Source organism: Gasterosteus aculeatus, chromosome 15, assembly GCF_964276395.1.
Source record: "Gasterosteus aculeatus chromosome 15, fGasAcu3.hap1.1, whole genome shotgun sequence".
NCBI classification, from domain to species: domain Eukaryota; kingdom Metazoa; phylum Chordata; class Actinopteri; order Perciformes; family Gasterosteidae; genus Gasterosteus; species Gasterosteus aculeatus.
Window position 1 is genome coordinate 17441009 of NC_135703.1, and position 144179 is coordinate 17585187.

At 42.6% G+C, this 144179-nt stretch overlaps 5 long non-coding RNA genes and 1 pseudogene across 10 annotated transcripts; 5 read left to right on the plus strand and 1 right to left on the minus strand.

The window, feature by feature from the left end:
* The first annotated feature begins 696 nt into the window (after nt 1-696).
* LOC144388344 (uncharacterized) lies at nt 697-57927 on the plus strand. 2 transcript variants are annotated; one of them, XR_013452674.1, is made up of 3 exons: nt 697-1194; nt 55519-55587; nt 55798-57927. It is a non-coding gene; the product is annotated as an uncharacterized LOC144388344 (long non-coding RNA). The 2 variants fall into 2 exon arrangements; XR_013452673.1 differs by lacking the exon at nt 697-1194 and adding an exon at nt 52319-52469.
* On the plus strand, nt 7663-19741 carry LOC144388339 (uncharacterized; annotated as a pseudogene).
* Nucleotides 57928-66252: 8325 nt separating the features above from the next.
* On the plus strand, nt 66253-78288 carry LOC120833417 (uncharacterized). Of its 3 annotated transcripts, none has more exons than XR_013452689.1 (4): nt 66253-67149; nt 67396-67515; nt 75198-75370; nt 77690-78288. It is a non-coding gene; the product is annotated as an uncharacterized LOC120833417 (long non-coding RNA). The 3 variants fall into 3 exon arrangements; XR_013452690.1 differs by having other exon boundaries at nt 67401-67515; XR_005714315.2 differs by having other exon boundaries at nt 66253-67515.
* A 1835-nt stretch (nt 78289-80123) lies between these two features.
* LOC120833416 (uncharacterized) lies at nt 80124-82010 on the minus strand. The gene is made up of 2 exons (XR_005714314.2): nt 81944-82010; nt 80124-81484 (listed from the first exon to the last, which is right to left on the minus strand). It is a non-coding gene; the product is annotated as an uncharacterized LOC120833416 (long non-coding RNA).
* Nucleotides 82011-84282: 2272 nt separating this feature from the next.
* Nucleotides 84283-86485, plus strand: LOC144388355 (uncharacterized). Its single transcript, XR_013452691.1, has 2 exons — nt 84283-86145; nt 86275-86485. It is a non-coding gene; the product is annotated as an uncharacterized LOC144388355 (long non-coding RNA).
* Nucleotides 86486-136714: 50229 nt separating this feature from the next.
* Nucleotides 136715-141134, plus strand: LOC120833397 (uncharacterized). Of its 3 annotated transcripts, none has more exons than XR_013452671.1 (4): nt 136715-136916; nt 138674-138904; nt 139696-139758; nt 139880-141134. It is a non-coding gene; the product is annotated as an uncharacterized LOC120833397 (long non-coding RNA). The 3 variants fall into 3 exon arrangements; XR_013452672.1 differs by lacking the exon at nt 136715-136916 and adding an exon at nt 138338-138383; XR_013452670.1 differs by lacking the exon at nt 136715-136916 and having other exon boundaries at nt 138344-138904.
* The last annotated feature ends 3045 nt before the right edge of the window (nt 141135-144179 follow it).

Here is a 144179-nt window from a genome sequence, read left to right on the forward strand (position 1 = left end):
TCTTTGAGCAAGCAGACTGCCAATGGCTCCATATGGTGGTAGTTGAACGGCGTGATTTGTCTAGACGAGGGTGTAAATTTTGGAATTAAAGCAATTTCGAAACTCGCGATCCAAGCTCAGAAAACTAAATGATTTTCCAAGCACAGAGGTGGTTTTTGAGCCGTGCCGGTACTGAATTGCAGCATTAAAAAAAGATGTGTATCTTATGTCCATATTTGCAAAATTTGGAGGCTCACAAAGATGTGACAGATGTCTGATTGTATAAAAGTCTTCAGTTAAACTTTATACACATGACTTTATGGTCTTAATGGCTAGTTTGAATTATTCTTCAATGCAGTGATATTAATTTTGGTTTTAGGTGATTGTCAAGAAGACGTTCGAGGACTTTGCTTACATGGTGTTTGTGTGTCTAGATCTGGTGAGTAAATTAAGATGTCGTCAAGGTAAACAAAAAGATCAAGCAAATCATGGCCTGGAATACGGCAGGAGCGTTTGTGAGTCCAAAAGGCATGACTAAGTCTTCATAAGGACCACTGGGTGTATTGAAACCAGTCTTCCACTCGTCCCCCTCTCTGATTCGGAACAGAAGGTGAAACACTTGCTGAAGAACCTGAGGGTCGGTTTTCTAACAGAGCGGTCTTGACCGTGCATGTGGCTACCAAGTGACCGAGCTCCCCACAGTAGAAGCACTGTCCCTCCCTTAAATGGCGCTGCTTATCCTCCTGGGTGAGCAGAGTAGCTGCATAGGTTCATCTCCGCTGGCAGGAGGAGAAAAACGGCACTGATCTGGTGACGATCGGCCGGGAGCTGTGGGTGATCTGGCGACTGCTCCCTGGAGAGCCCTAAATTCCCGAAGACGGTTATCCGTTCGGATAGTGAGAGCGATGAGGGAGTCCAGGTCCGGAGGCACTTCCAGGGGCAGCAGTCGCTCTTGGATGGACGCAGCCAACCCTTTCAGGAAGAAGTCGTAAAGCGCCATGGAATTCCAACCACTCTGCACCGCCAAGGTCCGGAAGCGAATGGCGTAATCACAAACAGATTCTCGTTCTCGTTTCAGCACACTCAGCTCTCTTGCCCTTTCTCGCTCTGTTGAGACTGGGTTGAAAGTCTTTCGGAGACCCTCCATAAAATCCTGGATGGAATTGCAGAGTGAGGATCCGCTTTTCCACTCCGCCACGGCCCACACCCTTCCAGGTGAGAGATTATGTAAGCCACCTTGGCTCGCTCTGTGAAGAAGTGTTGAGACGAAAGCTGAAAATGCATGCCACAGTTTATGAGGAATGACTTACATTGTCCCAAGATCTCCTGAATATCGCTCGGGGGATGCCAACTAGCTCCGACGTAGGAGAAGGTGGGAGGGGGGTACTGGGTCCTTCCTCCCAGAACCACTGAAGCTGCTGAACCCAATCCGCGAGACCCCCTATCTGGGCAATAACGGCAGACTAATTCATCCGGACGACGGCCAGGCCTTTGACTCCCTGGCTAAGTGTAGTCATCTGCTCCTCCTGCAGGGAGAGGCGCTCTCCCTGAGAGGCTAGAGCCTTGGCGTGAAGCTCCGACCCTGCTGCATCCATACTGGCCAATGTGTACTGTCATGACCCGGCAGACCACAGGACACAGTTGCAGGGTTTTAAGGGATTTGTAGTTTTTGCAAAATCAGAATCACTCTATTGGAGGAAAAAAACAACAGAGCAGAACACAATAACTAGGTTTTCGAGGCTTGGACACTATGACGAGGCTGGAGCGAACGCATGACCACGGACGGAAATGAACACAATAGCACAGTACAAGGGGAGACACAGACTATTAGTACACATGGAGGGCAACGGGGAACAGTTAGACACAATTGGGAATCAGGGAAGACAATCAGACTGGAGACACATGAGGAAGGGTAAGTGACCTGAAACGAGAGGAGAGTTACTATTTCACAATAAAACAGGAAATGACAAGAAAAAAAGACCAGACAAAATAAAACAATGTCAACCAGTTCCCCGCGGTGTGACAAATTTTAATCCTCAACATCAATAACCTCACTTACCCATCACAATACATTAATGTGTATGGACTCTCTGGAAACAAGCCTATTTCTCAGAAACATTTTGTTATCATAGAGTCCACAAGGTGAAGTTGTTGCTTGTTCCACTAAAAGCAGATGTGGCCAACTATCTTATGCTTTGTAACGTCTCGCCGCGCCATTAAAGTCTATTTATAGCTGTCATAGACACAAACACACATTATTTCACCTCCTGGATGGCTGATTCTTTTCATACATTTTTGTATCTCCTTATTTCAGGCTTTGCCACCTCTTGGGTGCCATTAGTCCCCCGGAGGCGAGCGAGCACATCTCCCTTGCACGCCACTCCTTTTATGAGGTTTTCCCTCACTCACAGCCTGGCAGCCTAACATTTGTTGGGATGCCTCCTGTTCGACATTTGTGTTTTATTCTCCGACAGACATACCACCATTTTTAAAGAGACTCTGTTGAACTGTGTATATGGTGATAACAAAATCCACCCTGGTCCTCATACACACGTATATTGTACAGGAAGGCGTCTCCAGTTTTATGGAGTCTGTGTCTCGAGTCATTTTTTGATTGATAGATTGTGAGTCAAATGTTAGACAGGAGAAATGTGAGAATGGCAGATAAAGGCTTCCCAGTATGTGTGTTCTTATATCCATATGTGTTTAAAAAAAAATCTCATACAGCTTTTGTAGCTATACCTACAAAAAGCGGGGCAACTGTTGCTCAGTGGAGAGCAGGGTTGTCCTTCAACTGGAAGATAGGCGGTTGGATCCCCAGCTTGCCAGTGTTCATGTCGATGTGTCCATGGAGAGGACACGTTATCCCAAATATCTCACGTAGCTTCTGTCATCAGTGCGTGAATGATGACATGAAGTCTTAAAGATAAAGGTGCTTTACTTCAGTGGTCCCCAACCTTTTTTACCTCACGGACCGTTTTCATGTCAGACAATATTTCGCGGACCGGTCGAGAAGGTCAGACGGGGGGTGGGGGTAGTAGTCGTTGCGGGCGGAACGACCGACGGGGGGGTGACACGTGGGAAATATGTCAGAGGGACGACCGCACATAATTAGGAGAAAATCCGGTCAATTGTCAAAATCAAACATTTTTCAGAAAAAAAATATGTATACAAGCTTTCTGTGGTGCGGCCCGGTACCAAACAGCCCACGCGGCCCGGTGGTTGGGGACCACTGCTTTACTTGATTCAACATTCTGTGTTACACGGTAGTTGAAAAACACAATATTAGGAGAAATCTTTCAGAAGATATAATACAAACCGCTGTATGTGAATAAGTTTGTGTTTTTTAATGTTGAGGCTAATGTTTCAGCAGAGTAAGTTCCGGTAGGAAAACTATATTGACAAAGATGTTTATAGCCCCCGCTTCATGCAGTACATTACAGTTAGGGGTGATGAGAACTGGATCCAAAAGCAAATCCGAGGCAGACAGTTTTGAAGTCAAAAAGGAAGGATATATTCAGGGGGGTCTCGTGTCCAGGTGATCCCATGCAGGGGCTCATGAGGTGAGGCTCGGGGCTGGGCTGCTGGTAGGTTCGGTGGAAGGCTGGGCAGGGTACAGCGCGCAGGCTGAGCAAACGTGCTGGCATGTGTGTCGTGTTGCGTCGACAGGAGACGGCAGGCTTTAACTGGTGCCAGATTGGTGATTAGCCCCAGGTGAGAGTGGTGAGAGAGCGCTCCTCTCAGCCGTTCCGCCCAGCCTGAAAACACAGGAGCACCATCCAGCACCCAGGATCAAAATATATAAATTAGTGAAGGCCAAGAAATCAGGATCAGCACAATTACAGGTCATTTAGCTGCCCTGTAATTGTACATTACATTTACAATTACAGGTCAGCTAAATGACCTGTACAATACATTTACCCAAAGCGACTTACATTACATTTTCAACCCATGGCTTTTTTTTACATTTTACCCGGGGAGCCACGTCGACCCCAATACAAATTGGGATTGGAACGGGAGATGGTTGGATTCATGTTGCGACACACCTCTGATAAATTAGGAGACTAAATACTTACTTTTTGCCCATAATATTAATATTATGAAATCAAAGCATTTAGACTATCATGCTGAATTCAATACAAAGGTCACAGGCTGGGAACCCACCAAAAAAGCATTAGCACATGTACCTGCCCTAAGTACAATGACGTGTGTCAGTGTTAACAATTGGCATAAAAGTAGTGTTTTTCTCTTTGGCCTGCCTGCTGCTCTCTGTGACCTTTACTTAAATAAGCCGGGATCTAATAGAGGCATTTTAATGATTTTTACACCACAGAGAGAAGGTCATTGAGTATTAGCATAGCATAGAAGGAGTAGACTCCATTGGGAAATGGGACAAATCATAAATTGAACAATTGTACATCTTTTATTTTGTTAATTCTGTGCACATGACATCCATTGCATTCTGTCTATCCGGGGAGAGGGATCCCTCCTCTGTCATTCTCCCTAAGGCTTCCTCCGTTTTATTCCCCATCGTATGAGTTGAATATTTTCCTAGGACTAAGGGCAATAACAAATCATAGTGGTCTCTCACAATAATGAGACGAGTGACAATTACACCCTAAACTAGTATTTTAGAATGGAAAATGTATTGTACATGTCATTTTTGAAGCAGAACAAGTTGTCTCTGTAATATATGAAGAAAAAGCAATTTGAACTTGTGACTCTGTAGTGGTTCAAAATATCTTGACATTCTTATGATACTCTAGTTACCGCCATGCTTGATAAGAACCACTGGAAGACAAAGGGGGTAACTATGTGTGAGTGATGAGTGAGTGAGTGACAGATCAATATAACAGTGAAGGAAAATGTCACAGAGGGGATGGCCGTCAGTGAGTGAGTGTGACGCAATACCATTTCAAAATAAGCTTGTAACTGGTCTTCTAATGTTTCCCATGTGCACATGTTGTGCACAGGCTGGAGAAAGTGCAGCATGTCCCTGTCTGGCAGAGCTGGCAGTGAGGGTCTATGGTGTATGGAGGTGTGGATGGCTGGGACGGCTTGGTGTCTGCGAGGCCCTTGGGGTGTGGTTCCGTACTCGTTGCTTCAGATTTATTATCCTCACTAAGCATCTCCACACAAGCTGCCAAGACCAGTCAGTGGCTAATTAAAACCTTTCTCTGGAATCCCTGTGAAGTTGTAGACACTCCGCCAGCAGCCAGCCGCATACCTCTGCACACCGCAGACAACACACACACACTGAGACTCAATGTTCGCATGTACAGTATAGATACCCCCTATACTGTACATGCGAACATTGAGTCGCACACTCATTTTAATTTTCTAACTGACTCTTGTGCAATGAGGAATTAGTGAGGTGTGTTTCCTCTTTACACACACACGCATTATGAAGATCAACATCTTAGTCCCATATTCCCATATTGGTCCCATATATTTTGTCCCTCTTTCAGATGATATTTTCCACATGACTGTGCTTGCCGACTTATATGATTGTACTGTGAACTTCATATAATCATTATACTACCCCCGAAGTACTAAAGGCAATTTCTAAAAGTGTATTGCTTCGCATTAGACTGAGCTGAAGTTGGTGTTCACCGCTAATAAGCTAATTACATCACGCAATTAGAGGAACTAAGAACTAAACTATGTTTTAGCATTGGCTTTGTTAGCATGCTAGCACAGTGATGGCTGTACTCCGCAACAATGCAAAGTTGCTTATTACATTACATGTCATTTAGCTGACGCGACTTACATTGCACTTTTAACCCTTGATTTTACATTTTGGCTTGGGACAAATTAGGGGTTTGGTGTCTTGGTCAGGGACACTTTGACATGGGACATGGAGCAGCCAGGATTCAAACTACCAACCTTACGATTCACAGACCACCCTCTCTACTCTATGCGCCACCGTCGCCTTTATGTAGCAGTGTGTAACTCTTTGTTTCGTTTTTATAACTTCCATCCTACTGAAGGATAGTGGCATCACGTGATATTGTTCAGCATACTGTACAGCTTGTCAGCATTGAAACAACATCCTCCATTAAACTTGCGTGTCTATGTGTGTGTCTATGTGTGTGTCTACGTGCGTGCGGCGCTTCAGGGGAAATGGATTACAGCCTCCAACCAAAAAGCCTGTTGAAAGTGCATGTAGGGGACACTTTATGCACTAACTCATGATAGCACCACGTCGAGTGTCAACTCGACCCTCGATGGCTGAACTAAAGCTTGTTCCCTTCCCAGGATAACATGGTCCTGACCACGTTTCATTCCCCTCACCTGTCCAGTCCACCCATCTGCCTTCCATCAACTCATCTACTTAACAGTTCATCCATCCTGGCTTTATATTCGTTCTACTCCAGATAGTTGTTGCAACCTCCTCGGCAGTGTTCTCGGCTACTCAATAATATAGATTTTGAGTTAAATCAACTGGTTTCCCTTTATTTGGCTCCCTTGGTATCTGGCACTACATTTTCCCACTGCCTTCCTGGAATTAAACCTTTTCGCTCAGTTACTCCTTGATATATGTTTCACACGTAAGGGTTATCATTGGATAATATGACAATAACACATTGGACAACAAGACAAACGAACAGTACAGGAAAAATGTAATATATGATTTACAATCACATATACAATCAAATCAAATATACAAAAAAATATAGAAGGTAAAATATAAGAATATAACATTAAATAAAGAATAAAAATAAAGAGCACGGGCAAACAGAACCAAACTCAAAATACACTGTATTGTGAGTGTATGTGTATTTTAAATATGGAGAATTAGGGGACGTGCAGGGAAGTTATTGATAGGAAAATAGGATTCAGACAGATTCAGGACGGGAAAAAACTGTTTGGCGTGAGGTCTTCGTCCTGATGGTCCTCAGCCTCCTGCTTGATGGACAAACCGCTTCAGTCCGGGGTGAAAAGGGTAGGCTAAAATCTTTTGAGCTCACTTTAAGGTCCTTGAAGCGAACAAGTCCTGGAGGGACGGCAGATTGCAACCTATCACCCTCCCTGCGGAGCGAATGACACTCTGCAGCGTGCCCTTGTCCTTGGCTGTGGCTGCAGCCTAGTGAGACGGTGATGGAGGAGCATAGGATTTTAACTGCACCAGGTCACCAGATGGTCAGAATCCCACCTGTAGGCGGACTCATTTCCACCAGAGATCAGTCCAATGAGGGTGGTGTCATCCGCAAACTTCAAGAGCTCAACGGACTCATGACCAGAGGTGCAGCCGTTGGTTTACAGAGGGAAGATCAGAGAGGAAATAACGCAGTCTTGGGGGTAACCGGTGCTGAAGGTCTGGGAAAGAGAGACATGTTTCCCCAGCTTCACGTGCTGCTTCTTGTCAGACAGGAAGTCTGTGATCCACTTCCAGGTGGAGTTAGGCACCTGCAGCTGAGAGAGTTTGTCCTGCAGTAGAGACAGGATGATGGTTTTGAAAGCAAAGTCCACAAACAGGATCCTGGCGTAGGTTTCTGGGGAGTCCAGATGCTGGAGGATGAAGTGGAGGGCCAAGTTGACAGCATCGTCTATAGACCTGTTGGCTCTGTAGGCGAACTGCAGGGGGTCCAGAAATTGGTTGTGTTTTACCTGGGACAGACTTCAGGACTACAAAGATCAGGGCAACGGGTGTGTAGTCCTGTGATCCTGGGCTTTTTGGTAATGGGGATGATGGTGGAGGCCTTGAAGGAGGTTAGTACATGGAATATGTCCAGGGAGGTGTTAAAAATGGCTGTAAACACTGGAGAAAGCTGGTCAGCACATTGCTTCAGGGTGGAGGGGGAGACAAAGTCCGGGCTGGCTGCTTTGCGGGGTTTCTGGTTTTTAAAAAGCCTGTTTACGTTTCACTCCAGAATGGGCTGGGGGAATGGGGGGTCTGTGGCTGGTTGATAGAGCTGGGGAGTGAGTTAGGACTGTCCCATTTTGCCGGGAGCAGGTGATTCATGGAGTGGACTTTAAGTCTTGTAGTCTGTGATCTGTCTGTGTCCTCTCCAGAAAAAAGCAGAGTTACTGAGAGTGTGTTTTCTTTTCTCAGAGTATCTTTGTTTTTGTCTCTCAACGCCTCGCTAAATCTGTATTTCGCTTACGTCTAGAACTTTACCAGCCCTGAGATAAGCTACTACAAGTCTAGACTCTGGGGGGATTTCTTAAGACACACCAAGCTCCTCTCCTTTAAGACTTCCCATCTGATTAATGCACATCACTAATTCGGCTTCAAAGTATTTGTGCTTTCTCGCCTCACAGGTTTCAATGGATCATGATTATTTCTGGACCCTAGTCCTGCGTCCTGTTGCCCTGTTGACACCTACCACTTCTAACACTATTATTAGTCTCATCACTATTAATGTCAACATTAATGCACATCAATAACTTTCTCTTCCCCTTAGTTTTTGTGCTTTCTTGCCTTGCAGGTTTTTATAGATTGTGGTTTTGTCTGGCTCCGCTGTCAACTGCTGCTGCTATGATTATTATTAGTCATTGTGCTATCCCTCCACTGCTGGATGTTCTCTCTAAGGTTTCTTCCTTTTTTCTCCCCATCGGAGGGTTTTTCTTTCTTTTTTTTCTGTTCCGATATGAGGGTTACGGGACAGGGGATATTGCATGTATACAGACTGTAAAGCAGGGGTCTCAAACTCCGGCCCCCTGGGGCGTCCTGTGCGGCCCGCCGGGGGTACCAACTTTGGCGTACCGACTTTGGCGTACCCCCCCCCGCCGACTGCACCTTTCGCCGGGTCGAACCACCAGGTCCGCCAGCCCCCCGCTGACCGTAATGGTCTTGCCCGCGTTCAGTGGGCTGCATCTGGCCCGCCCCTGATTTGAGTTTGAGACCCCTGCTGTAAAGCCTTTTGAGGCAAGATTTGTCATTTGAGCTATACAAAATAAAACAAATTGAATTGAAATCAGGAATTAATGCATTAACACAGGGCTGGGCATTGTACGGCCTGTGGGCAACATCCGGCCCTTTGGCTGTCCATGACTGGCTCGTGTGAGGTTGATTGGAAATTACAAAGTAAACAGATTTTTCTCATTTTACCTCATGCATGGACTAAAGCTACCGTGCTTTTATTTTGATTAAATTAAAGTGTACGAGTAGTCACATCTCGCAAGACGACTTTAGCGCTCAAATGTTTGCTCATGCTAAAAGAAGAAAGGTAGACATTGAATGCAGGGTTTTTAACAAAAAATGGACTGCTAAGTATTTATTTACTGAAGTCGAAAGGTAAAGCCGTGTAGGATTTCAATATGAGTCCGCTTACAAGACGAATTACGCACAAAATTCAAAAGCTTGACTGATGCTGAAAAGGCGGGGACATCGGAATCTTTGCTAGATAAGCTACAAAAGCAGCAAAGCTTTTTTACCAAGCTTCACACATCCAGGGATGCAGCAACCAAGACCAGCTTTGTGATATCCCAGGCAGGTGGCAGAGACGGGAATCCAAGTCTGACCGGGAAAAATATCTGTCTTTTGAAACGTATGCGAGATAAAGTGACTGAAATCGACCCAGATCAGGAATTGGTGTTTCTGCATTGTATAATACATCAACATGTTTTGTGCAAGTCCTTGCTAAAAATGAACCATGTTATTGACGTTGTCACTAAAATAGTTAACTTCATCAGGGCATGACCATTGAATTGTTTCACTTTTGGAGGAGCATGAGACTGAATATGGTGACATAGACTGCCACACAGCTTTCAGATGGCTCAGCTAGGAGCTGAAAGCAGAGATTTGAGACTTCTGTGAAAAGAAAGGCCATCCCAGAACTCTCAGATGAGGACTGGATGGCATATGCATTTTCTGTTGATGTACAGCACTGATGAATGAACTGAACTACAAGGCAAGGGCCTATTTGTTCATGAAATGAACAGCCTGGTCAAGGCTTTCATGAGAAAGTTTATTTTAAGCCACCTGGAGAGCAACCATCTCACTCACATGCAAATCCTGGAAGAAGTCAAATCATTAGCTGATCACCTTTGCAGGTACTCATCCATGCTAGGAGCACTGCATGGTGAGTTTTCAAGGCAATTTGAAAATCTCAGAATGATCGAGGATGAAATCCACATGAATTCCTCTCCTGTAGTGTGGATAATGCACCCAGCGATGTTCAGCTGCAACTCATTGACCTGCAGTCTGATGCGTTACTGGCAGAGCATTTTAAGTCAGGATCACTGCTGGATTTTTACTCTTCTCTCAAGGAGACATGCTCAGAAGATGTTGATTCTCTTTGGCTCTCCCTATATGTGAAAAAACATTCTCAGTGATCCAAAATCCAGGTATAGATCCTCTCTCACCGATGATCATTATTACATTACAGGTCATTTAGCTGACGCTTTTATCCAAAGCGGCTTACATTGCATTTTTAACCCATGGTTGTTACATTTTAGCCTGGGGAGCAATTAGAGGTTAGGTGTCTTGCTCAGGGATACTTCAACATTGGACATGTAGCAACTGGGGTTTTGAACCCCCAACCTTGTGGTTCCCAGCTCACCCTCTCTAATTGATGCGCCCCAGTACGTGGCAGCTGTGCTTCACATCTCCACCTAAGACATTCAACCTGACTTTGATGCACTTGTAAAAGGCCAACAGAGACAGAGATTTCTCTGACTGAACTGAAACAAATCAAATGAGGTGGTTAAACTAGAAATGCTGGCACGTAAAGGCCCCAACTAGGAATGAACAGGGACGCTTTCTTTGGAGGCCTTTTTTTCAAAATCACACGTCAGTGACAATCGTTATAATATGATGTATATTGCTTAATGGAGTACAAAGACAATATTGCGTCTGTAGAAGGCTAAGAACCTCTTTCCAACAGTATGTGGATATATATGCTGTGCATGTGTTTTGGGGTAAACATGCCTGAAAATGACAATATGTAATATAATGAGTTACAAATTGTAAAAACGTTCACATTATGTTTGTTTTTGGTGTTTTTGGATGATTTTTTGGCAGAAATGGATATCCTTCAGGGCTGAATTCAAGCCCAAGTTACACCTCTGGTGGTGGATGGGAAAAAGGGTTTTCTTCTGAATTGCAAATTTGGGACCCTTTCACACGAACAGAACCCCACATCAAAGAGAAATTGATTTTTGCTTCATTAGCAGTGGGATCAAAATGGTTCTATTACTGTTTTTGTTTATGTGGCCCCATGGAAAAAATAATTGCCCACCTCTGCATTTACACGTTATTATTGAGTTAACACACCCAGCCCAAGATTAAACACATATTATTTTAGGAGGAATACAGTTAATGCAATTTGTATGAATAATTTATATACATACAAAGATGCAAGTACACCTTTTGTGTCGCTGGGTTAACTTCCTTCCCTGTTTTTTTTATTATTTTTTATTTTCCACTCTGACTGTGGGCATTGTCTTTGTTGGTGAGTTATGTTGGTTAAGCCTTGTTGGAGAGTTATTGATTTGCCTTTGTTAAGACTTGGATGTCAAATCATTTATATTCCACATTTGGTCATCCATCCACATGAGTTGTAGGAAAATACTGGGTGGTTGTATGTTACTAGAGGGTTGATGACACACATTTGGCCATATTAAGCTTTTTTTCCAGCTCTACCAATACAACATTGTGGATAGAAATCCAATGTTAGACTGGATAATAATGGATTTTTACAAAGACGGATGACACAAACTAAACCTGTGAGTGGCCTGCCTTCTGGATGAACAACCTGGCCTTATCTAGATATTTCTCCAGATGACAGGACATGGTTTTGACAGCTTCCTTTGGTTTCCACAGATCTCTGTGATTCCAGTGATGAATCTCAGATCAGATGTGCTTTCTTGATTCCTCAAGACAGTATTAAAGATAAAGGAAGATATCCTTTACCCGTTTTCTCCTTTATCCTCTTATGACAAGCAGCAAGCAACAAATGACACAATAAAGAGAAGTTGACGAGTTATGAAAAAGAGCTATGTCTCCACTTCAGATACAGGCAACATCAATAGAAATGTGAGTGGAGATGGGGAAGAGATGTCAGGGTTCATGAGAGGAGGATAGGTGTCCACATCCAACCTTGTGTAGATGTGTGTGAGTGAATGCTGCATACGGGGACTGGTACAAAGACATTCTGTCATCAGGTCTTTCATAGGCAGAGAGAAGTAACAAAAATACAAAGGATGCTCTTTGATCATGCAGTTTCATATAGGGATCATTTAGGTGTTACTTAAGGTAAGTTGCAGAAACTAGTCAAAGAAGACCACCATCCCAAAAGAGCGTACATTATAGTGACTGAAAAGGACAGTGTTCTTTATTTTGTAGAGGATCAGATCATTGTCGATCCGATCTGTTAAGCTCAAACACTTTTTTGCTACTATAATTATAGTAAGTAAAATAACCATATCAAGTGAGCAAATAAGCGTTGTCCGAATCATGCTCATTTACTTTTGGGCTTTGTTCATTTCTGTGTAAAGCTTTGTTTTTTTATATACAGAAATATTGCGTGTTTCCTCTGCCTTTTAACAAAAAAATATACATGAGCATTTTGAGGTATGTTAAAATCTTAAATATTTCTTGGGGTGTAAGTCCCCAGGTGGCGTTGTTGTTGGTTTTCCCCTAAAGCCCCGTCACAATCTGGCATTGCTGGCAGGAAAGGCAGAGACGTATAGTTTATTTTATTTCATTTTCTTCTCTTCTCTTTGTATCCTTGTTGGTTGATTTAACTTGTACTGGAGAGGATAGAGTGAGCAGTACAGCAGCAGGCTAATCAACGGATGCGTCAGGAGCAGGAAATCCATCTGCCTGGGACCAGCACTGCACCAAGTTATTCTGCACCTGGGCATCCTTCAGGTCATGCTACTGTAACGTCTTGGAGGGGGTAGAAGCAACTCTGTCTGTGAATACCATATCTAGGCTACCTTGAGTACCAGCTTTGTGATAAGGTCATTCCAAAACTGGGAGTGCTGGTGGTCAGGGAAAGTACTCCTACAGTCACTGGTGTACTAGGAGCGAACATTATCAAGGAGTGTTACTGGGAGCTGTTTGTACAGCATGGTCTGGCTCTTTTTAACTTGCCTTCTGTGTTGCAGGCTCCAACCCCAATTCAGCATGCTTTCCAGCAGTGTCATCAGGTCCTGACCAACACTCCCGATCACTCAGGTTCTGTAAAATTAAAGGGAGAACGGGTTTGCAGAGTCTCAGGGAGTACTATGAAATTGGTGACAGCTACATGCTCCCAATATCTCCTGGCAGATAATGCTTTGTTTGAACCATCTAACAATGGCTTACCTGCAGGGTTATTAGCATCCCCAGCGCTAGTGTGCATAATGAGAGGTACAGTTTACATCCCTCTTATCAAGGAAGGGACCCAGGATTTTGTACTCTACAGCAGTGGTCCCCAACCTTTTTTACCTCACAGACCGTTTTCATGTCAGACAATATTTTGCAGACCGGTCGAGAAGGTCCTTACCACAAGAGTACAGTGGTGTATTTTCTGCTCATGAGGGAGATATAGGTTGCACTAATCTCATTTCCCATGAAATTCCTTTAGTGGATGAGACACCTGTATAACAGAGATATAGACGCATTCCCCCTTCAGACTATGAGGCAGTAACGACTCACATACACTAGCTCCTGGAGGCACAGGTTATCTGGGAAAGTAGTAGCCCCTTTGCCTCTCCCATTGTACTGGTCAAGAAAAAGCATGGCAGTCTTCGTCTGTGTGTAGATTATCGGCTCTTGAATAGCAAGACCTGAAAGGATGGATTTCCATTGCCACATATTGAAGAGTCCCCCGACACACTGTCAGGTGCCCGCTGGTTCTCGACTCTGGACCTGGCCGCTGGGTAGAACCAAGTACCAGTCACTGAACAGGACAAAAAGAAGACTGCATTCTGCACTCCCTTTGAGCTGTTCGAGTGGAACCGGATGCCATTTGTGTTGTGCAATAGACCAAGTCCATAGAGATTGATGGAGAGGATCTTTGCAGACCAGCATTGTTAGTCATTATTGCTATATTTGGATGATGTTGTCGTCTTTTCTTCCACTGTAGCACAGCATGTGGAGCCCCTGAAGGCCGTGCTGGGCCGACTGAAGCAAGAGTGCCTCAAAGCCAAGTTGGAAAAGTGCACCTTCTTCAAACCAGAGGTGAACTACTTGGGCTACATCATATGTAGGGATGATGTGTCCACCGACCCTGGCAAGATAAAAAATAAAAGTCTCCACCCGCGGGTCCGAGTTGCAGTCCTTTCTAGGATTTGCTAGTTACTACTGCCGTTTTGTAGAGGGATTTGCCAAACTTGCTGATCCACTGCATCGCCTCGTTGCCGAATTGACTGGCACAAAATCATGGAAATCATCGGAAAAAAGTATCGTTGCTGCGTGGACAGAGGAATGTGAGCAGAGCTTTTGGAGCCTTAAAAGTAGGTTGATTGCTTTGCAGTAGGTATAGCATTGAGAAAAGCCACACCACTCCCTACCATACAGCTGGTAATGGCCAATGCAAGTGGTTTAACTGTACCCTACACAACCTCCTGGGCACTCTGCTCGTCACCAAGAAGAGAGATTGGTCATGTTACCTGCCACAAGTGACTTTTTCTATAATATCACAGCACTGGTTACTCTCCATTTTTCTTTATGTTTGGTCGAGATCCTCAGTTATCTGTAGATTTCCTTCTGGGCGTTCAGGAACCTGTAACCAGCACTGCTCATGACTGGATTGTGGAACACTAAACCCGGCTACGACATGCTTTTGAGGGCACTACCAGGCTTTAGGCTACAGCTGCTTATCGGAAGAAGTGCTATGATAAACGTGTGCGAGATGTTCCTCTGCAAGAAGGTCAGTTGGTCTACCTTAAGGATGTTGCCATCAGCGGCCGTCACAAGACCTAAGACATCTGGAGCTCGGTAGAGTACAAAGTGCTGAGGGCCCCGGCAGTTGAAGGATCAGTGTACACTATTGACCCGGTCAACGAACCACACAAAAACATGCAAAACATGTCCATCGTTCATTGATAAAGAGTAAATTTGCTCATGTAACTGTCCCAGTGAAGCATTTCTTTCCGGCAATTGTCATCATTTCAAGGTTTTGTTGTGTTTTATATTGATTTATTTCTTCACCAATAAGATATAAAATTATTTTCACACATTAGAACACTCACAAAGGTCCCGCTTTATCCTGACAAAAATAATAGTCCAGAGTTATTAGAATTTTCATCATGGGTATTCCAGTGTTGGAGCAGAGGCCAATAAACAGGCTAGGTGTTAAAGGAACAGATCATTGATAACTAAATGAATGCATTCTAGTAATGAAGTGCAGTATGATAATGCTGTAATAGTGTGAGTTTTAATGTATAATGTGTTTTTTTAAAGTGTGGGAGAAACATGGGAGAGAGATGTACAGGTCACACAGTGCCTTGGCATGTCAATATGTGTGTATAGATGTTCTCCCAGTGACATGTTGTTTATCACAAGGCAGACACTTATTATACATTTAAAGGACCTTTGAAATGATTATAAGCTTTTGGCCCAGGAGCCCCCGAGTGGAGAAAAACAAAAAGAAGGAAGCGAGTGGGCATAAGGCAGAACGGGGAGAGAGAGAATAAGCAGAGGAGGGTTGGGTGGGTGGGGGGAAATGCCTCTAGAGCAAAACAAAAGGAGAACAAACAAATCTCCTTTAGAGAAACAAGATAGGTAGGAGAACGACGGGTGGGTGTGGAGGGCGGGGGGTATTTTTGTTGTCGCTAGCTTTTGTTGAAGTCAATTTTAGCTCCGTCTTTTTATTTTTTTAAAAGCTAAAAAGCACCATTTGAAGTCAGAGGGAAAACACACCACACACAGGGCGGAGCTCTGTGGAAGGTGGCGATAGCGGCATTTGAAGTGCTCTGCTTCATAAGATGCGTTTAGGGCATATAGGTTTTGCAAACCTGAATTATACATACGTAGTGAGAGGTGGGGAGGACGAGGCATGATGATCAGAGCGGAATTGAGGAGGTTGAAACCCGGGGATGCAAGAGTGTGGATGATCTGGCCTGTTATTACATGGAGTGATGTTTCAGCTGATCAGGTGGCAGCAGAGAAGGTACACCAACTATCATCTCTATATCCACAACCAACATGCTAGACTCCTGAAAATGTTCCTTTTATACCTTAATATTTTGGAGGATTCCTGTGGAGTTTGTGTTTCATATCAATAGATTTTTATTCAATGTCTTTTTTAAATGTGTAACCGTTTTCAAAATGTGGTTTGAAACAATGTGTACATTTTAAATACCAGCAGCTTAAAAAAAACAGCTGGGTTCTATTGTGTATGTCATATGAATATTTTCGGTCACATGGATTCTGAATCCCAATTCAGGTTGGTTATGAACTGAAGACCATAAAGTTGCAGGTTACTCATCATTATGATACACAATTCAGTCCATTACAAGGACTGCAAGGACAGCGATTGCATTCGTCCCAGGACGTCCCAGACCTCATCATTATGAGTAACCCTCAACTTCACTTTAAGTTCACTTCCACTAATTCACTTTAGCTCAGTGTAAGTTTTTTCAGTAGCACTTTTCATGCTAGATTGTCCCTGGGAACTTTAATGAGGGAAACGGTTCTCTTCCATCTCCTTCTTTATTTAGTTTTCCTGTTTTTTTCGGTGGCTGAACACAATAGCTCTCCGCCCGGTCTTGCCAATCCCACAATGCCTGGCGGTGGGTCTGGCAATAATTCAGGGCAGGACTAAACAGCTGGCTGCCTGACAGGAGAGCTGCCAAGAGCTGGCAACGAGCGGCAGGCTGCTAACCCTTTCACATTTTTAATTAGACCCACACAGCCATGTCTTTGAGCCATCGTAAATATACCGATGACATGCCGAGCATCATTTGTTCAGAAATATTCACTTACAAAATGCTGGGCTCAAATTCCTCTTTTCTTCTTGCATCTAGCTTGCAAGAATATATTGGAATAACTTGTATTGTGTCAGGCAAACTGCAGCTAGAGGATAGTTTTTTGAAGGTGTTGAACAATCGTTGCTCAATAAAGGACTGGACTTGTGTTACAATCAATGGCAGCTAGACTCTGCTTTTAATCACTGGTTCAGATGCCCTAGAAATGAATGAATACAAGACAGTCGATACGTTTTTAAAACCTCCCATTTTCCTACTAGTGCAACCTTTCACCATCTCACAGAAGCAACAATATATTGCCCATCACATCATGTTAACACAAGGCTTTAGCCGACCGGTAGAGAGGACATCAGACTTACTTGTACAGTAGGAAGCCTGTCAAGCTCCACAGGCCATGGGCAAAGTGATACCACGGGGGCCCGAAAGTACCAAGGAAGTCCAGGAAACAATGGGAGCGAGGTGTTTATCGGAGCGAGGGAACCATGTGCAGGAGGGATTACTACAGCATTACTACTGCAAGCAGCCTCGCCATCTGGACACACAGCGCAGAAAGGCTCAGTAAAATGAGTTTACACAAAAAGAAGGCTGATGAAATGGACAAAATGTTGGATGGATGCTTTTGTTTGTCTCAGATGGAACAGGTGAGATATGGTCTTAAGTACATTATGGACGAGTGCAATCGCTGTCCTTGCTGTCCTTGTTCATTAGAAGATGAAAATGGTAGGGTTTTGAATGCTTTATTATTTACCTTACCTACTAGTCAGTTTAAGACTTCAGTAGAGATCAAGATTTTCTAAGCAACCGCAGTCTCAACATCATGACTACATTGTCATGAATTATTTTACAGGTATTCTGTCCCCAGAGGGGGATTTCTATTCATCTGAATCAAAACCAATTATTGTCAAGTAAGCGGGGATTTTTTTTTTTGGGATGGTACAAACAATACACGTAAACAGGCATTAACATACAATCATGTACAAAGTGCAAAAGACAGCATATTGTTCAAATCGAAAATAAAAAGTTTCCAGGGTAGTATTAAATATTAAATAAAGAGCAGAGAGGTTGTGCAACAATTATCCTGGGAGTGCAGGATGGGGAGGTCCTGGTCCTGGTGGCCCACAACCTCCTGTCAGAGGGAAGACAACAGTTTGTCCGCGGGAGAGGAGTTGGGAACCATGAAATAAATCTGTCTTAACACTCAATTGTGAGAGAAAGTCTGAGGGATAATGAACCAGCATTCATTGAAATTCAAATTGGTGTTTCTCAAATACAGAAGTTGACGAGAACACTTCAGAACTTTTTCATGACAGGAGCAGAGTACTTTATTGTCATACCTTGCCAAAGTGGTTCCAATTTCTGGCATTTTCCTTAACTGCTATTTGAGTAAAGCCTGATTATCAGATTTGACAATTTGGATCACAATTTCTCGACTTCCTTTCACGATCATCAGTTCCAATATTTTGTTCATCACAGAAGTTATTCTGAAAAATTTTGAAACAAGGTTTATGCAAGTGGAGCTGGCAAGGACCGGAATATTGGTCATCACTTGCACCACTTGACCAAATGCCCAAATTTTAAACTTTCAACGTGTCAAAGAAAAAGATAAAACCACTTTCACACAAAAGTAACCCACCCAATGTGTGTGTCTGTGTGTGTTAGTGTGTGTTTTGTGACAGGGCCAAGGGTCTTGGCATGCCAGTGCAGTGTGTGTCACACAGAGGCAGTCTGGGACGGTGAATGGTCATGTCCAGCTGGTATCACATCTGGACTGCAGGGAAAATGACAAATGAAAAGATGAACTTAAAGGACTTCTAGTCGGCACTAAAGACACCTCACTGGTGTGTTCGATTCTGAACTTACAGTATATTAAAGCAATAATCTAATTAAAATAATAAGATAAAGGACTGTAAGCCTTTCAATTGCCCCCCGATGTCTCTCAACATGGGAACAGTAGGCCAGCGGCTCACAGCTAATGCTGCTAACAGAGCTACCAGTGGGTAACCACATTCCAATATATCCCAGATGGACAGGTGTATATTATTGCTCAGAAGATAAAACTACACCACATGTGTAGTACCTTATCTTGTTTGTTTGTCTTGTTTTTGTCTCTTTGGCTCAATGAATCACCATATACTGTATATTTGGAAGCCTGGTACATGTGCCAATCACATGTGACATCCATACGTTTAATACGTACCTGTATCACACCATTTTATTCAAATATTTAGAGAGATTCAGGAGCTTTTCTTTGGAACCCTGCACATTGTTGTATTTGTATAATTTTTACTTATGAAGAGTATTGTCATCACCAGCGCATGAAATACTGATGCTTGGTCAGCGGTCCTTTACGCGTTTAACTTTGAGGCTCCACGTACCCTTCATGCTTCGTGCAATTTAGATATTCAATTCTGCAGCATCCTTTACGTGTGTGGCACAGTATCAATGAGCACAGACACATGTCTGAGTGCGTTAGGCTTGACGGGCCAGAGCGTAGATCCCTAAACCGAGTTGGAGCTGCAAAGTCAAACTGTATCATCTTGCCTCAGAGGGATGTGCAGCTCTGTTTGATCCAGACCCAGTGTAACTAACAAGCGTTTGATTTAAAAAAACGCAGTGCATTGCCGCGGCGGTCTATAATGTCAATGACAACTGTCCCTCTGAGGCCCTTTTGTGTGCATTTAGGGTTTTGTGCAGCCTCCCTCTGCTATTTTCAGCCACACCTCGCTGCAGATCTGTGCAGAGAAGGAGGGACGTTTGCAGGGCAGTGGTGGCCCAACACAAACAGGCCTGTGAGGCCTTTGGCATCAGGCCCAGACGGAGAAAGGAACCACTGGAGGCCCGCAGGAGGATTTCTGGGGATGGTGGGGTGACGGAGACTGAGATCGGAAAGACTTAAGGCAGTTGTTAAAAAAAAATCTCTCCCTAGTTCTGTTGTTTGCAATCGCCTCAGAAAAACAATCAGTTTGCAGTTGGCTTCTATGTGAATCATGCGCACTGGTGGAAAAAAGTAGCCCGGGAATTACTGTCCGACTGGCCCACTCAATAAATTCCGCGTATCGAACAGGCAGCGGTTTTGAGGGTGCATAAAAATAACTTGTGTCACCAGTCCGTGGTTTCCCAAATAAGTCAAAGAATATTTTGATGCACCTTCCTCCAGACGTTGCCGGTGCCGTGCTGCCAGCTCGAGCGCCAAAACGGCTTTGTCTGCAAGCGAGTGACGCGAGTGTTGAGTTGGAAGCAGTGATGTCAAACTCAATCACAGTGAGGGACAAAATGAAAAACTGCCATAAATATCAAGACTTATACTTACTATAACCAAATTCAATCCAATACCCCTGCATGTCTCCTCTGCAATCTTTCGATGTGAGCGCACATCTATACCACAGGCCGGACACCTTAAATTAAGTTAGACTGATGAAGAGATTAAATTAGTAAAGACGATGAAAACTAGGAGTGTTGATACAGCTTGTCAGGAGTACTATAAATCTCAGTCAGTAAATTTAACGTGATCTGTGAAGCACAGAATATAGTCGGTCCGGCGATGTCATAGGGAGGGCCGGGAGGTGATAGAGGCGAGCCGGTGTTGGACCAGCCCAACCCCGGTGCCCCACCGGGGATTTACCCCGTATCCCAGTCCGGTGCTGCACTCTTGCTTTGTTTCTATCAATCACTGGCATGTTCTCCTGGCCAAGTGGTGGTGTCATGTCAAACGGAAAGCAGCTTTCTGACACACTCACACAGTGCACTCACAAACCCCCTTAAGGTAGAGATACTGTACAAACAGTAGCCAAAAGGTGCAGCGTCCAGGCTTGCAGAGAAATGTAATCTCCCTAAACTGCTGGCTTCGGCCCAACTCTTTCTGTTTTCTCACGCTGGACTTTGTTTCCAGTGATGTTGCCACGATGCCAGATCTCATTATGGATCATACCTAAACAATGAAAATAAGATGTAATAAACTGAGACAGTACTTTATAATAAGGGTTTTTGCTATTTCTATGAAATCATTTGTGTACACCAAATAATACATTTAATCAAAAGAGGTGCATAGGATTGATGTCTTCAAATACCTCTCTGAGAGACATTCAGCGTGGTTACATGGATTCGAATAACTGGCTTAGTCGGACTGAAATCAAATTATCCGTTTCATGTAAACACCTTTTTCCGACTATGTGCGGTCCGACTACGATCCGACTAACACCCCTGGATAACTTGATCCGATCCAGTTGATATTGCGACTATTGCTGCATGTAACGGTGAATTGGATAAGGAACTGGACTTTGCGTCTTTGCGAATGCTTGAGATCCCGACGGCGTCTTCTCTCCGTTATCAAATCAGCCAATAGCGCCATTCGCTGTACTCCTATTAACATCATGCAAAAATAGTAGAGGGATGTAGCTTCACCTTGCTCTCCGTTCGCCATCTTACTCGTAACGTTGATGTTGTTGTTGTTGTTGGTTGTTGCTGGTAGTGGTGAAGAGGTCAAGCGGAAATTGCTGTATCACAACTAGTTGTAATGAAAACAGCGCCACCTATCGTGTCGGATATGACGTGCTTTCGGCCAATGATTCGATTTATTCACTGCCATGTATATTGGGATAATAGCACTTGCCCCGAAAGATAGCATAGTCCGACTAAGCAAAGATTCCAATTATACCATCATGTAAACACACTGATTGGTTCAGTAATAATCTTTTGGTCAGAGCAAAGTGAGCGAACTGGAGGAGTTGCCTGTTCAAACTGAACAATGGGCACTAAAAAATTAACCTCCCCTACTGTCCCAGATCTCCCAGTTCATAAAAGTGTGAGGCGTTGAAGGCAAAAAGTCACCTTGAGATGACCTTAGGAATCATTTCTGCCGTTTCCTTTCAGCTGTCAGTCATGTTGTAAAACATCTGAAGGAGGAGGTGAAGGAGGCAGAGTCAGGCTCTGTTTGCCCCCCCATCAACTCCTTTTAATCAACCCTTCTCTTCTCTTGCTGTGCAACTTTTTCCTCCACCTTTATGAAAATAAATAGTTTGACTTTTATAGACATATACATTCTGTATGTGGCTTTGTAGCATATATGTGACGCTCCCCCTGTCTGATTATAATCCAACCAACAGACCCCTTTCTCTGTGTTAGGCCCGAGCCCTAGAGACATTCACCTGGCTCTTCACACACACACACACACCCTGTATAGGCATCCACACCTGGTCACTCTATCTCCCTCTCCTCTTCTTCGTCTCTCTCTTCTTTTACAGCCTAATTTCTTCGCCGTGTTAAGATTCTTATTTTCCATCGCTTGATCTGCAAGTCATCCGCAAATCTATTAACACGGCTCTGGCCCCGCGGACTAATCGTATTCCATAAATATTTCAAAAGGGCGGAAAGCCGCTGGAGGTTGCCTTATCTGAAGCCCCAACGATAATCATCTTAACCACGACCATTATGATTTTAATTACCTGTCTTTGATTTCCTAACTCAGAAGCGTGGTTATTCCTGGCCCTGCGGTACATTCTAGGTTAAAAGGGTCTGTGGGATTAGCTCCCCCCGATAATTGAGTCCATGTCAAAACGAAAGCTTATCTGGGTAAAGGTGTTTAGAGTTAAAATATCACGATCCCTTGTCTTCAGCCAACCAGAGTAATATTTTTGAGCTGATTCTGGAAGATGCCAGTGGCACAGATGAGTTTAAAGACTCACAATGACGGCAGTTTATGTTATTCAGAGTCACACAGCATCGTGGCATCTTTGGCAAGTTTTGACCTTGAATATTCTCTGTTTACATAAAAGCCAGATTGCTAACCCTTACACACTGACCTTTGACCTGTGAACTGTTTTCAGCAGTGTAGGAAGTCATCCACAATCTTATAAGAATAACTTGAATAATAATTATAATTTTTTTAGAGATATTCTATCTCATTTAAAAATATACAGTGATGATAATACTGCGTTGCCTCAAGCGTTTGAGGCCCTTTTACAGTAAATGTGGTTCTTTACGTAAACATTGATACATTTATAGTACATGCTGTAAAAAACGGTTTGAGGGTTTCCAGTTGAGGAATAATAAGAGCATATTGAAATGTGTCTCTCTTTTCTGACTGACGTTGTGACACAAGCACATATGAACTTCAAATGAAGTTGTTCTAAAGTTGAATTTTCTTTCAACATAACGAAAGTTACGTATGTAACTACGGTTCTATGAATCCTGGATGACCGCCAGAGGCAGTGCTTCACACTGTAAGTCACAAGGATTACAAGTAACCACCTCGTATTGCTCAGGCAGAGGAATTGGGCCAAAGAACCCTCCCCAGTCGGTGAGGGGGTGGCAAAGTTCACTCTGTAGTGTTCTGTCAGTGTGCTGCCTTTCAGGCCGCAGCACATAAATGTATATCTGTCATAGGCATACCTCTCAGGACTGCCCCTGATGTGGCGACACTCCTGGTAGAGTGTGGCTCGATTCTCAATGGCTGAGCTTGGTTGCTCGCCTTGTCGGTCTAGGCAATGGCCTCTGAAACCCAGTAGGGTGGGCGCTGCTTTGAGAGAGCACAGCCCTCAGTTCCAGCATAGCTGACCGTTCTAAATTGCTGTATCCAAGAGGGAACTTCTACACAAGTTCTGATGATTTGCTCACCAGCAGGGCATGCAGCTCGCGTATAGGTTTAGCGTCTCTGATGGTAAGGAGAGAAATACCCCTTTTGGCCACTAGCCATCTCGGCTCCACCTGTGTCAGGGGTTCAAAAGGCACGTCTAGGGTCTCCAGCGCCAAGGGTACGTCTCTTGCAGTGGCTTTTTGGCCGCTCGCACGTGATTGCGGAGCCCCCCCAGTCTGTCGCCCCCTACTGTGTGATGTCGACCTCAGTAGGCTGCCCCGAAATGGGGCTGTCTATCATCCATAAGGCATAGCCATAAGGCAACAAACAACTATAAACGTGCTAGTGTTGATCTAGTCAACCAAGTACCACACCAGTTAGTCTGGGCGAGAGCGCCCTGCTACCTGTGGTAGTTGCAAATATTTACAGAACAACTGATGTTGCCGCTGTTAACCGAGTCAACCGGTACCGCATCAGTTAGCCTGGGCGAGACGACCTTGCTAACTGTGAAGCTGTAACGTCAATAGAAACAATTTTACACAGTGCTACTGTCGACCTAGTGAGTCCACTAGCACCACATCGGCAGTGTTAGTCTGGGAGGGACCACCCTGTTAACCATGGCGGCCGTAATGTTTATAAACAACCGCGTACCGCTGACCTAATTAGTCAGAATGCAACACTTCAGCAAAGTTAGTCTGGGCAAGAACGCCATGCTAACTGTGATGACCGCAATGTTTATAAAAACAAATATACAACGTGCTACGGTTGACAGAGTCAACGTTAGTACCACATCAGTTAGTCGGGCTAACTGGGACAGCTGTCATGTTTAAACAATGTACACGATCGGTCTCGATCTAACATTAATTTAGTATCCCACAAGTTAGCATACGGCGCTAACTGGGACGGGAGGTGCGGCAGCGTAGCTTCCTCTACGCGCTAGTAGAGAGGCGGGCTGCCAACCGTAAAACAAACGGCGTTAGAAACAATTTGAATCAATCTCACCGATTTCCGTCTTCGCGTTTCAGGTGGTCCTCGATAGACCCTCGACGAAGCACGCTGTTTCCTCTTAGGGGGGCAGCTTGGAGCAGCCTTTGGAGGGCGGGAGGTCCGCAGCTCCGACCGTTGGTTGCAAGGCAACACGCAATAAGCTGAAATATGTCTCAATATTAGAGAATTAGCTTGTTTAAGCTTAGCTACCAGAGTAGCTACCTGCGTAGCGAGAAGATGAAATAGGACTGATCTCAGGATGAGAGCTGCTACACCGGTACTTATATGTGACGGGAGGTCATCCGGGGTCACAGACTGTGACTGTTTTAAGGGTCAAGTGAAGACTAATTTGTTCAGGCTAGCGTTTGGGTAGCCTACGTGTTTTACTCTTTGATCATTTGTATTTTATATTGACTGTTTTACAGCATATCAGTGGGCATTAGCATAAATTATGTCTCATGTAGTAAGATATGGGAGTCCATTGAAAAGTTGCAATGAATGATCCACACTATATTCTGAAAATACATACGGTAAAATGACATTTTTAAAATGAATGTTTACAATATTTCATTGAAGTGTTAAAATGAAAGCCAAGTTCCCCGATCTCGGTCTCCCCGTCTGTTTTCACTTGCTGTCTCCATCTCAGTGATTCCTCACCTCTCTCTCCCACCATTGAGCCTTTTAAGCTCAACCGTATGAACCAAAGTACATGTGTATATCGGTGGAAGCCATATGTTTGAGCTCACTAACCCAAACAAGCTGAGCGGTTCATATGATTATCAGTCTGCTAAATCCACAAAAGGTTTCTGAAACACATCAAAAACTCAAAAACCATCATGAATGTGAAGATCTTACTATAATAATGTCTGGATTCTGTTCAGTAAATGTATTGCTTCAAAAGTAGTATTAATATAAAATTAAAATGCTTGCAAGGGACTGCATATTGTCTGAGGACTGTAAGGCATGACTGTACTGCAGCACACAAGTCAAGATGCTGAAATTATATTATATAAATATGTATATAACGCTATAGATACTGATTATTATATTTGATAAATGTTATTTAGAGTGTTTAAGAGGTCTTTATTAGATAGATATCATTAGATTGACCTGTTGTCTCCATGTTGCTTGCAGGGACAAAAATAGTTTACCACAGTAAAACCGTTGTTTTTGAAAGGTGGAACTGACTGTATTATAGAAAATAATTTTGTTAGATACAATTATGTTCTGATCATTATTTTCTTAAATGTTGATTTTCAAACTTTACAACATGTGTTTTTTTGGAAAGAAAACATAATAAACAAAATATTGTTGTACACTCCATTAGAATATATCTGCAAAATGGTAATTGAACAAAATACAGGCATGGGTTATCTACTTGTGCTCTAGTTGGGGCAATTTACGGAATATACGCTAAATTTCTTATAGATTGTTAGCATCATTGTTTTTGCATTCAGTCAGTTTACACTAACGCTAATTCTCTTTTTAGCTTGGACGGAACTTTAGGAATGACATAGCCGATGACACCTCATCAATACTACAAGGCCCTGTTTCATAAAGGGTTTGAGCACCTATCCCTAACAATACATGTGTTTAATGAATCATACTGCGCGTTATCATAATTTATATTCAGTTGACTGACAGATTTCCATTTTCCTTTGCTTTTCATTTTTACTCATTTTTGTGTGAATGTGTGCAGTGATGGCTGGGGAACATTTTCCTTGCAGTAGGTTGTCTGCGCTGCTGCTGCCAGAGCGGCCGGACAGCCCAGCCTCATTGTGAATAAAGAGGAACATGTTCTCTGGAAAGCACTGATGTGCCTCTCTACCCAGACCCTTCCCCACACCTCCCCCTCCCATCTGCACACTCACACACACACTCCACCCCTGTATTGGATTCGAGATGGCGAGAAAATGGCTCAGTGACTTAACAGGAGACCATAATTGATCTCATTGGAGTAAGCAAATGCCTACAGTACACAGAGGGGTTACAGTGCACTCTTACACATACTGTGATCTACATCGTACAGTGTGTACGGTGTATACGGATTCAGTGGGGATCACTCACGGGGGTCACACATGGGCACACTCATGGACCCAAAGGCCCAACTGGCACAGGGTTTTAATAATCATGTCTGGAAAAATTAACTTTGAAATCAGAGCTTTTTTATGCTTGCACACATGCTCAACAGGCCCCTTGCATTTTTACTGCCAGCTTGTTAAGTGTCTTCTGGCAGCATGAGGTAAAGAGGAGAAGCTCATTCCAGCCATTAGTCCCCCACAAAAAAAACCTCTTCACTAGCTGAACAGCCAATTACACATTAACCAATTCATCACTTAACAAAACCATTATTAACATTAACAGTCTTCTTTTTGCTGGAATTCAATTGAATAAATGTAGTTGGATGAATGGTAAATGGACCAACCACTAAAAGGGTATGGTAAACGGACTGAGACCTCTAAGCTCTCTTACACTGCATATAATTTACCCATTCACACCAATTCATACTTGATGGCAGGTGCTAGCATGCAAGGTGCCACCTGCTGCTCCGGACCAAACACTCACACCCATTCACTCACTGCAGGTAGAGCATTTTCAAGGCACTTTGGGGTTGGATGTCGAACCGAAGGAGGCAAGTTTCCAGCCAACATGACAATATATGATTTGCTGTTGTTAGGGTACAATATTGTTAAACTAAACATCGTTAAAACCCACAAGAGCATGTTTATTCGTTTACTGGATTAATGGATGTAAAGTCACCCTCGCAACAATTTGAAAAGGGATAGACTCTTTTTATCTGCTAAAGCCTTGAGTTACTCTCACATTTACTAACCTTATTGTTTATGTCAATTTGACCTGAGAAAATTGAACATTTTGAAATGTGTTATATTTGTGTGTACCCAAGTTTATGTTCCAGGTACTATATACTATGTTTGTTGACTACTAAGCGCTTTAAATAAAACATTTTGCTGTGTGTTTGTCACTCTCTTGTTGGCCCTGCCGTGTTTCTCTGTCATCAGAGTGTATGTCAGGGGATAAAACATGGAATGTGTTTAGTGGTGGCTGGAAAGCTGGCCCTTCCAGCGTCCGCAGCCTAAGGCTTGCTGTTACTTCACACCAAGGCCTCACACAGAAGCACATTGTGTTCCGCGTCTGCTGATAGTCAGGATGTTTGTGTGTCAATGTCCGGATAGTCTAGTGGACATTCATGGGGGGGAATGTCTGTCCTAAGGTGAAGAGCATGATGACCTACATTTAAGATTAATGCGTAGCACTTGGTTTTTGCCCAGAGCCCAGTGTTAGTGTATTTATATTTCAGCGCTGGAGAAGAAGAGCTTTGAGTATCCTTGATTTATGACTTGTATGTGGGTCAATTCTGTCTCTTACTTCCAAGTATTATTTAATATATGTAATAAATTATTTTACACCAGTGTTGAGAAAGTTTTTATAACAACATGGCTAACATTGTACCTGGTGGGACCTGCAACCGTTTTGAGGACAATAGCAGAACAAAGTCTACCCTGTTCAAGTGGGGAGATGGGGCATTATAGCTGTCAATTTTTGGAAGGTAGTGTGTTTGCTCGTGGTTGAGAGACAATAGGAGGGTCAACTCCGAAGGTCTCATTGTCATCAATGGGAGGATGCTTCATAATCAAGGTCCTCTATTACATTATCAAATGTGGGAGCAACTCATGAAAGATTTTCAGTTGAGAGGGCAGAGAGTGAGAGCAAACAGAGCACTAAGAGAAAAGGTTTAAAAGACTGCAGTGCAAGATTTTGTATGTTTGCTCAACCCTTACATTGTCTCAACTATCAATATCATCACGGAACCATGTTTTCCCACCCGCTCAGCATGGGAAATACCAAAGTTCTCGCGAGAATAATGTACTGCCTTCCCCCATGTCACGTGAAGCATCAGTTGTTCTCACACTATTACAGTTGTGATTATGATAGGTTAGGGCCCTAATGCTTTTTGAGGATTATAAATCATGTGTTGTAGTGATCCCAATATCATCCAAAACAAATGTTGAAAAATGTTGATACCTTTAGCTTGTTTTAACAAATTTACCCAGTTAAACTAGTTTTTCGAGATGACAAACATTGAACGTGTTATTATTTGTTTTGGTGTAAACAGCTCATATTGAAGGCAAGGCAAGGAAAAGCGGTTTTATTTGTATACTACATTTCAACAAGTGCTTTCAGTTCTTCATATAAAAACCATAAAAAACAAACAAATATAAAGCAAAGAGATTTAAAAATAATTAGAACATTAACTGAAGCCTAAAAGAAAAAACGGTCATTCAAAATGAAAACCTTCTCTTTTTCCTCTGTTCGTAACATCAGTTTTATTCTACTGAACAAAATATTTGCAGGAAATCCCAAAGGTTTTGACCACTCTGGCAAACACTCTAAAGATTGATTCCCATATCTATGTCTTAGCACATCTACTATACGTCCCTCTGGAGGACCCATTTCCTTTTCACTTTTACGCTGTGTACCCATCTTTCAGGGGTGGTAAAGAATACTTTTGTTCCTTCAAATTTAGTCATCAGTATAAGTCTTAATTTTCTTTAAAACCTAACTGTAAATGTTTATTGAATTGAATAAATATAGGCTCAGGCTCACAATTATGCTTTCTCAGAATATTATCTGAATACATATTGCTCCTGTCTTCCCCTTTGGTCAAGGCCACAATTTTGCAATTTCAGAGTTTGCAAATTGTCTTCCTCAATAAAAAATTGAAGTATGATGAATCATAAATCCTTTTTTTCCTCTAAGTCGGTTTGTAACATCACATAACACTGTAACATTTGAGGTGAAATAAAATGTTACATGAAGCTCAACACCTACAAAAATAGGCAAACTGCAGATACATGAATAGGGCGTGACGGGATGCTTTGTAATTAACAGACAATGTATACTTTCAAATCATATATGTAAATAACTCTTTATGAATCCGTCACCAAATTAGTCTCTCCTCCTCCTTTAAAAACAAAGTTTAACCCCCAGCAAAACACTAAAAATGTCTTCACTGCTTATTAATGGGCAGGGGGTAGAGCGGGTGCGCTGGGAACCGCAAGGTTGGTGGTTCAAGTCCCGGCTGCCCCAAGTCGAAGTGTCCCTGGGCAAGACACCTAACCCCTAATTGCTCCCTGGGAAAAATGTGAAAAAGCCATGGGTTTAAAGTGTGATGTAAGTCGCTTTGGATAAAAGCGTCTGCTAAATGACCTGTAATGTAATGTAAGTGTACTGTGCCTTCGATGCTTATATTTGCTTGTAGCCCACGCCGTGCCCCCGTGGACCAAGCGAGTCGCCCGCGGGGCATTTTCAAAAAATATCCCACCCTGAAGCTCCCTCAAAATGTTTTTGTTGTGGGTCTTTTTAACTCAAAACACTTCAGTACGTGTTACTATTGCTACGATGCTAGCTACCATGCTAACTACCCGCCTGGCAGCGCACTTCGGACCTGAAAGCAGCTTTGGGCCAACAACAGTCTTTCTTGACGAGGCCGCTGATAATATCACAAGAAGCTTCGTTTAGAGCGGCAAATGTTTAAATGAAGAACAAGAACGCGTGCATACTTGACCTCGCATTTTTCACGGACATCACAAGGCAAAGGTTGCTGATAAGTGCTGTCAATGCATTTAAAGCTAAGATGATCATGTTCTCATGTCCATTTACAGAGAAAAGGTTCAGCACTTTCCCTCCATACAGTCAGTGTTGAATGACAATGCTCCTGCAGCTGGGCCTTTTGACAAAGCTGTAGATGTACTCTCAAGTCATAAACAGACTAGGGCAGGAGTTTGAGAACAGCAAAGTTGCTACAGATTTGAATATTAGTACTAATGTATGTATAAATACCTCTGACTTTCAACTGTTGAAAAAGATTAACAGAAATAAATGTTCCATTTTTAAATATACCTGTTTCCTACTATCATTGTTGTGGAAATTATTGTTAATATCTATTGTGAGGAACAATTAAGTTTGATATATATATTCACATATCTTATTATTATTATTATTAAAGGGTGATCTGTGCAACTTAGTTATTCGGGAAGATTTGTACCAAACAAGTAGCCCTTTGTAGTACTCGGTATTGTGAAAGTAGCTCAGAGTTTCAGAAAGGGCCCCCGCTCTACCAAATTTTTGTTTATATGCTTATATGCACGTGTTTATATGCACGCGTGTTTATATGCACGCCTTCGCTTCTGTATTATATCCACTTTCTGATAGCGACTAGATCTGGGTAGACAGCTTGTTTGGGTTGCATTCCTGATCTTTGGTGGTTATTGTCCTTACATAGCTCGACAAGCTATTGCACTTTACCTACCTCATCAATGACTACAGCAATGGGACAGGGTTTGTCTATACGACGCTTCTACATTAAATTCACTGTGGATGCATACATATACAGCCGTTAGAAATATAGAATTTCCTATCACTTGACATTCTGAAGCACGTATAGCATGAATCCCCAAAGACCTGTCACATTGCACCCTAATGGCTCCTACGTGCACACACAGAAAGTACTTGCCAAACCAAATACACACAGCTGTCACGCTAAGACCCCATCCAAACTCGCACCACTTCTTCCTTGTGATTATGGAGAGCGTGTTGGCACGAGATGCCGGCCTAATAGCCATTTAGCTGATTCCAGTGAGGAGATATTGGGGGAAAGTTGGTGGCGAAGTGCTTTCATGCTGACTGCCAGCGACGGAGAGCCCCGGCTGCCTTCCATCTCTTGAATGAGAAGCAAATTATTCCAAATCATTTGGGAGTGAGAGGCAGAAGCAACCCCTTTTATTTTTTGGATGCATTAACAATATTTTCAGTCACTTTGTTGGCGGCATCAAAAAGGAGGGCCCTGCCAAAAATTAGCTGGATAAATTGCCTAATTGATCCATTCACTTTTTAACTGATGCTTTATTAAGAGGCTGTGGAGTGCGGAGGAGAGGTGGGGAATGGCTGGAGAATGATGCTTTTACTGCACACACACACACACACACACACACACACACACACACACACACACATAGATTGAAGTCCAAAGCATGAATAAGTATTCTTTTTTATTGAAGAATGAACACCAAAACACTTCTCTGTCCGTACATACATTACGTTTCTAGGGTTTCACACTGTAGGTTATTCATGGAGATATTAACACACTTCATCATAATCAGCCTTCTCAACTGTTAGCATATTAAAATGCTTTAAACCATGCATAAATATTGGAGAGCTTACACTATTAATGTGATGGATGGAGGATGTTCAGTGGGAACACCCAGTGACTATGGAGCAAAGTGAAGTGATTACACTAAGCTTGCTGTAGATTTTATACAAATATTACAAACACATATCATTGGTAATTGAAAATTGAAACATGTACAATCTGTCTTCTATGAAAACAGTGAATTGAATAACATAATTCAGAAAAACAAACCTTCCAATGGTTTATGGACGTCTGTGCATAAGGCCTGTATACATGCAATGTCTCCTTGAATTTATAATTCTAACAATAACAGTTTGAGAGTATGAATCTTTCTGCCATGAACTGGGACATAAAATTGCAGGAAATAAAGAGTATCTCTCTATCTCCTTATACGTGTCTCCCACTTGCACTAATGGATGAAACATTTTTCTTTAACCTACATAAAATATGCTCAAAGTCCCAGCAGGTTGTGCTGAAAAGTGTAGGCATTCTGACTCAATGCTTAGGAAGCTCTTTGCACACCATCCGAGATGGCGGGGATGTGAGCATGACTTTCTGCTGGTTCCTTTCCTGTAGCGCCACTCACTTATGTTCAGACACAACCTGAGACAAAGACTGGTGCCATGTTTTCTGCATGCCCTGCTTCTTGTACTTGTCCTCATCTTGACTGTTACCCCTAACAAGCGCAACACAATTATACTTTTCCGAATGGCATGAATGAAGTGAAAGAAAATCAGCTTCCTACAATTTAGTCAATTTATCAGGAATCAGGATCAGGAAACATCAACAGCACCGTGTAGGAAACCATACCTACTCTTTCAAAGTTGTAAGGAAAGTAATTAGCTAAGTGTATCCTCAAAAATGTATCTGATTGCGTCAAAGTAAGTCTTCCTCTTATTTCTTCTACAATGAGCAGGTGCAGTTACTGTCAGTATAATCAATGAAAGAGGTGTGTGTTCACATCAGAGAGGTGAGGGCAAGGTGATTTAAAATCCCTTAAATAACTTTCCAGGTGTCATAAATATGTTTTTTAGACCTTTGGATGGTCATTTTATGTCCTTTACCTCAGAAATCTGCTCAAATCTTTCCTTTCTTCTAGCTCTGCCTCTTTATGTGACCAATCAAGTTATGGGTGGGACTGACACATTACATTACAGGTCGTTTAGCTGATTCTTTTGTCAAAAGCGACTTTCATTGCATTTTTAAACCATGTTTTTTACATTTTGCCCGGGTAGCAGTTAGGAGTTAGATGTCTTGCCCAAGGACACTTCGACATGGGACATGGAGCGACCCAGGTTCAAACTGCCAACTTTGTAGTTCCCGGCGCACCCTCGCTACTCCATGCGCCACCGTTGCCTTACTGATCAAAGGCTGGGGGACATTTGAGGAGCCCTGCAATTGGGATATCTGCTAGAATGGGACCACCCTGCACTGCAGATCCAGGAGTGGTTTTGGACAGAGCTACAGTGTCTGAAGCGTTCTGCTGACTTGACACTGCTGAGATGCTGTATTTGGCAGAAGATGAAGCCGGCCTCATCGGTCTACCCCCTCCTGAATATTTTGTCCCAATCTGGATCCCATTAGAAGCCTGGCCCATTACGCTTAGATCAAGCAGGGCCAGTGGTCGTACTCGGGACGGCCTGCAGCAGCTAGTATCGACTTTCTATGTCACATATCTTCTCCAACACATAAAAAAAAGAATGATTACATACGGCTTTCTTTCTCTTTGCCTCATGCTGATAATACTGGTCACAACGGTTCGAAGATTGCCTCCATCATTGTCACCAGTATTGAACTCTGTTGTGTTTCTTTTTTTCTTTATTGGAAATGCGGATAGCTGATAACAATACATGACTGCTGAAGCAACCATGTCACTACACAGCAAGAATTAAAATAGGCTGGATATTATGTTACAGCTCCTTTTTACACTTCAACAAAAAAAGGCTATACGGTACTTCTTCATTTCATCTTCATCCTCAACCTGCAAAAAAATCACAAAAAAATCACTCTCTGAACTCTCTTACTGCTTGACAGTAATTTATGATGGTGGGACTGCTCTCCCTATTCCAGAACGTATAGTTATTGCTGTCTATTCTGATCTACCTAAAGGTCAAAACGTCATGTAAAAAATACTTGCTTGCTTTAAAAAATACACAGTACTGGCTATATGACTTATTACTATTCTTTATCAGCCCTAACAGTTATACCTCTATTTTTCTTTAATAGCAGAAAAATAGAGGTTCTTACTTTGATAAAGTCCAACGTATTAATGTTCACGCTTAATCATGTCTCCAGCCATGTCTCAACATTTGTTGCCTTGTATATTTGTTATTTCAAGGACAAAGACCACAGCTTGCTTTCACGTCAGGCCTCAGTATGAAGCACTCAGGGCACACACCCGTAGTGACTCACCAATCACTGTGTGGTTTTTGGGGAATAGGGAGGGGGAGATTAAACGGAGAGGGGAAGGTCAAAGTCCATCCTCTCATCTGCCGTTCTGTCCCTCCGAGCTCTTATCTGTTACTGTCATTGTCCACTGACTGACGTCTTCACTCAGCGGTCAGATCCTGGCAGCCACGCCGCAACAATGCCACCTGATTCACAACCAACACCACAATAACAACAACAAATTAAACAGGGACACTATTATTCCCAAACCTATAGCCTCCCTATCAGCCATCCATGCTTACAGCCACCCGTCTATCTATCTACCCACATCTCCCTAAGCCTACCAGTTGACTTTGGTCACTCTACACCACCAGCAAAACTGACAGCTTCCCTTCTTTGTTTGGGAGGATCAGTCAGGCTAACCTCCAGGCTAAAGTCATCAGATGAGTCCAATTGATTGTGGCCTGGTTTTGTGACAAGCTGACTTCACAAGAGATCAGTGAAGTTCCAGTACAATGATTATTTTGGCGATAGGATAGGTCACCTTACCTCCGTGTTGTCCATCATGTTGATGTCATGAATTTAAAATGGATTATCAACAGTATGTTTATAAAATTGGTTATTACATTCATATTTTTACATTCATTCTGCAAGGTCAGTTTGAAGATAACTCACCTGCTGCTCCATTGGGTTACTTTGTTTTACTTATTTTACCAGTTAAAAAGATGACCCAGCCTTTTCAGTCAACGTGGATGGGGGCCTTCAACGACCGCATTTGCTGAACCAAGCGGTCTCCAAAATTAGGCGGACCGGCCGACCGGCATCATCCTCTGCCGCTCCCGTTGCGTGGCAACCTGCTGCGCTCCGCAGTGAATGCCTTATAATTTAAAAAACGTATAAGATGCAGCCAGAGATCATATTATTCTTCTTGTTCATTTAATTTAGGAAGATATTCTTTACCTCCGGAGCATGGTATATTTTGACTAAATTAAAATCGGCCAATTTCTACAAATTAAGCCATGTACTTATGGCTAAAAGTATTATTGCAATCTTAAGGCAGAGGAAATCAATTTATACAGATATCAAAATAAAAGCAGTGAAATAAATGTTAGCAAACATGTTTATTAACTTGTAGGCACAGATTTTCTTTTTCATAGGAAAGGAGTTAACGTTACTGGACTTAGAAAGTGATATTTCAGGTTCATAACTTCTACTTGAGCTCACTTTCTGATCCATTTCTGTTCATAATATGAAGAACAAACCTCACAACCTCAGCAAGATATTACTGAGGTTATACTGAAGCTCCCTAAAATGTTCTTCAGGACTATCATTATTGGCTTTATGGAGTAAATATCAATTATGAGACTTAATTTATAGTTTGGTTATTAGTCCCTGTTAGCTAAGGGTGCTAATTTGTTATTTATTTATTTTGTAAATTATCTTGGTTAATTGTTAATAGTTCTACTGATGTCCATAATTTAGTTTTACAGTTTAGTTAACCCAATACGACCCCTACCATTCCCAATAGCAGACTGGAACATAGCCCAACATAAAGTATAACATGCGAGACTTTATGAGTCCGTCAATACCAAATAGACTATAGTAACCAGACTAAAAACTTTTCATGTGACTGTATACAGACAAATGGAAATGGCCCTGGCAGTAAGAATTCATCATCAGCAGATCTGTCGCCCAGCAGTTTGCTGTGTAACCACTTTTTTCATCCAGTATTAGCAAATATAATCACCAAGACTTTGGGAGATCTCTTTGCTCCAATAGTCTGAAGTCAGTTGTCGTGGAAATTATTGGATAATGTCCTTGTGAGAAATCAAAAGTATCTTAAGCTTGAGTAGTTATTACAGACAAACATATACAAAAATGATCAAACACAAGCCATAAGTACATACAGGAGATCTATGACTAAATTCTGATGAAAAGGGACAGTGTTCCTTCTCCCTTAGATGAGCAGGAAGGTCTGACAAAGGTTCTTGGTGTAAGCTTTAATACACATTAGAGAGATTTGTGTTGTCCAATCAGATGGATACGCCTGCACAAAAGAACTTGAGTAGGAAAACAGATTTTGAAGGAATACACACTTCAACCCCCCCTCAATGTGACCGTGGACAATCATGTTTTGACAAACGGAGGAAAGACAGTAAATGGATCAATAAAAGACCACATAGGTTCCATTTGTAAAAACATGATGCCACCATGTTGTGACCTACACTAGTTTAGGTCACAGAGTTCCCAAGAGAGGTCACAGAGTTCCTGAGAGACTCACAGTGTGAATGAGATCAAGTCTCCCGCAACATCAGTTATCCTAGATGAATCAGTTCTAGGATTCACAAGGCAACAGTGTTCCCAGTCAGGTCTGGGATTGAATCACAGCAAATGAGGGTCTTCAGTCTTCTGAGGGTCTGTTTGATATGGGATTATTTGCAAAGTTTAAGTCTGGGGCTTCAACAGATTCCCTTAAACATCACTTTATTAACCCCACAGCTGCCCAGTTCAGGCTGTTTTGTCCCAAGGAAGTTTTACTGCCTTGAGCCAAATTATTCATTCAAACAGAATACTCCTTCTTGATCTGATCAAAGCACTGCCACATCCCACTGGCCAAAATATTCTGTTACGTGCTGACCTATTCTCTGATTAGCCAACACTTTACCTCTTCGGTAGTCCCTTTTAGCAGATATCAAGGTGTTGACATATGAAAGGGAATACACAATGGAAGTGAACCTCACTTTGCTTTTGGCCTGCAAAATCAAATTGCTGTGGTCGGGGGGCCACAAGTCAAGCATGTGGCCTTATTCCCTGTTGCCAGCGCACTTTCACAGCTCAAGCTAAACAAAGTTAATTATGTGATATTCTTCCGTACAAGTGGCTAACCACATCCTCTCAAACATTTAATCTTTTAGCAATTTCTCGCTTCATCCAACAGCTGTGTAAACGTTGTTTGGTTCTGCTAACATTCGTCACTGTACTTTAGCTTAGCAGATAGTGATAGAATCCCTCCCTACCCCTACTACTTCACGTTTAAAACCACTTCTCGGCCCTCAGTGACACACCTACTGACAAACCAACTAGGGACCATAGTTACATGTTTACCTGGGGCCAGAGCGGGCTCCATTGACTCTTATCTTAAATTGCTGGCTAAGGATAAACTTATACAGTAAGATTGTAATTCACGTCGGCAGTAACGAATCCCAATTACGTCACTTGGAGGTCACTAAAATTAACATGGAATTGGTGTGTACATAACAATGTCCGACTCGGTTTTCTCTGCCCCCCTGGCAAACTTGATCAGTGGCTGTCAAAATTGCTCAAAAATGACAGAGGTATATTTGCTTTAAAAAAAGACATGTATTTGAATATATTCAAACACCGTTGCGTGCATAACGGTTTAAATGAACGACAACAGTAAACAAATGCCGAGTGCTGTTCAAGAGTTTTCTGCAAGCAATTTAAGGTCGTGATTCTTGTCCCAATTATGGCAGGCTTCATTCAGTTACTGAGACAAATATTATTATCGTTAATTGAAGTTTTACAGTACCGAAATGAAACGCTCCAAACGAGCTGTGCTGTAAACACGGAACTTTTCATTGGAATAAAACGGCAAATAATCAAACTAGTGCGTGAAGCTCTTGTAGCCCATCTAGTCTATTTTATTCATGTGATATACAGTCAGTAGTCAGGCGCGCGCAGACCCGCTAAGCAGACAGTCGCACCGCCGTTTTCAAATGTTTTTTACGTTCGAATATCCATTTTCACATTCAAATGGTTGTTTTTAAAAAAACATTTGATTGTTTTTAACAACTATTCGAATATATATTTTAATATACTGTTGAATATTCGTTGACAGCCCCAATAGCTGCATGTTGTCATTCCGCCACTGTTTGTCGAGGTGGTGCCCAGTAAATAATGTGTGATTGGTTGGTCATTGGGGACGTTTTTGGTCCGATTAGGAGGGATGGCATCCATTCCACTTTGGATGAATTTCATGTACTTATTGTCATATCCTAGAATGCCATTTGCCATTTTTGACACAATTTCCATAACCTGTTGTCTGTTTCCAGGGCAACTAAAAGGTGTAACAAGATGTGCAATATACTTGCAGGTTACATCCTTGATCTGCTGTAGGGGAAGTATGTTGTTTGGAGCGAATAGAACTGACATGAGGTGTCCCATTTCACCCAGGGAACTATGCGTAAGAAGCACCAACCCCTGTCCATACCACCGCAGATCTACATCTTATTAGCATAGTTAGAGCCTATAGAATTGAGCTATTTAAATGAAAACGAGATTGACAGCACTGTTAACCAGGATCAGCAGAGCAGCGTCACAGGGAAGTTGTCGCCTCATATTAAAGTGTTGTTTTTCACACTTTTCATGGCTAACTGCTAAGGTAAGGGACATTTTACCACTATATTTTGCCAAAAATGATTTTTGTTGTTGACATTCTTTGCTGAGGTACGCTGAGGGTTTTATCGGAGGTTTGCTGATGATCTGCTGAATCTGTATCCTTATTGTAGAGACCCTTTTGTAGAGATGTTGTTTGTGTGTTTAGCCCAAAGTTGGCAAGCTCTGAGCTACAATTGTTTCGACAAGGTCGTCCAATTATTGTCAAATTAATTTTGACATTTGGTCATTAATTAGGGCCTGAGCCGACTGAAAGTCATGCGACTGAAACAGTGTCTCAGTACAGCAAGGTTTGTAGATGAGTGTATATTTGGGGTTTGGGAGTAGATGGGCCGGGTCCGACTGCGTGTCCGTAGGCCAGTTCATCGCTGCTCACAGCTTTGATTTATTTTGTCCAGCCCAGGTTCTGCTGTTGGGATGGAATGTGCAACATCAAAGTCTCCTCCCAGACTGACAATTAAGGGGCCGTAGGGCTTAATTACTTAAAAAGTCTTTCCCTGGTTTCATATTGTGGTTTGTGACTTACCATGATTATTTTCAGTTATGTTGTATCATTACTAACATCCTGTTCTTCTCTTGATTTATCACATAAATAGGCTTCCAGACATAATCAGTACATTGCTGTGTGTTTAGGCAGGTAAAACAGCTCAGCTTTTACATTTAGAAAAAATCTTTAGTCACTCTAGTGCGGCTTGAAACCCCAGCCTAATAAAAAAATATGTGAAATAAAAACTTGCTCTCTTTATAAAATATCTTGAGGGCAAAAGGCGATAAAATACCTGGGTGGCTTGTACCTTCAGCCCTATTAATTTGCTGGGCCGCTGGGGCCCCCAGGCCGAGGCTGTTACCTGTGTGAAGAGAGGCGATTAATGCCTCCCCTTTGACCGAGCCAGGCTCTCAGCCCGGCTCAACTGAAACGCTCTAATTAATCCACTCTTACTGTTGTAACAGGCTCTTCCTCGGGGAGCGCTCGCCTCGGCTATAAGCTCCCCAAATATGATTTCTCTCTTACTTGGTAAACAACAGGCCGTCTCACGGGAAGACAAGAGATGAAGGAGGATAGATTTGAAGGATGCAAGAAGAAGGGAGAAACAGTGGAGGGAGTGATGGCCGGATTATGTTCTACCTTAACAAATGGTGTCTCTCAGTCATTGACAGTCAATGTAAATTACACTTACATTTTTACACTCTGCTAAGATGTGGATTGAAAGGACTTTGCACAACCATTTATGTTTTAACCCAAGGATATGATGGGAAATACAGGAAGCTAAAACGCTGAAAATGACAGCAGCCTTTAACTATCAGGATATTTTTACAGTAATGCAGTACAACCATCATCAAATATGGAAAATGTTTGCTTTTACAGTGGTCATTGATTTCGCCCCAAGGATATTCAGCCTATGTATTTTCATCTATTACCGATTCAGCTTTTGCTCTACTCTCACTGTAATTATGGTTTTAACGTAAAAATGTGTTGCTATGCGAATGCTGTTTCTGCAGTAAAACAAATCAGATCTGGTCTGGTCCTGGTTAAACATTTGTTTACAAACTGGGCCCTTTACTAGTTGCAAGTCTGGAGAAAAACTAATGGGTTTTATATAAGATTCAGTATGATACTCCAGGTCAATTTCAGTGGACTGTCCCAAACACTGAGGAACAAAACTGTAGAAAGAGATGTGTGGCATTCCTGGTGAAGTTGATCAGCCGGATCAGTAGACCTTCAATTGTCTTCCATTTAAGATAGATGATACTCCCCCTACCACTGAATGTGTGGGCATGGAGAAAGACCCAAGGACAAGTGCAGTCTGGATGTCCTAACCAAAACACTATGCAAGACCCTTTCCACCTCCCCACCAAAAGCTTGCAGACACGGTCTAATTTATCTCATGTTCTCTCTCTGCAACCATTTTCCTAGACTTTGTACCTGAGCTCTTACAGTCCTGGATATGCCTGGATATTTTTCGTTTAAAGTCTTATTTCAGTGACCTAATGGATCAAATTCTGATAATTCAAGGATGTAAAATTGTTCTTGGTATATAAAACATGAATTCATTGCTTGACAGCTATTTCCTATGTCATGATCATGTGGGTGCACTTCTAATTAATTGGACGCTATAATGTTTGCCATGTGACGCGCAGCCAGTACTGTTTCACCATAAGGCTAAATTATACAGTTTGATGTATGATAAAATACATTTGAACATTTTAACCCAAAGATATAAAAGTAATGAAGACATGATTACATTACATGTGATTTATCTGACGCTTTTATCCAAAGCGACTTACAATAAGTGCAATCAACCATTAGGATACAAACTCAGACGAACAAGAAACAAGAAAGTGCAATTTCCTCAAATAAGCCAATTTACAGTTGCTATAGATGAGTGGCGTTACAAGTACAATTTAAGAGCTACAATTTGTTAGGGTTTTAGTGGAGGTAGAGTCTGAAGAGGTGTGTCTTTAGTCTGAAGATGTGAAGGCTCTCTGTGGTCCTGGTGTCATCAGAGAGCTCGTTCCACCATTTCGGAGCAGGACAGCAAAGAGTTTTTTGCTCACATGATCTGGGTTCTCCTGTATTGTACATGTATTACCTGTGCTGTAGATTCTAAGAATCCAAGGCATTGAGAAACTGGATTCCAATAAGCAGGTGGTCATCTTGATGTATTGCTCTTGAAATGTCGACCACTTTTGTGCCGTATGAGGGAGTAAGAGTCATGGCCGGAACACACTTGGAAACTGGGATGTTTTGTCTGGCCATATTCACCTGTAGAACCATGTTGTTCTTCTTTCTACGGTCGTGGTGTGTGGGTTCAACCTCATCGGGCAGCTCTGTGAGTGTTAGCCTCGTATGACACTGGACCATGATCAAACCTTTAACCAAGGCCTACACACCTGTGCTTGTGAGTCGAAGAATGCAGTTACCCGTTTACCACCCAGAGTTCTCCTTCTTCGCCTCCTCCCGTTTTAGTTCGCTCAAATTCTCCCTGGTATGCTTGCTGAATAAAGTCTGAGTTCGGTGCAGGAGCGGTGACTTCCTGGGCAAGGCATATTTTCTTTCATTTTTTTAAGAGACAATACACAGACATAACAACAAGAGGACGACAAAACATTGCGATACAAGCAGACATTATATAGTCAGGGTATGGGAGAACGGTACCTGTGTACCTAAGCCACTTGATAAGTACACACGTGACGTAATTAAAAAAAATGTCTTTAAAAAAACTGCTTTTAATGTGAACAAAGCCAGTGGCAGCAAACCTCAACCACGGCAATGTGAGGTTGTTCCAGGACAGGGCCGTAGGATCAGTCCAGCTGCGTCAACAGACATAAACCATAGCGTTGTAACTTTTTCTCCGATAAGAATAACCATCATGTCATTCATAAATAACTATTTAAACTCAAGGAAAACAATGGAACTGCCATTTTAGCAAACCCAAATGTCTGAGTTATAGTTATCGGCTTATAGCAAAGTAATAGCTTTGGATCCCCAAGGGGCCAAAATCTAACCCTGACCATGATAGCAATAGCTACAACCCTGAACACTGGCACGAAAACTCAGGATTCACTGACTTAACTGTCAGCATTTGTTGGGTGACAGTTGGTCCTTACAAAGACACCGATACAGTACACATGCCAAGACCCTGACCCTCTCCTTTCCATCAGTAGAACTTTGGCAGTGTGACACGGCAACTCAGAGACCAGAGGTCTGCACTTTGTCAGCACTGAGGTGGCAACACACACACACACTCACACATATTAGCGGCTGCAGGCAGGCAGGAGGTGCTAAATGGCCTCAAATGGTCTCAGTCAGCAGCTAATGATGCTAGCACGTGTTTCACACCACACAAGGTCAGAGAGGAGCAGGAACAGCGGCCACCATCAAAAAATGACTTGTAATGGAGCAAAAGTGGTCTCATTTCAGTTCTGATGTATCATGAGATCATGAGGGAATAATTTACACCTGTCCAACGTGCAGATCAGCCTTAAAAGGGAAACTGCGGTCTTATAGCAGCAATAGAATAGACACACATACATCTCTTGGCCAACCTCTCATTGCTACATCCTTGTCGTAGAAAAGGTGGAGATCTCGATCAATATATTGTGTGGGCTCATATGGGAATTTGCTCATCTGCCATTTCTATGACAACATTTTGAATGCTGCGGTTTGGTAAAATACATTTTGTTAGTGTGAAATCTACGGACCATCGTGGTGCCAATGGAGATAAAGCACAGCCAGCACTGTATTGTTTACAGTCTTGCTTTGTAAAGAAAACAGTTTCTCACTGTCACCGTGATATGAACAAAACCAGTATTAACTGAGCAACTCCTTCAATGGCGGCACGGTGGACACTTAGTCAATATCAGTTGTGGTACTATCAAGTATGACATGAATGCATTCCGATTGATTCAGTACATTGAATACAATCATAGCTGTACATTGGTATCATTCTATTGATTACAGGTTCAAAATTACAGTACTTTTAAATATTCTCATTACCTTATTGATTACATTTCGTTCCGTGTATTTCCATCATCATTTTTGTGAAAATGAGTATTATGCAAAAGTAAATTATAACGTCATCATGTGTTTATGTATGATCTCGTAATACATATTTTGCATTAATACAGTAAATACAGTAGATGTTTTCACAGCAACATAAATAGATATTAGAGATTAATTCTGAGCTGTTAACGCTAATTTGAGCAGATTACAATACATCGTTGTTACTTCTAATGACTAGATTTGTTTTAGTCAATGGCAATACTAATAATGGCACTCATCTATAGCAAATTGTAAATTGGCTTATTTGATGAAATTGCACTTTCTTGTTTCTTGCTGGTTTGTATCACTATGGTTGAATGCACTTATTGTAACTCGCTTTAGATAAAAGCGTCAGCTAAATGACATATGATGTAATGTAAATAAAATAGTAATTTATTTCCTCATTATTATGAATAGAAAAACACTATGGATGACTATGAAAACAATACTATTCAAAACGTTTGATGGTTTTAACTGGCTACAGTGCTGTTGTAATAATTTTCAGAGTGTTTTTTGCAATGTAAACCAAATCTTGTAATTAAACCAAATATTTGTATCTACTATGGATCATCTCTGCTCGCCCATTACTATAGTTGGCAAGAAACTTGGCAAGAAAAAGTTACATTTGCTCCATTTCATAAGTTTTGGACTCTTCCTTTTTACAATCCAATCTGTCAGTTTCATGATCCATAATGGCACTAACCTGTGTTGTGAAGATGCGTATTTTATGTTACTGAAAATGAACTGAAGTGCAATGCTATTGAAACCACATTTAATCCAATCCAATGTGTTTTATGATAAAGATTTCCTGAATTTACAGTGCTTTGTCTCAATGGATGCTGGGTTTTCACAATTTGACAGAATGAGATTAACTGTTGAACGCACTACAAATGATAAGACTAAAACTGGAATTGTTTAATATTTATTTCATGCATATTGAAAACTCACCTGTTGGTGTTGTAAGCACTAAGCTCCTTTTGTCTATAGGCCTTGCATACTGATGGTGCGTGTGCCGTTCCTGCTTTGTACAGAAACAGCTTGAATCCGGAGGCTCGTATACAGCTCGCTAATGAGAAAACAATAGGGGAGCTCAGGCACTGTCCTTTTGCCTTTTGTTCACATACTTCAATATACTTTCTCCAGACTTCCCTTTTCTTCATCTTTTCTCCTGTAAATATTCTTGCCACTCACCTCACACTTGTTCCTCCTATACACACGGTGGGGGGGGGGGGGGGGGGGGGGGGGTCTGTATCGTCGTGGGTGGTCGGTTTGGTGAGAATTCCCCTGAGGCTAGTTGGGAGATGGTGAAGCAGACACTCTCACCTATCAAAGCCTCAGGCAGGTGTCCCACACACCAATGTAACTGATATTATTTCGATTGGATAATTAAGCCACAAGGCCAACTGTGGTCAATGCACCATTCTCTGCCTCTGGTAGTGGGATTTACTGCAGTGGAAATAAGAAACAAAGTTCGGTATTCTTCATTCAGTCTATGGTGAAAACATTTTCGGCTATGGAAAATGATAAGAAAACACAACAGTTACTAACCTGGGGAACCGTATTTCTAATAATATGATATTGATATGGGGTAGATGCTGGCGCATGGAGTAGAGAGGGTGCGGAGAACCATACGGTTGCCATAAGAAACCCTAAGGTAAGGTTCGCAGATCCTTGGCGGAATGGATGGTGGAAAAGTTCAGAGAGGTATGAGGGGTAAGGTTGTGAAGAGCTTTGCATGTGATGGAGAATCTTGAACTGTACTTTTTGCTGTTTGGAGTGGGTGTGGAGTTTTTCGAGGAATGAGGTGATGGGATCTCTGGTGTGGGAGTGGGAGAGCAGATGCGCAGCATGGTTTGTCCAGCATTAGAATAGAAGTATTGTAGTGGGGCACTCATTGTCATCGTCACATACTCAAGTTAAATGGCTTGGTGGGGCTGTTGGTACAACTTGCTCATTAAACAAGATCTCTGTCCCTCTATCTCTCTCACATGAGTCACAGATTGCTCATAGACCATCCGCTAACTAGGTAGCTGGCCCTACCACGCTTCCGGTATCAAAACAGGAGTTAGGTAGTAAACGCCTGGGCCAAGTGTCTCTTGGGTAGGTGGTGTGATTCATCAAATACTGCTGAAAAAGGTGAGCATATTATAAGGCACATGCGCCTTTTAAAGCTGGTAGAAGAACATGCAACATGGCGCATGAGAGAAAGGCACTGCATGTATTTTGCATGTTTTAGTAGTACCAGTGTCTGAATCCCATGTAGCTTCTTCAGTTCCTGGTTCCTTCCTGACATTCTAAATGGTCGAAACTGTCACACTGTCATCGATTTTCATTGGGCACTGGAATATAAATTTATGAGGGATCATTTAATTGTATTTGTAACAGCTGTATTTTCCTTTTCATTATGCCCAACTGGCCGCTTGGGAAAATCTGCGAATACTCAACAATATTGGCTGATCATTCCCTTTTGTGTTGCCCAGTACATTTTTCCATCATCATTTGGGGTTTGAACTATAAACCATTTCTGCTCCTATTTCGTCTCCATCCATGAATCGTTTCTTCAGAGGATGAGGACCGCCGTCGTCTAATCACCTGGGTCTGGGGCCGGAGGACAACTGCTGATGATGAATTGTTCATTTGTTCTGGCTGCGGCTGGGGAGAGAAACACAGACACAGAGCCCTAGGCCACTACCCTGACAAAGCATATGCACCACAATTTTAACCCCGCCTGCTCCATCGAGCTAGCCCCCCTCACTCCACGTTCTCACACATCACAGAGGCTGGAGAGACATGGATCGGAGATCCACACCTCCGCCCACCACTCCATCCTGTTTTGATGTGCACAGCGAGGGCCACCCGGGGTCAGGTCTGGGGGGAGTCTGGATAGAAACACTGAGTGGGGGAGTAGAAACAAGGGACTTAAAACAAGTAGCCTAAGGGTGAATTTTCTACAAACACATAGATGAATGCAGACACTATAGTGGGCTGGAAGTGTTTTGCCACGCACAGCGTTGCATGGACACAGCTGCCAACGCTCATGTAGGTAAAGTATTTAAATTGTGCACATACAGTATACAGACTGGAATGAGAACATTGGTGCATTCACACGTAACCACATGGTACACTTGCAAAAAGATGCTTCTCCCCCTTTCAACGTCTGGTTGGCTACTTCTAAACGAGCCCCCTTCCAATCAGCTGACAGCATAACCACAGGGAGAGAGGCGCCAACCTGTGAAATCCAGAGGCTTGTATTTATAGTGCAAAGTCTTTGGGGCTTGGACTCCATCCTGCCCTAAGATAAACCAGGGGCTGGGAAAGCGCAAGGTCATAATTGACCATAGACAAAAAAAACAGGGGCCGAGGAAACATAATAGCGAGTATCTAGCTGGACCACAGTAAGGCTTGGTGGGATCCCTAAGTGAAAGAGAGGGTCTCGATAGACTGCAGGACTGTAGAGGTTTTGTTCGAGTTAGACCACAGACATGGATAGGTTGTGGTCGTATAAGCCCACAGACAAGAGCAGTCATGGTCAGGTGAGACCGCAGAACAGACACAGTTGCGGAGGGGGACCCTCTCAGAACATCTCGTACGCTCATATCGGGTCAGATCAGTCTCAATAATTGGAAATGCACACAGAACGACTCACAAATGCAAACTGGAACAATTCACAAATGTATTTGATTACAAATACGTTAAATGGATTTGAGGTGTTGCATGCATAACATTTTCTCTTCCATTAGCGGAGGTGCTCCGTGACCTCATGAAGTTCTGGGTTTGGTGGGAGCTGCTGGAAAGAAACCTTGGGGTTGAGGTCGTAACCTCAACTTACACAATTCATCTGCTTCTTCAAATTGAAGCTCCCCACCCACTTCCAGAACAGAAGATGTTGCACCAGGACATGATGATGGCCAACAGTTCCAACAGTTCTTGTTTTGGACTTGTGTAGATGAAAAAATCTGGTGCACTTGAATTCCTACTGACATAGCCCTAACCCTAGTATAGTTTCTGAAGTTCTTTATTTATTATTTCATTATTTTATGTTATTCCTCTTGCACTATGTTGTCTTATCTGTCTTGTTGTCCATTGTCCAACTGTCTGCTGTAATGTACCAACTGCCAAGTCAAATTCCTTGTATGTCAGATATATTTTTGGTAATAAATGTTTCCTGATTCTAACTCACTATTGCAGGTCTTTGACCAAATGATGGCACTGTGTGCATATTATATCATGTTCACCAGTTCAAGTAGAAAGTGCTGAAAGGGGAGGTAATCAAAAGGTAACAACAGTCAAAGGCATTAGTGTATCCCGCTAAAGGTAGATGGAAAATGTGTCTTTTTCACAAAACTGACAACTGGGAATTGTTAAATAATCAGACTGTCAAGGTGAACAGTCTGCAGCAGTGTGTGATTGATCCAATTGATCCAACAGTCTCAAATCAATTGCCTCCATACCACAAACTATTAATTGATATTTCTCAAATTAGTCTGCGGCCTAATGTCATATGAAAACAATAAAAACCTCCAAATTAGCATAGTAGTAAAAAAGACGACAGGCAAGGACATTTGGGAGACAGCATGATCTGTGGCAGGATGAAGGTGGGTGGATATTAGCAATATTAGTATATATCGAGAAAGAGGCCCCTGGCTATATTGAACAGAATTTATTAGCAACAGATTGATCCAAGTGTCTTTGAACATGACTTTCTTCCCCACCGGCCCCTCCAAATGGATGCTAATCCTTCTGCTGTGCAGAAAAGATTTAACGATCAGTTTGTTCTCACTGGGGGTCATGTAACTGTAAGCCTCCTTTAGAATAATACTTTGAGGGGGCATTACATGTAACAGTGCAAAGTTAAAGAGCAGACATCTTTGCCTTGATTGAATTCCTAATAACTGGCTGCTGAATGTAAAGTTCATTAGCATTATATTTTGATCCATTAGTTGTATTTCATCTTCTTCTGCTTTCTGTAGTTTAGGATTTAAGGTTGGTTAGGAGTTAGCTTTAGCCTGAGGATGTCTTTTGTAGATTCCAGTGCATGATACTGAAATCTTTGACAATGATGGCTTGAGAGCATTTTCTCAGAGCATCAGAAGCCACTTTAGTTACCTCGTTACTTTAAACTAACAAGCAGCAAGCTTTTTGATGGTAAATAGAGAGCGGTCCATCTCAGGACAAAAAGGCTGATCCTTTGGGTATATTGCATTAATAGCATGAAGTAGACAGAGCTGGCAAACAAAGAAGTTAATTAGTGTCTTTTAGCAGAATTCACGGGTCATGTTTTCCTTTGAAATACTCATCCTTTAATGACCATTGACATGTTGGCATGATGGGGTATAGCGGAGTTCGCTCAACCATCTGCAGCTAGTCTTAATTAGAAATCCAGGACAAAGAGAGGTCAGTTGAAGCAAGCTTGCTGACGGATAACCAGGAAGTGTCTCTAATGGCTGCTTATTTGACCTCCGACCTCTGACATCAACTCTTAAGGGTCATGTTCAAGTTTCCTGAGGTATGCATTGGTTGTTATGGAGATGAGGCGCTAACAAGGAAAGCTCGGGGTCACAATCCCCAGTCCACTAATGATGACCTCATATGGCTGCAGTATTTATCAGCTCGAACAATAGACATGTCGTTGTGGTTTCATATGAATATTTTAACACTAGCCCTGGGTAAAGAATGACTGATCACCCTGTCTGAGCCCTACAATGACTGTAGATAAGGAGCACGCCATGGGAAAACATATTCACATACAGTCACAATATTATTTATTTTCCCAGGTCAGTGCCATGAATTCCACATCCAACAGATACAACTGTTAGTTGTGTATACTTAACAACTCCACCTGCTTTGATCTAGTGTCTGTTTTATTTATTTGACACATCCTATCATTATTTGCTGCTCATGTAGCCACCATAGGGATCAATAACGGTTAGTAGTTACAGTTCAAATTTTCTAAATATTCTTCCCCGCCATATTTAATAATTGATTAAACCAGAGTTTCATCATTTGATGAGAGGCTCAGTGGTCCTCAATCATTACAAGGAGGTACAATTCTGTCCATATTTGTATAATTTGGCCATCGCAGTCCATTGACCCTATGTTCTGGCTATATACAATTAAAGTATCATTACTATTATTATGTCTCCTAATGCTCCAGCCTATACTCCAGCATCTGTCTGAGACCGCCCAAAACACAGCACATCCCATGGAGAAAAGTGTGTGTGTCCATGTGACTGCAAGGGTTACATCACAGGTGTCAAACTCAAACTCGAATCCAGCCCGCCGGGGGGTTCCCCAGCAGCCCACTGGATCGCTTTGCTTTTGTGAAAATTACAGAAAGACATTTTGCAAATTGCATTTCTCTAAAAGTAGCTGCTGTTCCTAAAAAGTCCACTTGGGGTCGCACTCTGTGAGTGAGCACATGCATTAGACCAGAGGGAACCTCGGCGATACTCCAGGCAGCAGCGCTAGCTTAAAAATTCAATTCATTTTATTTTGTATAGCCCAAAATCGCAAATTACAAATTTTCCTCAGAGGGCTTTACAGTCTGTACACATGCAACATCCTCTGTCCCGAAACCCACACATCGGCACAGGAAGAAATTCCCAAAAACTAAAAAACCCTTGGGGAAGAAAAGGGAAGAAACGTCAGAGTAGAGATCCCACTCCCGGGATGGACAGACTACAATGCATGTCATGTGTACAGAATGGACAATGTAAAAGATGTATAATACATTCAATTCCTATAACAGAAATTATTCAAATAATTGTGAGTAGCAAGCCAGGCGCACGCCAGGACCACTGCAGGGACAAACACCATCAGATAGATCCAATGTTAATTTTGGCAGCTATTTTTGATTTAGTCTTAGTCTTTAGACGAAAAATGCATATTAGTTTTAGTCACATTTAGTCCTTCTTAGTTTTAGTCGACGAAAACTAGACTAAAATGTAATTGTTTTAGTCTAGTTTTAGTCACATTAAATAGCCATATTAAACTCCTTTTCTTCCTTTCTCAGGCCCAGACACCCCCTGTATTGTGTCTACAGCTGCATAATAGTCTAGCCTGCAGTACTTGGTGGTCCATTAGATGTCCCTCCTAGGACAGGTCTATAGCAGGTCGGCAAACTTTTTTGACTCGCGGGCCACAATGGGTTGTAAAATTTGACGGAGGAGCCAACAAATGGTTATGTGTGTGTTTGTGTGAGCTGATAAAAATGACGTGTGAAAAATCATTATATGAAAGGATTTGGATTTTAACAAATAGCAAAGCATTTATTTGCAAGGCAATTTAACAAATTGGCAAAGGTGCAACAACTTCATGAGGACCAGGGATCTAAACGCAACACTTTGTTGTCTTTGTCTGTTTACTTGCAATGCTTTTGACATGGCCACTGGAAACTTCATGGTCCATTGTTTCCACTGTGCCAACAAAAGAGACCCCTTAACGTCCTACAATCGGTGCAATACATTATTTTCTTGGCTTCAGAACCTGCAATGAATCAGCAATCAGGAAACATTTATTACCAAAATATGCCAAACATACAAGGAATTTGTCTTGGCGGTTAGTGCGCGACAGTAGACAATGTGACAATAGACAAGACAGCGGTGTAATAAAATAATAGAATAAAGTAATAAAATAAAGTAAAATGAAATCCTAATGCAATGGGTTAGTAGAATAAGGCTATGGGTTAGTATAAAACAAGGGAATAAAGTTAAAAAATTTAAATATTAAAAGTTAAAAAAAAGATATATTAAGCATAAAGTGCACTAACGAACAAGTGACGACAAAGTGATGAATTACAGTTAAAGTGACATGTGCAGTGTGAAGGGGAGTGACCGGTGGAATGTTATAGTCAGTCAGTGGGGGACCGGGCTCTGTTGATGAGCCCGACTGCCGACGGAAAGAAACTGTTGGTGTGGCGGGAGGTCTTAGTCCTGATGGACCTCAGCCTCCTGCCAGATGGAAGGGGCACAAACAGTTTTTGTCCGGGGTGAGAGGGGTCGGCTACCATCTTTTTAGCTCGCTTCAGAGACCTGGAAGCAAACAAGTCCTGCAGGGACGGCAGATTGCAGCCGATCACCCTCTCTGCAGAGCGGATGACCCGCTGCAGCCTGCCCTTGTCCTTGGCTATGGCTGCAGCGTACCAGACGGTGATGGAGGAGCAGAGGATGGACTCGATGATGGCCGTGTAGAAGTGGACGTGGCATGTCTCCAAGGAGGTGTTGAAGATGTCAGTGAACACCGGAGACAGCTGGTCAGCACAATGCTTCAGGGTGTGAGGGGAGTCCGGGCCGGCTGCCTTACGGGGATTTTGTCTTTTAAAGAGCCGGTTAACGTCTCTCTCCAGAATAGAGAGGGTCGTTGCTGGTGGGGGAGGGGAAGGTGATATAGATGTAGAGGCCTGCCCCTGATGGGCTGGGGGGAGGGACTGGGGCAGGTTGGTAGAACTGTGGAGGATGGGATCAGGACATTGTCTATCGAATCTGCAGTAGATCTCATTCAGCTCGTCTGCCAGGCGGAGGTCATTCATGTAGTGGGGGGTTTTTGGCTTGTAGTTTGCGAGGTATTTGAGGCCTCTCCAAACCGAAGCAGAGTCACTTGCTGAGAACTGTTGTTGGAGTTTCTCAGAGTACAGACGTTTAGCATCTCTCACCGCCTTGCTAAACTTGTATTTTGACTCTGCATACAGGTGATCAAATGATCGATCTGGGACGGACTCAAAGGAGTCTTCTGATATCTTGAGAGAGGACACTAAACGTGCCCTACTTGTCACGATCATGACAACAGGACAACACAAACAATGGAGTTTCTTACCAAACGTGGCTACAGTGGCGCGTGGAGTCAGTAGTTTCAGTGGTGGAGGTGAGTGCATTTGTGGAAGGTGTGTGGAGTGTTGCAGTTATAAGTCCTATAAAACATGAGATATCAGGCTAAAAGCACAGTGATAGCCCAGTGTGTGGACAGTAATCCTGGAGGGTTTTACATTGATAGAATGAGGATTACTACTGCAGGACAGGCCTTAGTGAAGGCCTCACAGCCCAGAAATGGGAGCAGTCAAAATTATGATTTTGCTCTCACTCCTGTGTTATGGTACTGTGAGGATGTCCCAACCGAGGGAATCCTAGAATTAGGAGGCAGGCAAGCGAGACTTAGTTCAGGTAAAAAATATGTTTTCTTTATTTGTAAAAAATAAGGAAGTTTCCTTATACAGGTCTGATTAAAACAGATAAACAACCAAACAAAACCAAACTGAAGAAACTTAACTTAACATCACCTCATCGGACATCAGCCCTCAGCTACACATGTTCCACCAACAGTCAATGTCCTCCACCTTTATAGCGCCGTCAATCAATGTGCACAGGTGACACCTATTATGACAATCCACCCGATGATGTCACTGCTGACATCATCCCCTGCACAAACACTAGGCCTCACTGCCTGCCCCCTCTAGCCTCCAGCACACCTGCAGAGCATGGCAAGCATTCAACCCACATACCATCATGGGGACAAAGGTGAGTTGTCACCCACTTTGTCACAGGTACGTTTACACCAAAAGCGAAGCGAATTATTCGCGCGAGTAGATTCCATGTAAAGTCAATGCGCAGACGCGTGTCTGGTCGCGAATGAGGCAAATTTTAAACGAGTGAGGCAAATAAAAAAAAATTGGCCCGATGCTGTCTAGTGAAAGCCAATCAGCGTTGAGATGCTCCGCTCGTAACGAGTAAACTTGCGCGAGTAAAGCGGGGCGAAAATTTGCTTCGCCTTTGGTGTGAACGTACCATTAGGCCGATCTGCCCCCTTTAATCACTTTTTCAAATCGTCTGATTACATTGGATAGAAATCAACCTACACGTAAATTATTGACAGCTTCCTCAGTCACTCAGAAGCCCAAATGGGTAGAAGGTTCAACCCCCTAACCACCCTAACATCATTCAAAAGCAACAAGAAGCTGTGAGTCAGGCAAGATGGCGGGTGGTTGTATTGCACTGCAGAAACAGATGACAAAATTATGAAAATCTAAAGGGGCATTTACGATTTGTTTTGGCAAGGTTTGTCTGAGAGAAATTATACTTATATGAGTGTCTTTTTGCTTCATCTCAGCTTGCTTTTTAGCGTGCTGTCTTTGTGCTGGCAAATATGCCTATCTTGCAGTTGTGTTGTGTATTTTCAAAGGATTGGTGCATAGTGTTACCAAGACTAATGTTTTAAGGGGTGTGAAGCATTAATCCATTTGTTGAGGAATACACAATAACCCTGTTCTGGCTCGGTTCGGACTCGTTTTCTACCAAATCCGGTGACCCTCGGGTGCAACGGCTGATGAAAAAACTACTCAGTTATCAACACAATTCTGAAACAAACTCTGACAGTTTACCTTCTAAATTGATCTGATATTGATCATTAATATAATTAATGATATCTGTGTCCACCTGATTAATGTACACCCAAAATGTTTGTATATGCTTGGGGGACTGCCTTTTCAGTAACCAAAGTCTCTGTAATTTGTCACCTCAGTTGTCATTGGTTTTTTTTTTTTTACATCTACCGGACTGTCAATGACCACTCATGGAAGGCAATGGGATAGAGGTCAGACTGGAGCACTATAATGTTGAAAACGTCTTATTGTCACAGTTAGCCCGGACCGGATCGGTGGGTTGAATCAAAAGAGTTTATTTCGTGAGTCAAACAACCAAAAAACACCAGTAGTCCATGATTTTATGGTTGATGGACTGGGTCCCTACTCAAAGGCCTGTTGTGAATTTTGCACAGAAAATGATATAGAATACAATTACAGAGTGAAATACAATGCGAACAGTGAAATATTTCGTGAAAAAGAGAATTCTGAGCAAAAAAGTGACTTATCAAAGCGGCTGCAGGAAAATTCTAACAGTCCTTTCCCCGCTTTGGTCATTTGAAAACTCATGAGGTGTGTCTTCTTCGGTGTATTTGAATGTCATTGGCTTCTCCTTCAAACGTGTCTTCTTCTGGATTGTTCTATTCAATTCATTTTATTTTGTATAGCCCAAAATCGCAAATTATAAATTTGCCTCAGAGGGCTTTACAGTCTGTACACGTACGACATCCTCTGTCCCGAAACCCACCATCGGCAGAGGAAAAACTCCCCCATATAAATGAAAAAACCCTTCCAAGAGGGAAAAAAAGGGAATAAACCTTAGGGAGAACGTCAGAGGAGGGATCCCACTCCCGGGATGGACAAACAAGACAACAATGGATGCCATGTGTACAGAATGAACAATGTATAATACATGCAATTCCTATGACAGAAATGATTAAAATGATTGTGAGTAGTAAGCCAGGCGCACAGCAGGAACACTGCAGGGGCAACCACCATCAGAGAGAACCACCATCTACAGAAGCCTGTGGGGAGGGAGAGCACAAAGCCTTTAGGAGAGGGTAATGTTGGTTTATGAGTACAGTAATATGATTAATATCTAAAATAATGATGATGATGATGATGGCAGCAGCAGGCGTCAGCAGGGCCACGGCAGGTGTCAGGACCAGGGTCCAGAAGGAACTACGATCTACGGTGACCTGCTAGGGGAGAAAGCACAAAAAAGTCCCGCAAAGAAGCTGAATTAGTCATGTGCATTAATAAAACGTGGATTATTGTAGAACGAGAGCGTGAGAGAGGACCTCGGTGTGTCCTAAGAAGTCCCCCGGCAGTCTAAGCCTATTGCAGCTTAACTAAGGGCTGGTCCGGGCTAACCTGAGCCAGCCCTAACTATAGGCAAAATCAAAGAGGAAAGTTTTAAGTTTTACTTTAAAAGAGCTGACCGAATCTGCCCCCCGGACTGAAAGTGGAAGCTGGTTCCACAAAAGAGGAGCTTGATAACTGAAGGCTCTGATAACTGATTGTCCCCTTCACATGAGTTGTGAAGCTGCAGCTGTAACCTTCGCTGTCCTACCTGTCCCTCTCATTCCAACACATTCAATGTAGATACATTTGGCTTCATGCCTCAATGAATATAACAAAGCATGCATAGTTTGTCTTCATCTTATAACTAGTACACTTTAATTACAACACATCATAAATGATCACAGTTCATCACACAACATCATGAGATCTAATACAGTTCATGTCCAATACTCAAGACATTTGGCTCAATTGCCTGTACTACATTCAGTTACTCATCTACTACCTGACGGGAGAAAAAAAAACTCCCAGAAACCCTCTTCGGGGATAAAATTGGGAGAATTCCATAAAGGACGACAATTAGCATCCGTCCGCAGGTTTTAACATCACATTGTGACAGAATGTTAATGTGTACGTGTTTATGTGATTTACATGACTCTCTTACTTTGCGTTTGATTCATATTGCATTAACTTCATCTAACATGCTAACGTAATAACTAATATCTAATATCTAACATCACACAAACTACTATTCTAACACTAAACATTACTACATGTATTATAATCTCCACCACTAGGGGTGCACTTCTTGCTCTTCATGGCCACACTATCCCAGCACTTGCAATCTATAACCTTGTTCGTTCAATGAAACATTTTGAAGGGTAACATACTTTCTTTTTTTTTTACAGTCCTTGACCCATCATGAAATACTGGCGTGTCCAAGTCAGGTGGTCCGAAGTTTGGCGTGGCAAAGTCCGGTAAGATGAACAACAGTCGTACAAGGTATAATCATGGGGGGGGGGGGCAATTAGAGTTACCAACAATCAAGACAAGGCACTAAAGCAATCCCCAACCACGGAGCTTTCAAGACCAACTTTCACTCTCTCACTAACACCTACTATTGGCATTTAATGATCCGGCAGGGACTGGATCTCTGGGCTGCTCCTAAATACCCCTCCCCCCCATAGGGAACTGGAGCCAGGTGAGTGATTCGGAGCAGCTGCGCGTCCTCACTTTCCACGCCCCGTTGTCACGGCCACTGGAAAAACAACACAGACAGGGACAAGACGACAGCATAACACACCAACAACCTGATCACGGCGCAGCCATCGTGACAGTTATTTGGAGGCTGTGATAGAGACAAGGACTTAGCCCCTAACATTCAATACCCATGCCTTTGCAGATGGACTTTGGGATGTGGTCCAAAGCTTTTGATGGAGTACATTGTTGTCAATGTGTTGTTTATTTGTACAGCACATCTCAACAACAATGAAATGTGAAGTGCTTCACACAAAACAATTTAAATGAAAAGGAAATTACATGAAAACAGACATTAAAACAGTAAAAAGCATCCAATTCATCCTTGAATCTGGTTCAATAAAAGGCAGCAGCAAACAGAAAAGTCTTCATCCTTAATTTGAAGCAGCTGAGAGTCTCAGTAGACCTGCAGCTTCCTGTGAGTTTGTTCCAGATATGTTGAGCAAAGAAGCTGGACACTGCTTCTTCATGTTTGGTTCTAACTCTGGGAACAGAAAGGAGACCCGTCCCAGATGGCCTGAGGGGTCGGGATGGTTCATAAGGTAGCAACAAGTCAGACATGTATTTTGGCCCTAAACCACTCACTGCTTCATAGACCAACAGGAGGATTTGAAAGTAAATTCGTTATTACATTACAGGTCATTTAGCTGACGCTTTTATCCAAAGCGACTTGCATTGCATTTTTAACCCATGGCTTTTTTCCATTTTTGCCCAGGAAGCAATTATCGGTTAGGTGTCTTGCTCAGGGACACTTCGACATAGGGCAGGCGGGGCTCAAACCACCAACCTTGCGGTTCCCAATGCACCCTCTCTACCCCTGCGCCTCCCTTGTTTAACAGGGAGCCAGAGAAAAGACACCTGAAGTGAAATGATATGATTCACTTCCTTGGTCTTAGTAAGGACTCGAGCTTCAGTGTTCTGATTGACTTTCTACAGAGACCTGTGAGCACACCGCTACAATAATCCAATCTAATGAAGATGAGATTAACGTCTGAATCAATAACTACACCTACATTTCTGGCTTGGTTTGGGGTTTTTAACATCAGAGATTAAAGCTGAGCGTTGAGTTTCTATTGTATTTCTTTGTCGTTAAAAACAATTCTGTTTTATCTTTGTTTAACTGAAGAAAATGCTGTCACATCCAGTTTGGGTAGCGCATTTACCCAACCCTTGTATGGAAATATAGTCCCCTGGTGATATAGTTATAGAAAACTGTGGAGGGGCGTGTCATCTGCATAATTATGATAGCATACTTTGTTTCTTTCCATAATCTGACCGAGTGAAAGCATGCACACGTTGAACAGAAAAGGCCCCAGAATTGAACTACAGTATGTCAATTTTAGTCCACTCTGATGGGAAATTACAGTAGCTATGGACACAAATTCTTGGTCCTTTAGTGCTTGAAAAAGTTTGTCTTCTTGGGACAAGCGCATGTACGCGTTGCAAAAATGATGTTGCAAAATGAAATATTTTTCAGAAAAAAAAGCCAAATGAAAAACATCAAAGTTTTTTTTTTTCTCTGCGGCCCGGTGACCTGCGGACCGGTACAGGTAGTTATGGGCCTCTGCTCTAGAACACCAGGTAAGTATGGTAAGTAACAACCGTGTTTTACTTTACTGCTCAGAATTTGTACCAACCATGGCAAACCAATTGACATGCATGGATCTATGGAGGAGTTTAGCATGGGGACAAATGTGTGTTGTCACCCATGTGGTCACATTATTTGCCCAGTTTGCCATTTTTTAAAATTTAGTTTTTATGTACTATTTTTTCTTTGCAGCCTCACCATTCTTTTTCCATGAACTATCGGGACAGGCATTGAGAAGGCTAGCTACATACTGGGCCCAGACTTTTCGCTAGAGAGAATCATTGGTGTCATTAGCCTTAGTCTAGATGCAAAATATATTAATTATTGCCTTTATCGGGTATGGGAAACAGAGGATGGTTTTGGAGCTCTGGTGGGGAGGGCTGGGAGCTTTAACATCGCCCATAGTTTTAAAACTTAGTTCCCAGCAATGACTAGCTTTTTTATGTGTGCCGTGAACTCCGGGTGGGGGGAGTGTAGGGGGGTAGGGTGATGAACGGGCGGTGAGGTGTTGATGGAGGTGAGGAAAAACTGGATGGAGTCTGGGGAGTAAAAGTAGGGGCATGTAAGGGAGGAAAAGACTCTTCCTCTGGGAGATGGGGATCAGGGTGTCATCAATTAACCTAAACTGTATGTGTTTTTACTGTTGGAGGAAGCTGCGCATCATGTAGCTATAGTGGAAAAACATGAAAGGCTCTTTCTTGAGGCAGTATTTGGTTGGTCTGTTCTAAAGTGCTGTACATTATACACATAGTGGTAAACTGCACCATGTAATAATGGTGGGCTTGTTCATGCACTGCGCTGGCAAGTAAAAGCTAAAAAAGACAACAATTCTTAACTTAAGGTGATGTTCTGGTAGTAGATCCCCTTCATCCTACACGCTCGCCCTTTTATATAATATATCTATCAAAGCTATTCAAAGCTCCATTAGCCACACCAGCAGCGGGCAGACGTGACCAGCTTACCTGTAATACATGCATGCTTCCCTCAAGTTTCTTCTGTAACTTCAGCCAGGAGAAAAGGAGAATAAGAACTTTTTTTCAGAAAATGATGAAAACCAGGATCAGGTATTAATTCACCTCTCACTCCTAATCTGGATGGGAACGGAGGGCAGCCCTCCTAATAACCACAGACCAGGGAACACAAAGCATAGGAGGGGAGGAGGAGCAAAGCAGCTTGTGAGAAGAATAACATTTCCATGGCTGATCTGCCAGAGCAGTTGTCGGGAGGTTAAGGTGAAGGCCAATCCAGCTGTAAGAGGGGCCAGGATTAAAGTCTTTGAGATATGGATCCAGGGGCTCTCAAGCTCTCAGTACCAGGGCTTAAGTATCATATCCGTGGACAGACGGATCAATACCCCTTGCCTTTCTTTCCCTCGATCTTCAAGGAGATTTTTTGGCAGTGCTTTCATGGGGTCCTCTCCACATGCCCCTAATGACACGGTGGGAGCTATCGTTTAGACGCCGGGGCGTCAATTCCAGAAGCTCCAGAGGGGCTGCTGAAGAGTCAGAAAAAGTTGTAAGTCTTAAGTTTTCATATAGAACAAGTTGCCAGGACTGAACTGTAAGTATCAGGTTTCCTATGTCATTAAGAGTACACAACATAAAGGTCATATATACCTTATGAAAATCATAACAATCACTCTTATTTTGTGTGGTGAGAAAATAATGACTTTTAGGATCAAATAAATATATTTTATATACATATGTAGTCAAAAGCTTTACAATAAAGCTACTCAAATGTCTCCTTTCTCACCTTTAGACCACTACGTTAGCCTGCTTATACTGTATGCCAGGTCTGTATTGATTTGCTTCAGACACAACACTTTCCACTTAAATCTGCAATCACAGCTATCAAACGAGAAATGGGATAAAGTGCCCCAACCATTGGCAGCTCATGTTTGCCTAACAAATTCATTTAGTAATCTAAATGCTTTGCACATGTAGGAGGCATCCTAATTAGAAAATTGACAAACCAGTTTGTATAAATACCGGTTTATAGGAGGTTCTAATCGGTAATGAAGCAGAAGTAGTATTTTTAACTAAATGTCCGATGTAGTGATTGTAGGCAATACTTCAGTACAAAGTACCAGCAAACTGCAGCGGAGTAGTCCAGAGAGTAGTATTTGGTTTGATTTGAGATGACTGGACCCTGGATGAAGCAAACCTTGGATTAATATCAGCCAAAACCTTTTGTAATGCCTCCTTCCTCCTCCAATCTGTGATTGGTAGCCAATATGAATCAAAATGATCAATAGACTCTTGGTTCCAACAGAAACCCGTAACTTGTAGCTGACACGAATCAGTTGGGCTGTCACATTGGCCTGAAGTTGTCGTGAAACTTGTTAACCTTTTAAAACTTCATCATTTAAAAAGAAAAAGATCTCAGAAAGTCCTGAATTTCACTGGTAAACCCCTCAGAATTTCATTCTCACACACTGTAGTCCAACCCTCATGAATAAAGAGACCTTCTCATGTTTTCCAAAAACTGCAGCAGTCAAACAGACAGTCAGACTCTGGCGCCCATGCGGAGGTGGATTACAGCGATCCATGCAGTAAGATCAGAGCACGGTGTGGCATGCATGCCTCCCCTACAACACGGTTCACACTGCTGTCGGCACGCTGCTCTAAATACCCTCTTTGGGGCACTGAAAGGGTGAAAACGTGAAGGCCACCCCTTTAGAAAGTTCCCCTTTCATTGGTTCCCATTTTCAGTGTTCAAATTTGATTTCATGCACTGCGCTGGCAATGCTGGCTGGCAGTAAAACTCTGTGTGCTGAGGGAGAGATTATCCGACGGAATAGAAAGCCAAGTTACGCTGACCTAATTGAAATCAAGCGACCTCTCTGGGCATCTCACGGAGCACTATTAAAGCTTGGTCTTGGCCTCCTCTGTTTACTTAAAATCCCAATAGCAAGTTTCTACTACATCAAGAACCAAGCATGACCCGTTTTCACCAGTCACTGAAAGAAAGAAAGCCTTGAAAAACAGCTACTTTAAATAGATACAATTAGAGCAGGCGGAGAGCATCACAGGGCTTTTTCATTAGAGTGCCAGTCTGAGTTTGCAAAGATGGCTGCCAAGAGATTACTGCTGAGACATTCCTGTAAACTGTAAAGATGCATTGGGCTTGAGCTGTTTAGGGTTTTGCCAGTCCTGGCCTGGCAGGCAGCAGCGAGGACAGCGGTGCCAGGAAAGCGATAGCCGTCCCAGAGTGAGGGCTTCCAGCCAGACATATTGAAATGGAAAAATCAACCTGCACTGTGTGTGTGTGTTTGTGTGTCGCCTCTAGGAAATAAATAAGCAGCAAAGTCATCGACTGAAGAAGAATTATCAAACTTTAAAATGCTTTTGAAATGGCTGCAATCTAATGGTTGTCTCACACTCACCTCCCATTGAGCTGTCGCCGCCTCTGTTTTACCCATCTGCCTTTAATTCATCGCCCTCATCTTATAATTTCATCCGTACAAATGTGGAGAGAGCCAGATCGTTTCATCCCTTGTCAAACCTTGAGTCAGACACTAGCTGAGAATAAATCACATGAGATGAGAAGGCTGTTTGGTTTTTCCTGTTCCCAGAGTTAACCATTAGTGACTGTGAACTGTTGTTTATTGTTGAATAGGGAGCTGTAATAAGGCTGAGAAAGGATACACGAGATGGAAATAACTGCCCACATAAGCATTTCAAATGACACCGGGCTCTGGACAGCCACACTTCATATACCTTTGGAGCGCGGCTGCCTGGTAAAAATCAAAACTTTACCTTCTGCTTTTTGTGTCTGGTGACCCGCTCCCTGTATTGTGGTTCATCAATATGAAAATAAGAGTGGTGATGTTAAAACAATCAGTGTACCCCAACTGCTTAATAGCTGAGCTCTGATTCAAGGCAGCTGTTCTAGGCTGTGCCCCTAAGGTATATGGCTGATGTTTTATTTTCAGCGCCACCCAATGTTAACCGAATAGTATGTTTAGTGGAATCATCAATAGCAGTGTTAACATTTTCAAAGCTTTGAATTTCCATCTGGGAATATCTACAAAAATGTTATTGAGTAATGGAAAAAATCCCCCAAATTAGCCACGCCCCTATTTTAGCCACCCGGGCAAAAGTTGAGGGAGAAAAGTGAAAAGTACCCACATTTAAGGTTTATGTTCTGACTCCAGGTCAGTCTTCAACCATTTGATTGGTATTGTTCTCCTCAAATAGGCTATAATGCCAGCTAAAAGTCGGGCTTGCTTGACTTTCTAAATTCTAGGATAGAGCTTAGAAGGAATGTAGAAAAGTGACAGTAAAGTGATGGACTTGGACTTGCATTTATTTAGCACCTTAGTCGTCTTCCTGTCAGGGATGCGGGGAAGGCAGGACTCACACGCAGACTTCGAGCAACAAAAGACGACTGTAATAGTCCTAAAGCAAAAGGCCAAGGGGCCAAAACTCACACAAGAACCAGGGGAAAAAGGCAGGCAAAAACTAGAAACATCCAGGACATTCGACAATGACAAGAGACACACACAGCTTAAATACACTAGGGAGGGGCAGGTGATTGGACAGGAGGTGCAAACAATCTGACAATCACAGGGGATGACAGGACAAGGCAGGAAGTGAAGTTACCCAGGGAGACAAGAAGCAGAAACTACAAAATAAGACAGGAAATAAACCACAACTGGACACTTCCGACATGTCATAGAACTGTAAATTACATTTCAACATTCAACCATTCACACCCATTCCTACACTTGTGGCAGGGGCTGCCATGTAAGGTCCATCCGGACTGTAAGCTAATTCAGATTTATGCACACTCACATCAGTGGCACGCCCTTAGGGAGCAGTTTTGTGTTCAGTATCTTGCCCAAGGGCACTTTGACATGCGGAATAAAAGAGCCATTCTTCCAACAACCTGCTCTACCTCTGAGCCACAGTCTCTGGGTTCATTATCTCAACTCATATTTGTATAAAGAATTCTAGATTCAACTTTGACCTGCTCTCTTTGGTAAGTAGCTAATATGACTAAATTATTGTTGCTTAAATAAACTCTTCAATGTGGAAACACACTTCAGCCCTTTTTCGAAATGAAATAAATATACCAAGTTGTCCAAAATGTATTATAACTGAGACCGTCACCATATAAACCATCACCATGTGGATAAAGATGGGTTTCTTTTTGCTTCTGTCCGGCAAAAGGAAGCAAGTTGGACATTTCTGCTATAGCCAATGAAGAAGCTGTCCTGACGGCTGGTTTGTGGGAAAAACAAAGTCTGTGGCGTATGGCAGCCATTATCTCCCTGTGTGATTAAAAGCAAGAGTCTGTCCCCCTGCCATAATTCCCGGCCTCCGGCCAAGCCACCAACCACAACTATTTCTCCTGCTCCCTGTGTACTATTTAATCATGTGTGCGCTCTTGACTATTGTGGTTAGGCCAGTTTGCTTATGGTGAGTGGAAGGAACTATGTCTCCAAATGAACCAGAGCAAGAAAGCAAGAGCTCAAAAGATTTCTTCCTCTTTTGTCCCTTGTTGATTTCTCCATCCATCAGTCTAATACCATTTCAGAAGATTTTTTTAATAGTGATTACGTTGGATTCATAACAGCGTTGCTCCACCTTATAGACCCCTGCATTGAGTTTTGAGGAGTTTCAATGCAAGTTTTGCTTCACAAAAAATTACCCATTACGAAATTGTTCCTTCCATGAAACTGACGATCATTATCCCCTTTTGTTAATAGTTTAGATACCTAAAACAACTATTCCATCAGAGGTCTTGCGTCTCAGATATGTTTTCTTTGCCTTTTGAAGGATTCACCACATTTTGAAAGGCTGCATGCCATTATTTTGAATACACCTTTGACAGACTTTCCTGGAAGGTAGTCAGGTCGTATTAGGTGACTGCATGTGCTCAGGCCAGCAGGGGCTGAGAAGTGACAGGCGTTGTAAGTGACATGTTCACACCTCTCCAGGCTCAGGATATCCCCAAGAAAGACAAAGACACTGTTATGTACCCTCACACGCATAATGTGGTTTTGTTCAGTTTTGAAGCTTAAAGCCAAGGCCTACCAAAATAAGACTCTTGTTAACTCCTTCCTGTGTTCACAAAAAGCCCTCGATTTGAGGTTTCTATATTTGCTGTGTTTAAGAGGTTGATAGTATATGGGTCGGCATGCATCTTCCCTCACTGTTTTGCCTAGAGTGACTTTATCCAGAGAACACTGTTCAACAGAAAAGGAAGGAGACACGTTTGCAATGGAAAAGTAAAAAGATAAAGCTTATGATAAAAAAAGTTCATTTTAATTTTAGATGCCACCATTTTAACATTTGAGTCTTTCGGGACTTGGGGTGGCATTATCAAATGAACAAAAAAGCATGAGAGAAATTCATGGATAATGTTTGGCAGTAACACAAAGTTGTTCAATAATCATATATAATCATAATGTAAATTTTAAATCTAAATGTACATGTTTAATGTTATATCTAAATGTTAAATGTAAATCTAAATGTTATATCTAAATGTTATATCTAAATGTTAAATCTAAATGTTAGCCGCGCACGCCCGTGCCGCCCCCCGTTGACCGCGACCATCCGAGCCCCTGCCCCCCCTTCCACGTCGCGGTCAAATCCTCGGCGATGGTCCGGTAAAGGGGGGGTTGCGTGACGTTCCACGCCTGTGAACCCCCCACGCATGACTTCAACGAGGACAGTATGTGGCCCCCTACATGAAATGAGTTTGACACCCCTGCTCTATAACAAGAGCTAATTCATTTAGCCAGCTTGTTTTGATGCGGCGTGAATTACCGTAAATATTGTAATGTTTAGTCGTCAAGTCTGATATGTAGAGTGAACATTTAACATTTACATTTACCATATAGATTTACATTTAACATTTAGATTTACCATTTAACATTTACATTTAACATTTAGATTTACATTTAACATCTAGATTTATATTTAACATTTAGATATACAATTTAACATTTACATTTAGATTTACATTTAACATTTAGATATTACATTTAACATTTAGATTTAAATTTTACATTTACATTTAACATTTATATTATTTAATAACTTTGTTACTGCCAAACATTATCCTCGGCAAAGTTATTGCATGAATTTACATGAATTTCTCTGAAAATGTTTGAAAAAGTGACATGAGTATTGTCGTGCTTTTTTGTTCATATGACAATGCTAAATGTAGCAACACTGCGCAGGATTTTAGAACGTGCAACATTTTACAAACGGCGCCCCATAGTGCTCTGTATGCTTGGATGCCTTCTCTTCCATCAACCTTGATCAACTGACTTCTATAATTTTGAAATCTAAATCTTCTACTTCGACTAAGCTGCTTAAGTTTTTCCTCTAGTTAGCACGTCTTTATTAGATATTATGAATCTGTCTTTGTTGACAGGACAATTACCACAGTCCTTCAAGGTAGCTGTAATTAAACCTCTTAAGAAACCTACTCTTGCATAGACTACTGTATCCTGTTGCAGAGACTAGAACATTTGATTGGTATCAAAGGAACTGCACTCAGCTGGTTTAAATCCTATTCATCGGATTGATCCCAGTTTGTGCTTGTAAACGGTGAATCCTCGAAGATCACCAATGTTGGTCACGGTGTCGACCAATTTTATTTACCCTCTATATGCTTCTTTTGGGCGATCTTATCAGGAAACACCACATAAACTTCCATTGTTATGCAGACGATACTCAACTGTATCTGTTGATCAAACCAGAAGAGACCAACCAGCTTGTTAGACTTCAAGAATGTCTTGGAGACATCAAAACTTGGATGACCGGCTTCCTGATGCTAAACTCAGAAAAAACAGAAGTTATCTTGATAGGCCCAGAGAGACTTCGAAGTCAGCTGTCACGTGATACAGTTTCTATGGATGGAATTGCTCTGGTACCCAGCATCACCGTCAACAATCTTGGAGTTCTCTTCGAAACAGGATATGACCTTCAACTCTCATATACTGTAAAGAAGACTTCAAGGACTGCCTTTTTTCATCTACGTAATATACAAAAAATCCGGAACTTCCTGTTTCAGAGTGGTGCAGAAAAAGTAGTTCATGGGTTTGTTACTTCTAGACTGGATTACTATAATTCTTTGTTATCAGGCTGCTCTTGTAAATATCTTAAGCCTCTCCAGTTGATTCAGAATGCTGCAGCACGTTACATGTTAACAAGAACTAAGAAAAGGGATCATATTACTCCTGTATTAACTTCTCTGCACTGGCTCCCTGTTAAATCAAGAATAGAATTTAAGGTACTGTACTTCTCCTCACCTAGAAGGCACTTCCTGGCGAGGCACCGGGTTTTAAAAAGTAGGATGGGAACCACTGCCTTCAATTATCAAGCACCCCCTTTTTTGTGGAACCAGCTTCCACTTTCAGTCCGGGGGGCAGATTCGGTCAGCTCTTTTAAGGTAAAGCTTAAAATTTTCCTCTATGATTTTGCTTATAGTTAGGGCTGGCTCAGGTTAGCCCGGACCAGCCCTTAGTTAAGCTGCTATAAGCTTAGACTGCCGGGGGACTTAGGACACACCAAGCTCCTCTCTCACGCGCTCTTTTTTTACAATAATCCACGTTTTATTAATGCACATGACTAATTCAGCTTCAGTTTTTTTGTGCTTTCTCCCCTAGCAGGGGAGCTGCCATCATCATCATTATTATTTTAAATATTAATCATATTACTGTCATCATAAACCAACATTACCCTCTCCTAAAGTCATTGTGCTCTCCCTCCCCACAGGCTTCTGTGGATGGTGGTTCTATCTGATGGTGGTTCTATGTGATGGTGGTTCTATCTGTCCCTGCAGTGGTCCTGCTGTGCGCCTGGCTTACTACCCATAATTACTTGAGTCATTTCTGTCATAGGAATTGCGTGTATAATACATTGTTCATTCTGTACACATGGCATACATGGCAAACATTGTAGTCTGTCCATAATAACCACATTAATAACCGCCTTCACCCCTCAACCACCCTTCGCCTCAACAGCAACACTGGAGGGACATACTATCTCAAACGCAAAACCATCCCAAAAATACAATTGCACCCGCCAAAGCGGCTAGTGAGAGTGAGTGCTTTACCCGCCACAGACAAATTCTACCCGCATTTGGCTGGTGGGCGGGTGCCAATGTCAAGCCCTGGGTATAGACTATATTTGAAAAGTTCAAGGGGGCACTAGATAGTTTGCTGCTGGGCCCTTATTGCCCTTCATTGCCTTTCTTTCTCCAGTCACAAAACAGACAAATTTTCTCATAGTTCTGTCAGATCTGAGGTAGGTTTGACCTTCACAAGCTGGATGGAAAGACATTGGCCAACATTCTCGTGGCCCAGGCTTTTTGATTAAGTAAATGCCATATGAGGGAGAACATCAGCGCCTTGTATCCACTGAAATAATAAGCTGACCCGACCGCCCCTTTCTTTCGCTGTGCCTTTGAGCACTGGCCAACCATCTGATTCCACTCAGTCCCAAATGAGCAGCTTATTTTTCAAAGTGTCTCTCATTTGTGCTAGCTCGGCACCCAGACTTGAAATGGGATGGGAAAGAGGGAGAGAGTAAGATGGAGTGGAGAGCAGCAGTGTCATATTAGAGCATGTCAGATTATCCTGTCTGGCTTGGAAATCCTCAGATGGGTCGGATTTTCCCTGGTGGGAAAATGGGAATGGAGCATCTCTGCGGGACCTCTGTATCCACAATAAGAGGTGATGCATGATTTTATAGTCATTCCAGGCCCTTGACAAAATGAGAGCCATGGTTGCTATACAAAGACAGCATTGCCTTCAGGGTGTAATGGGAAAGTTGAAAGATGAAAACAGTCTTATTTTGCAGTAAAGTTAATGTGATAGACGTTTAAATGTTGATGGATCTGCCTTGAAATTTCTTATCCAATGCTTGTCACATGGTCCAATTCTAACGAAATCATGTGGGTTCACCTGCATCTTCTACAGCTCAGGCTCCACTGCCACAGCCAAGGTCAGCCTCTCGGAGATAAACCCAACTTGGAGTTGGAACTCAGAATGAAGATGGTGAGCTTTGCAGCTGCTGGGAGACAATGCCATCACAATACGGTAGGACGCTGGGAGAATCAGAACCGGAGCTGTGACGGGATAAAAGCGTCCACTAAATAACCTGTAATCTAATGGTAAAACACCATCTAGATAACCCCTCAATCAACTCAAATCTAATTCTCTCAAAGAAGGCAAAGGCCAATATACAGTTCTCACCCAAACTCTCTGTTCAGTTTCTCCTACTTTGATTTACCATTTTGTGTACACTCACTTCCAATTCCCTCCAAATTAAGAGTTTGAGATGATTTGACTTCAGTGTCGGCTTTTTCACCACCTCTCTTTTACTGTGACCAATCCTGTCTCTTTTGCTCTCGAGGGAGCATAAAGTTGGTCATTTGTTGAAAAACCAAATTACCTTTAAGTATAAGGTCTGTCTGCTAGTAGGGGATATATATTAAAGTATTAAAGCGAGAGACAGGGTACACCGTGGACTGGTCGCCAGCCAATCGCAGGGCCAACACAGAGGCATACAACCATTCACACTCACGTTCACACAATTTGGAATCCCCAATCAACCTGATCCCCAGTGCATCTCTTTGGACTGGGGAAGCAGCCAGAGTACCCAGAGAGAACCCACGCAGGGAGAACATCAGACTCCACACAGAAAGGCCACTGGGCAGAGTGGAACCCAGGACCTACGTGCCACCCGGAAATTTGTATCCACCTCTTGCTGAAAACAGCTGTCTGCTGCTAAAGTAATCCAGGTTGGGAAATTTGGTAAAAACACGAAGCTGTTATTGAGTGGTTCATTTGTTTCAGCCAGTGAGATAAACCTATACATCTTGTTTGCAATGGTCACACAGGCACTGACAAATGACAATTTTTGTAGTTCAGGCATGAACAAGATTTGTACCTAAACTGTAGGGAACACTTATAAACTTATTGAGCTCCGCAACCGCTTTCTTTGGTTGGATTGATTGTATAATAACTGTTGTTGATGTACAAAACTATAAAACTAAGACCAAGTTGTACATAATAGAATTTCTGACCACGGCGTCCTGGACAACAATTAATCGTTAGATTTTCTCTTGAATCCGTCTTTTTAAACATCACACGTATGGGCTTGACGCCATGAACATCTTAACCGACTGCAGACAACTTATTGAATGCAGCATCTGACTTGAATGTTTTAGTACGCAGGCAGCGTTAGACATTGAGGATACACACAATGCCTTTTAGTGAGAAACCGGATTCAACCTACTACTCACTAGTTACCTTTTCACTAGTTACCTTTAATAAAGCGATTTGAGTCCACGGTGGATCTTTTTAAAAGTTTCGCTTGGCAATGGTAAATGTTGACAAGTTCTAAATTGCAGCAGCTTTTTGAGCAACATGGAAAATGAACGTTGTATCCCTCAACAATGCACTAAGATCCGAATCCACTAATTGAAACTTTAAACTAAAGGAAATCAAGAGCCCTACTTGAGGACTCCCACATACATTTTTCCTCAACACCAAAATAATCCTTGTGAAGCTGTAATGTCGTAATTTCAGAGAACTAACCCAAGCTAAATAGCGTACGTGGCTGGCAACTCTCTCTCTCTCTGCTTTACTTCACACACTAACAACTGGCTATTAACTTCAGAAAAATGTCAGTCACGTTGGATGGTGATATTAAACCCACCATCTCGACTGGACGACAGATGGCCCTTTTAACAGCATGTGGGACAGTTCACTCCATAAATCTAGAACCGTGTCCCAAAACATTCTCTTCCATCAGTAGATGAACACCTCCGTTGTACCTGCTGCCCTCTCAGGAACCTCTGGTATTCTCATGAAGCTCCTGAATGCCCTACAGTGCTTTAGAGACTAAGATGTGAAAGTATCCCTCAATTGCACAAGCCACTTGACATTTCTTAAAGGTTGGTGAGGCGCCAGACAGGCAAGATAAACTGGTCCCACAGCAGATACTGTCCTCTAGGGCCTATTTGAGTCTCTTAATGAACTTTTCATCATGCTATTATACCAAAGATCTCAATCTCCGCAACTTGTATGTATATGTGCACTAATGCATACTTGCTCACTAAAAAACCTTTGAGCACACTTTGAAAAAATATGTCCCTTTTGAGCACCTTCTTCCTCTTTGATAAATAGTTGAATTGACTGGTTTAGGGAGTTTTGAGGAGGACTGATCAACACTTTTGAGTGTCCAATGTTGACTGAGATAATGCATTGCAACTGTCATTAATGAGACAGTTCTCTGCTACTAGAGTCAATGTATAAAGGAGGAGTGGTCAAACAAACACAGTTCTGAGGAACCAAAATTCTATGTATTTTAATTGACTTAATTGAATAAAATGAATTGACTAACCCCAACCAATAAATTTAATAATGTAACATAAACAGTTGTAAATCAGTTGTGTTGAATGACAACAATAGGCATTTATGAATGCTGCCAGAATCACTTGTTGTTGAAGATTACCAATATATTCATATTTAGCATTACATTTGACAGATTTACTGATGCCGTGAGTATAAATCAGGTAATGGCAAAACGTTTATAGAAATACAAAGCCAAACAAAAAAAAATCTATAATGAATTCTGCGTGTTTGTCAAATGAATAATCCAATCTGTGACAATCTCCTGTACATTAAGCAAACATGTTATATTCAAAAAGTCAGGCATCTGCACTTGGCACAAGTTGATTTTATTTTTATGATTTACAATGATATTGAATATGTGAATATTATTATATTCAATACAAAACCTTTGCAGTATGTTCCTAATTCCTTACATTTGAGAATCATTGTATGAGTAACATTGGTAGTACATAACCAGTTAAAAGTACATGCACAAGGACCTTTTTGCTCACTCAATCTGTTGTAGAAAACAGGTAGAGAACCTGTTGTTTTGTCAAGTCACAAGTCAGTGTTGATCAAGACCAGATCTACAAAAGAAGCGCATCTGCTGACCTCATTGACCGCCTTGATTGACAAAAGTGTCAAGTGACAAGAGTGAAAAGATGAATCGGTGGGGAATCGATTGGATCAACATGTTTGTTTGGGACAAATCATTTTAAAGTCTCAGCCTGTCATCCAGCAGGCAGACAATGACAAAGAAAAGCGCTCTGCCTAGATTGCATTTTAAACATTTCTTTGAGACGGGCTGCCTATAAAGTTCAGTCCTCGTAATGTTTGGAAGCTGAAGCTGAAATATTTGTTGGACGTGGAACTGATTGGATCTATGAACGAGCGCACTTGGTCATGCACTTTGAAAAACAAGTTCTACTGCAATGACACCACAGCCACATGTGGCTTTCATAGCCTCCATGTGTGCTGCTCCGTTTCCACGGGGAAGGCAGCGGCTGCTCTGAGGGAGTGACCTGACGAAACTCCGGGAGTCTCTGACCAAATCCTACTTATCTATCAACAGCGTTAGCTCGGAAGGTCACAGGGCCTCAACCCCCTCCCCTCCACACCCAGCAGGTGCTTATCCCCTCTGACACGAGTGCATGAGTCAAGTGGCTGACATTAGAATAACAAAGGCGGACGGCAGCAGATTGGAGATGGCCGGGTTTCACAGGTGCTGCCGCAGCTAAATCCCGTCGATACAGCGGGGAGATTAGAAGAGTCAAAGTGATTATGGGTAATTGGTTGTCTCACCTCGAGCACCTCGCATGGTCTTATCCTCCAATAAGCCTCCTTATACTCTTGAGTGGACGGCTGCTTTAGTGGAGCTGGATGGGGAGGGAGGCTGAAAGTTTTGGAGGCTTTGAATGATTCATTTGAGAAAGTGAGTTGTGGCTTCTGCCTGGGCATGATGAAAGAAGACGGATACAGTTATGCCAGCCAGCACGCACACACACACATGCCCCCTTTTCCCTCCGTACCCACACCTCCCCACCGCACACACACACACACACATCTTGATCCACTCAGGGGCTTCATGTTAGTTTTCATTATCAGCTCCCACTCTTCATAAAATTGAGCCCAATACCCATTGAGTTGGGCTTGGAGTTCCACAGCCAGAAAGGATGAATACATCATTAACCATGACTTCCCACACAAACAACAGTCCTTGGTAAACAGTACGGAGGGAGACGGCGGGCACGCTTCCACTCACGCAAACTATGGGCCTAATTTATTTTAGCCCTCTCTCGTCCGCCGGTTTCAGAAACCTCCACAAAGCCTGTTTAATTGGTAATCCCAAAGACACAGAGGCGATGATCAGAATTAGGCTATATCATAGTGCCTTAATGAAAGGAGTGTTTCCCATCTAATTTAATCAATATTAGAATATCTGCCAATTACCAGAATTATTTTACTTTGCATATGAAAATCAGGACCCTGCTCGTTTATCTCGGCCTCATCTCCCACACTGGTTGCATTACAAGTGTGATAACAATGGCTGATTTTTGATTTCACCGTCGAGAAATAAGGAGAGAGGGCGGTGTCCTAATTAAACTCCATTCAAAGTGTTGATGAGCTTTAACTGGCAAAGTTAATTAAAAACTTTATTTCTCCCATTCCCGGTCAAGATTAAAATCATGACGTTTGGAGTATTTAATCAAAAATATGTTTTGCAATTAATTATGATCTAATTTGCATATATGTATGTTAATTTGCGGAATGGGATTTCAATCACGCATCTTGAGCAAACCTTATCACTGGCTTGTTTGTTTTTTCTTTGGTACGGTAACCTTTGCTGCATGGGACAGCTTGAGCAGCAGTAATGGATACTGGTGGATTACATCCTAATCTTATTTCTTTCCTTTACAGCCACAGATTAGCGCTGCGTATCTAATTTTCCTCATATTCTCTCATCACCATGCTTATATGGCCCGTCCTCTTTTAATTGGAGATGCACGGGACACAAAGTTGGTGAATAGATGTTCAGATGCTGTGGACTTGATTGTTGAGACGATTAGGGAGCATATCTGCTGTCCACGGGGCTAATGCACAGGCACGGCAGCCAGTTTTAAACACCCTGCCAGGGAGGCAAAGAGAGGGAATGGCATCTCATCTGCAAGTTTCCCCCTCATTCTTTTTCCCTTTCCTTGCACGGCCCGCAAAGGGACTACGAGAATCAATTAAGGCCACGTATAACAGAAGGAGACAGCAAGCCTTTTAGTGCTTGGGTTAATGGTGAGCTATTGTATGAGACGTTGCTTAATTTCCCCTCCCGTCCCTCCCCCTCCGTCTCTGTCCTCACTGTGGTTAATAGCTAGTTTAAGAGCAATATGATGTATTACTCGGGGCTCTCTCTGGGGAAACCCGGGGGGGGGGGGGGGCTCCTGTACTGAATTCATTTAAGACGCCGTGGCTATTCCACAGTCACACTATGCCCTATTCACACAGCGCCCACGTATCCCCTCCATCCCCCGACTTTAATGGCAAATTAACTATTCTGAACTGTATTAAATTGCGACTGTAATCTTGGTCAAAGGGCGTGTAAGACATGCGTGTACGCAGCAGCTTTTCAAAGGTGCCGAGGTGAGAAAGAGTTGAGTGTGAGTATCGGCTAAACGTGGGCCATCCTACTAAATAATGACATTTTAGCTCTCATGGGATACGTGGCTGTAACGCCATTAAAGCAATTTGAACAAGGTTAACAGACACAAGCAACATTAGCGCTCCGTTTGAGTTTAGCTCTGTCAAGTCTCGTTTCTGAGAAGAAAATACGTTTTACGTTAAATAAAGAAAGAAGGTGTAATTCACAGCCTTCCTCAGCTGATGGAATTTATTTAATTTAATTTGAATATTGATCATTTATTTTCATGCTAAATTTTTCCCATCTGGCTTTAAAATTCTCCTTTCCCCCTACCGACATACCTGATAACCGAACCATCTTCAGTTTGAGAACTTCTTCTCCAAATTGTTTTGTAGAAGATTACAGATTCGTTTGAAAATGCATTCTATCCATTTACTGTAAAAAAAAAAAAAAAAGGTCATATTCAAACATGAATGTATCAGTATCAAACACCCAGTCAAAGCCAGACAATAACAATGGAGTTGGGGATTATGGCTGCACAGTACAGTACTGCTGGCAGACCTTCAGTCATGCATGCAGGTTTACACACACACACAAATGCACAAAGACGTAGTCATTCAAAAGGGTAGAGGCCCAAAAAGGGCCCGGTTGTTTGCGCCCTTTCTACACATCGCAAGCAGAAAGTGGTGGAAAGTGGCCTCCAGCAAGCTTGCTCAATGAAGGGTGAAGAGACCCAGGGAGGGTCCCTCAAGCCTGGGGGAGGTTTTAGCTAAATTATACGTTTAAGCCTTGTGTGTGTGTGTGTGTGTGTGTGTGTGTACACGGCTGCAGCCAGTGTGTTTCTGTGCATTTTTGCAGCAAGTACAGCGTATGTGTGTGTGTGTGCTCTGTGTGCATCCTGCGTGATCGGGCTTTAATGGCGGCTCCAGCCCTGGTCCCAGCCTCCGTAATGAATGAGCTATTACTTAATGAAATCTGAAGAATGCTTGGCAGCGGTGGGCCGAGTTGGCGCCGCACACCAGGAGCCCGTTCCAACACGCGGCACTGATGCCATCGTATTTAGGACTGGCGTTTGTCGTCATGCGAGACGGGGGCCAATGTGTGCTCTGCCCTGATTGTTTGAGTATACTATCATTAGCAGGCTGGCTTCCAATGAGGCTTTCATCCCAGAGACAAGTGTTTGTTGAATGCTAACCAGGGTCAGGCCGGTCAAAGGCTTTCCAGCACGTGTGATGTAATCACAGCACGGGGATGTCAGTTTCACACCTTGTTTCCTGTTGGATTCTCACGCCGTTACTTCAGTGCATGATGATTTCTGTTTGGGCTGGACACCGTGTACACTTGTTAGCTGCACGTTTACGTTGCACCAGGATTTCTTTTCCTTCTTTTTTTAGGACGGGGTAAGTGTGAAAAGCATTTAACGGTGCACACATGGGAGGAAAAGTCCTCAGCTTTTTGTGTTTTCTTGATGGCAGGTGTGACAACTGGGGGAAAAAAATGTTACCCGTTCTTTGCCCCCCCTTGCCCCCCCCCCAGCCTCGGGGGATAATCTCCTGCTGTGTGTGTGTGTGTGTGTGTGTGTGTGTGTGTGTGGAGGGGGGGGGGGGGATAATAAGGGGTTGTAAATATTTGAGAATGTGCATTCCACATGAATGGGTAATTGCATACATTGAGCACATTGACAAAGACACCCCAGACATACACACACACACACACACACACACACACACACACCTCCACGAATACCACATGTGAACACATTGAAATATTTTTTGGGATCAGAGTGTGTTTCCGTTAAAGTTTGCTTTGCGTGAATGTCATCATACTGCCCTCTTTTGTTTGCGAGTCAGATAATGTTACCCCCCCCCCCCCCCCCTCTGCCTTACTCATCATTTACTGCTCCACTGACTTCAATCTTATTTGCATGTTTGTATTATTTTTATTACCACCTCTTTACACCTGCAGTAGTAGCTGTTGTCACACGAAGGAGTGTGTGTGTGTGTGTGTGTGTGTGTGTGTGTGTGGTTATATATGATTGCATATTAGAATGCAAGTGTCTACAGTGGGTCGGCACGGTGACGTGGTGGTTAGCACTGTCGCCTCACAGCAAGAAGGTCCTGGTTCCACTCCGCCCAGTGGCCTTTCTGTGTGGAGTCTGCATGTTCTCCCCGTGTCTGCGTGGGTTCTCTCAGGTTGGTTGGGGACTCTAAATTGCCCGTAGGTGTGTGAATGGTTGTATCTCTCTGTGCAGCCCTGCCATTGGCTGGTGACCAGTCCAGGATGAACCCCGTCTATCGCCTGAAGTTGGCTGGGATGGACTCCAGCCCCCCCGTGACCCTGTGTGCCGGATAAGCAGTTTGCAGATGGATGGATGGTGTCTACTCCGGGATGTAAATGCGACCCTGGTTGCATACGCACCCACAGGTAATTGTTAATCGATAGCACGTTGAGCTTTACATGCAGTCACTGACCTCAGTGGCTCTACTGATGAGCCGTTGGTGTCCGTCACCTTCCATCAGCACATACAGGGTGGTGCAGAGGACCGAGTTAACAGTGGATGGGCTACAGAGGAGCCGTTGTAGTCCTACACAAGCTCCCCCTTGTAATCACTAAATGCTTAACCACAGATCAGATTTATTGTGAACAAGCACGGACACAAAGGGGATTAGAAAGTGGTTTTAGAGAGTGTACACTTCACATTTGAACACCTCTTAGTAAAGAAAACAAAGAAAATCATTTTGGTCATATTTGCACTAGACCAGGAGAACGGTGGCAGCTAAATATGCTTTTTCGAATTGTATCCAATTAAAAGAAAAAGCAAAAACATTTTCACACGTGCAGCACTTGTACATATCACCATGAACACAGCAGGTACACTTCAATAAAACTGACGTGACAGCTGAGCCATTCCACTTACTTAAGAAGGTCATAGTGTTTCTAACATCACGACAAAGGCGGCGGCGATAAACAAATCTTAGCATCGGTTGATATTCTTTGGACCAATGAACGATGGAAGCTTCACGAGTTGAATGTGTGTGTTACAGCTCACAACTCAGATGTAGAAAAATCATTTTGCTGGAAAGATTGAAACTTTTTCAATAAGAATACAAAATATATATTTTTTAAATGTTGCATTTTTTTCTGTTAATCACCTTAATTAATTAATCAATAGTTTCAGCTCTAATATGACATCATTTTTTTTGTCTAGATCTATCAATGGTCCCCTGAATTTAACCTTTATTTTGATGGTTGTGTACAGTATGACTACTGCTTAAGTGGATCAGATTGACCCCCAAAAAGTTGTTGATTTGTACCTTCATTTTACTTTTGGAGGAAACATACATGGAGTCTGTTTTTTCCACTAAAATAATAAAGATATTTATTTGGACTATATATACAAGTTGGTGCATTATGGATTCAATACATATATTGAATATATTTCTCTAACAGTAAAACACAGTAAATTGTAATAAACTGACAATCATTTAATCATTTATTTTAGGCCGAGGAATTTAAAAATGTGTACTCCATGAGTTTGTGTTATACTCTTTATTTGCAAATCATTTGACTGATTGAATGCATTTGTTCTGAGGTAAATCCTTTATTCTTCTGAGAGCCGTCCTCCACTGGTCTCACGCTGTGGGGAGTAGTTTCATAGGGAGGGGCTCCCCTGGTGGACACACCGAGTACTTCTCCCCCCTCCCTGCACAGCTCTATGGCTCCCATTGCTGCGTTGCGCTGCTGCTCTGAGTCCTTTGCGGCGGTATTCTGTTGACCAGGGTACAGCCGGCTGGATTAGTGCGTCTTTTCACCCTCTAATCCAACTAAGCTGGGGCATCAATCGGCAGAACCTTTAAACCAGTCCGAGCCAGGTTCAGGCTCCGGTAAAGAGGGAAACGTGACGGCGGCGAGAACCCGGACGAGCTGCTTCCACAACACAGGAAGTCATTCACGCTCACAGGGAATGTTTCGATGGAGGACATCAGGCAGGCAAACAACTGAGGTGTTACGACCACAGACTTTTATATTCAGGCCCTCAGAGGTCCGCGTAACTTCACAATCCTCTTACCGGTCGTTGCTGCTCGGAGCCGCTAATGCCATTAAAAACCCAATCCACACCGGTTCATCCCCTTAGGAGGACAATGGCTCTCGTGAGCTGACCGCTGGGATTAGACCCAGTAAATCCAGGGGGAGCAGGAGGTGGCAGGGATGGGGGGCTACAGACGCTGCTTATTTTTCTGACCATGTCTGAGCTTTTACAACCTGAATTGAAATTCAGATTTTGGATTAGCATAATTACACAAAACGTGTTACAATAAATTCACCTGATTTTGATTTCCCTTCCAATCTAGCTTTAGACAATTTAAATTTCCCTGTGATTATTTTTGCCATTTTCTTGTGCACTGTGACTGCAAATCAACAATAATTGTAAAAGTGATGAACCAGAAACAAATTCTTGTACCGCAACTCACAGGAGATGAAAGTAATCTAACTAAAGCAGCAAAATACATATTTTATTCAAACATTTTCTTTGTAACAAAAGTCCTTCAAACCCTTTAAGACTAATTGCATCTGCCGAGGCAGAAAAGTAATCGCCTGACCAGAAGCCCAAACTGCACACAGCAACAGCGTAACCTGTTGGCTTGTATTTACATACATGAAAGCTGGATCTGTTACTTGTGTCTCCATTGATGGACTTTGTGTGGTTGTGGGTCTGCATTTGGTTCTCTGTCCTCCCTGCAGGTCGACTCTGAGAGCTACTGATGGATCCCTTGTTTAGCAGCAAACTTCAGGAGGGTCATTCAAACGGCAACTGGGACCAAAACAGGGGGGGCTGGGTTTTTGACTCCCCCCCCCAACAGACACTTTTCCTCTGTGCCCGGCGAGAGTTAGTTGATAGATTGTGTGCATGTGGTGAATAGAAGCCACACCTGCCTGCTGGCAGCTCCACACGGTGGAGACACACTTATGCGACACTTGTTTGATGCTGGACTACCTTTCGGTCAGGAAGATGTCGAGTTTTTTTAGCAGTTTTCAAAAAGGTTTTTTAACAGAACAAAACTTCATTTTGTGATAAACTAGAAATATTGTGTGTAGAGTGTTCAGAATGTCCTCCATTGCATTGAAGGCGGGGAAATGTGCACGGCTGATATCTGGAGTACCCTCACAGCGTAACTCTGCTCTCCGCCTCCTCACACCAGCGGAACAAATCTTTTCTTCCCTCTGAGCAGCACTTTGATTGTCTCTGTGTCGTCCCGAGGCCTCGGCTATTGTCACAGACACATCATGGACGTTAAGTGCTACATGGGCCTTTGGTGACCTCGTCGTCCGAGGGGATCCGGTAAAGGACAACTCGTGTTTACCTAGTGGGGGCCGCCCGACAGGATTCAACCATCCTCCCACTTTCCATGTCGGACAAAGTCCTCTCCTGGGAAGCCAAGTTGTTGGACACGGAGGCCTTTGTCGCCGTTGCGCGCTGTAGACAAAAGGGGCCTCTCCTCCACTGACAAGATAACGCCACGGCAGCTATTGTAAAGTCACACTATTGTGTAGTCCAATTCTCTGCCGGGTTCGCGGAGGCCCACACAGTACAGTAGACAGGCAGAGACACACTGCGGCGCAGACGCACACAAAGGCGAGACAGAAATGTGACAGAATTGGACGCTTCTACTGTTCTGAAGACGCCACTCGCAGGGAACGAGGACGGGGGACCGAGGGGGAACAAAAGAGGAGCGTTTTAAAAAAAAACCCACTTCTGAACGCCCAGATCAAAGGCAGCCGAGGAGAGAGAGAAGGAGACAAAAATAAAAGCATAAACAGAGTAAACAAGCCGAGATGGAGTGAGCGGCTGAGCCGGGCGGCGGGGGCGGGGGGGGGGGGGGTGGTGTCACAGCATCTTAACCACGTCCACAAGGTGCGGCGTTCCCTGTGCACAGACAGGCCAGGTTATCACACGGCACCATTGACTCTCCTCTCGGTGTCATGGAAGGCCGGCAGGTGTTTGTGCGGCGGAACGAGGCAGCTGCAGCAGAGTGAGGAGATAACAAGCGGGAAAACAAGCACTGCTCCTCCACCTCCTCCACCTCCTTTTCTTCTCTTTCGCTTCAAGACGGGGTTTTCTCAGGGGGGGGGGTTTCTCTCTTGCCTCTCTTTTTCTCTCAGCAGAGTGTCACCATGAGGCCGTCTGAGAACAGCGACACCCGCCCCGGTGCCACATGCGCCCCGGTTGAGAGGGAGGGGGCCGCTGACATTTTGCGGACCGACAAACTGGAGGCAGCAGCGCGAGTTGTGCACCAGGTTTTTCCCTGACCTTTCATCGCCCCGCGTGGTTATGACTGTTAGCTCTGTGCTCACGTGTAAACCTTTTTCGGTTTGGCCGTGTACCAACGCTCACCTTTAATTTATCCTATCTGTAATAATATATAACAGGCCAACGGTACAATGGTGTTCCTTCCCTTCCACTGTATGGAGATCGTGGGCAGATGTTTAAAAAAAAAGCTTGAAATCTTTGAATGATTTTTTAATGTCCCAGTTCCACACACACAGAGACATAACGGAGTGGAACCGGGAGGTGGACATTGTCTGTAAACTGTACGACACGTGGCTCTTGTGTGATGTGAAGCGACATCTTCTGTACTCTGCTACTGTTTCAGAGGAGAAAAGTGGTTAGAAGTTTTAGGCTGGTCGGGCCAAACGCATTACAGATACAGTAAAACATCTGCTTGGTGGGATCATCGGAACAGAACCTTCATAATAACACCTCATGTAAAGAATGTCTTTAGCAAATAAACATGGGCTATTATATCTTTACACACAGTTTCTTTGAGAAAAAGCAGAGGATGATTTATGACTTACTCAGTTTTTATTAGCTTCATGTCTGTTGAAGTCAAATTTATTTTAAAATCAAAACAGTAAATTATTTGACAATTTAATACTTTTAAATATTCTGACAGTTAGTGTATGTTTTAGCACTATTTATTTAGCTTATTTTTTATATATATGATAACTCATTTTTGATTAGCCTTGTTTATTATCACAATGTTGCGTTTTTAATTATATCTTCAAGCAAGCAATAGCTCATTTTGCTTTAGCTAACGGTAGTGATGGTTATATCTCCGGCTATCTTCACCTGGATTTGGTCTGCTAAATCATTTGAGGCCAGGGGCTTACAGGTACATTGTTTTTTACATCATTTATTTTATTTAATTTTCAAACAAGAACAAAATGTCACACAAACATTCCCACTCCCACTTCTGTTACGAAAAAACAGATTTCCCGTGGAGGGCCGATGAGGTGAGATGAAAACCATTTGTGTTCAGACTGCTGCTTCTTCCTTCTGTCGATGTGCTCCGTCCTCACCCGTACATTTACACTCACGTTTCACTGTTGATCATCAAGGGATAATAAATACAGCCGACAAATAACCAGATGTTAGAAACAGTCAATTCAATTCAGCCATTTAAAAATAAAACATGAGCTTTTGCAGCAATGGCAGCAAAACACGTTGTCTCATCAGACTTTAGATTCCCATGAGCCCCAAACAGAAAACAATCAGCAATATGCCGACAGTGGCTGCAGGTTTTTTTTGGGGGGGTGGGGGGTGTTGATCTAAGAGTAGAAACTCTTGTGAGACAGAAACGTGTTATAACGCACACGCATTGCTGCAGCATCTGACTGCACGGCAGATTAACAACTGTTCTCGTTGCTGCAGCACAACACACAACGTTGTTACTCACCGTTTAAGGACAATAAAAAGCCACTCTGCTCGTGTTTTTCACATTTCTTCCTCTGGTTTGTCCCATTTTTCTTAAAGCAAAGTCCAATTGTTCTATCTCCTCACCACTGAGAGAGAAAGATCCTACATGCCACGACGCCTTAACACAAACTGCCACAGACAATGGAAGCAGCAATCAAATATTTCACAGAAAACCAAATACGCACATATGTCGGCAGCAATTTAGCGAGACATATATTAAGAGCGAGCAATCCGAGAAAGGAGGGGAAGAGAGAGAGAGAGAGGAAGAAAAAGAACGATGGCAGGAAAAATCAAATGAGACGTTTGATGAATATTCTCCCATTGTTCCTGGGAGTGTAAGTCGCCACCTACTTCAGAGCATCGAGAGGAGCAAATAAGTCAAGCTCCTCGGGAACGCAGGGCGTGGCACGCAGCACCACCGAGTGCACAATTAATAGTATTCTCACATATCTGGAGATGTTATTAAGGGGGGAAGTCACACCTAAAGAGGCTCTCGAATGACACTCTGAGATTTGTCACTTCCAGCAGTCGTTTAATAGCTCATTTGAAACTGTTGACCCCGGTTAACAGAACAAGCCCACTCGAGCTTTTAGTGAATTAGTTTAGATTTAATGGGATAAATGGAATCCCACTCACCTGCGTGCACACACATACAGACAGAGAGACTTATTGTGCGCCGTCTACTATTATTTATTAGTGCACCAAAAGTAAATACAGAACATTCTTACCTGCAGTTTTCTCTTCCTCAATTTCAACCACACAAGCTTTTCTATCACATCTGCCTGCAGAACAATGAACGGGAAGACGGAAAAAATATAAAAGACAATCTCTGATAACCATCCATTGTTGGAAATAACCTGAAAATATCAGCAAATGTCACACATGGGTGGGGGGGGAGGGAGGGGGGGAATAACCCAATATAATACACTTGAGAAAATATTTGCCAATCTAAGAATTTCATATGGTAAATGTTAGCGCTGAAACAGTGTGCTGCCAATAGAATCCAATTAAAGAAAGCCTCACAATGTTTTTGAGGATTTCACAGGAATGCCAGCGACTGGAGATATCGGTGCATAAATTAACTGCAACAGACTTAATTACACAGGAGGAAAGCAGGAGGTAGAGAGAAAGGAAGAGATGTGTGCAAACACAGAGGAAGGGAGGTGTGCTGATTTTATTCTTTTTACACCAGAACTCCAAAGTAAAAAAAAAAAAAGAAGATAAATCAGTGAGACACTCACCGTGCTTCAGGCTGCTCCATCTGTCTCCGCTACACACACACACACACACACACACACACACACACACACACACACTCTGTACCTCGATGTCCAGCAGATGCAGGTTAAAGGTGTGTGTATTCTCATAGCTGCCGTCTTAACCAGAGAACACCAACACGAGCACCTCCTAAATTCCACCTCACAAGTTTGTACACGACACATAAAAGCTGCATTTCCCCCGTCTGTGAATCAATTTCTTTCTTTTCTTTGCTTCTTTTTTTCAGTGGTAGAGAAGGGGGGGGGGTGGGGGGGGGGATGCTTTGCACATAAATGTGATGCATTGACTCTGCTTGCTCATATCTGCCTGCATTGTATGTGGGCGGGTGTAAATCCTCATCTTCCTGTATATCCATTAGTAATGCAACACTCTAAAAATAAAGTGTGCCCCGGCGTATCAGTGCCTGTGAACATGCTGCCTGTGTAATCACATTTTATATACTTCTTTTTTATCTGTTGCTGCAAGAGAGGGGGAGGAATGGGGGAGTCGTGCAGGTGTCTCAGCGTCGGGGCTGTGGGCGCTGCAGCTCCGCACACTTGTATAGATGGCGCCGATAGGCCAATTGTGAACGGCGGGAGGCTACCGTTTTACCAAAAAAATGCTATCATACCAACACGTAAGACAATGTTGTGAAGAGTGTGAGAAGTCCCACTTTTTTTTATATCCCGCTGCATCCCTCCATCCTCTCCTCTTCGTCTCTGCTGCATTGACACAAATTAGCATGCTTGGAATAAACTGCATAAGTTATCAGCTCCTTGGAAAGCAGCGCATGAGGAGAGAGCAGCAGAAGAAAAGGAGGAGACAGTTAGAGGGGAGACTTCTATCACTTAATGAAAAATAGCTTCCTTTTTGGACGGAACTTCACAGGGCTGCAATCAAGCCCTGGCCCCCACTTCTTGACGTGCAATCCAGGCAAATCAAGTCAGCATCTATTAATAATATTTCCCTGGCTCCTTTCATTCCAGCGCGTGTCCTACCACTGTCAACGCTGTGATGGAGCACTGCCTTTATCTCCACCCGGCCTGCTCTGTCACAGTGATAAACAATTCTAACAAGAATCAGAATAAAGATCTCCCCAGTAGACTCCCGGAGATAGAGGGGGGCCCTTTTTTCTCATTTTCTAGACGGCAAAATTTAATCTAGTGCCTACTCCCCCCCCCCCGCTATCAAACCCCCCCTCGTTTCACAGACACACACACACACACACACACACACATATATATACCTCACCCAAATACACTCCCTTTCCTGCCCCCCTCCCTTATTCCTCCTTCTTCCGCCTCTGCCTCCCTCCCCGTCTTCCTTTTTTTTTTCTCCTCTTGCTTCCTCCCCACTCTTTTTTTTCAAGCGTCTCATTCAAAGAGATGCTAATTTTCTCAGAGATGGGACCTGATGGAGTTGGAGCGCAAAGTGAATGTCAAAGGGGGTGGAGGAATGGAACGGAAGAAGTGTGTTGGGGGGGGGGGGGGGGTGTGAAGTAAACGTTGCCATTGAATGTGGACGAACCATTGTTGGGAGAAGGTGAGGCTTACGTCCTGACATCTAAGGGCGGACATCTGGAAGGAGGTGAGAAAGTCGCATCTACGTCAGCAAGCATTTCTTTCTGCATGGGTTGAATAAGCAAACTGCCTCAACACATGCGCCGTGAATCCGATGGAGATGACGAAACACCAAATGTGAAATTGTAAGTGCAAACCTGAAAAGTTAAGTTTCGTGAAGTGAGCAAATAGGAGTCTATAATATGAGCCTTTCAGGTTTTGTTAACTACTTTTACAAGTAAACTTCTGTAGTAGGTCTACTTTAGTTGTCAGGTTTCCTTATGTTACAGAAATGCATGTTAGGTTTAACAAAACCTGTTTATAAAATTAACAAACTAATTAAAATAAGTGGACCTTGACTTGGTTTAGAAAAAAGACTGTTTTGTCCGAGCCGAGCACCCCTCCCACGTATGCAAACGTGATGAAGACTTCATCACGTAAGGAAAGGGGAGGGCCTTATAGCAGGAAGCAGAGGACGGACCCTTCTGATTGGACACACGGACTGACTGTCTTTTAACCCTTTTAATCCGAAGCCTTTTGCCGGCGACGGAAAGTGACATGATCGTAACTCCTTAACTATTTGCATAATCAACGTAATTCTAACGGATCCTGAAAGCTAAGAAATGCCGCTTTCTAGATATTATGTCAATCAATAAATGAGAGGCGGGACTGAGAGCCTGTGATGAGGGAGGAAGTGATGCAGCAGGAGAGCTGCAGCACAAAGTCACAGAGATGGCGATGTTTTACGAGTGTCTTAAAAGTGTCCTGCTCGTGTTTCACCGTTGTTTTACTGGTGTTTTGTTCTTCAATTATATTTAGGTGTTGTAAATAAAAGTATTAGTATTGTTTTTGTTGTTTTTTTTGCTGTATTTTAACCTTAGTTTTTTTCTATTACTCACAGGGCTCAAGAAAACCAATCCAGGATCTCATCAGAATCCTCAGGCTAAGGGCCTGAGAGGTAGACCCACATCACGCTGGAGAGATTACATATTTGTCTGGCCACATCAGGGTCCCCAGAAAGAACTGGAGAGCTTTGCTGATGGGACGGTCTTCTGGACTACGACCCGGCCCCAGATACGAGGGAAGAACACACATGGATGGACTTACTGAACTTAAAAACATTTCCAGACTGAGACGTGCTCTTTTCGCCCTGACCCTTCATACTAAGTTGGGTTAACACCACCCAGTGAGTGAATAATGATAATATCATTTCAATCAAGAGCAACCCGTTCATTTTTCCCTTTAACTATGTTGAGTGCAGAACGAGGATGAGCCGCAGCAGAATGAAGCTGACCGACATGAGGAAGGAGGGTGAAGAGGTGCAAAGGTGACAGTTGGAGAGGCACATTCTGGCTCATCACCTCAGAGAGGAAGTGACAACTTGGAATGGCCTGCAGTCGATGAGGCATTGATCAAACGGTGTGAAAAGCCTGCAGGTCAGCAGGACACTCCACAACTCCAGGACAACTGAATGAACACTTCTTCACCTCCCTAACTTTTATTTGGGATGCAGCATCCTTTAACATATTGTGGTGTAGGTATTTAAAAAATGTAGTCTCTATTTTCAGTTCACTCACCAGTGATCCCATGCCAATGAAATAGCAGCTTGTAGTGTCCAGACTGACAGGACAGACTTGGAACCACCATTATTTTATTTTGAAAGATGTGATGGAATGTATTTTAGGCGGATGAAACTAGCTGATGCGAGGGATCAGGACTGAGACTCAGGCGCAGAGGAATGAAATGAAAATCCCAAAACTACTTTTTTCCAAGTTTAGGATCTTTACTGGCAACCAAAAACTTTACTTTGCAAAACAACTCCAAAGCAGCACAGGCACAAGCGGACTTGACACGCTGGAAAAGGGGAAAACAAAAGGGCTTGAAACAAAAAAAACACAAAATGACAGTAGGAGCTCTGCTGTCTAAGTACACTGTAAGGAATTGCTGTAAATTTACGATGCGTTTCTAACGGTATCTTACAGTATGTCATAATAACTGTAACATACAGTTAAATTTCCATCCCTTGCTTGTAAATTAACGGCCAAAGTCATGAATAAACAGTTAAAGCTGTCAATTTACAATAATAGCAAACTACCGTAATTCAACTGCATGTTACATATATTTTATGAAGTGGTGGAAATACACATACAAGTGCAGTAGGTTAATGTATGGAAGCCCATGTCAGCCACTGAAAAACAGGTCCTGTAAGTCATCATAATGAGATAGTATCTCATGAGATACGATGATGACTTTGACTTACATGCAGCTATCACTTTTACCCCAAACGCCCATGGTTTGACATAATTTTATGTGGAGTATTTGGGGGTTAGGTGTCTTGCTCAGTGACACTTCAATTTGGCACAGGAAGCAGCGAGGATTCGAACCGCCAACCTTGTGCTGCACAGCACACCCTCCCTATCCCATGCGCCGCCTTCGCTGTCGTTTCAGTCGCCGGAATGTAAATTATTATTATTTAAAGTGTTCATTGCCTAAAAGTCATTTGAGTGTTAATCTGACCGACTGCTCCTGAACGTGACGTCAGACGCGTAATCTCAGTTCATCCAGAACACCTGAGCAGTTCAACATGGGAGGAGTTTCTCATTGGCTCGTCTCTCCAAGTAACGTTGGTAAGTGTTATTTGCCTAACATGATTAACATTCTCCTTCCTTACATCTTGTTGTCTTCCTCATCTTTGTAATTTTAATATTTTACCAATGACAGTGTTTCTAAATATTTCATTTTGGTTTGTTTTACAGAGGCACTGGATTAAGGACGCCAGCCGTTTGCTGCGGTCACTTGAAAGTGTTCCATAGCGTGCAGTTAGTTTACCTTGTTCCTAATGATTTTATGATTCATTTCTTTATGATTGTATACATGCGGCATATTTCATGTTTTCGTTCTTGGTTACAAATGCCTAACATTTTTGTCTTAAGGGCATCTAATAAACTCCAACCACTATGACCGAAATGAGTTTGGTTGTCTTTAATTTGTCGGGAATTAAATGCAAAAGTATACGGTTATAAGTAAACGGTAACATTCCTGTAATCCAATATGTGACAACATACCGTATATCACGGTAGGTCCCTGTAAATAAAACAGTAAGTTACTAGCGTCGACTGCCAGTAAATTGCAGTTAATTCACAGTAAAATTTATTCAAGTTTACGGTAACATACAGTAATCCATTTTGCGGTAACATAGTGTAAAAACCATTTACGGTATTATACCGTAAAATAACAGTAAATTCCCGGCGTCCTTGCTACCAGTAAAATACTGTTAATTTACGGTAACATTTTTTTGAGTGTACACAGAAAATCGTGTGAGTGATTGGAGGTATAGATGAGGTGATGGTTAACTGAAATGCAGGTGTGGGGGGAAAAGGAGTGTGGTCAAAAGAATAAAACAGGAAGTTACACTAGTTGCAGTTTCTTTGAATCGTTACAGCTAATGCTGTGTTTATTACTAATAGGGTTGAGCAGCACCAACCTCCAAAATTTCTTCAGGTGGCCAGCTCTTCTCAGATGAAATGCTAATTATGTATTATTACAAGCCCACTGTTGCTGACTGAAAAAGGACGCCAAGATATACTATAATGAAAATGTCTTGTGGTCCTCAGACACACTTTCTATCGCCGCTTCCAACCAAACCAATATATAAAAACAAGGATTCTTGAAAATTCAGACATTCAGTAGTTTAGCGGGTATTATTCTCATTGATATCTTTGCAGAGGGGCTTTAACATCCCAGATGGGCTTGGGATGGAGAAGCCTGATAAAATTGCATGTAACAAGTGGATTCATAAGCTTACGCATAGTGATGAAATTGGCAGCGTTGGAACAGTATTATGGTTTTTGGCGTATACTATATGCAGTAAATCACCAATCTTCACCTGGGCTGTCTCATTTTCTAAGAAACGACATCAGAGGGACGTAAATACCATTACGTTTCACTATTGGAACTATAATCCATCATGAATCAAGAGGCCTGTTAAAGATGAAAATTTCATTCCAACAGATCTGTGGCAGGAAGAGTAAAAGCTGTGCATGCTGTTGAAGAAAGGGAAAAAGAAAGACTGAAGGAATGGGAGAAAGAACTGAAAGGAAGACACTGGGATGGCTAGGAAAGGAGAAGGGAGGAGGGAGGAAAAGGCTACTCAACCCAAACGGCATACGAGGGATGAGTCTGCTGAGGAAAGAGCAGTAAATAAAAGAAGTGACTGAGTGTATGCTGAGGGTGGTCGAGAAGTCTGCAGTAAGGGAGGGAGGAGAAGAAAGAGAAGGAAAGGAGGAGGGAGGGCGACTTCCCACCAATCCATCCCTCTTCCTCCCTTCATCTCCAGTCTATCAACCCCCTCCTTCCCCCCAATCCTTTTTCCTGACAGCTTCACCATTCGGATCAGTAGAGCTGGGGATCGTGCATCTAATCCGTTCCCTGATGCATTTTTAATTTTGAGGGAGAGCAGTGTATATGATAGGATGGGGCGGGGTGGTGGGTGTCACAGTGGGGAGGGCGACTCCACCTCCCTGGTGTCATACTGTACATATCAGTTGGACTGGCGACAAATCAGCCCATACAGATGAGGTGCTCAGGGTGGAAGTGATGAAGTACAATGAGTCGTGAGGCGAAGGGCAGGTTCAGAGTTGGTAGTTTAGCCACATTTCACATCCATCACAGACAGCAGGTTTGTTGACTTGTCCAAGCGAGAGCCCCAAACAAGGAAGTTACAGTGTCATTGATTAAAGGGAACCTGCTTAAAGGGAATAGAGCTTTAAAGGAACTAAAATAGGAGGTTTCATTTTGAGATCTTGATGATTCATCCACTTTTAGGATCATTTGGTTTAATCACAACCTTGTTGTACCCCGGTTAATTACACATTAACAATGGATGGGATGGAAGAACAAAGTTAGTCCAACCGAATTAGAAGGAAATACAAAAGAAAATGAAAAAGAGAAAGCCCAAATGTAGGTTTCAAAACACTCAAATCTTAGTTTGAAAAAGGACTTCCAGGTTTTAGAGTGGCCGACCAACATGGCTGTGTATGCAAACAGTCTTCTTGTACAATAATAACAAATAACACCAACATTTTAGCTCACTTTTATTTCCACGTAATATATATATATATATATATTTATATTTTTATGCGAAAAAAGTATTTGCCTTGTTCCTGCCATCTTGTTTTTTTTATCCGTCACACTTAATTTAATTTGTTTAATGATCTAAAACATTTAACAAATTAGACAACGATAACTGTAGTAAATACAAAATGCAGTTTTTAAATGTTGTAATCAGGTCTGGTGTGGTTAGTGAAATTTTACTAAATTTTACAAAAAATTTTAATCTCATCATTCATCAAGGGGTGGGATAACCAATTAAATGTCTTTACTCAGGTTATCTTTGTCTAATATTAAAATTATTGATTTTAATCATTTATGTGTGACAAATAACATGAAGGGGGCAAATACTATTCACAGCACTGTATATATTTATAAAAAAGAAACTTTAAGTGGCATAATTATAACCATAAAAAAGCTAATTTTGGTAAGCTATTATGAAGACATCTAGTCTAAGGGCCTCTTTTCTTTCTGGGATGGGACCGAGATCAATGGAAGTTAAAATTGTAGACTTAGACAACAGTTTACAGTGTGAGGAGCTGCCACCAAGGCAAGTGAAAAATATGCCTTTTTTTTACCTTCTTCAGCCAAGCCAACAAAACCTGTTCATGATGTTAACTTCCTGAATACAAGCGGAAGCACCTGCATCCTTATCTTTTTCATGGTTAGTAAGACACACTTTATCCTCACTTCCATTACTTCTTGTAGCTTTAAATATTCTCTTTTTCTGGTTACTGGTTAAGTTATTTTTTTGTACATTTGAATGCAAGTACAATTGGTCATAATAAAAAGTTGAACTTCCAAAATATGTACACCAAAATAAATACTCCTACAGCATATCACGCAGTGTTCCTCTGTCAAGTATATTGTCCAACAATTCCCCTTGACTGTGTGACCTATAGATTAATTCACTTTAGGGTTCAGTTTCCACACTGTAAACTACCGATCAACTTTTCAAACTTTTAGTCTAATATGTAATAACATTATTCACGGAAGTATCCATAAACGAAGCCAAAAGCGGATTTGCATGAAGATACGTGCTTCATTCCACAATGTCAAGGCAACAAATGGGTAAACAGGAGTGTGTGTGTGTGAGAGACAGCGCCTGAAAGCATATTGGAAATAACACCTTGGGAATGGTCTGTGGTTCAACCTTCCCTCATGAAATATGATTTTTGAAATCCTTCGAAAAATTATAATAACCCAGATAAGCTCGGGGCTTAAGTGATCCGCAGAATCAGTGGTTTGAGAGTTTAACATTAGTACCTCTGAAGGTAATTCTGATGCAAATTTGTGTGAAGACTCCTGGATAAATGCCTTTGGCTGGTGAATGAGGTCCAGGTAGGAGTGTGCTTCATATGTTTCAGAGATTGAAAGGAAGAAAAAAAAAAGATGCTGTGTGGTGGAGAAAAGAAAATAGAACAAATCCTCAACAAAATGCCGATGGCAGCTGTGCTGACTTGCCTCTTAGTGCTTTGTGACAGGCTTTGCTCTATTTCATGTGGGTATCATCCCTGGTCCTCATCCCTTTTACCCTCCCTTCTTACCTCTATCACCCATTCACTCGCCTCCTCTATCAGTTAGCTTATAAACCAGCCGCTGTGCCAAGCGCTGATTAGCTCTGGGGCTCCTCATCCTTCACTCAAATGACTTTTTTGACCATTTACACTGCCTGAAAGATGCTAAATTGCTAAGAGGGCGCAGAAAATAACACAGTAGAAACACACAAAGGCTTAAGTGCATTAAAGGATATCTTTGGCATTACTAATTTCTTTGCCAGGACACAGGAAGAGATAGATTCTTGTCTTGCTTAGCCTATATCTTTGGCTAGCCAAAAGCTCATATTTCAAAGTATTGTACCTAATAACTCATCTCCCCCATGTAGCGTTAGCACCATTTTTCTAACTTTGAGCAAAAAATGTAGATATGGTTAGCGTATGTAACCACTACAGGTTACCACTAAATACAATGTGAAAAATGATAATAGGGGAAACTGTTTGGATTCCAGACTCGGGACTGGACCAGTAACGTAGAAACAGAGGACACGCCCAACGTTTATTAACTGCATATTGAGCAGTTTATCAATAATTAGCAGGGGGGAGGGACCAAATGGAAATTCAAATTACAATTTAGGTTTCTACAAAGATTTAATAAGAAAATACAAAAATGAACTGTAAGCATATAAAACACAATAAAGTCCCTGGGTTTTCTCAGTAAGAGTCACAGTTCTTACTTCAGCCCCAGTGAGGGACCCGTATTAGGAAATGTGTGTATGTTGAATGAATGTATGTCTGTCTCCAGAGCTGAATGTGTTTGTACAGTTCAATCCTACCACACTTGATGTAGATATTCTTCATTCCACAGCGTTCTCAAAGCAGGAAACAGGGTATCTGTTGTTGCCAGGGCTCGCCATCCTGTGCTGTCTTCTAGTCAAAGGTGCGCTCACCTTTCGTCACGCGGTGAGACGCCGTAGGAGAGGAAAACGGGCCGGCTCGCTGGTGAGACTCCGCAGACGTGGTTCTCGCACTCCGCTGCTAGGCATCTTTCTCTCCAACGTGCGCTCACTGTGCAACAAACTGGACGAAATTCAGCTGCTGATGAGGAGAGACAGAGACTTCTCTACATCCTCCGTTTTGTGCTTCACGGAGACGTGGCTCTGCGGATCGATACCGGACTCTGTGCTCCAGCTGGCGGGCTTCAGCTGCTCAGAGCGGACCACGACACGGAGCTCTCCGGCAAGACGAAGGGTGGAGGAATCTGCTTCTACTTCAACAACAGCTGGTGCAACGACGTAACGGTGATCCTACAACACTGTTCTCCTGATCTGGAAACTTTCTTCATCAACTGCAAACCCTTTTATTCCCCCCGTGAGTTCGCTTCATTTATCCTGGTCGGTGTTTACATGCCGCCGGCGGGCAACGTGCACGAGGCCCAGCGGACACTCGCCGACCAGATACGACGTGTGGAGCGGACCAACCCAGACTCTTTAGTTATTGTCATCGGGGACTTTAACAAAGGAAATCTCACACACAAACTCGAACGTACAGACAGTTTATTAAATGCCCACCAGAGAGGAGAACACGCTGGATCACTGTTACACCACAGTAAACAGGGCTTATCACGCCGTCCCTCGTGCTGCACTGGGACACTCTGACCACGTCCTGCAAGTGGATCACAGACTTCCTGTCTGACAGGAAACAGCGTGTTAAGCTGGGGAAACATGTCTCAGCCTCTTGGACCATCAGCACCGGTTCCCCCCAAGGCTGCGTTCTTTCCCCTCTGCTCTTCTGCCTGTACACCAACAGCTGCACCTCCAGTCACCAGTCCGTCAAGCTCCTGAAGTTTGCAGATGACACCACCCTCATTGGACTGATCTCTGGTGGGGATGAGTCCGCCTACAGGTGGAGTCTGACCATCTGGTGTCCTGGTGCAGCCAGAACAACCTGGAGCTCAACGCTCTAAAGACAGTGGGGATGGTTGTGGATTTCCGGCGGAACAGCGCCACCTTCCCCCATCACCCTGTGTGACTCCCCCGTCACTATTGTGGATTCCTTCCGTTTCCTGGGCTCCATCATCACCCAGGACCTCAAGTGGGAGCTGAACATCAGCTCTATCACAAAGAAGGCTCAGCAGAGGTTGTTCTTCCTGAGGCAGCTGAAGAAATTCAAGCTGCCAAAGACGATGATGGTCCACTTCTACACGGCCATCATCGAGTCCATCCTCTGCTCCTCCATCACCGTCTGGTACGCTGCAGCCACAGCTAAGGACAAGGGCAGGCTGCAGCGTGTCATGCGCTCTGCAGAGAGGTTGATCGGCTGCAATCTGCCGTCCCTGCAGGACTTGTTCGCTTCCAGGTCTCTGAAGCGAGCTAAAAAGATCGCGGCCGACCCCTCTCACCCCGGACAAAACCTGTTTGTGCCCCTTCCATCTGGCAGGAGGCTGAGGTCCATCAGGACTAAGACCTCCCGCCACACCAACAGTTTCTTCCCGTCGGCAGTCGGGCTCATCAACAGAGCCGGTCCCCCACTGACTGACTATAACATTCCACCAGTCACTCCCCCTCATTTTTCACTTTGTCGTTACTCGTCACTTTGTTACTTGTTCGTTAGTGCACTTTATGCTTAATATTTTTTTACTTTTTTAATAATTTAACTCTAACTTTATTATCTTGTTTTATACTAATCCATAGCCTTATTCTACTAACCCATTGCATTAGCATTTCATTTTAACTTATTTTATTACTTTATTACACTGCTGTCTTGTTGTCTATTGTTGCAATGTCTACTGTCTCGCACCAACCGCCAAGACAAATGTTTTGTATGTTTGACATATTTTGGCAATAAATGTCTCCTGATTCCCGATTCTCTGAAATCTCTGAATGTCTCTGCCATCTTCATTCAGATTCCAGAACTTTTTTGGAGGTTTCCAACTAAAGAAATCTTAACTTTGAATATGGTCATGATTAAATTGCCTTAATGTTGATTTTATGAACATTTCTAGGCACAGAGCAAAGCTTGGGGAATCAGATTCATGCTGACATTCAAGCACTTCTGGATTTACAATAAATGTGGTCCCTGTAGCACCAATAAAAAATATTCCCAAATTCCCATTCTCATAACTGAGCCCATATTGGGCAGCTGCTAAGATAATTTTACAAATCGTGCAAACAATGCAAAACTAATACAGAAACATAGCAGAAAATGTAATTATCAGCTGTTATTTATTCATTAATATTCAGTATCTTCTATTTAATTAGCTAAACTTAAATTACACTTAGTAGCACTCCAGCTAGCTGACTTCTGCTAATCATCATTTGCTAATTATTTTAGCATATATATACAAAATCCCCGCAGTTTGCTGCACTGACTCCTAAATGGTGGAATGAGCATCAGAATGACATCAGGACAGCAGAAAGCTTAAACAGCTTCCAACGCAAACTAAAAACACACTTCTACTGACTATACCTGGACTAGTTAGCACTTTATTAGTTCTTACGATGGTACTTACCTATAGCACTTTGTAGTTTGGCTTTCTATAAGAAAATCTACTTTCTGGATTCTGTGTCGCTGGAGTCAATGGAGTCGATAAAAAAAAAAAATTGCATCCCGGCTAGCAGACATATTCTTAGACATATTACATACATACATACATAAGTGTAAAATGACGTGGTAAAATAGCTTGTAAAGGGAAATCAGGCTGCTGTGCACCGACTGGAATGGAACAACATACTCTCAATCCATAACGTGATTTCATAATGTCAACATAAAAAATGAATTAATATATAGGACACATTTTTTCTCAATTTCTTTTTAAATGAACGTTACCATTTGGATGATACAGCTATTCTCCCATTAAAGATTCAGCTACGACTCTTAAGTTAATCATTTCCCCTTCACTCGTTGGGTCAGTGAAGGTGAAATGATTAACTTAAGAGTCTTCCCCATCGTCAGTGGAAGATGGGAATATGGGCTAAAGCATTTTTTAGGCTGAAGTGAAAGTAAACTTAGACTTATTGTCTATTTACCAAGCTTGATAGCAACATATTGTCTATACATTTGTCAAATTAAACTATTTTGAACTTACAAATAACAATTAATGAATTATTAATAATAATAATAATAATAATAATAATGCTGAACATTTTATTCGCTAATAAATACACAGAACAAACACCGCAAATCACCGTTTCGTCTGTGCCTGCATTAAAGTCAAACTTATTTCCAAACAGAGATTAGGCTATGGGCTTTGTGAAGGATTTTCTGTAGAGCAGCGGTTCCCAAACTCAAGAATGCCGCGGCCCAATTTGAAATCTGAAAATCTTTCGCGGCCCACCCAAACCTTTAATCACAACTCTGATCAAAACATAATGATTAAATTACCTTGAGAATTTAACCAAAATCAAACATCCGCGAGCAAAAGTCCGTCTCCGCGAGGTATTTGCTCGCTTGCGAAACGTGAACTTCGTTGCTCGCGAGGAGAATCTCTGCTCGCGCTCGAAGGAGTTTTCTACGCGCTCGCTGTTGTTCTTTCTGACAGTAAGGGGGAGACGGTGCTTTCAGGGTCCGATCGATGCTGCGAGGTGCGTCCGCTCCCGCCACCCCCTCGCTATCCGCGCCTTAAATCTTCGGCTGCTTTTAGAATAACTTATTTTCCCCGTTAAGATGGTTCAGCTACTGTAGAGAAAAGGGCGCCGTCTCTCGCTCTTTAATCTCATGAAGTGCTCGGCGAGAAGGACAGGTTTGTTTCTCCGACGCGCCCTGAAAGCAGCTCCATATCTCACGCGCTTGAGCGCCGCTCAGCATCTCGCCGCTCAGCATCTCGCCGTCGTAGACGAGCTTTGGCGTGTTTGGCAGAGCGCCTTGAGCGCCGTGTACAACCAGTATGGATCAACCCATTAACCAATTGATCCATATATATAAGGCGCTCCGGATTATAAGGCACTGACGTTTTTTGAGGAAGTTAAAGCCTTTTAAGTGCGCCTTGGAGTGCGGAAAATGCGGTATATTTACTTTAATACTACAAGAGGGCGCCCCGCTTGTTGAACAATGACAGGCGGACAAGAGCAGCCGTTTCGAGCGAGAGTCTTATTGTTTTATTAATCTGTCTGTTTAAATTGTTTGTGCTTCATCAACTAATGTTTCACATAACTAATGTGCCGCATCATAAATATTTTTATATTAATTTCAAACTTTTAAAAATTGAAAATGAAAAAACTTTATTTATTTATTGTAAATGACCTCACGCCCCCTGGTGGGCCGCGGCCCACACTTTGGGAATCGCTGCTGTAGAGGATTTGATCTTTTTATTCCTGTTCAGGAAGTAAAGATTATTCGGAAACTCAAGGACATATGAGCTTCCTGAGGTTTCACATGGACATCTTTAAACAAACGTTTATGACACTTCCGTGTGGGAGAAAACTAAATAAATCATTTCTCACAATGTCTTAGAAGAGGTACTATGCTATGCTTCCTTTATTCGATTATCCTCCATAAAACTATGGGAGATATACAAGTTAATTTGGCCTTTTAAGTCCGGTGGACAACAGAGGCTAATAGGAGCCATGTTCAATGGAACGTAGCTGGAGCACTTTAGTAAAGCCGGAGATGATTTCTTGGAATCTAAGATGTCATTTTGGAGTTATTTGTGTGTGTGTGTTTAGTGTTGATTACTAGCACATACACAGTCTCTAATCAGGAATCAGGAGAAATGTATTACCAAAATACTCTATGTCAGACATACAAGGAATTTGACTTGGCAGTTGGTGCAAATATCAGACAGTAAGACAATGGACAACAAGCCAACATAGTGCAAGAGGTGTAAAATAAAAAAAATATAAGGCTATGGGTAAGTTTTAAAAAAAGGAATAAAAGTTAAAAATAAAGTACTCTACACAACTGTGTTGTGAGTGTATGTGAAAGTGACAAGTGACAGGGGTATGTGCATGCATACACCTGTCACATGTTTGAAGGGAGTGATCGGTGGAGAGGGATGACAGAGGCAGTCAGTGGGGGTCCAGGCTCTGTTGATGAGCGTGACTGATGACGGAAATAAACTGTTCGTGTGGCGGGAGGTCTTAGTCCTGATGGACCTCAGCCTCCTGCCAGATGGAAGGGGCACAAACAATTTTTGACCAGGGTGAGAGGGGTCGGCTACCATCTTTTTAGCTCGGCCCGGGTTCCTGGAAGCGAACAAGTCCTGGAGAGATGGCAGATTGCAGCCGATCACCCTCTCTGCAGAGCGGATGACACGCTACCAGCCTCGTCCTTGGCTGTGGCTGCAGCGTACCAGACGGTGATGGAGGTGGGACCATCTCCACTGTCTTCAGAGCATTGAGCTTCAGGTTGTTTTGGCTTTGCCTGTAGACAGACTCATCCCCACCAGAGATCAGTCCAATGAGGGTGGTGTCATCTGCCAACTTCAAGAGCTTGACGAACTGGTGACTGGAGGTGCAGCTGTTTGTGTACAGGGAGAAGAGCAGAGGGGATAGGAAATAATGCAGCCTTGGGGGGGAACCAGTGCTGATGGACCAAGAGGCTGAGACATGTTTCCCCAGCTTCACATGCTGCTTCCTGTCAGACAGGAAGTCAGTGATACACTTGCAAGTGAAGTCGGGCACGTGCAGCTGGGAGAGTTTGTCCTGCAGAGACGGGATGATGGTGTTGAAGGAAGAGCTGAAGTCGACAAACAGGATCCTGGCGTAGGTTCCTGCGGACTCCAGATGCTGGAGGATGTGGTGGAGGGCCATGTTGACAGCATCGTCTACAGACCTGATGGCTTTGGAGGCATGCTGCAGGGGGTCCAGGAGGGGGTCGGTGAGGGACTTCAGGTGGGACAGGACTAGCCATTCAAAAGACTTCATGACTACAGAGGTCAGGGCCACGGGCCTGTAGTCATTGAGTCCTGTGATCCTGGGCTTCTTGGGGACAGGGATGATGGTGGAGGCCTTGAAGCAGGCTGGTATATGGCAGGTCTCCAGGGAGGTGTTGAAGATGTCAGAGAACACCGGAGACAGCTGGTCAGCACAATGCTTCAGGGTGTGAGAGGAGACAGAGTCCGGACCGGCTGCTTTGTGAGGGTTTGGTCTTTTAAAGAGCCGGTTAACGTCTCTGTTTAGAATAGAGAGGGTCGTTGCTGGTGAGGGGAGTGGGGGAGGGGAGGGTGATACAGAGACGTGAGCCCCTGATGGGCTGGGGGAGGGAGGGGTGAGGGTCTAGGTTGGTGGAGCTGTGGGGGATGGGATCAGAACATTCGTGGTTACATGGATTTGAATAACTGGCTTAGTCGGACTGAAATCGAATGATCCGTTTCATGTAAACACCTTTGCCTGACTATGTGCGGTCCGACTACGATCCGACTAACACGCCTGGATAACTCGATTCGATCCAGTTGATAGTTCGACTATTGCGGCATGTAACGGTGAATTGGATGAGGAACTGGACTTTGCGTCTTTGCATGCTTGAGATCCCGATGACGTCTTCTCTCCGTTATCAAATCAGCCAATAGCGCCATTCGCTGTGCTCCTAATTAACATCATGCAAAAATAGTAGAGGGATGTAGCTTCACCTTGCTCTCCGTTCGCCATCTTTCTCGTAACGTTGATGTTGTTGTTGTTGTTGGTTGTTGCTGGTAGTGGTGAAGAGGTCAAGCGGAAATGGCTGTATCACAACTAGTTGTAATGAAAACAGCGCCACCTATCGTATCGGATATGACATGCTTTCGGCCAATGATTCGATTTCTTCACTGCCATGTATATTGCAATAATAGCACCTCCCCCCGAAAGATAGCATAGTCCGACTAAGCAAAGATTTGAATAATACCATCATGTAAACACACTGATTGTCTATCAAATCCGCAGTAGAACTCATTCAGCTCGTCTGCCAGGCGGAGGTCATTCATGGAGTGGGGGGGGTTTTGGCTTGTAGTTAGTGAGGTGTTTGAGGGTTTGTTGTTGTTATAACTCACCCTGGTGCATGATGGTACACAGCTGTCCTCACAGAGGCCGATATAAGTTACAGCTTCTGTGAACTCATCCAGATTGTTACTAGCAGTCCTGTAACCATCCCAGCAGTCCTGTAACCATCCCAGTCTGTGCAGTCAAATATCCTCCAGCGCCTCACTGGTCCACTTCTTGACTTCCCTCACCACAGGTTTGCAGAGCTTTAGTTTCTGCCTGTATGCAGGAATCAGATGGACCATGACGTGGTCAGAGTGTCCCAGTGCAGCACGAGGGACGGTGTGATAAGCCCTGCTTACTGTGGTGTAACAGTGGTCCAGCGTGCTCTTCTCTCTGGTTGGGAATTTAATACACTGTTTGTAGTTCAAACGTTCAAAAGTTCATGGCTTTGTTAAAGTCCCAGACCACAATAACCAAGGAGTCCGACTTGATCCGCTCCACGGGCTGTATCTGGTCGGCGAGTGTCCGTTGTGCCTCCTGCACTGTAAACACCGACCACGATGAAGGAAGCGAACTCACTGTGTAAAAAGGTGTACAGACAACAGTTAGGAATAATGCCTTTCAAATGAACTCAACCAATGCTCTCTAATGAGTGGTGAATATAAAAATTCCCCTATTGATGTCAACTTATACCAAAATGATACACATATAGTTATTAATAACCATGCAGTGCCCTTAAAAGAAAAACACCCCCCTGCTGCTCTAGTTTCCCTCTAAGGCCTTCAATAGCCATTTTAAGCACACACTAATAATTGACATGACAAACTCTTGCCTCAGTATCAATTATCACCTGAATAGGGGACCACGGGTGGGTTTAACACGAGCTGTTAGACCACCAGCGGATTGTAAGTGCTACATAAAACTACAAGGTTCCTATAATAAGTGGCTGGCCAATGTTTTTTTTTCAACAATTTAGGGCTTTTGTTTCATTTATGTCCAACTAATGGAGCAGATCTTACAGTCTGGCATGAGCCATCACTCAGCTTGAAGAGGAAATTAAAACGCAAAACAATTATTCTAATGTGTAGGAATACGAATTAAGGTGTATTGTTTTCTGATATAATTAGGAGAGTGTGGAAATATGTGTTTTGGTATTGTAGCATATCTGCATTAAAAACATCAGATACAAATCATTGCTTGTATGTTTAAAGGACTTGGTATTGCTGTAAGAAATGAGCAAATACATGCAATTTGTTGTAATTGCGTTGCATGCCTAAGTTGAATGTTTGCCATGACAACGGATACTAATTGACCCTGCATTGGCACTGTGTCTGCAATTATTAGAACTACAGTCGTCCGGTCTTCTTTGCTTAGGCTCCCACAATGCCATGGGCTTAATGTAATGTATCTTTGTTGTCATTGTCGTTGAAATAAACACCTTGGTTGGCACCCAAGCTCTGTTTCAGCCCTGCTGCTTCCAAATACAGTACCAGCCGCTGAGTGGCCATCTTAACAAAGTCCAAAGTATGAGTTAAGATAAATGTACCGAGAGGTGTATGGAGAATTTGTATATACAACTTTTATTTACAGGAGCATTAGCCCATAGAGGAGCACAGCGAGAGTTAAAGATGTGTACACATCTCCTCTCTTCATTGGACGCATACACAGTATTAGCGGGGGAGTACACAGATAAGAAGTTTCCCGAGCATCTCTTCCCAGACTTTCATGTGAGCGCTGCGGAGGGAAAATGTCCCAGCCTGAGGGATGACGAATGGCCTTAATGAAGTCGGACAAGGCGGAATACGTGCATGAGAAATATTGAAATGATGTCACTATGCAGCTGCACACGTGGGTTACAGCGGACCAGCTCTTGATGGCCCTGGTCTAATATTGCAGCACAAGGGGGATGATTAGTCTCATCAGAGGTGATTGTGTATTCTGTAGGAGGTGCAAACACAACGCATTAACCATTTGAATCAAAGGGGCCTCCTGTACTCCGCTACATCTCCAACGGACCTGTGCTGTGCTGTCTATTCATTTTCAGACTGTAAATTATTCACAGACTCACGTAATTAACAGCAAGTGAATTTGAATCAAACGATTAATGGGCCTTTATTAGGACTTCATCAAGGTACAGGAGGCCTTTCAGGGGCCCAGAATAAATGGCGCTGTAATTGTTAAAAGACCAAACCGCGTGTGGTGGCGTGAATGGAAGGGATCAATTTGGATCAGTGTCCCTGCGAGGCCAGAGATGTAAGCACAGACTGCTCAATTAGTGGAACAAAATCAAACATATCACAAAACAAAGTTGAGAAAATGGCCCAAAAATTGATGCATAAAAGGCCTCAGAAGTCCCTCAACAGGCAAGCGGAGGAGATAAACTAGATCTTAGAGTGTGGGGCAACTAAGGAGAGGCTAGAGGATTGAAGAGAGGCTTGTGCGGAACATTACATAAACATGAGAGACACACAAGTTACCATGCTGTGCCAAGAGCCGCACAGTGTTTGCTTTGAGCCCTCTCAGTCAAAACAAATCTTGAGGTCAAACTTCAGGCCCATTCGTTGAGGCGCGGGTCACTGTTCAATTATTCAGCCAGCCGGGGACTGCGAAGATGGACCAGATCAAGCAAAGCGAGGGATGCCAGTAACGCACAAGAGACCCAGTAGTATCCACTCCAAGAGACTGTAAACAACATCCATTTTCAAGCCACAGACACTTGTTTATCGAAGTACCAGCGACCAGCACAGATGTGAAAAGCAAGAAATAACATATTTCTTACATATCTAAACACTAGGGGAAAGACAAGTAAAATGAATAAGGCCGGGCTGAACTATGATCTCAATGATCAGTTAGTCACTTTGAATTTGAGCCTATTTGCTCTTCTTCGATGTGGTTTGGTGTTGTTGCGATTAATTGGGAAACCAAAGTATTGCAGGAGCAAAACAGTGTACATACGTAACCATGTACATGGTAAACAGACATAGTTGTAGAGCGCCTGTCTGCTTTCCTCTCAAATGCCCCGATGTTCTGTGGGAAAACCTGCTAAATCGGCAGTGTATCAAATACTTGTTCTCCCCACTCTACCAATGTGTGAAATAATGTGAAAGAAAATGTAAAGGAAACCCCACTTAATGCAATTGCAGAGTCTTAATTGATGAATCTACTTTGTCATGTCCAAGCAGGAGGAGCCGCCATGACAGACATCTTTAATAAAGTTGCTCTTCAAGTGTCAAGATATATCATCATAATTGCCTGCCCGGGAATCATTTTCAAATCAGTATTTCCTGCGTGAGACAGGAGGAAGAAAAAGCCCCAATGTAGAGTTGGACCTGGAACATTGTCTGCATCCGATATTTAAGCACTAATCAATTCCATTCTATAATAGACATGATAGAGTTGTAAGTATACTGAACGTAAAGAGAGATAATCAAATAGTTGCTGATTAGCCGCCTTAGGCCTCGGATGAGTATACATTTATAGAAACCATTGTACATTCATAGACGGCACACCTCATGGCTTGTAGGAACCTATAGGGGAGGCTAAGGACAGTAGTGAGAAGAGGGATGATGAATATCTGCTCAAGGCCTAATGGGAACTTCATTCAGATGAGGACTAGGGAGCCGGACGGCCACCTTGTGCCTTAAGCCCCCTCCCCGCCGGGGAGTGTAATTCCCTAAATCCCTTTCACCCCCCTTCACCCTCCCACCACATATACTACTTTCCTCATCAACTTGACAGGCTGGAGGGATGACCCTGAGAATCACATTATGTATATTTCTTTAGCTCTCTCTGCACATTTGCATGTAGAAGACAGTTAAAATAAAGCCATAAATCAGCGGGCAAACATATAAATGGATTTGCAGTGAGATTGAAACCCCTGGCGAGCCTCCTGAGCAAATATTTCAAACCTTTGTTGTCGCCGGTCTCGGGGATACCAGCTTTCATTAACTAGGCTGGGTCTCTTTGACCACTCGGCTTGTATTTTTGCTTCATTACATGACTGGGGGGTACTGCAGACCAGGCTGCCGCACTAAATCTACCTGCACATTGAGATACATTATTAATAGGTTGTATCACTTTGTTATCAAGGGAGAAGTACTTAAAGCCAAAGTTTGATCCTATTTCTTCAACACAGGTTTTTTTTTCTAATGCAAAGACAACAACGTGGTGGCCTGAAATGCTGTCTTTGTCCATTGATGTTATACAATGCAGTGGGATATGTAATTGGCAGTATATTGACAAAAATATATGGATTTTCATCATTGTAGGGTACTGGAGGCCCATAACCCATTATATGATCCATGCGAAACCGCACCATCCCATTTGGTCAATCAACTCTTTCTGTAAAAGGCACAAATCAGTGGAACACCCAGCCTGACGTGGGGAAGAGCTGCGACTATCAGCACTTTTAAAAAAAGTTTAGAAATCAGTTAAAAGCTGCTCAGCACTGTACCCGTTGAGCAAGATTAGTTTTGTCTTTATTACTTAGTTTATTGTGCTACTAATATAGCTTTGTATTGCGTGTCTCGCGTGTTCTTTTTACCACTTATATATTGGTATTATGCATTTCAGCCATGTGAAAATACCATGACATCCTCACCCGGGGGACACTCCCTGGATGCTTTCGTTAACCCCAGAAATCGAGGCCTGTACTTTGGTTGTAAGCTGTGGTGTAAGGGGCACTCTATGGAGTTCTTTTAAAAAATTTAGTCGAGAAACCAAAGTATTGCTGTCGCTGTTGGCTGTTTAATGTCAGTTTTGTGTACAGCTGTACAATGTCCCACGTCGCACAAGTGATGTTTTTCAATGGTTCAATGATCAATGATCAACGGCTTGCAGTATTACAACACTAAACTCTTGTATCGGCTCGTTTAGAACCTTGGTTGAGGCTATAAAACACACAAATATAGCCGTGTCTAACAAAGTGAAGCGTACTGCTTAGTTGAAATGCAGCTTTGTTGCACTAAAAGGAAGGCCTCTCCTGGGAGGGAGTGTGGCACTGAATGACCAGCGGGGTTCCACTGCTCAGATCTCTGCGAGAACCTGCATCCAAAGTCCATTCCTGTCCCAGGAGGCGGCACAGGATCTGGTCCAGATTACTGCCATCTTGTGCCTAGACCACTGCAAATTGTTTCTCCCTGGCATGCATACATGAGCCATCTGACCCTTGTTCTGTCACACTACCCCACTCCTCCACACCCAGCCCTGGCCTCTGGTAGCTGCTCTTTTAACAAGTAGACACATCTCAGATCAAATTTAAATGCACCATCTTGAGCATTGTGGTAAAACTGAGCTGCTGTCTGAAACCTTCAAAAATACCTGTCGGTCGAATTCTGTCGGAGCAATGAAGGGGCTTGTTGTTTCCTCAAACACACATATGCCTCTTTGTCATCAAGCAGCCGTCCAACATGCCACAGCAGTCCTGGACAGACTACCTCAATCCTCCAAGAGCATCAACCAGCAAGGCCCAGATGTTCTCCAGCAGCTGAGCGAGGGAAAGCATGGCACGTCCAGTCAAAGAAGCAGCATCTTCCATGGCCAACACCTGCCTTTACAGCTGCTCTGAATCGGGTTCCATCTCACTGCATCCACAACAACTACAGCAAAGATGGAAAAATCTTGATTGAGGTTGTTGGAAGCCAACCTCCCCCAGTGAAGTTGTCAGGCTCACATCTGGTTCTGGCAGGAGACAAGGAGGAGAGGTTGGTGCTGTGGACAAATGAATAGATTTAGTACATTTTCAAGTACGGTCAAATCGGCATTTTGCACTGAAAGAGTCATTTTATTGGCTGCTGACTTCTACATTATGTTTGATTTCACAATTTAGTTGTAAATAAAATATTTCTACTTCTTCTGGTTATGTGCAGAGTAGTGGGAAATAATTGATCTAAAACTGTGGTCACTGAGTCTTTTCATACTACAAGTTCTCCCCAAATTGCCAAATGGTGGATGTAAAGGATATTATCTGCATGGATAACAGAATGACAACTGTCCATTGTGGGGGAAAGAAGTGCCTTCAATAGCGTCAATTAACCTAGAGTGGAAACCCCCCGATTTTTGGCTGTCACTTTTTAGGCAATGTGCAAATGCCTCAACTGTGCTTGATTTATTTCATCAAGCTCAAGTAATTTTTACTTTTGGCGAGTGCTGTAGACCCTTAAAAAACATCCACACACAAATAATCTCAGAAAAGAGTGAGCTGTTTAACCAGCTTTTAAATCCAACTACACAAATACCGTATTCACCACTACCTTGAGAAATCTTTATAAAAAGGTCAGAATGTGATTCAAAAGTCAGGTAAAGGAAGATGTGAAGCTACAAAAATACACAGTTAAAACTGCAGATATACAGGAATTAGGATCTAACTTATGGGTCACCTAAATTTACGTATTAATGTCATGTCATCCTCCTGAAGAAGGAATCTGGTGAAAGGACCTAGACTTAAGATGTTTTCTGTCAAGCCTTGTATATATGAACACATGAATATACCTACATATATGTGTGAACGTTAAATTCAACCAGTTACAATAAGTAACTTCTATGGATATCAGGTATGGTGTAACAATAACATCTACATTGGAGCACCATGCATATTTTTGGCGCACCGTACCAAGCTTTTACTGGACATAATGTGTTAATATGCTTTGGGTTTTAGCGATTTATGATGTAATTATTGGAGTCTTTTTTTGTTTGTTGTACTTAGTAGTGAAAGGGATGAACATCATTAAATAGCGGAATATGATATTGGTTATGCTTACCTTTCAAAGTTAATGAAATATGATGAATGCAAACTAAAATATATATTATCTAAAGTGTAACTTTGGTATTAATGGCATACAACTAATGATATCAGCCTCAGGTGCACTTTTTGCTCAGAGCTAATGACCACATGTTGGCATTATGAAGACTGTAAATATTATTCCTACTCAAAATCAGCATGGTAACAACATGTGAGCATGGCTGTATGTTCGTAGGGTCCAATCCTACACCCGGTGCACAGCAGAGCACAAGTGCCATTGCCAGTTCAGAACAGCGCAGATGCCCCCTTCCCATCGAATGCAATTGTGGTTAGGATCTTCTACCCATCTGTGTGCCCTCATTTGGTCTTAGAATGAGTTTGAGCAGATTTCTTTAGGAAGCAGAAGGTGTTTGAACCCTTGACCAACAAAACCATGTTCTAAGGTCAATGGTGCAGTATTTCCCTGCTATTTAAGAGCAGATTATGATGAATGTTCCCAATGTGTCATTTACTCTGCTTGCTTCACACACAGGGCTGCGGGAGGCTCCTCCACCCTACTCAAATAGGTGTTTGGAGCCTTTGCTTGTTCTCTATGTGGAATTATTGGTAGGAGACAGATGACAGTCGGTAAAACAACCAAGGGCTTCATACCGGGATGTTTTCTCCGTTCACAATGTACAACAGCTATATTATTTTAGTTTCCCAATGGATAAACAGAATAGGAAATGAATCATTAGTAAAGGATGCTAGTGCTCTGCCTGAATGTATAGAAGCTTTAAAGCTTCATTCAGAATGTTGAACTGTTAGAACTATACACTATAAGAACAATATACGGCAAAAGCAAGTATTACCCATGGGTCTTTTCTCACAGCCATCTGCTTACCCATCCCTCCCTTCTTCTATCCATCTCTGATCTACCATCCATCCATCTATCAATCTATCTATCCACCATCCATCCATCCCTCCTTCCACTTATCCATCTATGATCTAACATCCATCCATCTATACATCCACCATCCATCTACCTATAATCTACCATCCATCTATAATCTAACATGCATCTATCTATACATTTACCATCCATCCAATGGTCGATGCATCTATCTATCATCCATCAACAAATCCATTCATCCGTATGTCCATTATAGCTACTAGTTCCCGCTATTTAAATACTAGGATCATTGTTTTTCTTCTTCATACAAGAAATCAAACATTGCAATAAAATATCTTAAAACTTATTAAATATCAACAAGAAAAAAATAATGCTGTGGTATTTCCTCTCTAGTAATACACACTCTGTCAAGCTGCATCCCTCCGCTTATCACTGTTTACTATGTTTGTCATTCTCTGAACGAGCAAAATAAATGAGAACACATTACATTTGAATTAATATAAAAGACAGGGGAGACGACACCTGATCACCATGTAAACATAGAAGACACGCTTCCAGCTCATTATTTATGGAAGTGGACACATCCTAGTCACATTACATTAGAGAGCAGGGAGGCCGGCCGTGTCGAGGTCACCACGAAGATCCTGCAGCATGTGACACACCATGCACATAAAACCACAGCTGACTGCCTGATGTTTCACTGGCATCCTGATCTGCAACATGTCTCAGAGCAGCAACTTTATACATGGCATGTATTAGCTTTGGAAAGTTTTAGGAAGGATACAGTGGATGTCTGCGGTAAGGGGTCACATGTAACGTGAAGCCAAACCAAAGTCAGTTGGTAAAAGATGTGTAACACACAAATGAGCTTTAAGCACAACCCAGTCGTCATGGATGTTGTTATTGTTTGTTTCTGCAAATTATGGACCCGTTGAATGTTGATGTGTGTAAACCAAAATTACATTTCATATGCATTATACACTTTTGAAATACACAGTTCCATGATGATAATGCTTAGAGGCATTTGGATAGGTTTAGGCAACAACAAGAATTAAACTGCAGTGAACTGCTTTTGCAAAAATAAATATTATATATATATATATATATATATATATATATATATATATATATATATATAATATTAGGGCTGTCAACATAAACGTGTTAATCTATGCGATTAATGGGGCCAAGATTAATACGACAAAATATTTCAACGAAATAAATATACCTTTGTTTACCTTCGGTTTACTTTACTTACCATTTACCAAAAGTTGACCGCGGAAACGAAAAGGCCGCTTGCTGCAGTAAGTTACATCGGAGAAAGCAAGACGGTAGCTCAAGATGGAGAGAGCTTTTTGCATTGGAAGTAAAACAAACAGAGGCGCGACATACAGCGGAGAACTGTGCAGAGGAATTCCTCTACGTGTCAAACAGAAGGGGACGCCCTTTATTCAACTTGATTTAATTATAGACAAAGTTTGACAAAGTCTGTTATGTAGTCAAATATGTAGCTCTTCAATGTAGTTTTCATCAAAAGTAATTTTTTAGGGGACTAATTTAAGCGGAAAATCAATCATCTGGTGCTTTAGGGGGCTAACGGTGGCAGCAATGTGGTGTATTCATCTCTGGTCGGGATGAGTCTGCCTACAGGTTGTGGTGCAGTCAAAACAACTCAGAGCTCAACGATCTGAAGACAGAGGAGATGGTTATGGATTTTCGAAGGAACGCAGCCCGACCTTCCCCCATCACCCTGTGTGATTCCCCTCTCGCTGCTGTGGAGTCCTTCTCATTCATGTGCTCCATTATATTCCAGGACCTCAAGTGGGAGCAGGACATCAGCTCCATCAGCAGAGGTTGTTCTTCCCAAAGAAATTCAACCTGCCAAAGACGATGATGGTGCACTTCTACACGGCCATCATGGAGTCCATCCTCTGCTCCTCCATCACCGTCTGGTACGCTGCAGCCACAGCCAAGGACAAGGGCAGGCTGCAGTGTCATCCGCTCTGCAGAGAGGGTGATCGGCTGAAATCTGCCGTTTCTCAAGGACTCGTTTGCCTCCATACGTATTTTATCTGCTTATATGGTTTTAATTTTAGCTTGTATATTTTGCTCTTATTTCACTTTCTCTTTTTTTAATTCTATTTTATTCTTATATCGTACCAATCATCAAGATAAATTCCTCTATGTGTAACACATGTGCCAGTAAATGGCTTCTGACTTTGATTCTGGGATATGTTGGATTGAGGCGAAAAACTGAACTATACATGTTCATAGAACCTGTGATATTTGCTATGAGGCGGTAAAATATTGGCCCTGTGATTTCAGGAAATGATGTCTAAGGAAATATGGCATGGCAGGTAACAGGCAGGTGCTGGGAAGTTCACCTTGCCTTTCTTTCCTAACTCAGACCCAGCTGAGGCCAGTCTTTGGTTGCTGACGGATTTGGTAGGCTCTTTATTTTCTTGTATAAATGTTTACAATTTCACGATATTAATATAATACAATATTGTAACATGACATTCTTTATAGTTCGTAGTTATGAGATATCTATTAGATTATTAAAATTTTGTGAATGTTCACATACTTGAAATTATGGTTTAGGCACATCAGCCAAGAAAACAAGTATATTTAAGCAGAACAGAGATGTGAGTTTATAACCCCGTTAACACATGGCTCTTTCCAAAGACAGATTCCAGTCACCTGTGTGTCTTCAACAAGGTGCCAAGTCTAGAAAGCTGTGAGCAAAGACCCTAGAGGATCCAACCATTGTTTTTCCCAGACTGATTAGATTTAGTGTGCATTTTAACTGATCAAATCAATGGACTATGAAGGGGATGATTTGGCGGAGTAGGAATCTTGCATTTATATTTCATGTTTCGGTTGAGTCACTTTACTGTGCTTTGAATAGTAAGTTTGATTTGATTTGATGCTTTGTGCAGTGGTGGTTCGTTTATAATTTTCCTATTTATTTTGTGACAATAGCTTCTCTTATGTTTAACTCTACCCTGAGATTCCGTAATGCATTGGTTCTCAAACCTTTTCTGTCAGGATATGGGGACATTGTAAGAATTTGAATTAATATCATATATAAACTCTATAAAACTGTTTTTAATTATAAAATAATTGTATATTACTTAACTTGTTTATTTGTTTGGATTTATGTTAACTCTCTCTCTATTTTTATTATCGTATTTTATTTGAACCCACTTGTTGACAGAGGTCTCATTAAAGTCTCCATCTACAGTCCAGTTATTCTGGTCTGTGCATTGACTATCACAGGGTCCCGTATTTATGTCAGATGTCAGGTCAGGTGAGTAGTCCAAAGTAATGAAGCTTAAGTTTACAACCATAAGAGAATATATATTTCAGTTTGATACTATCCATATATGAACAAAATCCACTTGAAGTTTTCCGATCTTTCTATAATGAACAATCTATCTGTGGGTGTAATTAGTTTTTGAAAGGGTGATACAATTTGAGAAATATGAAAACATCCAAGATCCAAGAGCCTTAGGTTTGCATTTGCATGCATGTGCATGTGTACAATATGCAATGATTTCTCCAAACCCCACAAAGCATAACATGAATCACATCCTACATTCAAACATACAACAAAGTACATTTTAATTATTTCAGTTAGAAACTAGGATCAGTGGGGAATGAGTGCAGTGAGTGAACGAGTGAAGTAACATCAGGTTGGGTGCTGTCTAGTGTGAATGATGCAGATGTGATAGCCAGTGCAGGTCAAAGGTACAGAAATGCATCCAAATAACATTTTGTTTGTAGGTGATGGGGAAGTTCTAAATATTATTGTCAATTATCATTTTTGTAAACATTCAGAACCGTACACAGCAGAATGCAGGCACAATTGGTCTGGTACATTTAACTGTCCGACAACTGTTTACTGTCCACGCAGGTGAAACAAGGTCCGAAAAATGCAAATTGATACGGTTGCAAATGGAATTTCTACAATAGCGGCCTTGTTAACGCAGGAGTAGCAAAGCACTAAGGACCATCGAGACACCTTGTCACTTGCTTTTTTTCTATCTCGTACTTTTTTTCATCCACCACCTCCATGTGAAGGGAAAACACTTTGAATTTGCTCGTTTTTCTTCTGAATTTACATAACAAAGCCCACAAGAATAAGGTAGAATTGAGATGAAGCGGCCTCCACTACTGCTTCTGAACACCCATCAACATGCCACACACACACACAGATGGATGCGTGTGCACATCCACATGCATTTTCTCTTTTTTTATTGCTCAATAAAATTATCTGACAACCAAAACCCCCAAAGATCTCCGATACATGGCATCACACACCGTCAACAGACTCAGCAAAATAAATTAAAAGACTTAAGAGACAGTCAAAAAAAGTGAGAACCTGAAAAAAACATCAAAACAATATAACCTCTCTGCACCAACTACAATCCTCCCACTGCAACCTACATATAACCCCCGTTCCCCCTCCCCCACCTCCAGCCAAGCACAGCTCCCCACTTGGAAGGAAATGGGATGAAATGACATTATGCATATGAAAATGTCCAGAAAGATGTTTGATTTATGTATGCATTAGATGCAAATTCTATTACGGGACACAAGGCGCGCTGTGAGATTTCCCACTGAACACTTGGCTGCCCTGATCAAACCCCATCTCATTAATTCAGACAAGAGGGGAGAAAGATAGAGGAAGTGAAAGAAGAAGAATTGGAAAGAAAGAAATGTAAAAACCAGACAAGCAAAGGCTATTGGTACAGGGGCCAGATCACATCCATCCCTCTGAGGCCGAAGCCGACCGTTGTAGAGGAGAACCAGGAGCCAGTTGGCAACAGCAACATTTGGATGGGAGACAGGATGAATACACAAATCAATTATTGTATTTGTTAAGCGCTTTTGATTACTCAAGAAGACCAACATTGTCTTAATTATACCTATTTGTGTTGGGTGAATAGATCTTCACAGGCAGCATGCGGTGAGGTTGTTAGCACGGTCCTGGCTTTCAAGCCACCCAGCGGCCTTTCTCGGTGTAGTTTGCCTCTTCCTTTGCCTGCGTGGGTTCTCTCCGGGTTCTCCGGCTTCCTCCCACAGTCCAAAGACATGCTCTGGGGATCAGGTTGGTTGGGGACTTTAAATTGCCCGTAGGTGTATGAATGTGAGTGTGAATGGTTGTGTGTCTCTGTGTAGCCCTGCGATTGGCTGGCGACCAATCCAAGGTGTACCCCGTCACTCGCCTGATGCTGGCTGGGATGGACTCCAGCCTCCAGGATGCCTATTTAGTCACAACCCGTGTCGGACTATTTGTTGTATCAGGTCTAATTGTACTCACTAAAAAAGCAGCTTTGGTTGGGGGACTTGGGGACATTGCTGAAAATAAGTTTGACAGAGCGAGAGACAGAAACAGTCAGACTCTGAAACATGTTCAATGAATCAAATGCTATTTCTATAGCACCCTGCATACAGCCCAGTGCAATTCCAAATGCATTGCACATGACTGACCAATAATGAGGCTGTACAAATGTGAAGAGTGAAATCAATTAGATTCATGCATACTGGAAATCAAAGATATTCGGGAGGGAAAGTGTAAGCCAATGTAAAAAATAACCTGATTTGTGTGTTTTTAACGTCCATCATGGCTCACAGACCCTTGTTAGTTTGTTTACAACCTGTATGTGTTTTCAAACCTATCTTTGCCACGAAGTTGGTAAGTGCCATTTCATAATTAACCTCAGAAACAATGGTCTAAGTTTCAAAATGTGAAGCAAGTTTTCCTTCATAAGTCCATAATATAAAATATTTGCATCATTCTCACTGTTAAAAAAATGTCAATGACAACTTTTCTTTACAAAGCAAATTCACTTTTTTGAAAGTATCAAAACTAGAAACTAACATTAATAATATATATATATATAATTTCTATTAAACACATTTCCTGTCAGTTCATCAGTCCATATGATAACATGTCACATCAAAGGTTGCAATAGAGATCTGCGGGTGATACAGGTCTCTCTCTCTCTCTCTCTCTCTCTCTCTCTCTCTCTCTCTCTCTCTTCCCCCAGCAGTCCCTCACATGATTGAGGTCAGACGGAGAGTTCTTCCCTGGCCTAACTAATGTGATTGCATCAGAGCAATACCCTTAAACGACATCACACCCCTGATCTGCATGCTAATTGGCCCTGCTCTGTCCTTGACACTGACCTTGGTGGGAAGCGGCCTTCATTCCCCCACGGGTGGGTAATGTGTGTGTGTGTGTGTGATGGTGAGGGGCGTTTGGTGAGGGGGCATGGCGTCCGTCCATTGCTCACATTTCCATGCAAAGACGCCCTCGCTCTGCATAACTCCCTCCCGCCTTTCCTCATGGTACACCAATCTCCCCCAACACGCATACATATGCACCCTCGCCCTCTGCCACCCCTATCTCTCCTCTCTATGCATCAATGCAAATTATAACAATGGCCGAGGCTTTATTCGGCAGGGGTAAGCCTGCGTGACCTTCTGTGACGGGGAGCAGCAGAGACAAAAGGCCATTTCCCTCTGAATAAGCACACGGACAGCATCCCTATTCTGGGGAGGGGAGGAGGTGGTGGTGGTGGTGGTGGTAGATAGGGGCCACATGCAAAAGAGGCCACAGTTTTAAGCGTTTTTAAAGCAAAACAGGGCAGAAAGGAAATGAATGCAGAGCGATGCAGTGGGGAGAGAACCCCGGCCCTTTGGAGATGCTGACAGAGAACAAGACGGGTTTGTTGATCGAGACCGAACCGACAAGAGCAGCTGGCTGAGAACATTTGCATGTTATATTTATGTACTTTCATTACAATGGATTGGTCAGCTCCCCTGGCTTGTGGTTTATCGGCTTCCACGTAGCCAATATGTCCTGTGTTTGAATCCTCTGAAATAACACCCTTCTCTCCTTCTCAGTGAATTGAAAAGGCCAAATGTGACACGATCTTGTTGGGGGGGGGGGTGGGGGACACATTACAGCAATATTTGGAAATCCTGGCCAATCAGACCAAGTTCAACGCAGTATCCAAATCATTTTAACGCAGAATGTAAGCTGTCTGGTGCTAAATGTGTCAGTACTCTACAAACTAACTGCTTAAAACTGTTAAAAATGAATCGAAATGGTAAAGTTAAACAATGAGCTGAAAGATGAAATGTTTCATATATGAAAAAGCTCAAAGCACCATTTCATTCTATCGTAAAAACCTTCAATGACATGTTAGTTTAATCACATCTTCTCAAAAATAAACATAAAAAAGCACGATGGTGGCGCATGGAGTAGAGAGGGAGCACGGGGAACCGCAAGGTTGGTGGTTTGAACCCCGGCTGCTCCATGTCCCATGTCAAAGTGTCCCTGAGCACGACACCCAACCCATAACTGACTGTAAATTGCTTTGGATGACAGCGTCAGCTAAACGCCATGATGTGAAGCCCCCGATACACAACGGCCCCCAGGTTACTCTAAGGCAGCCCACTGCACAGGACAATTTCCTCTATGTAACACAATAAAAATGTCTTCTTCTTCTTAAAATAAGGACTCAAACTCAGACATTAGCCTCCAAAACAAAAGTATTTATATTCTTTGACTGTAATCATTTAATTACAGTTGATCACAGCAATGATTGCTTCTGCATCTACCAGTTTTTACAACCCAAAGACTCTTTAGACTCATTTGAAAATAATATTGATCAGCTTTAAGAATTCCCTTTTAAATTGGAATGTATAGTTGTGCTTACCCAGGACATAAAGTGCCGAACCGTGATCACAGCCCTGTGGTCCTTCTGCTGTGGAAACAAAGCCGTCCTACACTTTGTTGAGTTTGGTGTGTTGTCAGTGTTTGAAGCCGCTTTTTTTGAGCATATTTTAAGTCGCTGCTCCCAACACATACGAAAGTTTCTCTGGATGCCCACCGTGTGTGCGCTAAACCGCCTTGATCTTAAAGGCATTTTCATTCCCCTGACTAATTGTATGCTAACTACATTCAAAAACAGTTTGACGGGGGAGAACAAGAAAAGCGTTTGGTCCGTGCCGAGCCCCGATGTGCGTGAGACAACAGGGGCCGCGTCGCTTTCCTCACCTTCATTCTAAAACTCCTTCTGTCGGGGCATCGCTGTTTGTGCGCGGGCCTCGTGCACATTTCCATACATATAGGGAAAAGCTTTTTGGGCATACAGACAAATAGCCATAGTGCTGCAGTTATCAGCGTACGAGAGAACATTTCAGACCCGAGGTGTCGGACAACTTCTCTGAAATGTACCGTTATCGCAAAACGGATGGATTTGCTCCGGCAGTGATTATTCCTCCGCTGCAATCGGGAAGCTTCCCGTGCCGTCGGTGGAACAGGTGAAGCATCCTCGGGTTATAGCCTGCATCTGAATCTCACACTCGGATGAAGGCGTGAGGTTTGTCTTTGCTCCGATTGGTGTTACGCTGTGGAATTCCCAAAAGGTGCACTTTGTTTTGGCTATTTAGTCATTCACTTTCTATATAATTCCACCAAATGCAGCATGATGGACCTGAGCCCTTTTTATGCAAATCAAGAAATAATGCAAGGAGAGCGCCGTTATTATTCCGTACGGGATTTAGCTTTTTGTCTCTCCAGCTGTGATTATAGGATCGTTTTGTTTGAGAGCTCAGCAGGTTTAATCAAGCTCGGATAATTTCACAATGCCTCGTAATGGGGTCCCAGAAGACGGAACCTGCTCCGCTTTTCGCAGGTTTTTCGAAGGGCTGCAAAGAAACAGAAAGAAAAAAAAACAGGAACCTTTTAACAAAAATCCCAGCCTGCACTGGAGCTGGAGCGAGCAAGGAGCTATTTTAGCAATGTGCCTGCTGCCCTTGGGACCAGGCATTACACAGTCGCCCCCCCCTTCCTCCCCTCCCTCCCCTCCCTGCCACGCACACACAAAACAACAGCCCTTCATGCGAATACACACTGCAGGCCCTGTGCACTTCCCCTTAATGTCTGGCAATTTGCCAGGCTGTCATTGAAAAGGTAAGTGTTGATTTCAGTGGCAGCGATAGGCAAAGCAAGAAGGGAGGGGAACTTCAGAACAATGAAACACTCCTTTGGAGTTTTTTTCTTTCTTTTTGCTCTCTCTTTTCTCCCTCACCTCCTCCTCCTCCTCCTCCTCCTCTGCAAAAGGAGAAAGGTGTCAAGTTTGTGACAAGTGAATAATTTTTTCTTCTCCCCCACCCTGGCTGTGATGCCGTCGACAACGGAAAGTTTTTGCAGTTGCGTTCTTTGCAGATAGTTTGACCTACTTAGGTTAGAACTGCACACCTCACAAAACGTCAACCTGGTGGAGGACGATGCACAGGAGCAAAGTGATACATGCATGCAAGATTGTTTTATTTATATTACATGTAAAATATTTTTTATTATAGAAATTATAAAATATTTTTGGTCGTTTTGAAACCTCTACAGATGATTACTTGTATTTTGAAAGTTTTAGCAAATATTTTCTTTAGACATTCAAATGAGGCAGGTGAACGGGGTTAAAGAAAAGTTTCAATATCACCATGACACTGAATTAAACGGCATCATGTTACAATCTGTTGTAAGTGTTCGAATTGATAAAAAAGCAAAAAAGAGAAGAAAGAAAAAGTAGTACAATAAAGAATATTTTTTGTTCTTCACACATGTCTCAAAGAAGTCAGAATCTCTAATTGGAACAGTCCGAGGAGAAGATGATGCGTTTTCCTCAGGTAACCTGGTCCAAATACTTCCCAAAAATCCATTTCCCCATAAATAGCTTCATTCCTTTATAGGTTATTCCTCAGTTCCTGAGTGTGATGTTTATATATATATGTACATATATATACGTTTTTTTTTTTTCAAGATATAATTCTGATTCTGTGAAGATGGGTGGTATTTACCAAGAAATCTTGAATATTAAAACCCAAGACTACTTCTGCTTCATCAGTACTTTCAGAAAATAGCTGTTTTAGATGTTTCTTTAGATTTTATAAAAAAATATTTTCAAATATTTGTGTACTGCAGACCAATCCTTGTTATTGTGTGTGAGTGATATGTTGCATTATGGCCCATCCAGTGTATTTACCTTCACAGAGCAGCAGTGAACTCGCTTCACGTTTAAAATATCTGGTGTTCTCAGAGCGACATTCACTCTCGCTGGATCTGTTCAGCCAATTTACATTAAGGTTACCGAGCGGTCATGTGATCACATGTGAAACATCATATAATGGATCATCAGAGCTCAAGCACACATCCTCTCCAATAGACGCATAACTAATAAAGTTGTGCGGATTTGAATGATGTTTGTGAGGTTAAAGAGATTAGAAGTGGAAATCACAGTATATTTAATTTACACTTAAAATATAAAAAATAAAGGAAAGCGGCAGTTTACTCTGCTTCTGTGTGACCGGCAACTCTTTGAAAGAGAATGACCCCGTAATGTAGCATCTACTCATTTCTGGATTCATGTCTTTATTTTTCTTGTATTGCTAACAATAGTTTCTTTCACTACAAGAGATAAAAAGCTAAGTTTGTATACAGATGTTATTAATTGATGATAAGTAGTGTCAAATGGGAATGTGAAGTCATTTTAATTATCGTATTTGCCTGCCTCGGGCTATTTTGACCCAAACATATCACAGCTTATCATTCTCCGCTCTCTATCATGAACGTGGAAGTGCAAGGTTGTCACGACGCACATTTCAATAAACGCTCTAATGGAAAAAGATTTGAACTGTTAAATGAACATAACACATTGAAGCAAATAAAGAGGGCTTTTTTCAATTGGATAAATGAAAGTGAAATAAAAACATTGCCCTGTCTATCCTACTAATAACAGAGCTATTAGTAGGGTATTTAATGTGTAATTCTTCTGCCAATTGTGATCGTTATATTGTTATAACCTCGGTGACCAATGTGATGTCATCAAATCATCCATTCTTCCAAATCTTTACATGTGATCATTCCTTCTTAAGACCTTTCACCAGCAGAAGCATGTTTGTCCTTGTGATTAATTAGCACCTCAAGATTTTTACTCAAACTGCACCGACTGATACATAAAACCATTTTGGAAAACCGATGAATTTAAATGTAAAATAAACTGAGCTAGATTTAAGAATTTTCATCAAATATTTTCTCCGGGAGGAACTTTTGCTACACGTGCTGCAGTGAGGGGCTGAGGCCTCTCATCCATCCCGAGTGTCTTCCTGAGGACCAGCGCTCCTCCTCCGTGAGACGTTCCTCCATCTACCGGCTCCGGGTTTGATGTCCCGTTAAAGAGGCCTCGCAGACATCAGACCAGTCACTCAGAGACGCAAAGTGGGACTCGGGGGACACTCAGGACGTTCGTCATTAGGCTTTGGTGCCATTCACCCAACTCCAAACCATCGCCTCGCTGAATAAAAGGAAATAAAACACAACAACTTCAGAAATCTTTGGGTGGAGAAACAGAGAAGGGAGGAAAGCTCAGAGGGATGGGGAGCACCGGGTGATGGGGGGGGGGGGAGGGGGCGGTTGCACTTAAGAGATATTTAAAGGCAAAAGAGATGGGCTTTGTTAAAGATGCGATTCCCCCGGGTTCCCCTCCCGAGTCACAGGGATGTGATAGTGCGACGCTCGTGTTCCAACAACACCGCCTTTGCTCGGGGGGAGATAATTATACTGCGAGGGCTTTCAGGGCCCTGACATACCTGTCACCTGGGAGGGAGAGGGATGAGACGACATCTGCATACCTTTTAGTTCTTATTTCAGAATGTGGAAACTTGTCCTTTCTCGTTTGTTTCCAACAATGTTTTGTTCCTTTTTCTTATTTTTTTGTCTTTTCTCCTTCCCGAGGCTGGCTTTGGAAGTCTGGGGCTCGTTCGCTGTGCTCATTTGATGACTTTCAGGAAAAGAAGAGAAAAAGGTGCAAGGGAGCTTCTTTGATTTCTATTTGAGAAATGGTTACTAATGAGAGGAGATAATCATTGCGATTCAGTTGTTTGAACCGATTCATTTCATCATTCGCACAATAACAAATTGAACTCAATAAGTGACAGTGATAATCTGTGATCAAACACAATAATAAGAACAATAAAAAGACAGTTGGACTCTTTGAAAGGAAGCGTGGATTCAGCAATAACAACAGAGATGTGCAGGACAATGCTCCTCTAAAGCGATTAGCATCAGCACTGACTGTCAGTGCAGTGTAGAGTGAGTAAGAGCACTGCAACATTGATCTACTTGATCCCCAAAGATTACGATATAATAGTATATTGTACACATACATGTAGTGTTTTTGGCTGCACTCATGCATTAACATTGCTTTACTTTAGAGAGAAAGAGTGAGAAACGAGCCCCACCTTCCTTTTCCTGTCTAACAGCAAGGTGGAAATGTTAAATTGAAGCGGCCCGTCTTTAAACGTATATAAAAAAGTTATGTTTATCATCATGAATTAAGTAGTAGCAAAAAGAAATGTAATTTTAATCAAATCTGGGCCTTTTTGTGTGGCGGCGTTGAGTACTGTTGAAGCTTAAAATTCATGTTGTTGGGTGCTCAGATAAAGGGACTCAGCGGGTGGTGTCTCGTGGTGTAATTATCCCTCACTTACAGGTATTTTTGTTGCCACCGTCATTATCTTCCCTTGTAAAGAGGAAATCAATTTGCACAGATGTATATGAGGAGCAGAAGATTGCTCAGAGGGAAAGAAAAGAGGCTTCCTCATGAAAGAGGGGCAGTGAAAATTGAAGATAGATGACTTGTTATTGGTCTGCGTGCGGGGATTGTTTGTTTGTCCGCCTGATTGGCTGCAGTTAGTGCGCCGTTGCATTCAGCAGAGCAGCACAATGAAAAGTGTGTATTTCAATTCAAGTCACTATTACGTTTTATTGCTGGGATCTAAACAAAAGCCCGCTATCACTTTTACTGACCATAAAATCTAGTTTGCGTAGCTGCTCTAAGAGGAGCCTGAAGGAGCGTCCACAGTCCAGAAGAGAACAATGGCAGAAAAAACATTTTGTCATGACCTCACACTCACAAAGGCCTTCGACTTCCGACAGCCTGGATTTGGGTAAATTCTATACGCCGAAAAAGTCCTAAATTGGCTTAATTGTTATCCTCCACCATTTATTAAGATTAAGATTATAATTCAATCCCCTCAAAATGTCTTTATGAGACGTTACACAACATCTCATGCCCGTGATGCAGTGGGAAAGAGTTGGTGGTACAGCTGCCTAACCCTAACCCTAACCCTAACCCACTTCATGCCTCTGTTCAACTGATTTCACAGGCTCAATAGTGTTAACGTTGACATATAAACTGATATATATGCATCAGAGAGATGTTATCTACAGTGCTGCTCGAGCTCTCCTGGATGTACCTGGAAGCTTTGCCGAGCTCCGGAGTGAGGCCTTTCTGTCACGGGGGCCATCCATACAATGCACGGACCCTCGGACTGTTAGTCTCTTTTGATTACTGAACGAAATCTCTCGCCGTGTTCCCTTGTTCCTCTTGCCGTGGCCCCAGGCGGCGTAATGGGAGCAGCCTTTTGATCGCAAGTCAGATGATGTGGATGCCGAATGTCCGCCGTCTTTGCTGGCGAGTCAAACAGTATGGCTACTGACTTAATTACTGCAATTAAGGTCAGGCTCTGTCCTGCTATGAGATCGTCAGGAGAGATAACATCAACGTCCACACAAACATAGGCTGTCTGAGACATGACACCATTACTGTCCGCTTTGTAAACGCGCTGTCCTCATCGCTTAGACCTCCTTGCTAATTAAGCGGCAGTATTTTTCGCCCATATTTGGCAGATGTTAGGAAATACGCCGCTGTCCCTCTGTAGTGTCCAGTCCAATTAGTCCCATTACAGCCAGGACTGTCTGCAAAGTGGGAGGGGGGCGAAGGCCGACACAGATACAGGCAGTGTATGAAATTTAAAAAAAGCATTTACACACCATGTAACAATGATCATCATGTTGTGTCCAGCTGGACTAATCGCCTGGCTGCTCTTCCCCAATGAGGGCACATCTTCTTAAATGACCAGTGACACCCTTCATGCCACTCGGAGGGGGGTGTCAAAAAAGGGCGCCGTGGACGCAAAGTCATGTAGCGTCCATTCAGCTGCTCCGTGGTAGATAATGAGGCCCAGCACATGCCCGATGCTGCCCGTACCCCCAAAGGCCCACAGTGAGGAGAGCCAGCCAATCACGGGAGGCCGATAGAAAGATGGCCGCTCCATGCCGGAGGATCTGGCAGCTGCCATTGTGACCTCCTCACGAACTGAATGAATTTAGTGCTGCATTTAGGAACTACAGAGCCCAAAAAGAGAGCTAAAAGGAGTGTAACTATTGTGCTGTAGTGTTCATCATCTATCTACTGGATGTGTAGTAAAAACAACTGTTTGTCAACGTTCGCAAAAAACACACGAAACCCTCCTTGATGAACTTCATACTTTAACCAATAACTGCATGGTGTGAACATTCATTCTATAAAGCTTCAGGTTCTTAAGATAAGGCTTCTTCCTGTAGTATGTCCCCTGAATGAAGCAGGGTATGGACTCTATGCTCGGAGCCAAGAAAGGACTCTGTCTATTTTGTCAGACGGTGTGGGAGAAACACAAGCGGAAAACGATTCAAGAAACCACAGCAGTCCACAAACTTCTCCCTGACCTAATTACAGCCCCTTCGTGGCTGCTAGAGCAACAGTACCTTTGGAGTCCGACATGCTTTCAGATTCCTTAGTTATTCTCAACGCAATGTTTTTCTTTTTAATATTCCTCTTTGTTTTGCTGCCTCGGCTGTAGCCCTCCGGGGACGCTGCTTGTTGAAGGAGTCAGAAGAGGGTTGTTCTTCCTTCACTTTGGTTTGGTAAAGAGAATAAAAATAACTCCTGCCAGGCTTTCTTTCACTACAGCTGTGAAGACATGATTTAACTAAGCAGTACAAGACTCGGAGTCCTGGGAAAGTCTGCTACATGTGGAACAAACAAGATCAGCTATGACCCACAAAAAGTGGGCGATGATGTAAGAAAGCCATGGCGGTCCACCCCCCCTCCGAGGGACCAGCCGACAGGGGGGGGATCAAGCAGGCGAGGCCGTAGCCACGCAGTCAACCTACATTACATGTAACTCACATTGCATTTTTAACCCATGGTTTACATTCTGCCCAGGGAGCAATTGGGGTGGGTAGGTGTCTTGCTCTGGGACGCTTCAACATGGGACATGGAGCAGCCCGGATTTGAACCACCAACTGTGTGGTTCCTCCACTCCATGCGTCACCATCGACCTAATGGGCTCCTTAACTTCTGGTGAAGGATTTTAGAAGGATTTGGGAGAAGGGATTTGCTCAGATATTTAAGCACAATATCTATATGTTATGCTGAATGTTCTGTTAAATCACAGGCATTCACAAAGATCAGCTAAATCAAGTATTTAGTTTACTTTGAAAGATTCAATAATTTCTTTTGTTTTTTTTCCTTATGAAAATACTGGTGCTGAAACTGGTTTGTGTTCCAAGGGCCAGTTTTAGGGTTTGATGGCATGTAGCGAAGAGCCGTAAACTTCTCCAGCGCGGCGGTTAATGTGAAAAGACATCACCTCTAGAGTCTGGAGTCTAATCTAGTGTATTTCTGTCATCTGTAAATATTTTATTGTTATAATGAAACCCAAGACTGCCAAAAGACTTAGCTCATAGCAAAGTGTGTCCTATCATTGATTGGGACCGTGCTGATATGCCCAGGCCCCACGTTACCGTTTTTGGGCATTGATTAGAATCCAAATTTAACCTTCACATAGATCCAAATCAGCAAAAAGATATTTGGGGGGGGAGTATTGATTAGGAACCTTTGGTGCATAATTCCATCTCTTTTTCTCCACTCATATCCTGTCATGTAATGTTTCAGATACGACGAGAGGATTACATTGTTGGTTGGCACACAAGTAGCTGAAATAATCAGTCAAGAGTTAAAAACAGCGGTGGGAAATAGCAAAGTCTATTTATCTCTGTTGAGACCACCAAGCTGTAAATTTAGAGATGAAACAGCTGTTCCCATCCACCATTGGCCAGGAGCTAAGGGCCTCGGAACACGACCACCAGAGAGAGTTAAGTCGCCTACAAGCTCGTTCAGCATTGGACGCAGACAAAATGGAAACATTTGACACACGCACACATGCAATAATTAGGAGCGTCACCTAAAGGCCAAAAGGATGGCGGCGTTTTCCAGGAGGGGCCCAGAATCTGAGATCATCTGTGTCATTCATATTGTGCAGCCTGACACAAATGATCTGATAACGCATATGTGAAGTGATTTAACATCTGTTGTAGGAATGGGCCTAATGTCTCACCATTCATCAATTTCATTGGATCACGTTGTTGACCAGAAGTGTGTGTGTGTGTGTGTGTGTGTGTGTGTGCGCAACACCCAGGGTACATATTTCGGTTTATTAGAAACTTACACACACATATGGGATGAATTTGAAGACCATGAACACATTAGCAAAAGCCTTCTCTAAACCAAGTTAACTTGCCTTTAATGGACAGAATTTATATTTCAGTCAATAGTTCTCATAAGTGTCTTTCTTCGCATGCACTGGAGGACTCCACCAGGTATTTCATGAACTCTTTCTAGACTTTGAAAAATGACTTCTAAAAAAACAACACAAGCTGCAATAAAATGCAGATGTACTTTCACCGTTCACCAACAATTGTGTATGAGCAATTCTCCAGGAAGTGAAAGTACCGTCTTCTTTATTAATCACACAGGAAAGCGATCCAGAGAAACGTGCGATTTCCCCAAATGAGATATTCTTTGTTTTTTTGTGTCATTGAAATTCTTTTTTTAGCAGCACTTTCGAGAGATTGAAAGGCTGAAGAAAAAGAGGAGCGGAAATGAGGGACGAGGAAGCAAAAAAAAACACACAAGGTGGTTTGAGTATCGCATTCATTCACACAAAAAAAACACAGCAAAAGTATTTAGAAGAAAATCTGTTCGATTCAATCAAGCTTAATTCTATTTTGATAATTGTGGGTGCTGGGCGTCTGGGCCCAGCTCGGCGGGGAAGCTGTGACTTGTGTACAAGACTGACAATGAAGTCGGGGAACAACAGCTGCTGGATGGCGGGCGAGCTCATGTACCTCAACGCTCAAGTCTTGTCAGTCACATTTCCCCTAATTAACGAACATCTGCTTTCCATTTTCGGTTACACTGCATCGCCAGCTTGTCTCGTATGAATCACTGACTTCTGACCTCCCCCGAGGTAGGCACTCGCTGTCACAAGTACCCGGCCAACGCCATCAACGCTTTCTTTTTTTCCTTCAGGGGCCTCCGGCTCACCACAGGGAGGAAGAGGATGAGGTGTAGGCTTGTGGGCGGGTTTCAGACCCTCAGGGGCCGATTCTCCTCTGGGGGGCTGCAGGTGCAGGAAGTGCGTTGTTCGTGTTACGCTGCTATTGGTTCAAGCATCCTCCTGTGACACTCTGTGAAGGACCCAGAATCGTCCTCCTATCTCCAGAGCTCTAACCTACTCCCAAACTAACCTGCCAAACAGGTGTGTGTGTGTGTGTGTGTGTGTGTGTGTGTGTGTGTGTGTGTGTGTGTGTGTGTGTGTGTGTCTGTGTTCGGCTTTCTGGAAAACAAGACCGGGCTTGTTGGTTATTTTTTCTTTTCTTTTTTTTTCTGCCTGAAAACACACTGCATGAACGTTAGAAATAGCAGCAGCTGTTGACTTCACGCTATCGAAGATAAGTACAGAGTGCTGCTTAGTATGGATGGAAATATTGGAGTCTAGTATTGTGAATGTGAATTCCCACAAATGGATTAACAATGGTGCAATGTTATCTGACACCACTCCAGAGAAAAGCAAAATGCAAACTGGGGCAAAAGTACCTGGCCAGGTTGTGGTTTGTTTAGATAAATAAAGTGTCATTACTTAAAGGTTGGGTTAGTAATGTTGAGAAAGTAGTAAGAGTACGCTAGGTAAATAAAATGGTAGTAGTTCCAGAATGTTGCCGAGTGTAGTACACTGACAACTCGTCCCTTCAGTCCTCCCATTGAAGACACTCACAAAATCGTCATTAAGAAAGTAAACAACAAACGTAGCTGTTGTTCAACGTCACTATTGGCAGTTTAATCCCCAGCTGTTGATTTGTTGGGGTTTGTCAAGACCCTTCGCCCCATATTGCTCCGGTCGGCTGTTCCTGCAGTGTGTGAATGTTGTATGATGTTAGTCAGTCTTGATGGACGGATGGCACCTTGCTTGCTCGCTCCTGTCAGCAGTGTTGAATGGATGAATGATGAGATGTAGTGTTGAACCGCTTTGAGGGGTCTGAAGAGCAGAAAAGAGAAATACAAGTGCAAACCATTTACCGTTTTGGCTGTCAACAGCTGGGGGAAGACTGCGGTGGCGAGCGATGACTTCAAATGAAATTGGCAAGTTGAACAAAAGAAAGGTATTAATTGGAATTATGGATGAAATGTGCAGATGGATTATTATTTTTTTATTTTTCATTCGATAAAACATGGATGCAAACTGGATTCATGTCCAATGAGATTTGGTTCCAAACTGTGATGGCTGGAGTGCCATTCAGTCCACTTCATGCAATATAATGGAACGATTAAATGTAATTGTCCACAGAAATCTTTAAATTACACTTCAGTGGACAAAAGAGGGAGTCCAATCCACACTGGAAAACAAAGCAATTCCGGTCTGAAATGAGGCTAGATAGGGTAACATTTAGGGCGACTGTGGGTGAGTGGGGAGCATGGTTGTCCTCCAATCTGAGGGTTGTTGGTTCGATCCCAGGCCTGGCTAACCCACATGTCCATGGGCAAGACATAAGTGTCTTGTCCAACATTGCCCCTGTAGCTGCGACTACAGTCGCTTTGAGCGCTATACAAGTACAGTCCATTTACCAATTACCATTTATTGACGAATTCATGAACGGATCCAACATACTGTATCACTTGGCTATCCGATCCGTAGATCCTGCCAGCCGTCCAACGCTCATCTCGGCAAACAGGTACACAGGCTGGGCAGCAAAATGTCAACAATTAGGCAATATTTTACGCTGACAAATCAGTCAAACTAGATCAAATAAATAATTAAGCAAATCATGTAGTACCCGCCTTTTAAAAATCCAGCATGGAAAAAGCCCACGGCTTGACGTCCTTCCTTACAACGACGTCCTTCCGGATGTTGAAGGCCCAATGTGTATCAATGTGTGTACCGGCAGGAAGCATAAAGACAACACATTAGCACTAACAGATGAGGAGTGAGCACGCCACATCCCACATGACAACAAGTAAAGACACAATCTTTCATCTGCCTCGTGATCACATATTTCAGACTTTTACACAGCCTAAAGATTCTGCGCCAGTCCTTTACCTTCCGATTGTCTTGGGAAGCCAGTGAAACAAAAGGGTAAATGATTACATTTAAAAATAATTAACAGATGGGCACAGGCTGGGGAGAGGGGGAAAATAAATATGATTTCCTACAAATGATTGCATTCTCTCTCCTCTTTGGTGTGAAAAGTAGATTCAAGAACACTTTTAAATAATTTGTTCAATTTGTACCAAAGCCAGAGAAATGCAGCTTGCTGGAAATGCAGATTCATTAAAACTTAATTAATATGCATCATTATGTAAATGAGGTTGCTGTTAATGAGTTCTTAAAAGAAGCCTTCCTTAATTAGTTCACTTTTAATGGCATCATCATTTATCTTTTTTCTTTGAAGCAGAATGACGGCATGGAAGTAGCCGTTCCCAAAAGTACTCCAAATTTAGTATTTTTTAATTATTCTTATTTTCTTAATTTTTCTATGATTAAGAATACATTCAGGACAGTAACTAAATGAGGGAAGGCTGCAACTACACTGCTTTATTTGACTGTAACAGTCTCCTCTGTGATGAAAGAAGGGCTGCTCCACCCTGATGTACCTGGCTGTAAATGTTGGAACCAACTGCCAGGTTCATCAAAAACAGCGATTTTTTAAATTTGTCATTTGACATTATGCAACATCTGGGATTCTGCAGCATGTTTGACACTGGCATATGGAAAGGCTCCATCTCTTCCGTGTGACACTGTGAGCGTAACATCTCCTTCCCAGCAGTGAAGGTGAGGGCCACGCCGGCGAGGCCTCCGCTCCGTTTCATCTAGTCAGGAGCTTACCTCCACTCCTAATTGATAACCACTGGCATTTGATCTGAAGGCGTTCAAACACCCAGTCTATCTTTGTGCCTCCAATAAGACGAACCATCTGTTGTTGCCCAGCCCGCCGTTCATTAAATCTAATTTCCTTCAGCAGAAATAAGGTTTTAATTGTACATCCAGCGCGCAGGGTTACCGGGAGATGAGAGTAATGTGTTTCTTAGTGAGATGGGAGGGCTGCAGACTGTAAGGGGGATACGGGCGAGATGGATGGAAGGACGATTGATTAAGATTGTGGAAATCTGTTTTTCCTCACCAAGGTAGTTTTTCACTAGGGAACGCAGAGGATGGCTTGGGGACAATATATAGACATGATTGTTAGCAGCGGAGCGTCGTATTGCCAGGTGACAAAAGAAGAAGTCCAACTTTGATACGCGAGGGGGGGGTTTACATCAGCATTGCAATGTTTTAAGTGGCTCAGTCATCCGAATGTCTTCTTTCTGCAGCATATTTGCAACATGACATCAGTGAGGAAGAGTCTTGCAAAAACGATGCTTCCCGGGCTGAAAACTCTATACCTTTGACATGTTTTTTTTCGTAACGTTGTACCTGAAGTACAGTTTACCAGGTATAATTAAAAGTAACTAAAAGTCTAATTTTAAAGGTAGTTATACTTATATTTAATGTCTAAAAAAACGCTTGCTTTTTCTGAGATAATCAATCAGCATCTATTCTGGTCCATTCAAGAAAAACATGCAAAGCAATTTCTCTTTCCATCCATTTAAATATAAATATAATAAGATTTTCTTATTGTCTTTCGGGTTTTCCACTGTTTTTGGATTAAAGAATGAATTTAATGGGCCCCCACCCACCATACCCACAAAGAAAGATTTACACAAAACAATGAAATAAACATTTAGATATTTTATGGATTATTTATGAGTAGCAGCCATATATAAAACGTAAAAATATGAAGCATCCATTACTGATGTATTGATAATTTGCAAATACTTAATAACACAATATGTTTCCAGGAGTTTTAGACATAAACATTGCTGTGTTCTGATACACTATGACCGAGAGCCACATTGTGTTTTCAAATTAAAGCATTCAAGGACAACAGGTCACATATTGAGAAATTACTAAAATTCGATTGCACTTGCACTTATTAATTCCTTGAAAAATATCTAAAATTACGAATCCCCATGTCATGTCAAAATCACAATTTTTATATTCCAAAATGAAAGCCTACCTGTGAATTGTAAGCTACATTCCCCTATGTTATCCTCTACATGAAGTATTCTAGAAATATATAGTATTGAATGTTGTGTCGTTAAGTGGTTGTATGCAGATGACACTCCGGCCATGTGACTTTGCCGCCCACCACCTTCTCCAATCTGCCAGTACTTAGAAAGTGCTCCAACAACGAGATATAAATAAGACATACTCTTGCTACACATCTCACTGGCCAACTCCCCCATTCCACTGTTTTTTCTTTCTTTTTTTTCCAATGCCAACTTAGTTGTCTGCATGTTGTCTTCCTTTTGTATACAAGAGTTGTTTGCATGACCCTCATGGATGGCTTTAGCGGAGTATTTTAATTTCCATCTGTGCAAAAAATATACCTGTTGTTTCATCCATTGAAAGAACAGAAGAACAGAATTTAGTCAGCCTACAAGAAAATGGAATAATTAGCCAAATTTTGAAACTGGCAGATGGACAGAGATAAAAGTAAGATTAATCCTTGTACGGTAAATCCAATTGACACAATATCCCAGGAGTTCTTTTTAATGATGTATGGACGAAAATCTACAAACTTGTCAATAATTTTCTTACACAGAACAACATGAGCAATGTGAGGCTGATTTGGGACAATCCGGCATGTTTTGGTAGGCGTTCTTTCCAGCAATTGGTTAATATCCAACACGCTAAGAGATGTCTATTTGCACATCCATGTCCTTACCAAGGACAATTCCTGTATTTATCTTTCAACTGAACACAATACCAGTGTAGCTGGCTGCTACGCTAATCCCAGCACTTTCCCTCAGTCTAAGGAACCACCGTTGGAGCCATTACGCATGGACGGGATCAGGGTGGGTCTCAAGAAATACCTAATCCTTTGGTCAAAGTAAGGCTCAATGCCATATGGTAGAAGCAACAGTGGGTTTTAGCGTAACCTGGTCGCAGAGTTTTCAATTGACCTAGGTGTGGATATGAACTCTATCAATCTGAGAACAAAGCTTTCTACAAGTGTGGTGTATGCTAAACTGTCTCCCACAGAGTGTGAGAAACAAGGGGTCCAAAAGACATGTGTTGGTCCATATGAGGATTGCTGGACGTGAGAATAATAAAGAGGTGGTTTGGCCATCTCTGCTTCGTTCCACTTTGGCACAAGAGTAAAACGCTGACCATCTCTCTTTAACTGCATTCTGACCTGGGACAAGCTTTAACCCGCATTACAAATGAAGATTCCAGAACGATATTCCGGTGGCTTCACAAGCGCCATGGTCGCTGTGTGGGCTGCCAGCTGAACTCGATTGCTTGGAAAGGCGAGGGCTGCCCTTTGCATCCAAGTGCACTATCAAGGTCATGCTTTACGAGCGTAGATGGTCCTTTTGTTTAGCCCTGGAATGTTGAGAGAATTTTGCAGTTTGTTCATTTTAGCCGTTAAAGCATATCCAGTAATAGAACATTAGTTGCATATCGTAGCTTCTGTTCTACATGAGCGTAGGTGTTGCCCTCCCCCTAATCTGGGGCCCCTCTTGCTCCACCAATGCCAGCTGGAAAAATTCTGGTTTAAATTGGGAGCAAAGCTACACTCGTAGAGCTTTTTATCTATAGAACCATGATGTAATACATAAGTATGCTGATGCCAAAAACAACCATATTAAGGGTTATATGGGATTTAACCTTACCTTATCATGTTGGCCCTTGAAGCTTTCCAGCCTTCTGTAGCATGGCATTCGGATGTTCAGTTTATTATGTGAAAGAAGTGTAAAAAATAATATAAATATGTGCTTTATTACTCTCACTGCCCTGCCCGTATTTTGTGTAACACTCTTACTGGGACACTTAACACAACGGAACAAGGCCACCGTTAATGCAATTAGTGACATCTGTGCTTTTCCTACTGTGATAAGTCCAATTTCTGCAGGGAAAAGAGGTTCATCATTTTATTATGTATATTCTAGTAGTAAGTCTGCATTTCTTTAAAAAAGGCAGTGTTGTTCAAAAGTAGTTTAAACACGGACGGCAAGGAAAAATAAAACGTCTTTGTTAAGCGTTTGTGGCAGTGGGTGACTAGAGGTGTTTCTAATTGCTCAGATGTAATCTAATTATGTTTCAAAACCTTGTCTTCCTGGACTAACAGCGGAAATCCAAAAAGTGGCATCTTCAAGCGACCTGTTTATGTGTTGCATAAAAATCAATGTGATGTAGATGGAAAGAAGCCCTGCAGCATGCGGGCCATAATGGAGACAATCATCACAGCCAATGTGACATGTGTGCGTTACTCTGGTGCCTCGGCTCGCTTCAGACTTACATTTGTATCCAGATTAACATGGATGTCCGTTTAGCGTGCAACACTTGATCTCCCTCTCCAGTGCTAGTCGGACAGACGTAAGCAGAGGTGACACGCTGCCCCGCAGAGAAAAACGTAGAAAAGACAGAGCTGGAGAGAAAGAAGCAGAAAGAGGTGAAGTCTGTCCCGAACCGCCGGCCCAGAGCGGAAGAGACAGGCCTGGAGAAGGGAGAGGCAGCAATTAGGCTGCTGAAGAGGAGAGGGTGCTGTGTGTGTTAGTGGTGAATGTTTTTTGACAGTTTAACAGATGTGATGTCCGACGTTGGGCCAGGCCGTTTAGCAACGCCCCGCCGTATTAGCAGCAGGACAGGCAGTGTGAAGTGATGGCCTTTACTGCGTTGTTGTTGCTGTGCTCCTATGCCGCCTCTCTGAGGATTAAAATGTTTTCTTGTTTGTGATGGCAGGACAAAAGGCAGAATTCCTTCCTTAAAAAGCTTCATTAATTTCTCTATTCATTTGTAGTTACTATTCATTTGTAATATATTGAATGCGTTTAATTGAATTTAAGTGTCAAGATGCTTTTAGATATTATTGTCTGTGTAGAAATTTTTTTCATTACATATTCCAAAATAACTCAACCTAAAAAAAAGAAAAGTGTCAAATACAGATACTCAAGGTTTTTGTAGTTCATTACAGCTGCATGTAATAATATCACCAAAATCACACGCCATACTACTGCGTACCTCTAAAAGTACTATAATACAAGGTAATGCTTGTTTTCTTCTTGTTAGGGAATATTAAAACACACACGTTTGTAAAGTATATTCTTATTCAAGAACGATTGAAACCCACACGGGTTAGCATACTGCCGTTAGTCAGCAACACTGAGCCACAAACCTCGCAGGATATCGTTTGCTTCATTTCCCATACAAATATGAAAGTATTCACATGGTTTACATCATAGCTTGCTGTCAGGCTCTTTACTTAGCAGCTTAACCTTTGGACCTTTGGAATATGCAAATGTCTTTTGTCCACCTTGCTGCACTCGTATAGTGCTTGTCCAGTCTTCAGATGACTCAATGCGCTTCAACACCACATGTCATCATTCCAGGATTCACACCCATTCATACACTGATGACAGGAGCTCCCATAAACGGTGGCACCTGCCCATCAGTAAATAACATCCACACCATTCACAGCTAGAGGATCAATTTTATGGTTATGTGTCATAGCCAAGGACACATCAGCATGGACACAATGTGTACACACACTTTATGTCCTACAGCCAGGGATCTGACTGCCAGTCGTCTGATAGAAGGACAACCCTCTGATTGAAGTACAACCATGCTAACCATGCTGACCAAGAGGTCATCCGACATGGAGGCGTGATGAACTCCACCGGATGTTTGCACCTTCAATCTAAAATGAAGGTTCCTGAAGTCTGCAGCATGTATTTTAGAAAGTACTGCTGATGCTTAGCATTGGTGTTGTTCTACGTTTGGAACGTATCTTTGTTTGCTTAGTGGCTGCTTTGCTAATCCAGCGAGCCACCAGCCACCAGCAGTATAATTGAATTTCTATTTTGTTGCAATAAAGGGATACAAACTCTTTAGGATATGAAGAGGTAGTTGGGGGGAGGAGGGTTTACAGCCGGGTTGTCAAACTCATTTTAGGTAATATACGTCCCACTTTGATCTCAAGTGGGTCAGACAAGTAAAATCATAGGCAATGGCCAGGCCAACTTGTGATGATGGATCATTCAAGGGCCATTTAACGCTGTCATCGAAAAGTGCAAGCTGGTATGTTCTCAGTGTTTTACTCATGCTTACTCATACAGAGCAACCCCCCGTGGACTGATAGCAACTGGTTTCATAGAAATGCAATTTATGTCTTTCTGTATTTCTCAGACTAGATAAATCATCCGGCGGGCCGAGCTGCATCCCCCGGCGGTCCGTATCCGGCTAGCGGACGGGATGTTTGAGCCGCAATGCAGAGCTCTCAATCTACAGGTCAATCTTCATTCCTACCCTCACCTATTGTCATGAGGGATGGGTCATAACCAAAAGGACTAGGTCACAGGAACAAGCTGCCAAAATGGGTTTCCTCAGGAGGGGTCCTGGCGTCTCCCTCAGAGATAGGGTGAGTTGAGGTGGTTTGGGCATCTGGTCAGGATGCCGCCCGGGCGGCCCCATAGGGAGGTTTTCCATGCGCGGCTAGCTAGGAAGAAGGCCTGGCTAGGCTAGGTGGAGAGATTACATCTCAACACAGGGCCTCCCCTAGTCACGGCTGGTAGATGTGGCTTCTGGGACTGTTGCCCCGCGACCCGACCTTGGATAAGTGGTTGAAGATGATAATAAAGAAATCAACCGCTAGTAACATTAGCAGCATCGCTAAGGGCAAACGGATGTTACATTGTGGTGCATTCAGACTGTTCAGTAAAATTAGTAATGGTCAAATGTAAATTCAAACATTTTCTTCATGTGTTCACAAGTAATCTCGTATGAAGTAGTTTTTTTGAAGGAGATGTTTTGACATTAATATGAAATACATTTCAGAAATGAATTCTGAACAGTTTGAATTCTTTACAATATGCAGCATAAGGGAGCCCTGATGTCATCCCTTAATTACAAGGGCATCAGGAGCCAATCATAGAGGGCGGGCAGCGTATCAATGTGCTGGAGACTCCCCTGCCCCCCCTACCCCCCTGGTGCCAAACGTGGGTCCAGCTTTGCGTGCCTGACTTCCACCGCTGTTGCATGTACAGTATGGGCCAGGCTGCCGTGGTGTAGTTGTCAGTCAGGAATAGTTTTAAATTGGCTTTCTGATATTGGAGGACCATCTGTTGGGCTCATCCTGCACAGGTGACTCAATTACTTTCGATTTGATTATATTATAGAGTCACGGTCCTAACCCCGCCGCGTCTTGGGTTGCGGCGCTACATGCTCTCTTCTACCTTTCTTGTGCTGACTAACGTTGCTTCAATGGTATTTCTATTGTGCTTGTTAACAGAATTGGGTGTTTTCTATTATTATGATTTTCATCATGTCTCACAAGGGACCTTTAACGGGTTGGTACAAAACGTTGCTCACCGGCTTTTATGCCTAGAACTGTTTTGCCAAAGACTTAACTGGTTTGTCCCAGCATGCACGGTCTAAACCGCACTGCGCCCCTTTTGTGCTATTTTTACTTCAGCATGTTCTTTCCTCAATGATTCATGGCATTTTTAACTGTGTCGTACAGATGACTGTGTGGTTTCCAGCCAGCTCAAGAATTTATACATTTATACAGCAATCAAGGCCACAGATAATAAAGTGTGACACAAGCAAACAACACCATGCTGTTCGAAGATCCGCAGAGCAGCTAACTGTGCTATTAGTGTGCTAATAAAAAGACAATGGAGCCGGGAGGGTCCAGAGAGGAGGGCTGGGGGCGGGGAGGGGCGGGTGGAGGAATTGAGAGATTTATCAATGCTCTCAATGTTAAATTCTTGTCCCCTATGGTTTGAAAACGTCCACTATGCTCTCATCAAACACCTCCATCCTTCACCACAGCATGTTGAAGTCCAACGTCGGGCCTCCGCACCTCTGATTTCACCCATTACGGCTGCTTCACTTCCACTTTCCCGGGTATAAAAGGTGGGGGTGTCGGCAGTTGGCTAGGGCAGGTTGCAGGCTGTATTTAGAGCAGCAGAGCGGACCTGGCCCCCCCTTTGTTCTGAGCTTGATGAGGAGGAAACCCTGCTAGGCCGCGAAGAGTTCTCATCATCGCCATGCATCTCCGCCAAGCTGCTCAGCCCCGCGCAGAGCCGCGGCGGAGGCGTGCTGCTGATTGACAAGATAAGAAGATGCCTCAGCGGAGAGGCAGAGATCTCTATCCGCTGGTAAAATGTGCCGCCGTCACTGCTCGGCTTGGAAGGGACTTCTGGGAGGGGGGCCCGGCCGCCTGTGTAGGTCGCCACTGAGGGCCAAAGACACGCTCAGACTCGCTGACTGTTCACCCACATTCAAACGCGGTTTCAATCGTCTCAAGCTTTTTCACATATTAAATACTAATTTAAAAGTTAAAGTTCTTTAGCAAAAGATAAATCATGTTTTAGTAACAAAATAAAATCCCAGAAAAGTAAAATGCTGAATGTGTAGGTGTGAAGGTGTATTACAGGCAATGTTTTTTAGCATAAGAGTTGCCGCATATTCCCGTTGAACGTTTTCAAAACACATCTTATATAAAATGGATATGTAGTACTTCTTTAATTCACATAATATTCATTTTTAAATTAGCCACTACACCTTTCAGAAGATGTAGCATAAAAGTACATCAGATTGGTTAGTAACTCCAGCACTTACTTTTCACCTTTCATCATCACAATGAAAACATTTAGAGCGTTTTCTATATTTTCTTCAGCACCCTGGGTAGATCTCACATTCTAGAAAGAAAAGCATCATTCCAGTATTTGAATTAGACTGATTTTAAGACACTGTGTGTAGGAGAACACTTACAGATACGACAGCCAAAGCCACATTTTACACACAAAAGTAATAAGCTCTAATATATTGGTAACTCGTTACACCACCTCTTTAACCTAAAAATATTTGCCCTGCAGTCCAATAACTTTGCGAAATATCTGAAAGGAATTCAAAATAAATTGGAAATACATGTTTGCCAAAGGTCATTGCGCTGGAACCTTTTAATGTGTTTGCCAACTCAAGGATCCTTCCTCCAAAAGCCAACAGTGGAGGCTGATTTTCTATCCTCTGAAATAAGTGACACATGAATAATGGGATCAATCCCATTATTCTGACAGAAGGGTTAGAGGAACTGAGGCCCTCAAACAGGTCAGAGGCTGAATGGGGATGATTATAATTACCTCAATAAGTGGATTCATCGACACCAGCTTGTGATAACTGATACTTTGTGGAACAAAGAAAACAGCAGCTTTAAAAACAAGTTATATGTGTTACTACACTGCAACTCCAAAAGTTGTAAAAATAAAGCGTGAATCCACAAAACCCCCCCTTTCTCTCTAAAGTTCTGCATCAACAAAGCAATTTGTTTCCCCGGAGTGTGCTAATTTCTGGATTTCACAGCGCCAGGTGTTACGGCTGCCAGTCATTACATGAAAATCAGCAGAACCTTAACCACGGTGCTTATCCTCGCCACAAAGCGCGCCCGGATGAATTTACTCCCATTTTTTGGGGCAAGATAGAAGACAGTGAGGAAAGGAGGTTAAGTTCCTGAGTGCACCTTCTCTTTTGTTTTTTTTGTCAAACTAAAACAAAAATAACCACAAATTTGACTGACAGCTTTTCTGATTACACAGTCTGATTTGGATATTTTGCCTCACATTTTTATTTCATGAAAAATGTTTTATTGACAATTAACTGTGTAAGCCTATAACACGGTGGTGTTGGGGGAGATGCTGTGCAACATGAAATAGGAAAGAGGAAATGGGACGTCACAAGTGGTTTTAAGTTGTAGTTGTCACTGACCCCACAGTCTGCAGCGAGCATGAAGCGCTAAAACATCGCAACACAGAGCCCAAAGGTTGTCCTGTGGAATATATACATTCCACTATTACATGCACAACAGGAGGGCAGAAGATGAACCAATGCATTCTGTAATCCTATTTCTTTATTCCATCCATAAAACCATACTAAATGCCCTCTGCTGTGATCAGGGTTTATTTTATATATATATATATATATATATTTTTTTTTTTTATATATCATCATCGTCAAAACAGCCCCAAACACAAGCACATGTAAATATTGTATTTTTCTCAGATGTGTTTCAGTAAAATATGAATATTTAATGAAGAATAGAAGGGAACAATTATTTTTTTAAATGCTGATAGAATGTATGTTTTCAGGGCGTCTGAAAAATAATTGTGCACTCAAGGTGTGTTGGGATATATTTAGAATTGGTAATATTTGGCATTAATTATGCATATATATGTTAAACTAATTAAATCAATCAGCTGCAGACATAAATGAAGAAGAGAGCCATAAACTGAGTATCTGTGTGTGTGTGTGTGTGTGTGTGTGTGTGTGTAAGAGAGACACAGTGTGTTTTGTGATTAAATGATCAACCTTACAACCTTGAAACACATTTTCAGATCATAGACAGAAAACCATAAAACAATCGTTGTTTTTGAAGATTGTAAAAAATTGTTCTATTGTTTTTCCTTCATTCCGTTTCTTTGTTTTCAAAGTTTTTTTCAGGTTATTTATTCCTCTCATCATTAACGTATGATAAGTGAAAGCACCCTTTGAAAACAAAGTCATTTATTTTAAGCAAAATCCATACTTGATAAATTATTTAAGGCTGCTGGGATTATTAGGGAGTTGTGATTCGTGTGTGTGTGCGTGTGCGTGTGCGTGTGCGCGCGCGTGTGTGTGTGTGTGTGTCTGTATGCTGCAGGCAGAAGTTGCATTCAACTCTTCTGATGTTAAATAAGGAACCGCTTGCTGCAAATGCTGCATGCCCAAATAATTGGTGACTTCCTCCACGCAGACGCACTGTTATTCTAATCTGGCCTTTGTTGGCCTTGTTTACACTGATGTTAAATGGGAGGGGGGGGTTGATACCCCCCAACTCACACACACCAGTCAGTGGACGCTGTGTGTGTTTTCATATCGGTGTTTGGGACTTTATCTGCCATGATGTCCTCATGTTTCCCCCTGGAGTTCGCCGTCGTGCAGCTGCAGTTCATTATCGCCTTTTTCCTTTTAAGTGATTTAGATCAATTGAGGATTCAGATGTATGAACCGTGATTACATTGTGGAAAAAAAAAACATTCTTCCATAGGTAGCTACGGTATGATGAATGTGCACCCGGACAACCAACATCTGCTGCTACCTTTGGTTTTTATTGTGCATCTTTTATCGGCGTCATCAATTAATTCTAATGAAAATCGATACTTATCTTGAACAGCGATTTCAGCAATTACATTTGAAGCTCTTCTTCTTTCTGATTGTAGTCTGAACCCTTCTCGATGACATGAAAACTTTTCTCCTTCTCTATTCGTTTTTCACTGCATCGGGGTGGAAACACACTGGCGAGAAAAATTGACGCTGGAAGACGTGAAACAAATGAAGGTGGGGGGGGAGGCTGCTGCCATCCTTCCTGTCAGCATCTTCCTGCTCGCTTCAACAACTCTCCCCTCTGGTGGCCCCGCCTCCAACGCTGCCAGGCCACGGGCGCCGGTGGGCGGGCGAGGCGGGGGAGCCGCGCACAGGAAACAGGAAATCGCGCGAGAGACAAATGGAGGAAGCCACCGGGGCGAGAGGCGGCAGCGGCAGCGGCTGTGACGCGTCACAGCTGCCGCGGTCGCTCTGAGAGAATGACAGAGGGAGCGCGGGGCGCTTTGCGTGGCTTCGCCTGGCAGGCTCAGCGTCCCAATTAGCTCCCCGTAAACAAAGGAGGAAGTTTTGCCGCGGCGCTCGCGCTCTCCTTCCTCACCTCCCCGCCACCCTCACATCTTCACCGCCACCTCCACCAGCGCAGCCCAGCGAGAGCTTCCTCTCCCCCCTTTTTTCTGCTAGCAGATAAGAGGCGTTCAGAAGTGGCGCAGCCCCCGCTCTGATAGCGCGAGGTGTCACCAATGAAAGGCAGCGTCCCCGCTGAATACGCTCGCGTGGATGAAAGGTCGGCAGAAGTTTCTCTTGTCGTCTTGTTTGTTTGAAGCCGCCGGCTGCCGGCGCCATCAAGGTCTGCGCTGCCACGCGGCCTCGCGGCGCTCGCACGTGTTCCCGAAAGTGCAAAACTATGTGCCGGGTGCCGCAGTGCGCCTCGCTCTGCACGCACGGCTTTTGTTCCGCATGAGGTCAATCCGAAGACACGGAACTTATTCTTTTTCTGGTCATATCATTTTAATTTTCTTCTTGATAAGGTTTTGTATTTAGAGGAATTATTATTTGTCTGTAAACGCATTAGGTGTTGTCCCTGAATAGACAGACCCTGGGTCACAGTGAGGCTGTGACCTTGATGGATATTGGCTCAGGACGAGCATCGTCCCTGCGTTCTCGGGTTTAACACAAGCTCAAATGAAGCAACTGGTGGGACAGAGAAATGGTTCCACTCCCTCCCGTCCCGGCCAGTCTCACGAGGACACTTTCAATTTAAAGCTTGTGGTCGATGGAACCAAAGTTATTTGTGACCACCACCAGACGTGAGAACAAGCTGGTCTTGCTTGTAACTCAACCCAGCCATGCCGCCCCCCCCCCCCAGGTTCGCTGTGCCTGTTGTGATCTCACTTGTTCTTCTTTAACAGACTAGATCAAATGTTAATGCATGGCTTTGGTTTTTGTATTGACAGTCAAAATAAGCAAGCTGAGAAGTACATGAAATAACGCCGCCACTAACTCCACAAACCGGATGTGCCAGTTCTACGCCAAAGCCTCGCAAGAGTTTAAACCCCAAAATGAAACTGAACTCAGACAGTTTTTTGGGACTGGATTGAGATTTGAAGATTTGATCCATGAAGGTGAACTGTGTGTTTTGAAGAACACTGCAGTTAGTTGGCCACAGCTGATGTAAATAACATTGATGAGCTTGTTGAAGAGTCGCTGTGGCTGTTAGCCAGCGACAGTACATGCAAATACATTTTACAGTGCAACTATGAGGAACGAGTCTTTTGTGAAACCAAAAAAGAGGGTTTACAGATGTGGAGAAGAACATGTGGTTTGGCTCCAGTCAGACTTTATTCACTTTTACAGGTTGCTGTTGTTGGTTTGCACCTCGCCAGCAGTCAAAATGGAGGTGCGGCTCTGGTGTCATCCGAATGTTTCTTTTCATCTGTGCCTGTCTGAGCAGCTCAGATAAATTAACAAACCAACTTAGAGTGTCAGTCTGAAGAATCATTTCTCTGTTCTCCATTAGAATAGCCGGACTACAGATCCTCCCTTTCCATTTTGCTGCCTGTCTCCTCCCATCCGCGTCGCCCAACTCATCTGTCAATCCCGCTTTTTTCCCCCTGTGCCTCAGAGCAACAACACGTCCTCCTCCCCCTGCCTTTGAAGGCGTAAACCCAACCGGTGAGTTTAACGCATTTCTAATGAACCAACGCCGGAGATTAGTCATCACACGTCGCCAACGTGGATCACGTTCGCCGAGGTGCGTCGTTTATCATCTCGTCGACGCCATCAACGTCTCAGCAGAAGCACCCGAAATGAAAAACCTCCTCCATTCCCAATAATGAACTTTGTTTTGCTGATGTCACAGAAATCTAGAATCAGTGTTTGTTCGGCTGCTGGGTTCATGAAGAAGCGGTTCAAAGGATTTAGGGAGGAATCTCTTCTTGTTTGTGTCGGCACTTCTTCAATTAGCGTTTGACAGATGGCATTGTCTTCAGATGTGCTGTCGTATTCATATAAATAAGCCTTGCGGTGTCGTCCATTCACCAGTGACAGGCAGCTGCTAAGAGGCCTTTCTGACCCACCGCTGAACACGGCCGGATCTTCAGCAGCGAAGGTTCCAGTTAACCACGGACTCCTCTCTCCATGTCGACTGATTGCATCATCGGCTCGCCGCTGGCGTGAAAGTGGCTGAGTGAGAAAGTACAGGATGTCTTCATTGCTGTGGAGAGGGAAACCTTCTCCAACCGTCTCCACCTGCACTTATCACTCGCTGAGCAGGTAACCAGGTTCCTCTCTACAGACAATGTTCCAACTCAATGTCAATGTTGGTCATTTAAGGCCCAAACAAAAAATGTAACCTTTTTTTGAGACTAGTTAGAGGAAAATATTCAAAACAAATGTAGCTGTTTATTAGCTTTGTGGCTCTAGGCTACTCCAAAATATACCATATCATTTCTCATTTGCATATTTAAGAATACAGGTTTTGTAAAGCGAATTAAAGGAAAGGAACAGTCAACTGTTGATGTCAGCGATCTTTGGCCGCAGAGCATTACTAGTATGTCAGTGGCCCTCGTCAAAGGCAGGTTACAGGAGCTGGGAAGAAATGTAACATTAGGAATTACAAGATAAAAGCATCAAAAGATATTTATGGGAAAATAATAATAATAATGACTCTCAGCAAAAGTGCAACAATTCTGGAAAATAAAATGAAATAAACTACAGAGTGTTTTTTTATAACAATTAAATAACAGTTAATAACAGTAAATTATTGTTAATATATGTTGCTTTAACAGTGGGAAAATGCATGTAATTCAAGTATTACCTAATAATTAATTTACTAAATATATTGGTTTGATGTAATTATTTCATTATTATTATGTAATGATACATAATAGGCAAGGCAAGGCAATTTTATTTGTATAGCGCTTTTCATACACAAGGCAGACTCAATGTAATGATACATATTTACAGTATTTATGCGTGAATGTAAGACATTACTGGTTGAAGAAATGTTCATTAGACAGGGAAAAACGTATAAAATACATTAACCATATTTCTGTCAATTATAGAAAATTCACTGAAAGTTCCCTGTCTAACTGGAGTGCATTCCTGTTGGAGAAATCATAAACTAAGTAAATACATCCATTTGATTTTTTTAAAGGGAATAATTAAATTACATTGGTACCAATAATTTAACACCCAGCAAAATGCATGCATTCCTTTGTGGTTGAATTTTCGCGGTTTCTTTCATAGGGCCTTCTAAACCTGCCTTCCACTGACCTAAAGAAGGAGGAATGTCTCGGCACCATCAGCAGATCATTTTCCTCACCGGCCAACCTCACGCGCCTTTCTTAATTTGATTGGCATGTTCTATTTATTACCATGCAACTGGGATTTTATCCGCTATTTGCTTCCAGATCAGCCTATACGAAGAGGGAAGAGAGGCTCCCCTGTGGTAGTGGTGATGTCACCAGTGCAGAGTAAATACCCAAAGTGCATCATGTTAAAGTGGAAGAAATGGAAAGGATGTTTGTTTGGTGTGAAGAGGCGCGACGCTCAAACCGGCCACTCATCAGGAGAAACTAGACTTACAAATCTGCTCACAAAAAAACACTAAAAGCCAACTTTGGTTTTGAAGGCCAGTTAGGTGTACTTTTTTAGAGTGCTGATTATTTTTAATGACACAAATCACGGGGTGACATTTTCAGATATGTCATTTTTTTAAATTTCAATCACAACCTCTCTTTGGGGTTGACTGATGAATCACAGCAACCTTTTCTCCCTCCGAATTCATTTGTATCTCTTTGGAGTAAGAGCCTTGCTGCAGCTGTCTGTGCCGTGTGAGGGTGGGGGGGGGGGCAGAAGCTGGGGGAGAACAGCTCGAAAATGGCTTCTCTCGGTGGCAGCGTATCACCATCTAAATCTCTCCCCCCACATCGGGGGAGCAGAGCTGTGACTACTGGGATTAGGCTAATCACACATTCACCCAGGAGGCTGCACACACAGGAGATCCTGCGTAAGGCATGACCTTATTTCAGACGGGTTTCTATAGACGCTCTTTTGCTGGCATCTCGAAGCCAATGCTTATGCTGAGATTTACTTATTGGGGCTGCGCTTTATTCCAGTTTGTCCCTTTACGCTGCATTTTACACTTCATTGACACGCAAACATCCTTTTATGAGCCGATTCTTTTTTTTTTTTTCACTACATTATTACAACTCACAAATTGGTGTATGTGAAAAATAACTGTGCTCACATAAGATTCTCAATTAAATTGCGTCATGTTTTTAATATTGTACATTCTGTTAAAATGATTTGTATTGATATTATTATGTGTGCATAAATTCAAGGCAAATTGAACAGTTGAAATATGATTTAATGTATTGTTTATTTTATTAATTGTGATAAATACTAAAAGTACAAAAAAAAAAAAAGTCTTGATAGACTATTTGGAACTGTTCATGGCAAATTCAATATAAAAGTTGCTAAAGATTAAGTGTATTAAATATTCCATTCCATTATATTTTGATTCAATATATATATATATATATATATATATATATATATATATATATATATATATATATATATATATATATATATATTATATTACAATTCAATTTTTTTTTTTTTTTAACATTTTATTTAATTTAGTCCAGTAAAGTATTGAAAAAACGGTTTCTTGCATCACCTCATTTCCCATTTCCATTTTTCCAGCCCCATTAAAGGACATTTGTTTTTGGTTACACTTGTATGTATAATATATATTTTTAAGGAACTTTTAAATTACCCAAAATGAGAAAACGCAACGTGTTTTGTCACTTGAAACAAGTCCAACTGTATTTTTGGAAAATATAACATTTTCTCAATCAGATTTATAGAAAAAAAATGTGGTAGAGGATCAGGACCTCGGGATTTCTAAACCCTACAACTCTATTCAGGGCATTATCTTTACAAAGGGAAGTTTCACTTCTCTGTCAGATTATATGAAAAGCATTTACCCTCCCCTTCCATCCCCTGTTTTCTTCACCTCTTTCCTCCTGCATTATAATCAACACTCTTCTAATTTATGAAATGTAATTCTGCCCTCCACTGGTATGAAGAAGGTGTGCACACACACACACACACTCACTCAGGAGTTCATTTTCCTCTCTCTACTAGACGGAAGTATTTAAAAATAAAGTGTGTGTGATTGGAGTGTGTGTGAGACAAAGTGAGTGTTTAAGGGAAAACAAGTTACAGAAGCAGGTCATTTGTAATATGGGTCTACCTAAAATTATAATTATACAGCTGACTTTGTTTCCCTGTTAAGTATAATTAGTTTGCTTTAATTTAGTTGTGATTCAGCGGCATAATAAGCATTTATGTTGCACTCAAATTAAATGGAGTCAATGAATATTTTCCATGTTGAGGAATAACAGCTAATACTGCACTTTACTGTTACAGACTGAAAGTAACTCTGGAGGCTGAATATCGAGAATGCAAAATGATGCCTGTCTGATAATGTAAGATAGAAAATATTGCTGAAATAAAGCCTAACTAGTAGTTTTCTTTGCTGTATATTTGTAAGCATAAGCATGCGAGGAGAGTATGATTAGTCAGTGTATTGTCTCTCTGTGTATGAGTGTGTCCTGGTCTGCAGGTCCAACCAGCCCAGCCAACTATTCATTTCAGAGCGCTCGTGTGTGCCGGCCGACACGCACACAGAGGCAACACCCCCCCTCACCATCCACCCCCAGCTAAACCACCCACCATCACCCTGGAGTGCCAATTGAGCCTCAGTCACCCCGGGTGATGCCAATAGCGACGGGGGGGGGGGCAGGGATGGGCGGGGCGGGAGGGTTGGGACAGAGCAAAGCAGCATCTCTCCTACACAGACACACTTGGATCTGCAATTACCCCCAAACAGGCATCGTGTTGCCTCGGGACAGTAAAGTCTTCTTAAGAATTATTTTTTCATTTCTTTCATAATACACTAATGTAGCCTGCCCCACACTGCTGTGGTCCTGGCCTCGCTTCCCTCCAGCGGGTCCATCAATATGGTCTTGGTGTCCAGCAGTGTGGTGTCAGTTCCTCATTGTAACTTAAACAGGTATTGTTCAAACATTCCTGAAAAGATATTCAAATGTTTTACAATAAACTTTGAAGCTACAGGAGCCATGTTGGGTTAGGTGTCTTGCCCAAGGACACATGGACATGTGGGTCAGCCGGACCTGGTACCCACAGTGGGCCTGGTACCGCGCTCCCCACTCACCCACATTGGGCCTGGTACCGCGCTCCCCACTCACCCACAGTGGGCCACGACGTAGTCACAAACTCAGTCTTCTCCTTTTCTTTAACTCTCTTGCTCTCTTTCTCTCTCTGGTGTATTTCTCATGAAATGATCCATCCCTAATGTGCTCTAAATGGATTGGAGGGCTTTAATACACAGTCCGAGCTGTTATCTTTGTTCATTCACAAGTGCTTTCTGAATTTTATGGTGTACTCTTGACAGAGATAAGATTTCAGAGAGAAAAAAATCTTGTTTCCGCAAATGCAGTAATTGTTAGTCAAACTTCTTTACATGAAATTAAAATCATTTTGGGCCTATTTAAGCGCAATTTACAAAACTATGAAACTTGTGGAAGGACATAGTAGTGTTTTTTTTTTTTTTAAGTTGTTAGGAAGTCGTGACGGATGAATAAAATAAGAATAGGAAATATTTGCCACCGGATATTATATGTCCAGGGCTTTTATTATGAAAGGTGAGAGTGGATCCAGCATGTGCTGCCTTTAATACTGCTGTTCTTCTTCTAATGGTCTTTTTTTGGCGGCATTTCTACAATTCTTTGGCGTCTACCAACGCCAGCGCTTGTTTAGTGTATAGTGGTTGTTACCTATGCTAATAATAAACAGTCACACTTTTTTTACTTTTCCCACCAGAAAAGCACAATGCCCGGTTTCATGGAGGCCTCTAGTTCCCCATCACTTCCTTTGAAAGCAGACTGGTTGTGTGTTTCTGGCCAGTATGAACATAAGGGGCCATTACAGCATGAAAAACGTGTCCATGTGGACACCTGATGAATATTTTAAATCACACTGGAACATTTAAAAAAATAACCATTAACCTTTCAGAAGCTATAACACAAAAGGACCAAATTTAGCCATCATTACAAATTTGTCTTGGCTACCATCTCCACTTACCTGCTCCAAACACAACTCCAACGGGTTAGATATGTCATGCAAATTAGTCCAGATAATCTGAACAGGGTGGTATTATGTACACTATTTTTGTCAAAGCTAGAAGCCAATAACAAAAACAAGGCACTGAACAGCTAGCATATCATATCATAAATGCTCCTCGTGGTTAGTAAACAACAAGTAAGGCGATTTCAGTGCCTTCCACACAGGTTTTAGTGGTATGGGGGGCGACGTGGCGCAGGGGTGAAGAGGGTGTGCCGGGAACCGACATGGGGCTGCTCCATGCCCGGAGTGTCCCTGAGCAAGAAAAGCAAGCATAAATGTAAAAAGCCATGGCTTAAAAATGCAATGATAGACGCTTTGGATAAAAGCA